Genomic DNA, 144,179 nt, shown 5'->3' on the forward strand with positions numbered 1-144,179 from the left:
GAGGCGATAATGCCTGGCATTTTCGTAGCTTGTCTTGGCTTTGCTGTCGCTTAAATAATGACATTTCATTATTTCTTCTCATTCATTGTGTTTCAGTAACACAGACGGATCTCGTTCAGAGAATGGCGAAGAAGAAAAATTCCGGTTCCGGAATTTATTTTTGACGAAGTTCTGCAACCGCAGGAAACAGTTGAAAAGACAAATTTATGTACTGAGATAAATTTTGCGTTGTCTTGCTGCTGCCTATTGCAACAGTGAACTTTGTATAGGATTTGAGAAGTGCATAGGGCAATTCTTTTTGTCATATCTTGGGAACGTTTTTATGCCTATATAATTTAAGTTCCAAATTGTGTGTGTTCTTTCATGACATGCTGCAGCAAACTCTTATTGCTGTACAGTCGTGGACAAGCTATTTTCAGACTGAGGATGGCATATGCAAGCTACAGTTAGCATCATGCAAGTGCTAAAGGTTTTAGACGATAACCAAAATATACAGACACAGAAGGGCGCAGAGGTGCACCTGGATCGATATTATTGGCGTGAGGTGCGCCAAGTGATATTCTCTTTGTTTCGTCCTGCAGTATGTACTTCCACAGTATGCGCCTGTATGCTTTTGGCTAGCACAAAAAATCAGTTTTTATCGTGCTGTCTCAAGTTTTGCAAATATCTTTACCCTGCGTGATCACCTCAGGCTTATTGCTCCAACACTGCAGGTTAACTTAGTTTGTCCATGACTGTACATATAACTCTTCTTTGTCTTCATCAGCGGTTGTCACAACAGTAGTGGGCCTTGTGCTCTGGGGACAAGAAAATGTGTGCATGCATGTTGATCACGTGTAGAAAACTGAAATGTCGTGGCATTCTTTTAATACCTGAAAGGGAATCTCATAGCATTCCTGGACATCATTTATGTGAGCATAAGTGGCACAACAGAATAATCCTTTGTACACTGTTATGGTTGAGGGGGGCATGGATGAAAACTGAAAGTTAGGTTACTTGTGAGATAAATACCTAAAAAACTAGGACATTGAATACCTGCCATCGTAGCTTAGTTCGGTTCCCACCATCGGCACGTTGTTTTTTCTTCTACTTTGTGTTTAAATATCTCTCCCTTAAACAGATTACATTACTAATTCATGTGATTATCCGAGTAAACATTAAAAAAAAAAAAAAAACAAAGTACCATCCCCAATGCTTTCCTTGGCCTTGCCGACTGTTGGCTTCTTTCCTTCATATCTTGTCTTAGGCTGTTGCCGCATGTCTCATTCCCTCTATGTGGCATATTGCAGCGGTAAAAAAAAATCATTCCTCCTGTATGGAATTATATGCCTCTTTATAGGTGCTGAACATTTTAGAAATGTCTATTTTGTGCAGGAGCCTACTAGTGGCAATGACATCACAGAGATGCCAGGAGCTCCACATGGCAGCCAGCCGACTCAGAAATTGACAGCAGCAGTTCCTGCAGCTCAAGTGGATCGTTCTCAAGTGGATTTTCAAAACACTGAGGTATAGAACTAAACTATCAGCTTATGAAGTTCATTGCATGTCTTCAAAAAAAAACAAGAATGCTGTTTTAGCGAGCTTTTCTGAAACTTCTAGTTTTTTTTTCTCTCCACATTAAGCAGTTTATATGCAGTGACGGTTGCTACTTCAACTACACTGAGCAGTTGGAATCATATTTCACGTGTAGGACTGAATAATTTTCTCTTCCAGCCTGTTGTTAGCATGATTACTAGCATGACAGAACTTTTTCTTTTAAATAATCTTGAGCACTGCAAGCTATAGAAGTTCACTGCCTGCACTTTGCTTTTCTCAGTTTTACACTAAAAGCTCAATAATTTGAATTACACGGGTACACCAATAGAATTGAAATTATTGCAAGTTGAAGTAAAGAAAAGTAATTTGGGAACCAGCAGGGAAGTGAGACTTCATTTTATTTTTTTTATTAGTCCAGGATATTTTTTTTACTGTAATCCTCTTATTTCATATTGCGTCTTACATGTAGAACCCAGTGGGCATTCAGCCACCAAGGGACTGCTGCTACCAGGTAAGCTGTTAATTTGTTCAGTTTAGTTGCCCTAAAATAGTAATGCATAGTAGTGGAATGGAGTAGTTGATCAATTTTCACATTTTGCAGGCTTCCACCAGCATGGCACCTCAACAACTAAACCTGGGTGCCCTTGCCGAGGTCACTGGCCAGGTACAGTAACTTTCCTTCATATTTAGAACCAATTTCTAAGCTCGAAAATCTTTTAGCTTCCATTCATGACAGTGCAGGCAAATAATGTGAAACCATAACAAAACAATATGCTAAACATGGGTCTGCTGTGGAACCTTTAAGAAACATGGAATTTTCTATCGAAATGGTATATGGGGCATAAAAAAACATTGATTGGGAACCAGCAGGGAAGTGAGACTTCATTTTATTTGTTTTATTAGTCCAGTATAATTTTGTTACTGTAATCATCTTATTTCATATTGTGTCTTACATGTAGTACCCAGTGGACGTTCAGCCACCAGAGTACAGCTGCTACCAGGTAGGCTGTTTATTTGTTCATTTTAGTTGCCTTAAAATAGTAATGCATAGTAGTGGAATGGAGTAGTTGAACAATTTTCACATTTTTCAGGCTTCCACCAGCATGACACCTCAACAACCCAACCTGGGTGCCCTTGCCGGGGTCACTGGCCAGGTAGAGTAACTTTCCTTCATATTTAGAACCAATTTCTAAACTCGAAAATCTTTTAGCTTCCATTCATGGCAGTGCAGGCAAATAATGTGGAAACCATAACAAACAATACGCTAAACATGGGTCTGCAGCGAACCTTTAAGAAACATGGAATTTTCTATCGAAATGGTATATGGAGCATAAAAAAAACACCCAACAGTTCTCGGTATTTTGAACCACTGACAGCTCATACAGATCAATTATGTTTCCAGTGCTTTAGACCCCTCGGCTATCACCATAGTCTCCCGCTATGCCCCGCCGGGGTGGCGCAGTGGTTACGGCACTGGAATACTGTGCCCAAGGATGCGGAATCGAATCGCGGCCTCGGCAGCCACTTTCGATGGAGGCGAAAAGCAAGGCACCCATGTGCTGTGCGATGTCAGTACACGGTAAAGAACCCCAGAAACCATAGTATCGTGCTATTTGCTCTAGGGCATTATAGCCTCGTGTGATACACATTTTACTTTATCCTCATCATAATTCACTCATTAGTTTTCATACCTACAAATGCAGAGTGATTTTTCCACTCTGGCCAAACAATACAGTTGATTGAATCAAGAACAAAAAGGATTGTAGTCATTTATGAAGCGCTGGTATACATTATCTATACTTGACTACATCAAGTTCTAATTTCTGTGGTTATCTAAGCAAACTTTCAAAAAGAAAAAAAAATTAAAAAAGACCTAAAGTACCATCCTCAACGCTTTCCTTGGCCTCGCCGACTGTTGGCTTCTTTCCTTCATGTGTTATAACGAGCACCCTCATTTCCCCTTAATTGATCTGCTTGTAGCTTACGGGGGTCTCGGTTCTGGCAGTCTTGAGCTAGCCATAGGTAGCGTAAAAGGGTTCTAACACAGCTTTCGCCCACGCTCTTGATCACGTCCTATGTGACGCTGGCGGTAACAATGGACGTTCTACGTCCGCCGCTATGGCTGAGGCTGGCGCTGGTGAACACTCTCAAGGTTCGTATACAGACAACATAAATACCCAAGCAAGTAGCAGGGGGGACAGCGGCCGATGTAGCTCAGTTGGAAGAGCACCGGACGCCGTGCTCGGAGGTCGTGGGTTTGGTTCCCACCATCGGCACGTTGTTTTTTCTTCTACTTTGTGTTGAATTATCTTTCCCCTAAACAGATTACATTACTAAGTTCTGTGATTATCTAAGCAAACATTCAAAAAGAAAAAAAAAATGACCTAAAGTACCATCCCCAACGCTTTCCCTTGCCTCGCCGACTATTGGCTTCTTTCCTTCATACATCAAGTTATAGCTTGTTATGAATCCATATCTAGTATAATTTTAAAGGGCAACTTCGGGGGTTTTGTTATTTCATTGAAACATTCACAGTAGGCCCTTTGGAGCTTTCCTATTCTTTCTGAACAATTTTACAGCTAGGTGGCATTTCGCATTATTCCAAATTATGTAGTTTAAAAATCTACCCTTTTGTGGCTTCAGTCAGGGTGATTTGTACTGCTGTCTTGCATGTGGTGTCGGCATGCTTGTCTATATTCTGTCTGCGTTTGGTGGACGAAAACATTTTGAGATTTTTTTTTTGTTTTGTTATTTGAGACAAATAATGACTGATGCTGTCAGAGAGACCATGAATTTATTGTCAACTCCACTTTTAGTACTCTTAAAGAGGGCCTTTAAGGGTTCTTTGAATAAATATATAATCTTCATCAGATGAAGGGGAAGCGTTTTCGTCCTTGACATCTAAGAAGTCACACATAATCCAGCAGGGTTATATGCTTGGTATGGGAAGTCAGTGTAGACTGCCATTTATGTTGCAGATGTTGAGGCAGAGCAGCCTGTAGTTTTTAGAGGTAGTGCAAGGGGGCAGATGAAGTTATTTGTCCTGTGTTCGGCTGTATGACACTACTGGTATGTGTGATCATTTGAAGAGTATTTACCGCAGGCAGTGCACTCATTTTTTTCCCCTGTTTGTAATGCTTGAAATGTGAAATGCCCTGGGAGAAGGAAGTTTAGGCTTGCTTGATATAGGCAAAAATAATCTCGTGTAATTGCAACGGATGGGAGGGGAGGCTACAAAGCATTTCTCTATTAATACCTATCGTACTTGGCCTTGATTTTAGAGGGAGCTGTTGTTGGCTTTGTGAGTCTTTGAGCAAGCCCATATTGTAGGTTATGGGAGGGTATGGGTATTTTGAGCCTGGGCATAGTTTTCTATGAAGGCTCTTCTTCAGGCAGGGGAGCTGAAGCTGTTACTCATGCAGTCACCAGCATGCAAATTAAACTGCACATAGACTCTATCAGAATTCAGTTTTGGTTTATTTCCTAGTTGTCACTGTTTCATAGTTTAATTCTATTCCAATTCTGAAAACTCTGAAATTTGATAAGGAGGCCTCAGAAGTGCATTGCAATAGCTCAGAATATTCTAAATTCTCATGCGGTTACCCTTTAATCTGGTATGTGCGTTACTATTTTGTATGCAAATGAGAATGTGCACATTTCATATTTGCAGGCCTCTACCAGTGACTGTCCTGCAGCCTCACAACACCAGGGTGTTCTCGCTGAGGTGAATGATCAGGTGCGGTGGCTCAATCGTTTGCATTTTTAAAAGTAATTTGTCAGCATAAAATGTTTTTTGCTCCCATGCTTGGCAAGTGCAGGCGAAAATAATCTGGAAATTGCGGTAACATGCTGCCGAGCATGCAGCCAAGCATCAAGGCAGATCCCTCACAGACGTGAAATTTTCCATCTAATTGTTATAGTGCAACAAAATGTTAGCCTGTACAATAGCCCCAAGCCTAATTCCAAAACTAGCAGTTAAAGCCTCTTACACTTCGGTTCAAATTAGTGCAGCCTCTTGTGCTGCATTTTAGAATGTTTAAAAACCTGTTCTGCGCCACGTGAAAAAGCAGGGGTGCAGGAAGAGACCAATCTTTGTAGGCCTGATCTCACTGCTTGTTAGCTTAGTGCTTCCAAATATACTTAGCACAACGGTGGAAGAGAGAGGTGATAGGACTGTGCGGCGAGGAGCGGCCGCTTAGTGTGACTTTTACACAGGACGTGGCCGCCAGCGGCAGCACCGGTACTGGGGGCCTGCCTCGTTGCTCGTTTCACTGGCGCTTCTATGGGCGCACCTGTGATGGGCGCTTGATTTTGACACATAGGGGCGTTTGCTTGCTTGAAACAATTTTTTTTTGGTTGGAGGGTGTACTTTTATATTTCTGCCCATTATGGGTTGTAATTCGACCCAGGGCAGCAATGATGATTTCTTAACTGATATGCAACCTGGAGGTTTACACGATAGTTTGGTAATGTAACAATACAGCCGACGACAGATTTTTCGTATTCTCAACGGACCACGAAAATGTCCGAAAAATCGGGCAGCCCGAAAAAATAAATCTGCACCCAAAAAGCTAAATTTATCGCCTATTATTCACTTTGAGACCGGAAAAAGTCAGGAATGCTTTTCTGCACCACGCTCTGCTTCCGTGCTAACAGGTCCGCCTGAATTTCGCTTGCATCAGTTCAGCTTGCGTTGGCTGCGCTGCTGCAGGTGAGTCATTGTCGTCGTCGCTCTCAGACTCCACAAGCACTTGGCGAATAATTTCTGCATCTGTGAGCCCAGCGCACAGTTCTGACTCATGGTCCACGTCTGGGAACTCAGAAAACGAGACGGCCGGTAAAATTTTGACATCAGCAGTGCGAAGGTCGTGAATGAGCTGCTCACTGCCTGACAGCTGCTCGACAATGCTCTCCTCGTCCAAGGCAGCCGACTTGTCATTCAGCACAAATCCCACGCGGCGGAAGCAATTGCGTAGCGTTGTGGGTGCTACAGACTTCCACGCATCGGCGGGCGTACTAGCTCCAAGCAAATCGACAGAGTAGGTTTTCCCACTGTCGAGGCACACCACCACCACCAACCAATGGATCACAACACCTGAATTTGTCTAGTGCCTTCTCGCTGCCACGTTGCATGAACAAAAAAACATAAAATTCGGAAATAGCTTCTTGAAGAACTGAAGCCGATTCAAGTAAATGCAAACCATTGTAGCGACAGAACATAGTTCTCAAATCAGCACAACCACGGCTAGGCTTACTCACTATGCTCGGCAACGCATGTGAAACGCGTTGCCGAGCTTTTTTTCGTGCACATTTGTTTTTTCAGACTGCCCGATTTTTCAGAGATTTTCGTGGTTCGTTGAGAATCCGAAAATCGGTCGTTGGTTGGTTGGTTCATAGGAAGGGAAAGGCGCAGTATCTGTCACACTTGCTCTGTGGACACCTGAACCGCGCCGTAAGGGAAGGGATGAAGGTGGGAGTGAAAGTGGATAGAGAGAAAGGGGGGCCGTAGTGGAGGGCTACGGAGTAATTTCGACCACCTGGGGATCTTTAACGTGCGCTGACATCGCACAGCACACGGACGCCACTTCGTTTCGCCTCCATCGAAACGCAGCCGCCGAGGCCGGGATTCGATCCCGGGAACTCCGGCACAGTAGTCGGGCGTCTTACCACTGCACCACCCCGGCGGGGCAGAAAATCGGTCGTCGATTGTATAATACGTACGACACCAGTGCTTTTTTGCTGCCACTCAGGCATAAACATAATGACAAAATATTCAAACAGCAGAGCCCGTAGGAGCGCCAATGTGTTCACATTTACTACATCATAAAATTATGATGTAGGTAAACATGGCACAATTTCAAGCTAGGATGCTGCAATCTGTTGTTTTAATTGTGTACTAAATCAGGGAAAGCTTTGTTGTCCATAGTCCTTTTTTTTACAAGAAAAGGTGTACGTGTGAGGTATATAAGCAGGTAGCTGATATCGTTTAAGGCATCCGGTTCGTTATTCTACTTGAATGCTTAAACAAATCTTAGAGAAAGTGCAAAAAACAAAGAACCACAAACAGCACCGCATGTCGTTTTTCTCGATAGTCAGATACACGCATACACGACGGCTAGCTTAGGCGCTATCAAATATCAGCGAGCACACTTCGTGGGCTCAAAGTTACTTCGCGGCTGTTTGGGTTACCGAGCACCGCTGTAAATATTAAGGCTCGCAGCAACCATGGTACATATGCCATCATTCGATTGTTCGATAGCCGGCTAGCTGTTTGTAACAGCTTTTTTTTTTCACTACCACAATGGCGTATAGGGGCTTATGCAAGCTTTCTCAAACTGCAACTATTTTTTCCTATCGTCTTTGTCCACTGAACAGTCGCAACCTTGCTGCAACGTAGTAATTTAAAGGATGCGCTGTCATATGTATTTATTTATGCTCAGCGCATGGAAATGCAGTGCGATTCGTCGATTGTGAGGTAACGGTTAAGCTTACTGCATATTATCGGAAAACTGCTTCTACCCTCTTTAGCATTTGAAAAATACGAGCCGCCGGGTGAGCAACTGGCTTTCTTGCTTGAGGTGTACAACATCACGTTCCAGTACGCCCGCCGATGGGTGGAAGTCTGTAGCACCCACAATGCATGAAAGGTAGATATCTGGTCAGAGCACGTGAATCGATGCACTCGCAATCTAAGAGACTGCGTGATATGGTCTGGCAAATCATTGTACACACGTTAGCTGACCTGCCAATCACCATAAGACATTGCTATCGGCAGCATGATGACATGACGCCGCTCTTTTTTGGCCACACAAAGTAGCAGTCCGTTAGAAGTGCATTCAAAGCGCGCTCCGAGGCAGCGAGCACTAGGCGTCATCTGCTCGAGATGACGCTTCTCTCTCCTCTCTCGAAAATTGAGTTATTTAATCAGTAAGCGGTAAGAAAGCTTCTTCCTGCTCAGAAATGGACGTGTAAATAACGAAAACAGAAATGTGTCCATGTTATGGTCTTTTAGTTATGATTGAAGGGAAAATTATCACTGCGTGTGCTGATACTCCAAAGGCACGTCAGCAGATTCGGCGGAGGATGTCCCCCAGAACATATGCCGCCCTTAGCGGCTGCCCTCTCTTCCAGTTGCACTAAGCGGCCGCTCGCTCGCTGCAGAGCAGCCTCGCCGGTGGAGCACCTTTCTTCTTCCACCGTTCTTGGCATCACAGCAGTGCTGCCACCATGCCGTCGAGCCTGAATTAGTTGAGGTTTCGGCAAAATGACTACCAAAGGAAGCTTAATAGAGTTTCACTTCGCACATCTTTGTTACGACCATGCGGTCTAACTAGTCTAATGTGCTTCCGAGTCCAAAGAAGAGCGGATGCGTGTTATGTTTATTTTTATCGTGTGCAAGGAAATTTTCCATTATCTTAATAATAAAAATGTGGCAATTCTGAAAAAAGGGTATCTAGCAGTTTTAATGTGCAGAATATTATATCTCTCCTAAAACTGTTATAAGGCTTTATACAAAGAATATGCCGTTTTATTGCAGGTCCACCTCGGGAATGGCCACTGCGTTAGTGCAGAACGATGGCGCTGGCTCCTTTCCCGAGGCCTAGACTCCTTGTTTTGCAAGGATACAGCAAAACGTTTGGGGGGGGTCTCGGCTCTTCGTGGAAGGAGCGTCACCGGAGCGGCGTGCAGGCGCTTTTTAAAACTGCAGACAGTGTGCAGAAGCCTGGGCTGAGCCCAGAAAAGCTGGCAGCAGTAGGCAGTAAGTATCTTTTGCATTTACATCTTCTTATTTAGTCTTTCTCTTATTTACATGGTTGATTTATGGAGTGTAAATGTACCAAGGCAACTCAAGCTATGAGGGATGTCTTAAAGGAAGGTTCTGGGTAATTTCAGCCACCTGGAGTTTTTTTAATGTGCACTGCCAATGCAGCACATGTTTTGTACTTCGCTTTCATTGAAATGTGACTGCCATGGCTGGAATTAAACCCTGGTCTCTTGGCTGAGTGCGCACAATTTAAATGCTTTTATTTTACAGTACCTACCTGTATCAAATTGTGTGATGATTATTATTGCGAAAGCAATACTACGACAGCCAAAGCGAGACCTCAGGTGGCCGCAGCTAAGCCATGAAGAGGCGCAGCTACGGTCTCCTCATAAAAAAATCAGCCTGCCATGACATTTGAATTCACATTACCCCTATGCCACGGGCAGGAGCTGCCAACTCGAGCTGCTCCTTCCATATGGGAGGGTGATATCAGAATCAGCCTGCCAGAACCATTTGCATTCTCATTTGCATTCCCTATGACACGCAGGCACGCCCATAGGGGTTGTTTGAAGCGTGACTATATATGCGGGCTGATAGCTTATGCTCTCATGTCATACCCTTAAAGGATGAACTTCAAGGTGGTAGGAAATGGCTTGAAAGGTCACTGATAAACGTTTTGAATGTGTAAAACGAATGCTTCCGAGTGTTCCCCAAAGTACAACTTGCAACAAAGGCAGTGATTTATTATTAATGTTTTAAAACTGCGTTTTTTGAAATTCGCAGGCTGCTCGGTCCTCGCGGGGCGGTGAGATTTGGAACTATTCTGCTTTGAGTTCCTACATTACAAGTGCCAAGAGTGACGTTTCACGAAGGCTGCCGTTGGCTGTAGCCGCGACGCCCAGTACGTGGCTGACATATTTTCGGTAGCTGCGAAAGTCTCACGACGGGGGCGGGGCGGAGTTCCCGAGCTGTTTTCTTCGTTTTTTTTGTGTGTCTCCAAGTGTTGAGTTGAGAAGGGAGAGGGTGAGTACTATTTTTAATTGCCGATATATCCGGTGTTAATGAAGCTAGCTGAAAAATTCTTGCGGTGAATTAACTTGAGGGAGTACCTATCTCTCGTCCGATTTGCTTTACCTCATTTTAGGCATTTCATAATGCCTTTAAGTGCCCCCAATAATGTAGCACCTTACACTAATAGGGCATGATGGGGAATAATGTTGCAGGCAAAAGAAACTTCTGTTGCTTTCGCAATTCAACTAGGGTTAACCGGAGCTAAACCACAACTTATCCTTTTACTCTTTCAGATGCATTTGATGCCTATATATTGAACACTCCAGGTGCTGTTGAAAAAGCAAAAGTGCGGCGGTCAAAGCTGAACCGCTATATTTCGTTTTGTCTTTATTTACTTCATATCTCGCAGCATGCGAGATATGAAGTAAATAAAGACAAAACGAAAAAGTATATTTCACTGAAACCTGCAGGCTGCTGAATCTGCATGTGTTACTTGGATGCAGCATTTGCTGCACTGAAGAGTTTGGAGCTTGTTCAGAAGGCCTGCCTGACTCTTAAGAGCTGTTAGCTGGACATGCCCCTGAATTGCTTTACAGTGCACATGAGTAATGAGGTCGTACCCCATGATGAGGCCCTCGTATCGTTACGTGCATGTGCCCTCATATCATGCTAGAGGATATGAGGGACACATATCCAATTGCAAATATATGAGACACGCATGACACATATGCGCCATATGAGGGACACATATCCAATTGCATATATATGAGACACGCATGACACATATGTGCCATACGAGGGACACATATTACATACGAGCACATATGACACATATCCAATAATTTCATATATATGAGACTCATATGACAACTACATATGAGTTTTTTCAATAGGGAAGCGCAAGAAGCGATATTCCGCCTCCGCCGAACCATGATTCGCTCCTTTTTAAGTGCATGATAAAGAATATTTTGTGCAGGCCGTTCCCCGTTTTGAAAGTCGGCTGGAAAATTTATCAGGTAAATTGGTGTGCTTTACCCTTGAAACGTCAAGTAATTCGTCGGAATGCAGCGCTGTAGATAACAGAAACCACGCGAACAGTTTATGGCCAAGCAACATGAAATATTTGATTTAGTAAATATGTTGTTGCCCTTATGTTAATTATACAATAACTTGCTTACAATTTCCGCTGTAAAATCCTAGGATAAGGCCAAAAGGCTCGACATACAAAGTAGACAAAACAAACAAAAGGTGTGTGCGCATTCGTCGCATCATCTGATGCACTGATTATGCAGAATGTATCGGTGTATAATAAAAAAAAGATACTCTAGAATGGGCACTTGAAATCCAAATATAACTAAATTTGGAAAGTATTCATTTAGCTTTCTCTTTCTCTCTTAGCTCGTCATAATTGCTGCAACATTTAGGCCGAACATCATTTACTCCATCATCGTCCTCAAATTTGTAGCTCTCCGGAATGGGGCATCTGCGCAGAGAAAAAGCAAGGAAGCATGGGCGATGGTAGTGCATGAGAAAAGTTGCCCGAAACTTATAATGCTGAAAACTGAAGACTCTGGCCTAAATATAAAATACTGATGTTGTCAGTGACCAAGGTAAAATGGCAAAAATAGGAACACCATTAGATTTTGCCTCAATAGTAAACGCGAGATCGCCGTTAACACCGCCTTTGAAATCATCGAATGTGAAGAACATTCTTATTTCAATAATTTTTTTTTGTCATCTGCTGTTATATCCCAAACACACTTTAAGATACATATATACCACAACACTTTCATTACCTGTCCTAAACTAAAAAGACGTTTGGTATCAACGATCATTTGCATCCTACATTTTTCTGGCGCGCACGGTGTGAAGACGTTCTAGAATTGAACGCTATCAGCGAAAAATATGTCTTTTTTAAATCGCCTACTTACGCAATGCTTCAAGTTTACGGATCTGAATTCAAGATTACTGTGACGAGTATTCAGCTGAACGAGCCCAAATCGCAGTCGCGGAGAACGTCAAAGAAAAAAAAAAGGTTTCGTAAGGACAAGAAGCAAAATCACACGCTGCCTCTTGTTCATATCCAGCCACTGCCAAAATGAAATAAATATAGCGAAAATGTACTTGTTTTAGTCAGGTAAAAAAATTAAATATCAAAAATCATACACACTTCTTTTCGAATGGAGTGACAACATTGCCGCATAAAGAAAGGGCTAAACACCAGCTATAAACCGGTTTACAATGGAACTAAAACAGCATAATAAATCCCACTTTTCGTCGCAGAACTAAATGAAGCCCCACAGCTCACTCTATTTTCCGAATATATATAAAGTAGAATATATGACCAGTATATGAAAGCCAGATAATTTTATTCTCCTATTTATTGACTACCATCTCCATCTCCTGTTCTCTATTTGCGTGCTCCCTTGCCAGATTGGCGTGAGACACGGTTAATGTTAAGCCCTTGATGAAAGCTATGAACAAAACAGAATACTTTCTCAGAAATAGGTATTGGTGCGATCATTTGCTCCAAGACAATTGACTCCAAAGTTTGGCTTCTTGTAATCACTCCAAAAAATGAAAGCCTGATCATAAACTAGCACGGAATCAGCTCTCTTTGTTGTTTTTTGAATATATTATTCCGCCTGATTGAGTAATGCGGAAAGTATCTAAAAGCTGTATTAGAGCTGAAGCCTCTTTTTAATAACAATGCTATATTGTCGCGAATTAGTTTCTTAACGAAAGTCACCGAGGGCCACAGAGAGGCAGGGATCTAGGCATGGCAAGCAGCTCAACGGTAGAACTTCGGTTTTCTAGCCTTGAGTTCGCAATAGCCTGCGATCAGCGATGAACGAAGCCAAAGATTGTACCATACATGTCATTACTATTTTCGAATGCAAAGGCACCTGACGAATCCATGGCCTGAAACCAGCCAGTAGACTTTCACAGAAATCACAGGGCAGAGGTTTCTCATACCTAAGGCAATGCTTCGATTCGCCGCACGCATACAACCACCATTGGTTGCTAAATGTACTTCCGGTGAAGTTCAGCTACTGATAGGCTTATGGCACGATCATTCACCATGGGCGTTTGTAAGCTGCAGGTATATATTTGAACCGTAGCTCCAAAGCCCAGATGCTGAAATGGAGTCGAAATGGCAGACGTTTAATTGTTTTTCATTTTCAATGGAATCTTAACCAGACAGCTAAATCACAAAGGTTGAACACGTTTGATTCATTCTACACGAGAAAGCAAAAAATATGCCATCACCACGGTCGGAGTATTACAAGCCATCAATGTAATGCACATTTCTTTCATTGCCAAATCAGTTAGAAGAAGCATGCTTTTCCCATTTCCAGCTACATATTTTTAATTTAAAATGTTTTATCTGCAAGAGTTGTTGCCAAGCTAGTTGCCTTGAATCTTGTAATGCCATGAAATGCTACGCAGAAAAGACGACTTCAAGACAATACCCATGACAGGGTAAACGCAAATTATAAAATAGTTTACGTCGAAGTTGACAACTTTAAATATTACACACGTAAGAGCATGCGCTGCGCATGCAGGTACAACATGCCTGGTACACGTGACATGCCCTCACAGCCTGCAAGACATGTCAATAAGGCACATTCGCTTCCATATATGGCGAGAGACTCGTCGCTGGCGCAGTTGTATGCGCTGTTTATAAATACGATTATATTTTTATACACCTCAGTGTTGCTATCAAGGCCAAGAATCTCGATCTCATTCAGTCATGGCTGGGATTAGTATTTTAGCCAATAATTTCTAAAATTCATGTTACAGTCTATGTTTTTAAACACTCGTTCATGATTCCCTGCACGATCATAAACGTAGCATTCTGTGTGATAAATGGATGACTTTTTGCCTGGCAAGCGTAAATTATGTGCAAATATGCATTATTAAAGTACGAAGATTTTTTCATTTATATACTGCGTCATTAGAATGCGCCAACGGGATATAGAAAGGATGGGAGAGAGAGCGTTTGCACATTTTGCAGTCAATAATTAGAAAAATTTCGGAGAAAGGCCTAGTCGTTTTATGTGCAGCAAAACGAGGACATCATTTAAAATCACTAAAACTCTTCTAGCGACTTCCTCATTCTGACTTCTGTCATGCCACTGGATCGTTTCGGTAGACACTTCGCTAGAGGCCTTTGGCCGCACTTTGCTAAATGCCGTATATGTATGGCATATTTACCTTGGTAAATAAAGGAGCACCCACCGGGAGCATCAGGAATAAGACGATGTTCACAGATCACCGAGAGACTCATATGCAGTTATAACGGAATAAACAGATTAATATTTACTCTACGGCGTGAGAGTGTGGTGCAAGTTTGCATGAGAAGTGGGTTCATTAACAGAACGATTCAGTCAACCTTTGAGCGAGTTCTGCTGATGCCATTGCCAGCAGTAATGTTAAAGTGCAGTGGGTCGTCGTCTCTCAACTTGAAAGCTTTTCGTCAACTTTGTTTTTCTGCATGCTGACCTCATAAAACCCCTATAAAATGACCTAAATTTCAGAGATGTCTTGCTGAATATGATGGATTTAACAGAAATTAGCTCAACCCGAAAGTTTCATATGTCTCATTTTTTAAGTAACGTAAATTCAGCATAACCAAAAAAAAACCTCGTCTGGTATGGATATTTATGAGATCTAAGCTATCATATGGTTATTGCGCATCTGGGACCAAAGGATAATCTGAAGCGTCTTTGACGTGCTAAATGCTTGAATGTCGGTTCATAAATGTGGCTTCTATAGTTGCGAAAAGTCACATCGGCTTCGGTGCATATGTGAAAAGGTATGGACATGGAGCAGATTAAGACTAGGTAAGGACATGATTTCTGCTCTTGGGAAGGGGTAAGCTTTGGTGACGGTCCACATAACGTAATTGTGTGCGACGTGCAAAGCTTCATTTCAACCCCTCGACAACCATCAGCTTCTCCGCTGCAAGGGTGGTTAAAACGTTTAATAAAACATAGAGTTACATGAAGGTTGCTCTGGGGTCAGACTTAGTGCCCTTCCCCTCACAAACACTAGGTGGAGTCCCTATTACAGGACCCCAGTGGCTTCCGCTACCGTCATTGCTCATTTGACCAAGGCCTTTTGGGCTTTCAGATCGGAGCAGGCGAGTAGGGTCGCCTCCCGGGTGGTGTTTTGGTTAGGTGGAAAGGCAGGGTTGGAGGGGCACGCCCACATCATGTGGAGGAGGTCCGAGGACATTTCCCCGCAGTGCGGGCACTCCCCGGAGAAGGCACTGTCAAAGTGTTTAAGTGACGCCGGGCATATCATGGGATGCGTAAGGAGGCGACGAAAGACGCGTCCATCCGCTCTTTTTAACCCTTTACACGGGTGTGGGTAAATATTGTGTCTGTTTTGGTACAGCTGCGTAATTTCTCTGAAAGTGTAGGCTGGTGTGAATTCTTCTGAGGAAGGAGACGAGGTTTCCCGGTTGGAAAGTACGCGGGCGGCGGCATCTGCTGCCTCGTTTCCTCCTAGCCCAGAATGGGCCAGAGCCCAGACTATGAAGCGGGGGGATGGACTTTCCACGTACGAGCTGTTTTGCTGTAGTCGGCAGGCTTCGGTGCATATGGGAAAAGATATGGACATGGACAAGATCAAGACTAGTCAAGGACATGATTTCTGCTCTCGGGAAGGGGTAAGCTTTGGTGACGGTCCACATCACGTAATTGTGTGCGACGTGCAGAGCTTTATTTGAACCCCTCGATAACTATCACTTTCTCCGCTGCAAGCGCGCTGTACACATTCGTCGGCACTGTGATACACCGTTTTGCGACCATTGCAAGCATTTCGATCACGCAGATGAGTACTGTGTGCTGAGATACGTGAGAAGTTACGAAATCGCATTTCGCATCTCAGGAGCCCATTAGGGACGCCAATAAGGTGGAGGAGGAGAACAAGAGGGCGGAAGGCAGGGCTTTTAACCAGCAATAATTCCGGTTGGCTACCCTGCAATAAGTCAATCAATGCTACTTGCGACGTTCACGCTACCGTTAAGGGTTGGTTCTTGAAAAGTAGTCCGCCAATCACTCAGCAGGAGTAAACTTTGACTAGGGCGTCCGAGGCAAAGGTAGCAATCTGCATCGGAGGGCTCAGGCGAGATCTGAGGTCGAGTTTTTGAAAAGGGGCCACCTGCTCTGGAGCCACAAATAAGCCTCGAAGACTATACAAGTCTCTTACAAAAGAGGCCACCGATACTAAAAGGGTCGCATATGGGCTTCTATGGCAAGATGCGGCCTTGTGGTTGTCCGATATGGAGGGGAGAGCTACTGACCCCTCTGCGTACAGCTGCTATTGAACTTCGCCCTCTTAGATCACTTCATAGCAAACATCAGGAGCAGGTACTTGACAATCCCTTGCGCAGCTTGTGCGAATTGGAATGTAAAGTCCCAGGAATATAGTACACGTGTAAAAAATGAGTCAAAAAGGCGTGATGGAGTAAAATACAAGGGTGCTCTCGTTTCATGTGCTTTTGAAAATTTTTTTTTTTATTTACACGGCTGACTCGGAAACCCCTCCTGAACGAACAGCATCAATCAACAGTGAAACTAATTCCGGGATTGATGTGTAATGTTACATTGTTTACTGGTACTTGCGGAGTAATGCTTTTTGTGCATCTCGCTGCATGTTAAACTCCGACCTTATCTCTTGTTTCACACAAGTTAAACTACGCTAAGTGGAAGGGTATAAACCATTATGTTAGCAAATGCGCACTAATCGAAATTTTGATAAAATGGTATACATTCATTTTGAAACATCTAATCTCATAATCAGTCATGTGTCTTGAAGAGCTGAGCCATTTAATGTAATGTGCACATTGCGCGTACGATCCTAGAATTATTCTCGTTCATGACTAATTTACTTTGCTTCAGGTGCACCTCGCAAGAACGTTTTTCTGTGTTCGCCACTCCCTCTTGTGACGCTTGTATAGCTGGATAATGTTAGGTGTATTGTACGAAAGGAGTGCAACTTTGATACATAAATTGTTCACTTGGTTTATTAGAAATAGGCATTTCTCAAGCTCAGTAACAGTGGAGGCTTCTTTGAAGCAAGGCTATCTGACTCTTCTGCAGGTTTTAATATTGTCAACCAATCGTAGTTTGGCACATGCTAAAATGATCAACAAAGAAATCATTTGCTGTAAATTAGTAGAGCGTGCGACACCTTGCAGATACTCAACTAGATAACGAACTCTGCGGCATGATTCTCCTTAATACAGTCATTAGCCTGTGGAAGCCGCACACGTTAATTTCTAAAGACGGACCTGCTGCATCAGCAAAAATATATTATAGCCGTATAATGCGCATTCAAAGGGTCATTTATGAGAATTGCGTTCATTCAGCCCAGTTTTCACCGTTTGCATGCAGGCAACCATGCGCCCATTTTAGCAGCACATTTGCTACAGATTGTACAGCTCAACAATGTCGTAGCGCTTCGTGAATAGTTTGTATGCACAGCCTTCTTGTTACAACCACATGCAGTAAACACCATTTATCAAAAATAATACGTCCATACAAAGTGCTATCATACCTGGCCCAAGGAGGCTACAAATTCGGATGGTATTTCGATCGCTTCATTTTTGTCTCAGTTCTTGCAAACACGTTCTGATTGCAGGACTTGATTACAGGCTATGTCTTTGCCAGTCATGAGCGAAGGATTGCTCTCAAATTAAAAGAAAGTCAACGTTTCGATGCCAGCATGCGAACGACTATACTACCGTGCCCAGAAAAGCGCGCTAGATTCTACCTTTAGACCGATTTTTTTCTTACATGCTATTTATTATATGTAGTTATCTAGAAAAAGGTATATATATATATTGTAGTGTGGTAATCTTTGTCATCATAGCCACTGACATCTACCGTGTGCTGGCACATTCGTGGACAAAGAAGTTGGTCGCTGTCTTGCCGATTCGCCACACCTGACGTTCCGTTGCAAGTTCATCCTGAGCGGTTGGAGCCATCTGGGTTTACTGAATAAGCACACCCTTACAATTGGTGCAGGTGCTTCAGGGCACGTTCCCATCTACCCTGCAACTCAGAAGCCACAGATTGCCCTCTGTTTCCATCATGCCGGACGACACCACTTCGACATCCCCGCCCATACCAATAACGGTCCTGTGTTCTGGCGTTCTACGCCAGCGTGATCCATGTATCTTCGGTGGCACGGCAGACCAAGACGTCGACGACTGGTTGGTGGCGTATGAGCGTGTCAGCAGTTACATAGATGGGATGACACTATCAAACTAAATAATGTAATTTTTAACCTGACCGACGTGGCGAACACCTGACACGCCGTAGGAGACTGCAATTTTGTATTGCCCACCCGATTTTTATTTCTTTTGTTGGGGACTGTCCTGTTTACTCTTCTACCTCAGTTTCCCTTTTTTATGTTTAGAGTTTTGTATGTCTGCCTCTCTTTCCGTGCGTTCTTTGTCATTTTTGTGTGTCTGTTGCTTGGCTGCTGTTCCCTTCTTTTCCGGTTGTGGTTCCTGTGTTTGTTTCATTTGCAGGTCTGGTCACTACCTCTGCTTTTTTCTTCTTCTTTTTGTTCTTCTTTAAAGCAGCGTGGAAAACTTCAATAAGGTTTGCCGGTGACAGATGAGAACTTGAGAAGTTCGACGGGATCGCAGTTCCCGCCGCAGGAACTGCGGCCTCTAGTTTTCCTCAAGTGGAGCGTTCTGTCGACGTCGCATCGCAGAGATAGACCGGCTTCGCGGTGACGGTGAACGGCGGTCGGGCATGGCTGAACGGTCTGGGGAGAAATGACGGCTAGCTGGAGGCTCAGTAGGCGCGGAATAATGAGGCGTCGAAGACCGGTACCCAGGGCCATGAGTAGGTGGTGCCGACACTGGGAGACGGTTTCGGCAAAAACGAGAAATATGTCCAGCCAGCCCGCAAGTGCAACAAATTAGACGGTTATCTGTCGTGCGCCAGGGATTGCACGATCTTGGAACCGGTCGAGAAACTGCGCAGGTTATCGAGCGGGCCTAGGAGGCGGCTGAACGTAGGCAGGTTGCGGCGGAACATACTTAGGTGGTGTTCGGACAGCAACAGCCGCATGTGTCAACGGGGCTGCGACAGGCATGGATTGAGGGGCTGGAGGAAGGGATTGAGCTACCTGTTATTGAATGATCTGGCGCAAACTGGGAGCGAGGTGTGCGGAAAGCCCTTCATGGCAGGACATAAGGAAGAGCTGTCGAGCAACTTCTTCCCGAATGAAGCTCTTGATTTGTGGCAGGAGCTCAGAATGTTCAGCTGCATCTGTCAGGCCAGCAAGCGACTCAGAGTGCACGGGGTTCGCGCGAGTTATGGCCCTTTGTTTGCGCAGTTCATCATAACTTTGACACAGTGTGACCACTTCAGCGACGGTGCGGATATCTCGCGCAGTCAGCATCTGAAAGGCGTCGTCATCGATGTCTTGCAGAATGTGCTTGATTTTGTCAGCCTCTGACATTTGAGCGTTCACGCGCTTGCATAAGTCGACAACGTCCTCGATATAACTCGTGAAATTCTCGCCAACCTGCTGAGACTACTCACGCAAGCGCTGTTCAGCGCGGAGTTTCCTCACAGCCGGACGGCCGAAAACTTCCGAGAAGCTGGCTTTGAACACGGACCATGTTGGAATGTCCGCTTCATGGTTCCGAAACCATAGATTGGCTACGCCGGTGAGATAGAAAATCACGTTGCTTAATTTCGATTCCGCGTCCCATTTGTTGTAAGTGCTCACTCGCTCATAGGATGTGAGCCAGTCCTCGACGTCATGGTCGTCAGTGCCGCTGAAGATGGCGGGGTCTCGCTGGCGGAGGGAGCCGAAACAGATGATGGCCGAGCCAACTTGTACGGCTTAGTAGTTAACGTCCTCAGGCTTCGCAGGAGGTGGTAATGTGCGGCTGCGGAGTTTCAGGGCGAGAGGATAGATCTTAAGCGGCAGCTCCACCAATTGAAAGATGGGGGTTTAATGATCAGATCAGCAGGACAGGGCAGGTCAACGGCGAACACAGCGAACACAGCGACAGCGAATACAGTCAGGTTCAAAACGCGCAGCGATCACGGTGCCACTGCGTAGAAGGTTTCTCGTCCACTACTTCCTCTTCACAGTATATACGACATTGCCGTCCCTTACAAGAGCGCCAAAAATACGGTCACCGACACGAATGGACACTCTAAGAATAGATCACTTACAAAAACGCAAAACGCAAGGACGCACACTAAATGTAGTGTACATTTAAGTGTGTATCCTTTAATTTTGAGCACTTGTAAGTGATCTATTCGTCCAAATCGTCAAATGTCCTTTTTGGCATAGGTATTTGTTTACAAAATGTTTATTGTAGGTTGTCTAAATATGAGAAGATGAGACTGTTCCAACTGGTGGTTACGGATGTTCCTCAATGCGTTATTATTTCGCTGTGCTTGTCTCATAGAGGAAACCTACATTGGCAGCCGCGGTAAGTAATCTTCACTACTCCAGCATATTCATTTCGAATAATTCACACAGTACAAATCTTGAGCAATGTGTCTCCTGAGAATATCATGCTTTTCCCATTAGAAATAGAGCAGGTGAGAATAATTAGATACACTCAAAGGGAACGAAAGCGGTCTAGCGTGCGCATTCTATAAGGACGTTTGCTGTAAGAAAAAAGAGGGTGTTTCCTGGAACCAAGGCTTCCCTTCTCTATAACACCAATGCAGTTGGCAGTGAGTTATGGCATATACACTGAATACAATAAACACATCCAGTCAGAGCCCTTCAGTAGACATACTGACTTCGTCAGAAACACCCCCGCCCCCTACACAGATCAGGAATGTTCTTTTTGTTTAGTTTCGAACACATTAACTCCTGTTGTGCGTGGTCGATTCCTCTTATTTTTGTAGCGAAAGCTATATTGGCCACGACTGAGGAGTTTAGTGTGCAGAGAAGCACAGAGACGTTGCCCAGGAACCGCTGCAGGTGGCGGACGCCACGCACTCGCCGCGCCATCTGGCAACCAATAAGCAACCAGATGAAGGTGTCTTGTCTTTAATGCAACAAAAACATAGCTACACATAATGCGCCTGTTAAAGCAGGTGTTTGCGTGTACGGTGCGGCAACACGGGCCCCAGCACCCACGCTTAGCCGTGCGTGGCATCGCCGTGTCTGGGGAAAAGGGGATCCTGGTGGTTGAGCCGATGCCGAGTGTTTGGACCCTTAAGGCCCCTCGGCGGAGGCAACACACCATTTTAGCCCATGCTTCCAACAGACAGCACCTCCGGGCTGACCCACCCGGGGGAAATCGGCAGTCGCCTTTTCCTGTCCTCCCCTTTATCTTTAACTTTCCTATCTCTTTTCTTGGCACTGTCCTGTCTCCTCCTCCTTTCTTGTTTTTCCTTTTTCCTGGCGACGAGGGTTAACCTTGTGTGGAGTAGCTACCCTGAGTTACCCATATTCGGTTATAGTAGAGGTGTACAGCTGGCGTCGGCAGGGCTTGTTGCAAGTTTCCTGTCTCGCCCCCTTGTTGGGCTACATGGTGGGTGGCTGGCACAACTACCGAAAAAGCAAACCCTTTCATGGACTCTCTATCTTCAACACATGATCGCCCCCCAAACAAAAGAGGGCGGACCGATGTAACAGGCCAGTTCGTGCAAAAACAAAAAGAAACCTTTCCGAAATACCACATTGTTCATAGTGAACAGTCAGAAAGCCCAGCTAGAAAAATCTCTCCATTTACGGTTTCAAAATGTCTCACAGGAAGCCTAGGCCCCGGTTACAAGGTAATAAAACTAGCGAATGGTGACCTCTTGCTTGAAGTCAGAACCAAACACCAGTTCTCTAATCTGAAAAATATTGTGGCACTTGGGGACATACCCATCTCCATCACACCCTACCGATCTCTCAATACTGTCCGAGGTGTTATATCAGAAAGTCACTTCTTGTCCCTGACTGAGGAAGAAATGGCAGAAGGACTTGCTGACCAAAATGTCATAGGTGTCTATAGAATCACGATCCGAAAGGATAACAAGGAAATCCCCAACAAAATCTTGTTTTGACTTTCAACAGCAGCACGCTCCCAGAATCAATTGAAGGGGGATACATAAAAGTAAATGTCACGCCATATATACCAAATCCAAGAAGATGTTTCAAATGTCAGAGGTATTGTCACGGATCGCAGAGCTGCCGCGGGCGTACCACATGTGCCAAATGTGCCTCAAACGAACATAATTCAGACAACTGTGCTGCAGCACCGCACTGTGCAAACTGTGACGGGTAGCACCCCGCTTACTCAAGAGCTTGGCCAACTTGGAAAGATGAAAAGCAAATCATTACCATCAAAACAACTGAGAACATAACTTGCAAAGAAGCACGAACCAAATACTCCCAGACAAAACGCACAGCATTCCAGTTCACGGCAAAGCCAAATCTCGCCGAAGTGGTGCGATGAGGCGGGGCACCACACCGGCCTTCAACACCTGCCCAGGCCACACAAAGTGAGCTTGAGGTAGGGCCTTCTGCGCCCCTGGTGGACGTGGTTAGTACCACTCCACCCCAAAAACAGGCTACCCGTTCCTCAGGGGCGGTGGCCCACAAGGCCTCCGCCCTTGAGGCGGGGTCTAAAAACAATAACACGTGCCTCCGGCACAATTTTCCGCCTCCTCTGAAGCGGTGATGGACACATCCAGCCAAGATGGCCATGTGCCTTCGTCGTCACACAGACGGCGAAGCTCCTTGCAAGGATACAAGAAAGACAGGGCCCGCATTACGGGCGCTGAAAAATTATATCTCTACTTCTAAACTCATAAAAGAATAAGATGGTGTTCGTAGTGCAATGGAACTGCAGGGGACTTTTAACCAACATAAACGATATAAAAGATATCCTAACCACACTCTCACCTGTAGCGCTTTGCTTGCAAGAAACAAATCTAGGTCCCAAGCACACAAACATACTAAAGAAATATCAAGTCTTCCGCCGAGACCGACAGCAAGCCAGCAGACTTTCCGGTGGAGTGGCCATTATAGTGCAAAATGGTATTGCAGCCCGATAACACCAATTAAACACCAGGTTAGAAGCTGTGGCAGCCACATTACTTACATATAAAACCGTTACTGTGTGTTGCGTGTATATTCAACCTCACCTAAAAATAACTCTCGATGATTTAGAACATCTTTTTAGGCAGCTTCCAGAGCCATACGTGGTAGTAGGCGATTTTAATGGGCACTCACCCCTGTGGGGAAGTGAGAAAACTGACGCGCGAGGCCAAGTTATAGAGAACCTTATTCTTTGCAGTAATACATGTTGGTTAAACTCCGGAAAACCTACTTTCTGTTCTCCAAACACAGGAACGATGAGTGTTTTAGATTTGCCCTTTGCTCGCCCTCTATTTTTAACGATTTTAAATGAAATGTTTTAAATAATCCATATGTGAGTGATCACATACCTGCACTAATCAGTTTATCATCTTCAACATCTGTCATACCGACCAAACCACGACGTTGGAAACTCCATTTAGCAGACTGGGATTTTTTTAGAACGGAAGCAGACTTGGAAACAATTTTTTCAGAGGAGCATAGCATAGATTTAATATAATGAACTCTTCACGATTGCATCATAAATGCCGCGCGCCTTGCCATTCCACAAACCTCAGCAGTGGTACAACAAAATAGCAAAATCTGGTGGACACGGGAATGTAGGGAGGCAAAAAAAAACTACAAAATAAAGCCTGCGGTAAGTTTCGAAGATACCCAACATATGAAATTTGACAGCTTATAAAAAAGCTGAAGCTAAAGCTCGTTATATTTGTCGCAACGCCGAAAAACAATCATGGCTGAAATTCGTGACATCTATAAACAGCTCAACACCATCTAAAAGAATGTGGGAACAAGTCCACAAACTAAATGGCAGCTTCTCCCTATATACGATTCCGATTCTCACAGCGCCTGATATGCAAACGAGCATTGAAGAGCAGGCGAATATATTAGGGGAACATTTTCATAAGGTTTCAAATTCTACACACTACACAGAAACATTCCTAAAATATAAGAGCACAGCTGAAAAACAAAAGCTTCCAACAAGTGGCAGCACAAACAAACCATACAATAGTTTAATTACACTGCAAGAATTGAAGAAAGTCCTAGCTAGAGGTAAACAAACTGCACCAGGTCCTGATCAAATTCATTACGAGATGCTTGCTCATCTATCCGAAGCCTCTGTAGAGGCACTCCTGAAATTTTTTAACAAAATTTGGGTTCTAGGTATATTGCCGGAAGCTTGGAAAAGGGTCATTATTGTACCATTCTTAAAACCAGGAAAACTGCCAAATTCTCCTAATAGTTATAGACCTATTGCTCTCAACAGTTGTCTAGCGAAATCTTTTGAAACTATTTTAAATACTAGATTAACCTTTATTTTAGAATCTCATGAACTTATTAATATTCATCAGTGCGGTTTTAAGAAAGGGTGCTCAACAACTGACCACATAGTACGCCTTGAAAACACTGTCCGAGAGGCTTTTATACATAAACACCATTGCCTCGCAGTTTTCTTCGCTTTAGAGAAAACCTACGATACAACTTGGAGGTACGGGATCCTACGGGATTTAGCAGATCTAGGCATCCGAGGCCGACTGCTAAATGTCTTAAATAACTTTCTCTCACACCGTTTTTTCCAAGTCCGCCTCGGTGCCACCCTGTCTAGAAGCTTTGTTCAGGAAAACGGGGTGCCACAAAGGTGCATTCTAAGCATAACCCTTTTCGTTGTAAAAATGAATTCCATTTGCAGAGAAATCCCAAATTCCATTACGTTTTCGCTTTATGTAGATGACCTTCAGATAGCCTGCACATCCTCAAACATGCAAACATGTGAGAGGCAAATACAAATAACAATTAATAAACTAGCGAAATGGGCCGACAAAAATGGATTTCAGTTTTCCCCACAGAAAACGGTGGCAGTTATGTTTTCTCTCAAGCGAGGTATTCAGAACAGCCCTGTCCTTCACTTAAATAAAAAAGAATTACCGGTGAAAACTGAACACAAATTTCTAGGTATTACGTTCGACAAAAAACTTACATTTCTACCACACATAAATATACTAAAAAAGAAAGCTTCCAAATTTCTTAACATACTGAAAGTTCTTTCGCGGAAACGTTGGGGATCCGACAGGGCATGTCTTTTACATATATACCGCTCTGTTATACGCTCACGCTTATACTATGGGAGCATAGTATATGGTTTAGCTAGACCTTCATACTTTAAAAAATTAGACCCGGTACATAACTTAGGCCGTCGCCTTGCGTGCGGAGCGTACAGAACATCCCCAATAAATAGCCTTTATGTGGAAGCGAACGAGCCTTCACTGAAAGACAGACGAAATGCACTCACATGCGCTTATGTTCTCAGAATAAGGACTCGGAAAAAACACATCTGTTACCAGATTGTCACAACTTGCCTCTCCCGAACAATATTCACAAATAAGCCTCAGACAACAAGACCATTGATAATGCGATTTGAAGACATTTGCCGTGAGCTCCATATTCTGGATATCTTGCCTGATGTCGCTCAAGAAAATAGGCCCCTGGCCCCATGGTACAACTTTCCAACAGTCTGTGACCTCACTCTTACACAGTTCAAAAAGAGCGAAACTCCTACAGAACATATATTACAAGAATATCGCGCACTAAAAGAGAAATACAGCAAATGCACAGAGTTCTACACGGACGGATCAAAAACTGTCTCCTATGTTGGCTGCGCTGTAGTGGATCGGAACTGCGAAACAATTATTCGACTTCCTCAATGTGCATCAGTATTTGCAACCGAGTGTTATGCTGTCCTGGTAGCTGTAGCAAAAATTGTGTACGAGAGCACTGAGAACAGTGTTATCTATACAGATTCACTGAGTGTACTCACAGCTCTAAACTCCAGAAATGCAGTCATGCCATTACTCGGTAACATAATATACGATGTAATAAAGATCTCAACCCAAGGACATAACATAATATTCTGTTGGGTCCCAAGCCACATGGGCATTGAAGGAAATGAGAGAGCGGACGTGTGTGCTGCCCAAGCAGGCAGGAAAGAAATCGAAAAAGTAAACATATTTTATGAGGATTGCATAAAGTTAATTAAACGACAACAAAAGGATATGGCAGTCTATATGGAATAACCAAGAAAGTAATAAATTGCACCTCGTAAAGCCCTTAATAGAAGAATGGGAAACAAGCACTCATCAGGAACGCTTCACGGAGGTTACAGTATGCCGTCTGCGTATCGGGCACACACATCTCACACATAACGTTTTACTAATGAAACAAGATAAGCCTACGTGTGGAGAATGCGGAGAAGTGCTCACAGTCAACCGCATCCTGATTACATGCCCAAAACTAGAGACATTACGGAGAAAGCATTTCACTATTTTTTATGACCGTGCCATCCCTTTCCATCCCAAATTACTTTTAGGAGAAAGAGGAATAATAAACTTAGCATGTATTCTTAGTTTTTTAAAAGAAGCAGACGTTCTGAATAAACTGTAAACTTTAACGAACCTTTTTCCCCTTTTCAAATAAGAACTGATTTTATCCTTGCTCTTGGCGCATGATAGCCTTAGTTGCTTATGCGCCAAAAAAAAAAACAATACAATACAATACAATACACATAATGAGTAACTTACTTTAATTCTCCTTCTCTATCGTGAGCTTGATAGTGATGATGATAGGTATTAGACAGAATTGGATTGGACTACACTAGATTGCAGTCGACTGGACTGCTTTGAATTGAACAGGTTTGTTTGGATTTTATTTAACTGGAATGAACTGCACTTAACTGGACTGGATTTGATTAGACTAGGATTGATTTGTGTTGAATTATATCAGGCTGGATTCGATTGTGTGACACCGGATTGAACGAGACTAGTTTGGATTGAAGAAAAGGGAGCCCCGGCCCGGGCACACACGCTTTCGCTATATAATCGTGGCCTAGCTGAGCTAAGCCACGACTAATGTTTCAAACTACGCGTGCTCTTTTCCATTTGCCTCTTCCTTTTGGATTAGATTATACTTGATTGGATTGTGTTACACTAGATTAAGCGAGATTAGATTGGATTGGAGACAAGAAGCCAGCCTAGCGCCAGGCGCCAATGCCTTCGCTAAATATAATGTGATCTAGCCGAGCTAAGCTACGACTAATTTTTCAAACTACGAGCGCTCTTTTCTTTTTCACTTGGCGCACGCGCTATCAGAATGATTCCGCATGAGCGATCTGTCTGTCGTGATGACGGCGTGTGATCCGCGCATCAGCGCGTACAGATTAGGACGGCGAAAGAGGCACGTATATTATGGTGGGAATCCGACGGGGCCTATAACGCGGTCGACGAGCCATAGTGAATTATTGTCACGGAGGAACGAAGAGAAAGTAGTGGAAGGAAAGGGGTGTCTGTTGCGAAAGAAGTGGAAGCGGTGTGCTGAACGGGACCAAGATCGGCCTTCCAATGTCTGGCGCGACCCCATCCTGTGTGAAGGCCTACTTCCCCTCGTAACATCTTGGCGAAGGGGCGGGGTACGTCCTAAATAACAACGGATCAACCCGAAACTCGTCCGATTGGACGTCTTGCTGGCCTTCCTCCTCAAGTACCCAAGATGTCTCTGGAGGGAGAAGCCCCACATAGGCCTACACCCAGCGGATCCTGGCCTCATTATCGAAAGCCCCGCTCCTTCGAAGGAGCAGCTGGTGATGACGCGAACGAATGGCTTATCCCCTAACAATGACTGAGCTGCTATAACAAATTGAACAATAATGACCAATTATTGTTATTGTTATTGGTAATGACCAATGACATATAGCTTTAAGCAGTAAATTATTTTAGTGTGAGCCTAATGGTTTACTTGCGAAGCTAGAGAAAATAAATAGAGAACGGCTACTGAAATCAACCTAGACTATTTAAATCGAATTTAAAGGTTTGTAGACACCCGTAAAAGGCACCGCTAAACCGTAGGGCGATACAACACGCACTGCTGGGACTACTGATAATACCTAAACCTTAGGAGAGTACATCTAGGCTGTCAGGAAGCACCGGTACTACTTTAAATAGAGACTACTGTGCAAAATGAGCGAACGCGCTTTTGCACAGTAGCTTTTGCAATTAAGAGAGAAAACAAAGAAAAAAACAATGCAAGGCTATTGCGGATTTTTTTAAACGGTCCGATGGCATTTGTCATGGCAGCGAAAGCTCCACCCCTAAACGAAATCAAGCATGGAGCTACGTAGGTAGTAATAATAATAATAATATCAATAATAATAATAATAATAGCAATAAACAACGAAAGACATTATCCACCCACTGAAATTTGTCAAGCTTGCATGCGCGAAAGACAAATTAGCAACGAAATGTATGGAAAAATATCACATACCTGCAAATTACCGTTTAATTCACTGATTGGAAAATTAATTTTCTGCCAAAATATTTAGCTGAACAGTATCTTGAGACTGGCATGTGCTAGTTCCAGACAAGAACTCATGCTCGCGATTTTCGTGATCTGGCGTGAAGATGATGGGACACGATGAGGGTGCGATGCGCTGGCAGTTTCTACACCATGGTGAAGATTTTGGCCATCGCCGCCCAGGACAGAAGCCCCGTAAAGCTCAGGCGACCATCAGGTTCGCTGCCAAGGCTGCAGAGGCAGCTTCCGCCCGCAGGAGGACACAGTAATTTCCTCTGTGTCATCGGTTAAACTGCAGCTCCTGTAGGTTTGCTGTTGCATTTTTGTTACATGCACACAGCTAGTAGCAATCAGGCGCTAGCACGCACACACACACCAGCATACACAACCGGCCGCACGCCCACAAACTGCACCGGACAAACCGAAGGAACGAGACACTAAGACGTGCTGATGCGCACGAAGTGGAAAGAGGAGGAGAAAGAAGCAAGCACACACTAAAAGGAGAGCTCGCGGCCCCCGCGGTAGAGTGCGGCGGCCATAGGGAGAGATGAAATGAGAGCCCGCGACCCAGCGACCGCTGCTGTCTCTGAGAGGGGGAACGCCATACAGAATCAGTCACCGGCTAGCCAGCGCGGTGGGAGCCATATAGGGAGCCTGCGCTGTCCAGGGGGCGCGCTTAAAATCAGACACCCAGCGCTGCCTGGTTTCAAAATGAGCAAGCGTATAGTAGGATGGAGCACGTCGCTCGTCGTACCGTGGCTGCGCCCATCGGTGAATTTGGAGCTTTCTATTTCGTGCGTAATTCTTTTATTGCAGATTTACAGGGTAGTCCACTGTTAGGGTGAACAGGAGGGCAGGCTGTTGCACGCCGCTCCACTTGACATGGTCCTCCTAGTGTTCTGAAGAACTTGGAATTTCCTTTTTGATTGACTTAAAGGCGCAACCTGACCTCCTCAGCTACCTGCCAACTTGGCTCGCGCTGCCACTGCATTATCGAAGCTATCACGTCGCTACGCGCAGGTTTGAAATGGTTCTCGTGCATTCAGTCTTTCTTTTTTGTTTTTTGTTTCTTGCTTTCTTTTTGTTTTTTGTTCATGGGGCGCTTGCAAAGGTGAGCGTCCTTGCGCTGCAATTACGCGCGCACTTTCTAGCAAATAAGATTACCTGCGTTGAAGGATCGCTAGTAAAGAGTAAATATATCGCACCAAAGTGAAACAACCTCCCTGCTTTACTAACATTAGGTAGGATTTGGAAATACTGAACGCGTTAAGCAAATTTAACGCGTGCAGTATTTAACTACTGCCCTTTGAGGAACAGTAATGATTCAACAGCTTCATGATGAGAAAAATTCTCGACCAAAAAGTTCCTCGTGTGTTGTGAAATATAATGCACCGTTATTTAGGGCGATGCTGTTGACCGCATCTATAGAGAAACAAATGCCGGTTTGAAGTCTATTTTGTTTATTCTTCTAAGTGAATAAAACCGAGATCCGCTGCCAATCATCGATCGAAAATGCTCGCACAGGACAGTAAATAGTAAAAAATCACAACTAATATAAGTCGGTTGTGATTACTAATCTCGAGCCGGGCATCCTGAAGAGTTAAGTTGAATGGGCCTTAGCCAGCCCTGCTAAGAACAAAGCTAGCGGAATTGATGGCATTGCAGCTGAGTTGCTTCAAAACCTCAACCATGACGCTGTTAACATTCTGCACACATTATGTCAGAAGATTTGGACGACCCTGCAGTGGCCACAGGATTGGAGGAGGTCAGTTTACATCCCCATGAATGACAAAAGTTAGGGGGGAAAGAGAAAGATATAAGGTTCTCAATGCGGATTTTCAGAAAATGCCTTCCTGAACATACAGTGCCAAGCAGTTGAGGACAATAGTAAGGAACACAAGAGCTCTGTATAAGACGATCAAAGATATCAAAGGAAGCTTCTGTGCTAAGCTGGGCGTAATAAAGGACAAACGAGGCAAGGACCTCACTGAAGCCTCAGAGATAAAGAAGAGGTGGCAGGAATACACAGAAGAACTGTACAAGAAGGACGATTACTGATCTAGAGTCGGGCATTCTGAAGAGTGAAGTTGAATGGGCCTTAGCCAGCCTTGCTAAGAACAAAGCTAGCGGAACTGATGGCATGCCAGCTGAGTTGCTTCAAAACCTCAACCATGACGCTGTTAACATTCTGCATACATTATGTCAGAAGATTTGGACAACCCTGCAGTGGCCACAGGATTGGAGGAGGTCAGTTTACATCCCCATTCCAAAGAAAGGCAGTGCCAAAGATTGTTCCAACTACCACACGATCGCGCTTATTTCGCATGCTAGCAAGGTGATGTTAAAAATCCTGCAAGGTAGGCTGCAGCAGTATGTGGATCGGGAGCTTCCGGACGTGCAAGCTAGGTTTCGCAAGGGCCGAGGAACTAGAGACCAAATTGCCAACCTTCGCTGGATCACAGAAAAAGCAAGAGAGTTCCAGAAACCCATCTACTTCTGCTTTATTGATTAAGTGAAAGCGTTTGACTGTGTAGATCACAGCAGATTGTGGCAAGCTCTCCAAGAGATGGGAGTTCCAATTCACCTCATCTGTCTCCTCAGGAACCTGTATGAAGGGCAAGAGGCCACAGTCAGAAGTGGGCATGGCCTTACTGATTGGTTCCCGATTGAGAAAGAAGTGAGGCAAGGCTGCATACTGTCGCCCTGCCTATTTTACCTATATGCAGAGTGCATCATGAGGAAGGCCGGCCTGGACGAGTCTTCAGCTGGAGTGAAGATTGCTGGTAAACGTATCAACAACCTTAGATATGCGGATGATAGCACTTTAATGGCAGAAAGTGAAGTGGAACTCAAGAGACTTCTGATGTGCGTACACGAAGAGAGTGAGAAGTTTGGGCTTAAACTTAACATTAAAAAGACAAAGATCATGGCGTCTTGCCCTATCAAGTCCTGGGCATCAATGGACAAGAAGTGGAGGCTGTGACAGATTTTCTCTTCTTGGGCTCCAAAATTACCTCGGAAGGACACTGCAGCCATGAAATTAGGAGACGCCTGCTTCTGGGAAAGAGAGCAATGGTTAGCCTTGACAGCCTAGTAAAGAGCAGAGACATTAGTCTGCCAACCAAGATCCGTATAACTCGTGCTATGGTCTTTCCAGTTGTGATGTATGAATGCGAGAATTGGGCTGTGAAAAAGGCTGACCGCCGAAGAATTGACGCGTTTGAATTGTGGTGCTGGCGAAGACTCTTGAGAGTTCCTTGGACTGCCAGAAGATCAAATCAGTCGATATTGTCGACCATAAACCCTGGCTGCTCATTGGAGGGTCAAATTCTAAAGTTAAAGCTCAGCTACTTTGGTCATCTGATGAGAAGAGAGGAGTTGCTGAAGAAAGATTTGATGTTGGAAAGGTTGAGGGTCGCCGGAGTAGGGGTAGGCAGCGAATGCGATGGTTAGATGGCATCCTCGAGGCGCTGCAGATGAAGTTATGTGATGTTAGGAAGATAGTAAGAGACCGGAAAGCGTGGCGTGACATAGTCCATAAGGTCGCGAAAAGTCGGACACAACTGAACGACTGAACAGAACTGAAGCCGTATTTTAAAAGACGGAATTCAAAGTGGGGAGCGCTAGTACTTTCACTTCGACGAAAAAGTGGTGGTGTGCGTATTTCATCCGAGCATCCATTCTACGCTCCCTACATGACTCAAGCGCATCTAGTGACTCGAAAATATATAAACCTGTGGCTGATTTTTCTAGGATAGAAGGGTGCCTCTATCGGGAACAGGCGCATCTTTGTTCTTTAACTAACTGCTAGCCTTTTCTTACCCTCCACAGACCGATTCCTCTTTTCTTGCGAAAAGCGGTTCCCACAAATAAACAAACTTCCCTCATCATCATTTAGAAATCCGCGTGCGAATAAAACGTAAACACGACCTGAAATCTAACTGTTAATATGCATGGGAAAGGCGCTCGAAGAAAGTCGCACATGGATTGCGCGCTTGTCACCTTTATGCTATTTTATCGTTGCCTTTGTGTAAGCAGGTAATTAATGCCCCGCGTGCTGAATATCTGATTTCTCAGTATTGTTCCCTTCCTTATGCGGTAAATTTGCGAATGTTTGTGGGATGCTGGTAGAAGGAAAGTTCCTTTTCAAAAATTCGTTCAAGCAAAGATACGCTTAGCTTCAAGCAAAATATAAATGCTGAAAGTGTGGGAATGTCTAAATGGGAAATACTTTTGACCTACTTTCTATTAGTGAATTCTCATAAAGATATTGTATAACAAGTTTCTTGGAACTACAAAAGGCTAACCAGTGAGGACAGTACAATTTGTTTTAGATTTTCAAGGCATTAAAGGTCGCAGTGGTGATCGAGAAGTAGAACAACATGTGCTTTGCAAAGAATAAAACATCACTGTGTCGACACTCTAATGTCTTCGCGGAGCTAAATTTCATTTTGTGCTATACATAGTTATTTAAGTATGTGTTCCGATTTTTCTACAAATAAAATAAAAGATTCAAAGAAATGTCACATAAATGTTGACAGATTTAATCTAGCCGTATGTATATGTAATGCCCAAGTATGCTCTTCTACATGGATGCGGTCAATGCCATACACTGTGTATTTCAGCAAAGAGCACGGCAATCCATCAGTGCCACGGTTAGAACAGTTAAAAAGCCTTGCATTTTGATTGACTCTTAGACGTCGAGTAACGAAGTGCAAGTATGGTGCGTATGCTTCATGTTTTGTGGATCTTGAGCATCTCCTAGAAAATGTGTGCCTGGCTGAATAGGATGCTTTCCTTGCAACTTGTACCGCAAACAATACAAGATAACTGTTTCGAAGTACTTCAAATATAATGCGGTCAACTACTGGGCAACCTAAGAGAAAAAATTAGAACAGTAAACACTGTAGACAACCACAAGGGAACCACTATTTGTGCATGCAAAAACAATGTCTTGTAATGGACTAAAACTACGTTTGCACTTGAAATACTAAACGGAGATAAACAGATTTCCTTCTATATTCAAAACAAACAACCTGGACGCAACGGGAAAAAAGAATTAGAATCAGCGAATTGTTGTTCAAAAATCTAAAAGCTAAACCTATAACAGTTTACATGGAACAAGGAAGCACTAAATATAGAAAAGGTACATTATTATGCAGGTTTTTGATGCCAAATTCAAGAGCAATATTCCGGGCCCAAGGGCAGTGTATGGCGGCAATGAAAACCTTCAACGCCGAAAGGCACAACACACTAGCTACAAAACCAAGTGTAATTCTTTTTTTCCAGCACTTTATCATGCATGTTATGAAATAACCTAAACAGGTTTGGAAAACCATTATACCTAATGCCCCTCATGACATTTCTATCTGTAATGACTCCGGAAATCCTGTTATTGAATCCGATGTTGCATGGGTGCCTAACTCTGCTTTTTCATCCATCGCAAGCAATGAATCCGTTGACAACGTTCTTGACATTGCATTGTTTACCATCCGGTTACGGAAAACATTTCATTTGAACCCCATGGCATAGCTAAAAGTATTAACTCATTAACCAATTTAACATCCTTGGGTGTTGATAGCATTATTGCTAAACTGTTCAACTATACTAATAATATCTGAAACGTAAACTGTCAGTCATTATCCAGCACCCGCTTACAACAGCATCATTATCAAGTGACGTGCGGATTGGTAAATTCATCCTTGTATTTTAGAACATGCAACCGTTCATCTCGTGCAATTACCGCCCAGTTGCACTCACATGTGTTTGCTGCAAAATCACTCAGTATTTTTTACACTCCCATGTTGCCACCTTTCTAACCTCTGTGAATTTCGTCCATCATAACCAGCACGGTTTTCATAAAGGTCGCTCAATTGAAACTCATGTTGCTCTCTTTGAACATACTCATGTTTAGACTGTATGATTTTATGTGATGCTTTGTTATCAGATTTCCAAGAAACGTTTGATAAAGTTCCTCATGGTGCTTAATTAACAAACTATCTCATCAACACACAACACACACATCAGCGCAGTTGTGTGTGTCCCTAGTCCTTTGTCCTTGTCTGCCAGCGCTGCGACACCATAATTTTTGATAACCACTACCAACTAGCCCAGCAGTATACCCTACAGAAGATATCTTGCACGAAACCAGCGCGAATCAAGATCCAATGCAAGCCCCGCGTTTGCGAACATAGCACCCATTCTCACAACTAGACAAGCACTCTTCATATATGGGCTCAATACCTCTTAAAAGATGATCACTGGAACGACAATGACATTTTGAAATCCTCTGCGCAAGCCACTTCGGTGTACTTACGGACGGGCAAGTAAAATTTGTCGTCTTACACCAAATAAAACATGTTCCGAGTTTCCGCAGATGGATTTTGCAGCTTCCTGCTGATGTGCTTTTACCAGGTTGTAGTGATTGCTAGGCTTGAAAAGTGTTTCTATCAGACGTGTTCCCAAGCAGATGTAAGGAAATCCACTTACAAGAGCCTGTCCGCACTACCCTTCGGCACGACTGCCTTGAAGAGGTTCAGCGGTTTGGGCAGTTTTACTTTAAAAAGCACCTACAACATTCCCTACATGAAATTCGACTCAGGTGTCTTTACCCTCTCTTGTTGTATATCACACAGCAATGCCACAACGATAGCTTTATTTTAGCGGTTTTAGCTTTCACGCACCGTTGCTCTTTCGCCCAGCTGTCAAGGACTTCTCATTGGACAAATGGCGTGCCATAACAGCGATATCGCCCTTTTGGCCAGCTGTCATCAAGGACACGAGCAGTTACTGAACTCCAAAATACCACACAAAATTGCCCTTCCACTCTTTTTAGGAGCACCTGCTGTGCAGAGTGTCAGCACCTTCAGCGATGTCGACAATCGCTACCCTATTTGAACGGAAATATCTTGACTGTTTTTGCGCAGAAGCGTAAGAATTTATTTCTCAAATGGTTCAGCTAACAACAGCCGCCTGGAAAATGAAATTTGGACACGTCAAAATATTTTTTGCAGTGAAATGCCACAACATGCAGACCCACCTCCAGAGCTATTATTGAGGAGGAAGACTGTTGACAGGCGCCTGTAAGCGAAATTCCTTAAGATGGCGTGAGAACGCACGTGACAGATTGCTAATAGCATTGTTAAAGCACTTCTGGTGGAAGCTACAAAATTATATAGCGAATAATCTCAAGGCATTGGGAAACAGTTTTGTATGATGGTGCACAATTGTTTTCGGCTGTCAGTGAATGCAGAAACGTTGCTGGTTCAGTGACTTCAAAACTGGAATAATTCTTCTGTAGATGCTATATTACATTTTTATACTGCACTTCAATACAAGACTGTTAGTTTTGAGAATGAATGTTATGATTGTAAACACAGTATAAGTACACTCGTCTATGTGTCGTCGCTTTTATTAGAAATTTTTTTTTACCACATATTGCTGAGAATTTACTGCTGACCTTGACAACAAAAGAAATGCATTGCTAGATGCTTCTTTGGTCTCTGACATGGTGGGGCGGAAGTTTGACAGCTCCAAGAATGTAAATTTCACCCATGATTTACAACAATAAACAGTGTTACGGGTATGTATACCGCATATGCTTTGTTACAAATGACAACCACAAATTTTGGTATGATGAAAAAAAAACAGCGCTACGGAGGTTGAAAAATGTAGCCAGATAGTTTAATGTTAATGGGGTTTTCTCAGCACCAAATAACCTGTCAAAAATATGTAGCATAGTTAAGAACAAAGCAGCGGAAACAGGTCCGGGAAAGAAACACGTGTCGGGTGGAACATGAGATTTCCTATGTTCCATGTAAAATAGGAGTGATGTACAAGATTCCGTTGTCTTGTGATAAAGTGTATGTGGGTCAAACAGGCAGGTGTATCAATGTTCGGTTACGAGAGCACGAGAGATCATTAGAGATTGGTAGAGGATATAATCCGGTTGTACACTGTAAGGTGTGTCATGGCTGCCATCCTTTTCTAACACAGACAGGTATTTTGTATGCCCATTCGGCACAGAATAACCGGAAATCATTGAGGCCCAGCCATATCATGCGATGGGCGAAAAATGTGTTAGCGAACCATCAGTCGCTTTAACAGATAATGATATTGGGTTTCTTGAACATGGTGTGTGGTGTGTGGGGTCATCATTATTTGGTTTTTTGCTTAATGCGTGGTTTGGTGCTGCTTGGCTGGGTTATTTATACTGTGTTTTTTCAATAAACTTCAGTTGCGAGTCAGCGTCTGTCCTCTTTGTTCTTCACCTCCGTCCACGTCTGTAGCACTGTTTTTTGTTTTTATCATGTCACCGTACCAACTCGCCCAGATAGCTCTGCTATTACAAAATTTGGGCCGTATATCGCTTTCAACGAACTTCTCGCAAACGTTTCGTGTCACTTCAAGGTCGTAAACTGTGTCATTTTGGGTGCATTAATAAGGTCTATCCTTCCGCAGTCCTGTAAGTAATAGATTAAAGTGGTGTTTCATCCCATAATTCAATATTTACAGCAGCCCGAGTTTGTGCGTTCGATAATTTGTTCTTCGGCGGATACATTGCTGAAATAAAGGCGGAGGCATGAGAGGCCCATCAATATTTCAAATCCCAGTCTCGCGCTGGATTTTGAAGTACTTCCATGCGCGCGCTACCTATCGTAAAATGTCAGTAGGGTGGCAAAAATTTTTGCTTTGACGCCTATTAACAAATTTCATAAAACTTTGACTTGCGCGCAATACCTAGCAGGTGCCATGACTAAAGGAAAAAAAAATAATAAAACAAATAACAATAAACTCAGGGTGTACCATGCATTCTTGATTGGGTGTAAATGATTTTAACATCTGGCAGCTGTCCCTTTAACGGTCTTCATAAACCTTGTTATTCATGTGGATTCCTATAGTGAATTAAACATGCATTTTCATTTGTCTTCACTGGAAATCAAACATAAGGGCTGAGACACAAACCATACAGCCCAAGTTTTCCTTTGTTCCCAGCCATTTACTGGCCGAGGATGAATTTGGCTGCCGAAGAAATTGTAAACGCTCTTAAGATAAATGAGACGGACGCTTGCATGTGTAAGGCGTTTGTGTTCTTAAGAATAATGGTGGACTCCTTTGCCTTTATGTCATATCCAGCGTTCTTGCGCTTCTCATTAGTTGTTTTTACTTTAGTGCGGCGACCAAGTAGAATTGCCTGGTTTGGCTTCATTATGTACCTATTATAAAGAAGCAGGGAAAACACCATGCAGTCCGCCTCTGACTGTTTTAATCCCGGCTCTACTCCCGGCAGTCAATATGCCAACATGCGCTCCGTCTCTGCCGGCCTTTCTCCCAGTCCAAAACCTCTTCTTTCTGCTTCTCGTGCAGACTACTATGCGAAGCTGCAACACCTGTCACTGATGCGATGTTTGATGAAAGCTCGGGAACCTCCAGTCCCCAGATCCCACTTGTGTGGCTTTGATAAATGTACTCTTGTACTGCCGTGGTTCGTGAGGCGGCAGTGGTTTTATTTATATATATAGCATGAGATTTTCCTTTGTGTTTTTACGGAGTTAAAGCGCGACGTCCCTTCGCAGTCTGTGTGAAGTTTTTTTCAAAAGCTTTCTATAGAGACTGAATATCTGCCAATGGAAAATAGGATGCACTTAAAATATCTTCAGGAAGTCGTGGGCAACTCTAGTAATCCTCTCTCTTCGAGATGCTATTATGCCGATGATACTCGAGAAACAAAATGTGCAGTTCAACTCGGTTGGACATAAATGTGCTATACTGTAGCTTTGTTAAGCATATGTAGACACATTTGTTGTACTTGGTGGCAAATTATTGCATATTCATGGTTAGGCTGGCCAGCCAGACCCTCCTCCGTACTTATTTTTGAAAGAGCTAAAATCAAAGCAAGTACAGTGTTCTCTGTTTCTTATTTCCGTCAACCTCCCTGCCTTTCCTTACGACAGGGTCAGGTGTCCATCGAGAAGTGTAATAATCACGGACCCTTTCCTTCCCTAAACAATTCATGAAAACGATGATCTTCAATCCTCGAGAAGTGAGTGGGTTGCAGTTTCTTTTTCGAAAAGTTTGCCACAAGGCATAGAGTTCAGAAAGGGGGAATGGGATGCAGGGGTTAGAAAGTTAAAAGAAGGAGTGAAGTCCAGTTGCGCTTATGTATTCGAAAAGATTGGCAGTGTAGCGATTTTCCATTGTTCATTTCTCATAATCACAATCGCAATTCCACCGCAGGCCCATTTTCATGATTATTCGCTGCCTAATGTGAGTCGTTGATGGACACGTCCACAACAAGTAACGCACATCGCAGACGTCAGGTGGAATGTCACAGTCAGGGCACCTGCCAGTCACTGGTAGATCTTTTTCCCGCCATCGATGTCGAACAGAGTGGGTTGCAGTTGGAACGTTATAAAGAAGAGGAAAATGGCTGCATAGCGCGAGATTATCTTGCTAATTTACGCAAAGCGTGATAGAATGCGGTATTGTTTTTCAGGTGCTTTTGTTACCCAGCCGTGGAGAAACAAAGCGGCGACGTGGGGATGGCGAACGGGATCGTCGCTGCGGCGGGGAAGTGATGCTGCGATCCGACACAGGGGAGTCATTGCGTGCATGGCGTTGAGGCGAAGAGGGCCGATAGAAGGTAGCCGTTGGCTGCTGCTCCCACTGGGTACCATTCGTGAAGCGCGGTGCTCGTTGGACAGGGGGTCGGGTAATTTGACGACGCGGGCAAAAGCGGAAGATATGTCCGCTTCCCCCACAGCCGTAACATACGGGTGGCTGGCGGCTCTGGTAGTGATCTTCAGTATCCCTTAAAGGCCGAAATGGAGCGACAGAAGCGCGACGAGGAGCACCAGGAGGCACTTTATCCGGATGGGGTGAACGCTGCTGGAAATAAGGGTGCGATGTTGGTTGCAGGGTCTGCTCCACGCTTTTCTAAGATGGTTCGCTGTTATTTTGTGCAGATTATGGTTTGCGCTGTTCCCTTGACGATACGGACCTCGATGTCGGGTGGTAGGTATATCGAAATTTATACGTTGGCGCTGAATATCCAGCTCCTCGCGTATAATCCTCCTAACCATAGAAGCGATGTCTTCAGCAACCGGAATGTCGATATCGGCAGCAGTAGTCACATTAGAAAGACGGCCGAATTTGGGCGCTATCCGACTTGCCTTTATTGCCTCAAATGCCCTGCACTGCTTGATGACATCTGCTACTGTGGCAAGGGTGTCCCGCGAAATAAGGAAGTTGTACACATCCTCAGCAATCCCTTTGAGAAGCTGCCCTACCTTGTCTTCTTCTGATATCTGCCGGTTTACAATGCGACAGTTTCAATATTTCCTCGATGTAACGTGTGCATGTCTCACCGGGCAGCTGGGCTCTCTGGAAAAGCTGATGCTCAGCGCGTTCCTTCTTCACGAGGGTACCCCCAAAGGACTTCGTAATTTCTTCAACGAATAGGCCCCAGATGGCAAGGACTTCTTTGTGGTTATCAAACCACGTCAGAGCCGTGCCAGCGAGGAAAAAAACATAGTACAGACGTGTGATAGAATTCCAGCGGTTGTACTTGCTGCATCTTTCGAAATGTCGGAGCCATTCTTCAACGTCATCTTTGGACTCACCTTGGAACGTACGCGGCTCTCGATGGTGGTGAAAGGTCGTCGTCTCTTCAGGTCGCTGTTCATGAGTCTGCGTCGTGCAGGTGGTAGCTATTGAAAGGTACTGTTGAGGAGATAAAAGTGGTAAACCTGCTACACGACGGCTGCGACGAGGTACTGGCGGATCCAGAACGTTTGCACCCAGCACCTCCACCAAATGTAATGGATGAAATGGCTTTATTACAGGTCAACGTCGTATGAAGGACGAATGCACACAGCTCAGAAAGCCGGATCAGCCTGCGCGCGTCTCGTTTCCTCTGCTTCTTCTTCTTCTGCTGCTTCTCATTGCGCCGCTACGCTAACGTAACAATATTATAAATTCTGCAAAACATTTCACCTATATGTATATTGTGAGCCTTCCGTGGATGTTCTTTAATTTGTACATGCCATGATCTTCCTCTTTCATTTGTACATACCATCATCATCGTCCCGCGGCGCCGGCTCCGGCACGCGCCTGGGTTTTGCATTCGGATTAAAACGCTAGACAAGGCATCGCTGGCCTTGCCGTCACGACCTTGCCGTCTCAACATAGCCTTCTTTCACAAGTGGTGGAGGTCGAGTTCGATCCCCTTGCTGCCTCTCACTGGAGCTACGTTCCGGTCGTCGTTTGGCAACTACCACCATAATCATGTCCACCGAGAGCAATCCCGACCCGGCCGGACCCTCTACCTCAGCTGCACCGACGCCTCCGACTCTGCCCACACGTCAACGCGACCCACCGCTGTTCGCTGGTCGTCGTGACGAAGACGTGGACGACTGGCTCGACACATATGAACGCTGCAGTGCCTATAACCGGTGGGACGATGCTTTAAAATTTCTCAACGTTTCGTTCTATCTAATTGAGGTCGCCAGAAACTGGTTCATTAATCGCGAACCCCACACTACTAACTGGACCACTTTCAAACAGCAATTCCGACAATACTTCGCCGACCCGGCAGTTCGGACTGAGATCGCGAGAAACAAGCTCGCTTCCCGCCTTCAAGGTCCCGACGAATCATATGCGTCTTACATAGAGGCTGTTCTTGCACTTTGTCGCGCATTAGTCCCACCATGACGGAACCTGAACGTGTGCACCACGTCTTAAGAGGGATCAATGCTATGGCATATCACACCTTAGTTGCCCAGAATCCTTCAAGTGTCGATTCAATTATTACGACCTGTCAACGCCTCGACCAGCTGCAGTCCTCTCGACTACAGCCCGGCTTCGCAACTGCTCCGACCTCTGCTGACTTTGATCTGCGGGCAATGATTCGAGCAATCATCCGCGAGGAGCTTCAAGCCCTCAATCCTTTCTGTCGACATGGGTGCGATCATTCTTCCGCACCTCCTAATGACGCCGTTCTCCGCAACATGATTAAAGAAGAGTTAGCTACCATCAGCCGCCCTATGATATCCGAACCTTCTGCAATCCGCCCAGCGCCGACCTACGCGCACGTCGCTGCATCCCCCCCTTCTTTGGATCCCCCACCCCGACCGGCACCAAGATACAATCACATCAATGCAATGGCGATGGCTCAACCGACACAACCCAATTACGCACCTTGGCGTCCCCCCCCCGACCAGTCTGCTATTACTGTGGTATTAGAGGACATATATCCCGCTTCTGTCGTCGCCGCCTTCAGAACGAGCGCCGTGGTTACGACACCTTCGAATGCGACATGCCTTCAACCTCATATTATCAACGCCGGTCTATTCCAAGCCCACCTCGACGATCCTCCCCGCCTCCAGTATCTTCCTCTGAGCCTCGTGGGAACCATGTATCCCGACGCCGGTCCACATCCCCATACCGCCGCTCAGTTTCCCCTCTCCGCCCCGCAACCGGTCTCCCTGTCCGCCATCCGGAAAACTAAGTGTTGCAGTTTCCGGAGGTCAAACTGCACGCTGCGAACTTACTAAAAGTCCTCCTGATCGCCCGCATAACTTTATTGGTGTTATCGCTGAAGGTATACCGGTTGAAGCTTTGATTGATACAGGGGCTGCAATTTCTGTCATTCACGCTGATTTGTGCTACCGTTTGCGAAAAGTGACAAACCCATATGATGGGCCTCAACTCCGTGGAGCCAATAACGTCCCTTTGCGCCCTTCAGCGAAGTGCACCGTACGAGTTGTTATCGACGGCATCCGCCATCATGTGCAGTTTGCTGTGCTCTCACCTTGTGCGCATCTCATGATTTTCGGATGGGATTTTTTGTCAACCGCTTCAGCGTTAATTTCTTGTGGTGACCGTGTTATCCATATGACAAACAGCGATTTTTCATCTGGCTTTTCTGAACGACATCATCCCCTCGTTGCCGCCGCTGATACTGTTTTGCCTCCTCAGTGCGAAAAACTACTTACTGTTGTTTCTGAACACATCACTGACGGGGACGTACTCATAGCACCATCATATAGTCATCTTGCACGCGGCATCGCCTTCCCGTCAAGTCTTGTCCGGTTCCACAACGGCTCAGCGACAGTAGTGGCCACTAACACTTCCCGTGAATCCCTCGTGCTCCCAAAAGGAACTTCTCTGAATTGTATGGTGGATGTTCAACCTTTTTCCCTGATGGTGCTCACCACCCCTCCGCCTCAGCAACGTGTTTCGTCAGACGTCTCTCTTTCTGTTCTCGCAAAGACTATTAATCCTAAACTCACGCCGAACCAACGCCAAGAACTGCTGACATTACTTCGACACCACCAAGCCATTTTTGATGCCACTTCCACACCACTGGGACGGACTAGTGTTGCGCACCATCGCATCATTACTGAAGGTAACTCTATCGTTCGACGACGGCCTTATCGGGTTTCCCTCTCTTAACGAAATGTAATTGAAGAAAATGTAAATGACATGCTTCATCGCAATATAATTCGTCCTTCAACAAGCCCATGGTCCTCCCCAGTAGTGCTAGTTAAAAAAAAGGACGGCTCGGTACGCTTTTGTGTTGATTACCGCGCACTCAACAAAATTACCCGCAAAGATGTATATCCGATGCCGCGAATTGATGACGCCCTTGACTCCCTCCAAGGCTCCGAATATTTCTCGACCTTGGACCTTCGCTCAGGGTATTGGCAAATACCTATGCACGAGGACGACAAAGAAAAAACCGCTTTCGCAACACCCGATGGCCTTTACGAATTTAATGTTATGCCTTTCGGACTTTGTAACGCACCAGCCACATTTGAAAGAATGATCGACACTGTACTTCGTGGCCTCAAATGGAGAACCTGTTTGTGTTACTTGGACGACATTATCATCTTTTCGGCAACCTTTAATGACCATCTCACGCGCCTGAATGAAGTCCTCACCTGTCTTGCTTCGGCAGGCCTTCAGCTCAACACCAAGAAGTGCCACTTTGCACAGAAGGAAATTAGAATATTGGGACATCTGGTCAGCCATGACGGCATTCGCCCAGATCCTGAAAAAATAATCGCGGTCTTGAACATTGCTCGTCCACAACGGATTACAGATTTGCGCAGTTTCCTCGGCCTCGCGTCCTACTTCCGGCGTTTTATAAGGCATTTTGCAACTATAGCTGCACAACTTCATGAGCTACTTAAAGCACGCAGCCCTTTCGTGTGGACTGAGCAGTGCGAAACTGCTTTTAATGACCTCAAGCACGCCCTCACATCAGATCCTGTTCTTGGCCACTTTAGTGACAGCGCTCCAACTATCCTGCACACCGATGCCAGTGGTCACGGTCTTGGCGCAGTACTTCTGCAGCGTGATGCAACATCGCGTGAGAAAGTGATTGCCTTTGCCAGTCGGACTCTCACTCCAGCTGAGAAAAACTACACCATTTCCGAGCAGGAGTGTCTTGCTGTCGTCTGGGCTGTCCAAAAATTTCGCCCTTACCTATACGGTCGGCACTTCACAGTTGTGACCGACCACCATGCTCTTTGCTGGTTGTCTTCACTCAAAAACTTGACAGGCCGACTTGGTCGCTGGATTCTACGCCTGCAAGAATACCATTTCGACATCACTTATAAATCTGGTCGCCAACACCAAGACGCCGACGCTCTCTCTCGCTGTCCCCTTTCGGAATCCGCTTGCTGCTTTTCTTCACAATTCATTTCCACCTCTGACCAGAGCCGACCATCTCTTTGCCCGTCGTATATCACAACCGTTTGTTTTGACGACTCTGAGAACAAGCACGCTTTCCGCTCACAGCAATTAGCCGATGCCTACTGCCGTCCTATCATCGACCGCCTTATCGGCGCTTCGGACCGGCCCAATGCTAGGCTTCGCCGACAGCTGAGCAATTTCAAGCTCGAAGATGGCATCCTACTCCGCTACGTGTATTGCCCTGATGGAACTCGCTGGATCCCAGTCGCGCCGCGTGTGCTTCGCCCACGTATACTGGCGGCTCTCCACGAAGACGCTACTGCAGGTCACCTTGGTTTTGACAAAACCTACGACCGCGTGAGAAAACGATTCTTTTGGCCTGGCTTATCTCCCACCGTTGCCAAATACGTCGCATCCTGCCCTCTGTGCCAACGTCGCAAACGGCTGACTTCTTCGCCCGCTGGCCTTCTACAACCTCTTCCTTGTCCCGCCACGCCATTCGACGTAGTCGGCATCGATTTATATGGTCCCCTACCCCTCTCCGATGGGGGTAACCATTGGATTATAACAGCTGTCGACCACCTTACACGCTTCGCTGAAACAGCACCTGTACCGACCGGTTCCGCTCAAGAAGTAGCAAATTTCTTTTTGCAATCAATTGTATTGCGTCATGGCGCTCCTCAGGTGCTCCTAAGTGACCGCGGTACAGCCTTCTTATCGAAAGTCGTTGCCGAAGTTCTTCACGCCTCATCCACCCTTTATAAGACAACCTCAAGCTACCATCCCCAGACTAACGGTCTGACTGAGCGATTTCATCGCACCTTGTCGGACATGATATCAATGTACATCACACCAGATCATCGAAATTGGGACACTATTCTACCCTTCGTCACATTCGCCTATAATACAGCAGTACAGCGAACTACCGGTTACTCTCCATTTTTCCTTGTTTATGGCCGTCCTCCCACTACAATTTTCGACGCTTCCTTCTTCTCTACGCCCGACTACTCCACATCAGTACCTACCCAGTTCTTATCTCGTGTGGCCAGATGCCGTCATCTTGCCCGACTCAACACGACAGCGTGCCAGGAAGTCCGCAAGACTCGCTATGATTCTACACATCGAGTGGTCTCTTTTCATCCTGGCGACGAAGTACTGCTTTACACACCATTGCGCACCTCTGGCCTTAGTGACAAATTCTACCACCGCTACGTAGGTCCCTATGAGATCATAAGCCAAACGTCCCCAGTGAACTACAAAGTGACGCCTGTTGATCCCCCAGCTGATCGACGCCACCGTGGAACTGAAATTGTTCATGTGTCTCGCCTGAAACCGTTTGTGCGCCGCGATACATCACTTAGTTAGGAGCGGCCCGGCTGGCCGCTTCCGACCCCCCGGGCAGATTGTGTGAGCCTTCCGTGGATGTTCTTTAATTTGTACATGCCATGATCTTCCTCTTTCATTTGTACATACCATCATCATCGTCCCGCGGCGCCGGCTCCGGCACGCGCCTGGGTTTTGTCATCGGATTAAAACGCTAGACAAGGCATCGCTGGCCTTGCCGTCACGACCTTGCCGTCTCAACATAGCCTTCTTTCACAATATATATATATATATATATATATATATATATGTATATATATATATATATATATATATATATATATATATATATATATATATATATATATATATATATATTTATATATATAAATATATATAAATATATATATATATATATCTATATATATATATATATATATATATATATATATATATATATATATATAAATATATATATATATATATATATGTATATATATATATATATATATATATATATATATATATATATATTGTCACGCACTTCCCGCGGTCCTTACTGAAGGAAGATGAGGTTTGGCGGAACAAGCAGAAGAGGACCAGGAAGCTGGGTCTGTCCGCTGTGGTGTGCTAATCTCCAGCGTATCCTACCATCTGTGTAAATAAACGTCGTAACAAGTGTGGTGGAGGTGCTGGGTTCAGATCACCACGGAACCTCTCCTACTTCGCCGGAGCAGAAGAATTGCTGGGCTACCCCCCCCTTCGGACGGAGATGGCGCAAGCAGATGGTTCAACGCAGCCCACGCCAGCAGCTCATCCGACCACCGCACAGCCTTATCAGGAACCCCGGCACTTCTATGGCAAGCCCGGGGAAGACGTAGATGACTGGCTCACCCACTACAATCGGGTGAGCAAATACAACCGCTGGGATGCGACTACCAAGTTGGCGAATGCGGTATTTTTTCTTGAAGAAACTGCGCTAACATGGTTTAACAATCATGAAGCATCTCTTACCACCCGGGATTGCTTCATGGAAGAAATGAGAGCGGGATTTGGTGATGCCGATGCTCGAAGAAAGAGCGCCGAACAGACTCTGGCTCAACGAGCGCAAGTACCGGGGGAGACCTGCACAACTTACATATAAGAAGTCCTCAAGCTGTGCAGAATAGTTGATGCTCGGATGACTGAGGAAGACAGAGTGGGTCATCTCCTGAAAGGAATAGCGCAAGACGTGTACAACTTTATCTGCAAGGACGATTTGAATACCACAGCTGATGTAACACGACACTGCCGCACATTTGAATCTTTGAAGCGACGCCGTATCATTCCGAAGTTTGGTCGGCTGCCTAATGTGACAACTGTCGCTAGTGTGGATGTGTCTTAAACGGCAAGCCTGGCAGATACAATTCGCCAGATCGTCCGCGAAGAGCTTCGGAGGCATCAAGATATTGGGGGCCACGTCAGACCCGTCTACAGTGGCACCTTTTCGTCAGACAATAGCCCATCTTCTACCTGTTATGATACCTCTGTTACGTCTCCTTCGGACACCCGATGCTCTGCTGCTCATCGACCGAACATCCAGCCTCTTACCATCAACGCCTACAACAGCGAGCACTCTCGTCCTCCTCGTCGACCACATCCAGAGTATGAAACGTTTAATACAAGCGACGTTGAGCTTTATTCAACAAATGAACGTGAGCCGCCAGTGTGTTATGCCTGTGGAATGATCAGCCACATTTCCCGCTTTTGCCGCAACCGTCGTCCGTACCAGCAGTATCGCCGACAGTGGATGAACTCCCGTAGGCTTCCTGCTGACAATGATGATTCATATAGAAGAACACCTGGCCGGAATGAGTACAGAGCAACAGCTAGCCGACAAGAACGCAGAATGGCGTTGAACGGAAACGAATCACCGGCCTCTGACCGTAGCATGACACCACCATCTCGGCGCCTACCACGCTTCCTTTCTCCCCGACGACGGTCGCCACCTCCGGGAAACTAGTGAGTGCGGCCGATGGAGGTGAGGTCGCAAATGATTCTAGCTTACCCATGCCTCTGCCCGTTTCGATGTTAAAGAACCGAATTGAAGTGTTTGTGGACGGTATACGTGCTATGGCGTTGTTGGTCACAGGTGCAACTATTTCTATTATAAGTCTCGCTTTTAAAAACTGCCTTGGTCGTAAAATTATGTTTGCTTCGGATAGAGCGACAACATTATGTGGTGTTGGTGGCGAACCGCTTAACCCACTTGGAGTCTGTTCCGTGAATCTTGTTATCACCGGCCACACATTCCGAACTGAATTCGCAGTACTTACTCGATCAACGCATGACGTAATTCTTGGACTCAATTTTCTGGAGCAATGTGGGGCCACTCTTGACTTTCGCAATGGAGACATTTCTGTGAGCACTCGAATTGAATCTGCTTTGCGTGAAAATTCGCGGACCCGTACTAGCACGCTTTCGGTTTCGGAAGACAGTCATTCCTGCAATGTCAGCAGAGTTTATTGAGTTGTTAGTTCCAGCTGTGCCAGTGATGAGTTCGACGCTGTGGTTGAACCACTCACCCTCAACTGCGCGAAGAAAAGTATTCTGATTCCCCGCTGCATCATCTCAGTCATGAATGGACATTCTTCTATGTGGACAACTAACTGCTGTAACGAACCTGTTGTATTACCACGTGGTCTAAAACTTGCCAACTTTGGCGAAGACACTTTTAAATGAGTGGCCGTGCTCAGCACAGAGAATTCCCAGCCTACCGCATGCTCAGAAGAAGATGAGACAAAATTTCTTGCCATGATTAACAAGTCCCTGCCAACAAGTGACCGTCACAGTTTAGTGGAAGTTCTGGCGAAACATACTGCGGCTTTTGATTTCTCTCGGGACTCGCCACCACGGATTCCCATTTCCCGTACTCAGCACCGAATCAATACAGGAACTGCTGATCCAATCCGCCAGAAGCCTTATCGTGTATCCCCATCAGAGCGCCAAACAATCGAAGAACAAGTTCGTGACATGCTGCATAAGGGCATCATTCAGGAATCGTCTAGTCCGTGGGCTGCCCCTGTGATTCTAGTCAAAAAGAAAGATGGCACATGACGATTTTGTGTTGATTATCGACGTTTGAATACTGTTACCAAGAAGGACGTATATCCCCTGCCACGTATTGATGACGCCATTGATTGCTTACATTCCGCCTCCTATTTTTCCACAGTTGACCTGCGATCAGGCTATTGGCAGATCCCCATGCACCCGGAAGATAAAGAAAAGACGGCATTCATCACCCCAGACGGGCTGTATGAATTTAATGTGATGCCGTTTGGATTATGTAACGCTCCAGCCACGTTCGGAAGATTCATGGATACAGTTTTGTGCGGGCTGAAGTGGCACATTTGTATGTGTTATTTGGACGATGTAGTGATATTCGGGACAACTTTTCATGAACACAACTGTCGATTAGAGATTGTTTTGGAGTGTAATGAGAAAGCTGGTCTGGTACTCAATTCCAAGAAATGTCGTTTTGGAGAACGCCAGACTGTGGTACTTGGACATCTCATAGACAAGGATGAATCAGGCCTGATCCGAAAAAGATCGAAGCTGTCACTTGTTTTAAACCGCCGAAATCGTTAAAACAGCTCAGGAGTTTTTGGGGCTTTGCTCCTATTTTCGGCGTTTTTTTCCGAAGTTTGCTGATCTAGCATATCCCCTTACTTGTCTTCTGCAAAAAGATGTGCCTTTCAAGTGGACTGCCGATTGTGACTCCGCCTATCGTCAGTTAGTTTATTTTGACATCAGGACCAGTACTACGCCACATCTGTCCATCAGCTCCAACAGAACTTCACACTGACGCCAGCGCAATTGGAATTGGTGCTGTGCTCATACAGCGCCACAATGGCGATGAACATGTCGTTGCGTATGCAAGCCGTTCTTTGAGCAAGGCTGAGCGTAATTACACTGTATCTGAACAGGAATGCTTAGCTGTTGTTTTCTGTGTGCAACGGTTTAGGTCATATCTTTATGGATGTGCATTTAAAATTGTGACGGACCATCATTCCTTATGTTGGCTTGTAAACCTTCGTGACCCCCGTGGACGCCTTGCGCGGTGGGCTTTGCGCCTTCAAGAATTCAATTTTACTGTGTCTTTTAAGAGTGGTCGTAAGCACGGGGATGCTGACTGCTTATCACGGTTGCCACTTGAAACTACTGATTGTGACAGTGAGGTCTTGGATCAATATATAGCTGCTATCTCTACAAGTTTCCCTGATGTTGGTGAATTCAAGATTGCGCAGCGGCACGACAACGAGTTGGCGCCGCTTTTTGAGGCAGCATGTTCCCGGAACCCTACGACCTCATTCTGCATACGTGACGGTGTACTATACAGGAAGAACTACTCGTCAGTAGGTGCGCTGCTTCTTCTGGTAGTTCCTACAAGTCTTAGGTGTCAGGTTCTTCGGGTAATGCACGACGATGCCACAGCTGGACACTTGGGTTTCGCCAGGACATTGCACAGGACTAAGGAACGTTTTTATTGGCCGAAGATGCGTCAAACTACTCAACGTTATGTGGCCAGCTGCCTCCAGTGCCAGCGTTTCAAGCACGCAACCTGGTCACCGCCGGGTCATCTTCAGCCTATAACGCCACCACGAACCCCATTCGAACAGGCGGGAATTGATCTTCTAGGACCGTTTCCCCGTTCCTCCAACGGAAACCGCTGGGTCATAGTGTGCGTAGACTACCTTATGCGGTACTGTGAAACTGCTGCTATACCGTCAGCCACTGCTTCTGTCTCGGCGTTCCTCCTACGCTCCATCATTCTTCGACATGGACCTCCTCGTGTGTTAATAAGCGATCGTGGCCGACAGTTTACAGCAGAAGTTGTAAAAGAACTTCTTCGCCTCTGCTCATCCCATTTTCGCCATTCAACTCCTTACCACCCACAAACAAACGGTCTTACCGAACGCACCAATCGGACGCTTAGCAATATGCTTGCAATGTATGTCGACTCCCGCCACAAAAACTGGGATGAAGTCCTTCCGTTTATAGCATACGCATTTAACACTGCTAAGCACGAAACGACAGGCTACAGTCCGTTTTTTCTTCTCTATGTACGACCTCCACAAAGCACTTTGGACACGTTTCTGCCTTTCTCACTCCCTGCTGAAACTTCACTAGCGCATACTCTCCCTTTGGCTGAAGAAGCTCGTCGACTCGCTAGACTTCGCACTCTAGCCTCCCAGGAACACTGCAAGCAACGCTACGACAAGCGTCATCAAGATGTTAGTTATGTCCCTGGTGACTTGGTGTGGCTTTGGACGCCGTTGCGTAAGCGCGGCTTGTGCCAGAAGCTGTTGCACCACTATACTGGCCCTTTCGTTGTATTGGAACGCCTCAGCGCAGTAAAATTTGTAGTCTCTCGCGTGACCACCCAAGGGCGTCATTCTCGGAAGACTCAAGTAGTCCACGTGGCCCGCATGAAGCCTTTCTATCAACGGTGCGAACCTTGACTCGCCCGGCGGGCATCGTCTGCGAAGGGGGCAGTGTCACGCACTTCCCGCGGTCCTTAATGAAGGAAGATGGGGTTTGGCGGAACAAGCAGAAGAGGACCAGGAAGCTGGGTCTGTCCGCTGTGGTGTGCTAATCTCCAGCGTATCCTACCATCTGTGTAAATAAACGTCGTAACAATATATATATATATATATATATATATATATATATATATATTGTGAGCCTTCTGTGGACCTTCTTTCGTTTGTGCATGCCATCATCATCTTCTTTCATTTGTACATACCATCATCATCGTCCCGCGGCGCCGGCTCCGGCGCGTGCCTGGGTTGGTGTCCGGATTAAAACGCTAGACAAGGCTTCGCTGTCCTTGCCGCCACGGCCTCGCCGTCTTGACTTAGCCTTCTTCCACAAGTGGTGGAGGTGAGAATTGATCCCCTTGCTGTTTTGTGCCCTGCCTCTCGCTGGAGCTACGTTCCGGTCGCTGTTTACCACCTGCCACCATCGTTATGTCTACCGAGAGCACCCACGAATCGGCAGGACCCTCTACCTCGGCTGCACCACCCCCTCCGATTGTGCCCGCACGACAACGCGACCCGCCGCTGTTCGCTTGTCGTCGCGACGAAGACGTCGATGACTGGCTGGACACCTATGAACGCTGCAGTAACTACAACCGGTGGGACGACGCTCTAAAATTTCTGATCGTTTCTTTCTACCTCATTGAGGTCGCCAGAACCTGGTTTATTAACCGCGAACCCCACACCACTAACTGAACAACATTCAAGCAGCAGTTCCGCCAATATTTCGCCGACCCAGCAGTTCGGACTGAGGTCGCGAAGAACAAGCTCGCCTCTCGCCTCCAAGGTCCCGATGAGTCGTACGCGTCTTACATAGAGGCCATACTTGCACTCTGCCGGCGTGTTAGTCCCACCATGCCGGAACCTGAACGCCTACACCCCATCTTAAAAGGAATTAATTCTGTGGCTTATAATACCCTGATTGACCAGAATCCTTCTACTGTTGACACCATTATTGCGACCTGCCAACGCATCGACCAGCTGCAGTCCTCCCGATTGCAGCCCGGCATTGCTACTGGCCCGACCTATGCTGACCTGGATCTACGGGCACTGATTCGGGCCATCATCCGGGAGGAGCTCCAAGCCCTCAAGCCTGTCTGTCGACACGGGTGCGATCATTCTTCCGTACCTTCTAATGACGCCGGTCTACGCAACATCATTAAAGATGAGCTGGCAACAATCACGCGACCTATGGCGTCCGACCCTCCTGCACCCCGCCAAGCATCGACTTACGTGCACGTCGCGGCATCACCCCCTCCTTTTGTTCCGCCGCCCCAACTGGCATCGCCCTACAACCACATCAACGCCGTGACGACGGCTCAGCCTACGCCACCCTATTACGCACCCTGGCGCCCCTCTCGCCCAGTGTGCTACTACTGTGGAATACGAGGACATATATCCCGCTTCCGCCGTTGCCGTATTCAGAACGAGCGGCGTGGTTATGACGCCTTCGAAAGTGACGTACCCTCATATTATCAGCGACGACCTATTTCCAGCCCACCTCGAAGATCATCCCCACCTCCAGAATCCTCGTCTGAGCCTCGTGGAACCCATGCATCCCGACGTCGGTCCCTGTCCCCCATACCGACGCTCAGTTTCCCCTCTCCGACCCGCAACAACTCTCCCTGTCCGCCATCCGGAAAACTAAGCGTTGCAGTTTCCGGAGGTCAAACTGCAGTCTGCGAACTTACCAAAAGTCCTCCAGATCGCCCGTATAATGTGATTTCTGTTTTCGCTGAAGGATTACCGGTCGAAGCATTGATTGATACAGGGGCTGCAATTTCTGTCATTCACGCTGATTTGTGCTACCGTTTGCGAAAAGTTACGACACCATATGATGGGCCTGAACTCCGTGGAGCCAATGACGTCCCTTTGCGCCCTTTAGCAAAGTGCACCGTACGAGTTGTGATTGACGGCGTCCGCCATCATGTGCAGTTTGCTGTGCTCTCTCCATGTGCGCATCTGATGATTTTTGGATGGGATTTTTTGTCAACCGCTTCGGCGTTAATTTCTTGTGGCGACCGTGTTATCCATATGACAGACAGCGATTTTTCATCTGAAGTTTCTGAACGACAACATCCCCTCGTTGCCGCCGCTGATACTGTTCTGCCTCCTCTGTGCGAAAAACTTCTTACCGTTGTTTCTAATCACATCGCTGACGGGGAAGTACTCATCGCACCATCTTATCGTCACCTTGAACGCGGTATCGCCTTCCCGTCTAGTCTTGTGAGGTTCTGCAACGGCTCAGCGACAGTAGCGGCCACTAACACTTCACGTGAATCCCTCGTGCCTCGAAAAAGAACTTCTCTCCCCTGCATGGTGGATGCTCAACCTTTGTCGTTGATGGTGCTCACCGCCCCTCAACCTCAGCACCATGTTTCGACAGACGTCTCTCTTTCTGTGCTCACAAAGACTATTAATCCTAACCTCACGCCGAACCAACGCCAAGAACTGCTGACATTGCTTCGACAACACCAAGCCATTTTTGATGCCACTTCCCCACCACTGGGACGGACTAGTTTTGCGCACCATCGCATCATTACTCAAGGTAACTCTATCGTTCGCAGACGGCCTTATCGGGTTTCCCTCTCTGAACGAAAAGTAATTGAAGAAAATGTAAATGGCATGCTCCATCGCAATATTATTCGTCCCTCGACAAGTCCATGGTCCTCCCCAGTAGTGTTAGTTAAAAAAAGGACGGCTCGGTACGCTTTTGTGTTGATTACCGCGCACTCAACAAAATTACCCGCAAAGATGTATACCCAATGCCAAGAATTGATGACGCCCTTGACTCTCTCCAAGGCGCCGAATATTTCTCGACTTTGGACCTCCGCTAAGGTTATTGGCATATACCTATGCACGAGGACGATAAAGAAAAAACCGCTTTCGCAACTCCCGATGGCCTTTATGAATTTAATGTTATGCCTTTCGGACTTTGTAACGCACCAGCGACATTTGAAAGGATGATCGATACTGTGCTTCGTGGCCTAAAATGGAGGACCTGTTTATGTTACTCTTTTCGTCAACTTTTAACGACCATCTCACGCGCCTGAATGAGGTCCTCACGTGTCTCGCTTCAGCGGGCCTTCAGCTCAACACCAAGAAGTGCCACTTTGCACAGAAGGAAATTAAAATCTTGGGACATCTAGTCAGCCATGACGGCATTCGTCCAGACCCTGAAAAAATCATCGCGGTCTTGAAATTTGCTCGTCCACAACGGACTACAGAATTGCGCAGTTTTCTCGGCCTGGCGTCTTATTTTCGGCGTTTTATAAAGCATTTTGCAAGTATTGCTGCTCCACTTCATCAACTACTTAAAGCACGCAGCCCTATCGTGTGGACTGAACAGTGCGAAGCTGCTTTTAATAACCTGAAGCACGCCCTCACATCAGACCCTGTTCTTGGCCACTTCAGTGGCAGCGCTCCAACCATCCTGCACACTGATGCCAGTGGTATCGGTCTTGGCGCTGTACTTCTGCAGCGCAATGCAACTTCGCGTGAGAAATTGATTGCCTTCGCCAGTCGGACTATGACTCCAGCTGAGAAAAACTGCACTATTACCGAACAGGAGTGCCTTGCCGTCGTCTGGGCTGTCCAAAAGTTTCGCCCTTACCTATACGGTCGGCACTTCACAGTTGTGACCGATCACCATGCTCTTTGCTGGTTGTCTTCGCTCAAAAATTTGACAGGCCGACTTGGCCGTTGGATTCTACGCCTGCAAGAATACAATTTTGACGTCATTTATAAATCGGGTCGCCAACACCAAGACGCCGATACTCTTTCTCGCTGTCCACTTTCGGAATCGGCTTGCTGTTTTTCTTCCCAATGCATTTCCACCTATGACCACAGCCTACCATCTCTTTCCCCGACGTATATCACAACAGTTTCATTTGACGACTCTGAGAACAAACACGCTCTCCCCTCACAGCAATTAGCCGATACCTACTGCCGTCCCATCATCGGCCGCCTTATTGGCGCTTCGGACCCACCCAATGCTCGGCTTCGCCGACAACTTCGCAATTTCAAGCTCGAAGATGGCATCCTACTCCGCTTCGTGTATTGCCTTGATGGAACTCGCTGGATCCCAGTCGTGCCGCGTGTGCTTCGTCAACGTATACTGGCGGCTCTCCACGATGACGTTACTGCAGGTCCCCTTGGTGTTGACAAAACCTACGACCGCTTGAAAAAACGATTCTTTTGGCCTGACCTATCTTCCAGCGTTGCCAAATACGTCGCATCCTGCCCTCTATGCCAACGCCGCAAACGGCTGACTTCTTCACCCGTTGGCCTTCTACAACCTGTTCCCTGTCCCGCCACGCCATTCGACGTAGTCGGCATCGATTTATATGGTCCCCTACCCCTCTCCGATGGGGGTAACCATTGGATTATAAAAGCTGTCGACCACCTTACACGCTTCGCTGAAACAGCACCTGTACCGACCGGTTCCGCTCAAGAAGTAGCAAATTTCTTTTTGCAATCAATTGTATTGCGTCATGGCGCTCCTCGGGTGCTCCTAAGTGACCGCGGGACGGCCTTCTTATCGACAGTCGTTGCCGAAGTTCTTTACGCGTCATCCACCCTTTATAAGACAACCTCGAGCTACCATCCCCAGACTAACGGGCTGACTGAGCGATTTCACAGCACCTTATCGGATATGATCTCCATGTATATTACACCGGATCATCGAAATTGGGACACTATTCTACCATTCGTCACTTTCGCCTATAACACAGCAGTACAACGGACTACCGGTTATTCTCCATTTTTCCTCGTTTATGGCCGTCCTCCCACTACAATTTTCGACGCTGCCTTCTTCTCTACGCCCGACTACTCCACATCGGTACCTACCCAGTTCTTATCTCGTGTGGCCAGATGCCGTTATCTTGCCCGCCTCAACACAGCAGCGTGCCAGGAAGACCGCAAGAGTCGCTACGATTCTACGCATCGCGTGGTCTCTTATCGCCCCGGTGACGAAGTACTGCTTTATACTCCACTGCGCAACCCTGGCCTTAGTGACAAATTCCACCACCGCTACCTTGGTCCCTACAAGATCATCAGCCAAACTTCTCCAGTTAACTACAAAGTCACTCCTGTTGATCCCCCAGCCGATCGACGCCACCGTGGAACTGAAATTGTTCATGTTTCTCGCTTGAAACCGGTTGTGCGCCGCGGTACATCGGTTAGTTAGGAGTGGCCAGGCTGGCCGCTTCCGACCCCCCGTGCAGACTGTGTGAGCCTTCTGTGGACCTTCTTTCATTTGCAGATGCCATCATCATCTTCTTTCATTTGTACATACCATCATCATCGTCCCGTGGCGCCGGCTCCGGCGCGTGCCTGGGTTGGTGTCCGGATTAAAACGCTAGACAAGGCTTCGCTGTCCTTGCCGCCACGACCTCGCCGTCTTGACCTAGCCTTCCTCCACAATATATATATATATATATATATATATATATATATATATATATATATATATATATATATATATATATATATATAAACGTAAAGGAGGGGACACACGGTGGAAAAGCAGTAAACTTTAATCCGACATTTCGGCTGGGACCGGCCTTTTTCAAGGAATGTAGAAAGAAGCTATCGGTTCTCATTTCTTATATACATGCACAATTGAAGAACACGCGACCAGCCACTATCAGCAACAAAAATCACCAAAATATCATAACAAGATTCCACAAGCCTGATGTAATGGCTGTGCAAGGTATACAGACAGAATGACACGTGTTGCGCTTAGGTCATGCTTCTTAATATGTTTCACAAAGAAAGTAAGATATATAAAGTATTGTTGTCATCATCAGCGCACAAAACACAAAAAATCAGGAGGTTAGATTGGGTGAAGTACTCGTCACACTTAGTACTGCAATATTCAGGAGGGGAGGGGGGTTTCATCTACCGAAATATTCTCATTAGTAGGCGAAAGTCGCAGATAACACGTCAGTAGAATACAACTGTGATATAGCGCAGCACAAAAAAAAGAAAAAAAAAGAAAAAGTAAACAGTCACTCAAACTGCCGCATGGTCACAAAGTTCGATTGTGTGCTCAATGCTACGGAGACAAAGAGAAGCAGTTAAAGACGTTAATTTTTCGTACCAGTGTTGATTACACAAGGAATAGTGTGCAAGGTTATTGGATAAGTTATAATGATCAGTCCATGTTACGGCAGGAAGCAATATGCTCGTGGGAAACTGGCAAACAGGAAAAAGATCAGTGCAAGTAAAGCATGACATCCTATGAGGGGCTTCGGGCTGTGACCGTAAGAACGCAAGCGAAGAGACAAACAGTGCAAAATGGAGTCAACGTCGGTTAAACATATCTTTTAAGAAGCTGCCAAAAGTGCTACCATTTAGTTAAAATGCTACGACTAGAGACAAGTTAGATGGCCAACGTTTTCATTCACACCACAAGAAACCGTAAAGGAAAGAAGCTAACAGCCGGCGAGGCCAAGGAAAGCGTTGGGGGTGGTACTTTTATGTCTTTTTTTTAATGTTTGCTTAGATAATCACAGAAATTAGTAATGTAATCTGTTTAGGAGAAAGATAATTAAACACAAAGCAGAAGAAAAAACAACATGCCGATGGTGGGAACCGAACCCACGACCTCCGAATTTCCCCTTAATTAATCTGCTTGTAGCTTACGGAGGTCTCGGTTCTGGCAGTCTTGAAGCCATAGGTAGCGTAAGAGGGTTGTAGCACAGCTATCGCCCTCGCTCTTGATCACGTCCTACGTGACGCTGGCGGTAACAAAGGACGTTCTACGTCCGCCGCTATGGCTGAGGGCGGCGCTGGTGAACACTCTCAAGGTTCGTATACAGACAACATAAATACCCAAGCAAGTAGCAGGGGGGACAGCGGCCGATGTAGCTCAGTTGGAAGAGCACCGGACGCGATATTCGGAGGTAGTGGGTTCGGTTCCCACCATCGGCATGTTGTTATTTCTTCTACTTTGTGTTTAATTATCTTTCTGCTAAACAGATTACATTACTAATATTTGTGATTATCTAAGCAAACATTAAAAAGAGACATAAAAGTACCATCCACAACGCTTTCCTTTGCCTCGCCGACTGTCGGCTTCTTTCCTTCATGTATTATAACGAGCACCCTCATTTCCCCTTAATTCACAAGAAACCGTGTTAAACTTGTATATTAAAAACGATTTGCAAACTTCGCGTTCATGGTGGGTTCTGAAACCTGATTCCAGTAAACATACTTGCATTTCATCAAAGGTGTGCTTGGTAATGTTTACGCGCTTACAGATAGGAAGGTTAGGAAGTGTGTTACAATGAGCTTCTTTCATCACCGTGATCATAGTTCGTGGACTGCTTCTTTGGACAGCGCCCTAGTGCGCGCTCGGATACTCTTCCCGGCTTATCACATGTGTTGTTAGATGGTCAAGAATCTGCCCACTGAACGAGGAATCTTCCATTAAAGATATCGAAAATGCCTTGAACGCGGCAGCATGGGCTTTAGCAATTTTGACTGAACATCAGAGTCACCGGCGTGGATAGAGCATTTCGATTAGTACACATATGCAGTGGCACTCAACGAATTCTCAGGGGAGGCTCGTGTACGGAAGCTAATGCACACAAAAGGGGGAAAGCTCGTGAAATATTCAGCGTAAGGACGCGATGGCTATTCTCTGATTGTTAGGCGCGCGCCGCAGAAATTGTCGATGGAAGGTTCGAGCAGCTTCCAGACGGCAACGTGACCGTTTTCGTAATCTCGGCTACCACGCTGTGCCTCCTCGCCCTCACCGACACGGGCTAACCACGGCGGATCTGACTCACGCGTGCATCTCTCCGCACAGACCTGGCGCTCCTCCTCTCTTCGCGTCATTAAGAAGGCCGCGCGCATTGACTGATTGCTTCTACTAGCTTCCAGATCTTTCTAGCTAGCCGAGGGAGGTAGACATAGCTTTGGCAGCGCTAGGATGCTTCCGCTGCTCTTCCGCTCCTGGTAGTTTCGAGGCCGGTTAATTAAGAGCGCGCCGTGCAGCCATCGGCAGTTCAGGTGCGAGCTCTCGCTAGCAATCAATTCGGAAGCAGGCCTAGGCGCAAGCGTCACTTAATGCGTCTGCTCGCGTAGTGGAGTGCCGTCTCCTTCCTGTCTTGTGTAAATAAGTTTTCTGTACCTTGTGTTCATGTCATATAAAATTAATTTTCGTTGCGTTATTTCACGATCGTCATCCTTCGTCTCTTTATCTGTGTGTGTGTGCGTGTGTTTGTGTGTGTGTGTAGTACACGTTGCCTGCCGAATCGTCGAGCACCTTAAAAAGGTGCATAGGAACAAAAGAACACAAAGAACACGTGATTCTTGTGATTCAGGTTGTCTCCACTATCCCACAAACAGGCAACGAAGTATGAAACTAAACAGAGTCTACTGGCGCTTTACAAAGGAGAGCAACATCGTGTACGAAGGAAAATGTTTTCACATACGTGCAAGTCAGTGGAAACGTTTGCTACTGAGCTACATGGCTTCGAGGACTACTGCGCCTTGAGTGAAATAAATGAACAGAGGATCCGCAACAGAATGGTTATGTATGGCTTCGCAACGCAAAGCTGTCGGATGATTTGCGAATGGATTCGCCGCTGACGCTGGCTTCGGCACGGGCGAAGGCTAACCTAAAAGGCGTCCAAAACAGCAAGGTGCTCTACACGGACAATACAGTCAGGAGTAGTCGAAACTTTGTGTCCAGGACACAAATGTGCACGTTTTAGTTCACCATGGCAAAATACTGTAGGAGCACCCGTCACATGCGCGAGGAACGCTTAAGGAACGGTGCACTTTCTGCAGTGACACCGCCCATCCCAGGTGGTGTCCACAACCAGAGCTGTCAAATGTCACAGCTGCTACAGGAAGGCACAGCTTGCAAAGGCCTGCTAGAAGACAAGGACGCCTTTCGGCAGTCAACCAGAAAACTTGAGAAAACTTTGTTGGATGAATAGATATACGCAGAAAGGGCGATTTGTCCCGGTTTGCATACTTATGTGTCTATATTTGAAATGTTTGACTCAGGCACTGAAGTGTCAGTATTACCATCAAGATTTTGCGAATTACCTAATCAATTTCTGAAAACTGATGAAGTTTTGGAGGGCGCAGGATTGGGTAAGCGTAATGTGTTAGGTAAATGTGTAGCAGACGTTGCATGAAAATGAAACATCGTGTGTGAGACATGCTACGTAGTCAGACCATTAGGCGATGTCCTTCTAGCATTACCAGCCCTTGAAGCCTTGCGGTTCACAAACTTCGCTGACGCAATCTAGCAGGAAAACTACATAATGGCCTTACGAAGTCTAGGTAAGACATCAGGGTAGTACACTCTAAGACAACAACCCGCCGAAATCCCGCACGCCATAGAGCTCCACGCTAGGCATCAATTCCTGTACACCGAGGGTGTGGCCTAGTGCATAGAGCGCTCGACTACTGTGCCAAAGGATGCAGGATGGAATCTCTCCTTCGGCGGCCGCTTTTCCCTGGCGGCGAAAGCTAGGTGTCAGTGTGCTGTACAATGTCAGTGCAAGTTAATAAACCCCATGCGGTCTAAATTTCCGGGACCCACCACTACGGCGTCTCTCATAGCGTGAGTCGCTTTGGGACGTTAAACCACAAACACAGGCCAATCTTCGGAAGCCAGATTGAAGCTTCCTGATGCGTGAAATAGATAAAATGGAGTATTAAGCTATAATGAGAAATGTGGATGACCCAACTGAATGGTAGACTGACACAGACAGTTCCGCATGTGAATCCTTCAGGAGACCTTAGATTTTACATAAAGTTTTAAAATTGAAGAAATTTGGAATCCGAGAATGTTCTACGTTTCTAACCCTGCTCCGGCTTTATGCTCGCTATCGAGATCGAAATGGTTTTCTATATTAGGTCGAACGCGCGCCTCCACCAGGTACGCCTCAGTAAAGACTCAGGAGATGCAACCACGCTCTAAACAACCTTCGGTAGATAGTGTTTCATTCCAATACCGATTGCAAATAGCTCAGCTTCGAATACTTTGAGAACAGAGATTTTGAGATATTACGCGCCTTTCCGGTGGACTTTAACGTTATGGGCGATGTCCTAGTGTTTCGGAAAATCAAAGCTTAGCATGATGAGCATTTAAATAAAGTGACCACCGCCTAGGAAAGGCAATTATAATATTAAACACGGAGAATCGCCTATTCGGTGTTAGCGAGTATGTTTCCTTGATCAAGTTGTAAATGAACAAGGCATTTATTCTGATCATGAGACTAGCTGCTAATAAAGATTTAAAGTCTCAGAAAAGCATAACTGAGCTTTGAAGCATTTTGGGAATAGTCAATCATTTGTACCTCTTCAAGCCATGTTAGCAAGTGACAGCTCTCATGCGTTTTCTTTTGCGCAAGGATCGAAACTGTCTGGGACAGCAGTCAGGAAAAATCGTTTGAAGAACTCAAAAGGATCACTTGTTCAGCGCAATGCATGACCGTATATAAGGCTACGTTACGAACCGCTCTTTCAGCTGACAGATCGTCCTTGTTTCAGAAACAAAAAGGCATTCAATAGAGATCAGTCGCGTTCGCTTATCGCTCGAGCTGCAAAATGAGCAACAGAACAACCACATAGAAGAGGAAGCGCTGCTGTTGACATGGCCAGCGGGAATGTTTGGTGAAATTGTTTTGATTTATTTAGTACATGCTTAGTCTAGAAGTTTCCTTGTAACTGACCAACGCTCTTGGTATCATTTCCCGTCCCCATGAAATCTATCCTATGCCACAATTAAACAATTCGTCTGCGGCTGGTGTGGGGCAGGTTTTCGGTAGTAGACCTTCCAGGAAAATCGCTAACCACAGGCGACATTTTCACGTAGAAACCTGCTTGACTGCCTAAGAGGTCACCTCTTACTTGAAAGCTTGTTTATTGGGCTTAAAAACAGGCGACGACTTCCTGGAAATTCTAAACGAAGGTCAAGCGAATGTCGAATTGTATCCAAGTCTGCGCATGTTCTGCAAACAGAGCGACCCACGAAATGACAATTTTATGTTATCTTCGGCCATACTGGCGGATTTGCGCACGAATTACTTTGGTGGACGTTTTACTGCTGAATGCTACGACGCTGGTCATTCCTCAGTTCCTTCGAAAGGAAACACTACGCGAGCTGCGTGATGGTCACCATGGCATATCTCGATGGCCCAGTGTGGCTACAGGTTCTGTCTGATGGTCGGGACGTTGCTCTTAGATAGCATTTTTCGTAAAACAGTAAAACGTTTGGGCGATAGATGCACAGGAAATGATGGTTACAGGTGATGGCATTGCCAACAATCTTTTTTTTCTTTGGGAGAAAGTAGTGGCCGTTCTGTGTCAAATTCAGCTACATCATATCTTGTCATAATAGATTCTCTTTCCGATACCTAGAGGTCGCAATTCTGCCCTCAACAATCTCAGTTAGAGTGATAGGCCGAGTGCAAAGCATTTTTGTGAGGCACGCAATAACGAATCTGTGGTAACGAAAAATAGTCCCCAAATCGTAACGCAAACTTCGAGCAGCTTGTCAATTATTACGGTTTCCATTTCTTCACGTTAGGCCGAGCTATCCCAGGGAAATGAAGAATTCGAACGCAGGGTAAAGACGGTTAAGAATCTCGTTTTGAAATCGAATGACCCTTGGTTATCTCTACTGGCGTATAGGGCTACGCCTGGTGTTCTGAGAGTCAACCCAAGTAGCGATATTAATGGATAGAAGGCTTAGGAGGAGAGTCCCAATACCATTCGCGGCGCAATCCGGGACAATGCTGTATGTAGGAAGCTGTGGCCAATGACGAGAAGGTCAGGATGGGGCAAATCTGCCACTTCCACCTTCTTCACCGGTCTAAATATCTCCTGAGCTGAAAACATAACTGTGATGAGAGTGACTGATATCCGTCTTAAAGGTAACGTGCTCGGAGCAGTATCACAACGGCGTTCAAGCTAAGCTTAAACCGAAAACGGGACAGCGTCACTCGCAACAAAAAATGCTCAACAGTCTCCAAGAAGACCGGGTAGATAGCAGTAGCGGCGAGTTCACAGGTACGAACAGCCTAGCAGGAATCGATTGAGTCAGACAAAGCAATCATAAAGTTTTGGTGCCCTTATTCGGACTTCGACTGACTGTAACAATTCTCAAGCTAGTAATGTAACCACGACAGGTTTTCGCAGAGTTGTTTGCAAGCGCATAAGGCTGGGTGTGGAAGATAGATGTTTCTAGCGGTTCTTTTCTCATTTGCTTGTGTTATTTTTGTTGTGTCAGTGATGCCAGAGTCTTGTCATACCATTACAAAGTGTGTGTGTGTGTGTGTGTGTGTGTGTGTGCGTGTGTGTGTGTGTGTGTGTGTGTGTGTGTGTGTGTGTGTGTGTGTGTGTGTGTGTGTGTGTGTGTGTGTGTGTGTGTGTGTGTGTGTGTGTGTGTGTGTGTGTGTGTGTGTGTGTGTGTGTGTGTGTGTGTGTGTGTGTGTGTGTGTGTGTGTGTGTGTGTGTGTGTGTGTGTGTGTGTGTGTGTGTGTGTGTGTGTGTGTGTGTGTGTGTGTGTGTGTGTGTGTGATGTTATAAGCCTTGAAAATGGGGATTTGCAGGAATCGTCGCTTCCTGTTTCATGCTTGACTAAGCAGTAATTGGCAGCAGCGACTGCGATAGTGGATGTGCTGGCATAGGAAGCCACTATGTAAAAGCGAAGTATGAAATCAAGCGAGTCTTCTTTCACACAGTCTGAACTGCTCCCTCGGGCAGCGCACCAGCGCGCGCTCGGCTACGCTTCCCGGATTATCCCGGCACAGATTGGGTCAGGGAAAATCTCGAGTTAATATTTTATTCAAAATCAAGAAGAGACTTTCATGGCCAGGATATGTAGAACGAAGAGACTGTAAATGTTTGTTGGTAAGAGCCACAAATTGGATTCTTATTGAAGATAAGCGGAAAAGAGAGCGGTAGCATATCAGGTGAGATACTGAGGCCGTGAAGTTTACAGAGCCCTTGTGGATGCGGCTAGAAAAGGGTCAGGTTAATTGGAAGAATAAGAAAGAGGCCTTCTGTAGGGCCGCGCCCGAGGATAATCACTTGCAGCTGCGCGTTTCTGCATGGCGCCGCCACCCGCCTGTTTGCTTCATGTATTGTGGACGCAATACAAGCGTGACGCGTGCAAGCGTGACGCTTGTATTGCGTCCACAATACATGAAGCAAACAGGCGGGTGGCGGCGCCATGCAGAAACGCGCACCTGCAAGTGATTATCCTCGGGCGCGGCCCTACAGAAGGCCTCTTTCTTATTCTTCCAATTAACCTGACCCTTTTCTAGCCGCATCCACAAGGGCTCTGTAAACTTCACGGCCTCAGTATCTCACCTGATATGCTACCGCTCTCTTTTCCGCTTATCTTCAATAAGAATCCAATTTGTGGCTCTTACCAACAAACATTTACAGTCTCTTCGTTCTACATATCCTGGCCATGAAAGTCTCTTCTTGATTTTGAATAAAATATTAACTCGAGATTTTCTCTGACCCAATCTGTGCCGGGATAATCCGGGAAGCGTAGCCGAGCGCGCGCTGGTGCGCTGCCCGAGGGAGCAGTTCAGACTGTGTGAAAGAAGACTCGCTTGATTTCATACTTCGCTTTTACATAGTGGCTTCCTATGCCAGCACATCCACTATCGCAGTCGCTGCTGCCAATTACTGCTTAGTCAAGCATGAAACAGGAAGCGACGATTCCTGCAAATCCCCATTTTCAAGGCTTATAACATCACACACACACACACACACACACACACACACACACACACACACACACACACACACACACACACACACACACACACACACACACACACACACACACACACACACACACACACACACACACACACACACACACACACACACACACACACACACACACACACACACACACACACACACACACACACACACACACACACACACACACACACACACACACACACACACACACACACACACACACACACACACACACACACACACACACACACACACACACACACACACACACACACACACACACACACACACACACACACACACACACACACACACACACACACACACACACACACACACACACACACACACACACACACACACACACACACACACACACACACACACACACACACACACACACACACACACACACACACACACACACACACACACACACACACACACACACACACACACACACACACACACACACACACACACACACACACACACACACACACACACACACACACACACACACACACACACACACACACACACACACACACACACACACACACACACACACACACACACACACACACACACACACACACACACACACACACACACACACACACACACACACTTTGTAATGGTATGACAAGACTCTGGCATCACTGACACAACAAAAATAACACAAGCAAATGAGAAAAGAACCGCTAGAAACATCTATCTTCCACACCCAGCCTTATGCGCTTGCAAACAACTCTGCGAAAACCTGTCGTGGTTACATTACTAGCTTGAGAATTGTTACAGTCAGTCGAAGTCCGAATAAGGGCACCAAAACTTTATGATTGCTTTGTCTGACTCAATCGATTCCTGCTAGGCTGTTCGTACCTGTGAACTCGCCGCTACTGCTATCTACCCGGTCTTCTTGGAGACTGTTGAGCATTTTTTGTTGCGAGTGACGCTGTCCCGTTTTCGGTTTAAGCTTAGCTTGAACGCCGTTGTGATACTGCTCCGAGCACGTTACCTTTAAGACGGATATCAGTCACTCTCATCACAGTTATGTTTTCAGCTCAGGAGATATTTAGACCGGTGAAGAAGGTGGAAGTGGCAGATTTGCCCCATCCTGACCTTCTCGTCATTGGCCACAGCTTCCTACATACAGCATTGTCCCGGATTGCGCCGCGAATGGTATTGGGACTCTCCTCCTAAGCCTTCTATTCATTAATATCGCTACTTGGGTTGACTCTCAGAACACCAGGCGTAGCCCTATACGCCAGTAGAGATAACCAAGGGTCATTCGATTTCAAAACGAGATTCCTAACCGTCTTTACCCTGCGTTCGAATTCTTCATTTCCCTGGGATAGCTCGGCCTAACGTGAAGAAATGGAAACCGTAATAATTGACAAGCTGCTCGAAGTTTGCGTTACGATTTGGGGACTATTTTTCGTTACCACAGATTCGTTATTGCGTGCCTCACAAAAATGCTTTGCACTCGGCCTATCACTCTAACTGAGATTGTTGAGGGCAGAATTGCGACCTCTAGGTATCGGAAAGAGAATCTATTATGACAAGATATGATGTAGCTGAATTTGACACAGAACGGCCACTACTTTCTCCCAAAGAAAAAAAAGATTGTTGGCAATGCCATCACCTGTAACCATCATTTCCTGTGCATCTATCGCCCAAACGTTTTACTGTTTTACGAAAAATGCTATCTAAGAGCAACGTCCCGACCATCAGACAGAACCTGTAGCCACACTGGGCCATCGAGATATGCCATGGTGACCATCACGCAGCTCGCGTAGTGTTTCCTTTCGAAGGAACTGAGGAATGACCAGCGTCGTAGCATTCAGCAGTAAAACGTCCACCAAAGTAATTCGTGCGCAATTCCGCCAGTATGGCCGAAGATAACATAAAATTGTCATTTCGTGGGTCGCTCTGTTTGCAGAACATGCGCAGACTTGGATACAATTCGACATTCGCTTGACCTTCGTTTAGAATTTCCAGGAAGTCGTCGCCTGTTTTTAAGCCCAATAAACAAGCTTTCAAGTAAGAGGTGACCTCTTAGGCAGTCAAGCAGGTTTCTACGTGAAAATGTCGCCTGTGGTTAGCGATTTTCCTGGAAGGTCTACTACCGAAAACCTGCCCCACACCAGCCGCAGACGAATTGTTTAATTGTGGCATAGGATAGATTTCATGGGGACGGGAAATGATACCAAGAGCGTTGGTCAGTTACAAGGAAACTTCTAGACTAAGCATGTACTAAATAAATCAAAACAATTTCACCAAACATTCCCGCTGGCCATGTCAACAGCAGCGCTTCCTCTTCTATGTGGTTGTTCTGTTGCTCATTTTGCAGCTCGAGCGATAAGCGAACGCGACTGATCTCTATTGAATGCCTTTTTGTTTCTGAAACAAGGACGATCTGTCAGCTGAAAGAGCGGTTCGTAACGTAGCCTTATATACGGTCATGCATTGCGCTGAACAAGTGATCCTTTTGAGTTCTTCAAACGATTTTTCCTGACTGCTGTCCCAGACAGTTTCGATCCTTGCGCAAAAGAAAACGCATGAGAGCTGTCACTTGCTAACATGGCTTGAAGAGGTACAAATGATTGACTATTCCCAAAATGCTTCAAAGCTCAGTTATGCTTTTCTGAGACTTTAAATCTTTATTAGCAGCTAGTCTCATGATCAGAATAAATGCCTTGTTCATTTACAACTTGATCAAGGAAACATACTCGCTAACACCGAATAGGCGATTCTCCGTGTTTAATATTATAATTGCCTTTCCTAGCCGACCGGACAGTCGGCGCCGGACTTGCGGGACCGTTTCAGCCTGAAGGCCATTCATGGGAACAGGCGCGGCGGAATGTGCTGCCGGGTGCTCGCATGTATGGCACCCTTTCTTACTGGCCGGTAGCGAGCACTCATATGACCTTTAACTCCATTTTTTACACTGCTACTTTGAGCAGTGAGAAAGGCAGTCTTGCTTATCCTGTCTGCAGATGTGACAAAAAGCCCCCGAAGAAGCAGTCAGGATGTAACTCGGGCATTGTGCTCAGAGCGGGCAACGAATATGTTCCATTCAACGAATATACTAAACCTCTATTCTAAAAGTACAAAATAACGAAAGCCGTCAGCATATACAAGTACAAACTAATAAAACGTTACACTGCAGCAATGCAGGGCAATTTAGATACATTCCTCTCACTCGCCAATCTCCATAAGCAAGAATACACACACCCTCATCGCCATAAACTACCATGGAAAGTTCCCGTCACGCGCACCAGTTATGGCCGCAAACGCGTTGAATACACACTCCCCCACACACTCGGTGACTTTGCGAAGCAAGACATATACATTTCGACACTTAACAAAGGGGGCATAGAGCAGTTATTTATAAACTAGCATTAGTGTAACTAGATGTTTCTTTTTACTTTCGTTTTGTACAGTTTCTAGTAAACTGAACAAAAATCTGAGATGTTACAGTGCTGTCATTGTCGTCAGGGGGGTTGGAGCTTTGTCAAGCTGCTATTGTGCAGCGTTTTCTTCCACCCCTTTCTCTCGCCATGTATATTTTGTTTCGGTGAAAATAAAAAAGCTTGATTAGTTGATTGATTGATTGATTGATTGATTGACTGATTGATTGATGTATGGCACCCCTTATGAAAATGAAATTTGCCTTTTTACTTCCTTTGTTTTTTTCTTTTTGCTTCCTGAACAGCCTTCCTATAGACTTTTCCTTTCTTTTGACTAAAGGAAGTTTCCTTTGAACTCACCTTGTTGAGACTTTCCTTTCTTTTGACAGAAGGAAGCTCATTTTTAAACTGGCTCTCTTTGGCAATACCAATAATGACCTTCCTTCGTATGTCCTCCAGTAAAGAGGAAGTAAGTTCCTTTTACTCTTTATGCATCATAACCTTCTTTTTTTGTTCTTAAGTGAAAACATACGAAGCTCATTCTTTTCAGCTCTACTTCTCGTTTTTTTCTGTCATGAGCATCCCTTGCACTTTTTTTAACTTCTGAACTTTTTAGAATAAACCAATCATACATTTATCAAAATATACACAATCGCATTCGTTTCTTTGCTGTGCAAGTAAACATCATTTTCATTTTTTTTTTCATTTTATTTTGAATCCATGCTATTTTTTTTTCATGCGCTAGATCTTATTTTTAGCGCGAGTTTCTTCTTAGTCACCACACAAGGACCAAGAATATTCACCCCTTCCGCCCTTTGTCCTTAAGTGTAAAAATAACTTTCTTTTCATGCATTTCTTGTGCTTATTTTTGTGTGTGTGGCATTACTTGGTCTATGTCTTGCCCCTCTGAATTTTTTTTTTTACATAAAATATAACACATTCAAGATTTTTCATACATGTTAAAGAATGCCAGGTAGTTCAAATTCATCGATTTCGCAGCCCGCTGCTTCGATGGCGATCCATGCGCGAGACGGCGTCTACATCTGTTACCGCTCCTTCAGCACTCTGACACGGTACGCAACGAAGCTCGGCGTAGGGCTGGCAGGGTTCTTCAGTATTTGGGTCGGCACTGCAACCTGGCAACGCTTGGCTCGCAGCGACGCTGTTAGCAAGCGCGGCCTGCTTCCGTCGTGATTTAGTGCACCTCGGTACGGCGCGACGTTGACGTCGCGCAAGTACGCTTTTACCGTGGTGGCACTTCCAGTGCGTGCGACAGGTAGGTGACGGGTAGGCGGTTATCGCAGCACCATCGATAACGGCTTCAAAAGCCTGCGGTTAAATGCACTTCACGATATGCCTAGTGCCGGATGTCACACTATTCACGAAAGTCAAGCTCGTTTACCTCCTATCACAGTTTAAATACCAGCAATTAATACGTCGGCGACGTCGGTACCATCGTGCACAAGAAGCCCACGCAGCCGAGGTTACCAAGTTCTGCCAGTAAAACCAACATTCTCACGTTATTTACTCGCGTGCCTCACGTTGAGTAAAACCAATGAAGATTGACACGCACCACAAGAATTCCGCTTCAAAGAAAAGAGCGCTGCTGTTGCTAGTGACAATAATTTGCTTGAATCATTTGCGTTTGTTACGCATCACATATCATTAGTAAAAAAACAAACTCTTAAGGTTGTTTTTAATTATAGTTTTTATTTTAAAAGTTTTTTTTAAATTTGCAAAAGTGAATTTAAAATTTTGATTCCTTAGAAATGGCGCTTGAGACTCTAGCGCTATCGTTTTCGTGAGAACAGCCGGCGGCATACTTCACTATGTATTTCATGACTGTAGGTAGTTGATTGTTCGCGTTCGTTGTGTTCGTCGTGTTTTCACAGCGTGAGTAGTGCAAATGGCCGATCACGTCTTGGTTAAATGGGCGACCGCTCAGAAGTGATACGCATACCCCGTAAGAAACCTACAATCAAAAGAACTGCAGGCGAAACTGGTCGATAATCCAAAATACTGGAAGATTATTCTGAACCAAGGAGTGCTACATGTCCAATGGAAGGAGGGGTCGTACTCTCCTGCTTTCAGCCTCGGAGTGGGTAAGTAGTCAAACGTCTCTTGTCTCTTTTCGTTTTCATAATAATGTTCACCGGTGAAAACACCTTCCTTTGCTACTCGCGGTGAGTCGTGTCGCGAAGTCGTTTACATGCCCGCATTACGACCGCGTTGTGTTTACCGGCAGGTGACAGTAGTGCACATGGTGCACGGGGTAGACAGACAGTTGATTTCGGGAATTACGTGAAATAAAAAAAAACAAAGCCTAATGAACAGAATTTGCGGAAATAAGAAGTAGAATAAACGCGCCTGCTGTCGTTACGTGGACCTGATTCTCCCTGTTTACACAGCAAATGGCATTTCTAGGTGTTTCGTGATAACAGGAGTAGGCTTCCAATTTGGGCTCCATAAAAAAGAAAAAAAAAAGGATCCTGTTCTTACCGTTGTCTCGGTACGGCGCGGCATAGAGAATGGCAGCTCCTTGATTATTGAAGCTGATTTAGAACGAGTTTTAAAGATGCCCAGGGTGCTCGTTCCGAGACAACTGGTAGTGTAACAGCGAAACGGACGCTTTTACAGCTGCAGGCGACTGAAGTTTAAGCAGATAAAATCGCCCAACGTTTTGTTGCATTCATTTATTTTCATGTTCATTTCTTTGTTTCTTTTTATTGAAGCATCAAACATGCTTCCGTTCTTCGCTATCAGCCTTTCTCCAGATTTCGCGCAGAGAGAGAAAACTTTATTTCAAAAAGAAAAAAAAGGAAAACAAAAGAAGTGTGTGTGTGGGGGTGGGGGTGCAGTGCATGGAGTCGCCATTCCAAGACCACAGTGGCCTGGGCTGCCGCTTTTGCCTGAGTTACCAGACTACGCTGGGTCGCTAGGTCGGAGCGTAGCAAGGCAAGCAGTGATATCAGTTACTAACAGCTTAATGCTTAGTGGGTGGAACAGCACGAAAAGACGAAGCACACAAGAAGAGAGTGTGTTTCGTCTTTTCGCGCTGTTCCACCGACTATGCAATTGTATCAACTCGCCCAACTGTCCATCCTACTTCAAAGCATAATGCTGCAATGATTTTTAGCTGCCGATCTAAAAGTTGCTTTCAGTGCATGGGGTACGGCCAACAGGTGGAAGAGCACCGCTCTCTCCATTTCATTTTCAATGCTGCAGTTGCGCCATGCCACTAGTTCAGGACGAGGTTGTCTGCAACGGGATCGCGTGCTCCCTTTCATAAAGCTCACGACTGTAAATGGGTACAATCCCAGCATTCATGGCCGCATTTCAGTGGAGGTGAAATGCAAGTTGACTGTGTACTGTATGATGTCATTTGCACATTAAAAAACCCCAGGTGATTCCACCACTACGGCATCCCTCATAGCTATAGCTTAAGTCGCTTTGGGACATAAAACACCATGAACCTACCATAAAGCAGAGTGGCTATGTTTTACGGTATGCGTGGGAGCTCAAACTGTTTTTCTGGAAATGCATCCTTTGTTTTGTCCACTACTGCTCAAGTGGGCATTCTGCCCACTTGAGCAGTAGTGACGCTGGATGATGTCAGCTCGCAGTTAAACATTACCGTGTCCTTTTATGTGCCAAGGTTTGCTCAAAGGCTAATGTTCCTCCTTAAGAAGTGTTGCTTTGAACCCTAAACAGTGTCCATGCTACGTTTCTCTTGTCAGTGGTCTTCATTTGGTCGCTATTTTGCTAATCTCATGTGTGGAACCAGATATCTGCACAAGGCGTTATACTGAATAATTTTTGTATGATGCATTTGAGTGCAAATACAATTTAGTGAATAGACCTTGCCACATGTCGTTTTGCAGGAAAACTGCAGCTGTGACAAAATGTCTAAGCCAACAGATGCAAAAAAGAGAGTCCTGGAGCTTGAGGATGAAGTGGAGTCTGCAAAAAAAAGAATGAAGAAATATAAGGCCGCAAGAGATGAAGCACGTCAGATGCTTGGTATGTGATCGCTTTTTTCTGAAGCCAATGGAATGCTGATCTCCATTGCCATGAGACTGAAATTATTTGCTGTGTCACCAGATGCTACGTAAAGCATAACAAATTCAAGTGCTAACTCTTAAATGAATAAGGCCTCTTGGTCTGTAGCACGTCCTAGTAAAAGCACCAGTAAGATTATGTTGCTGCAATAAGGTTCCCCCTACACTGAGGATTAGGATTGGTGTTCTTCCTGTAGTTGTCTTTGCAACACATTATAGGTGGTGTACAGTAGTGCGCAGCTACACCATGGTGCTGCTGCATGACGCCACCAACCACCATGCTTGCAGTGCACGTAGCAGATGAACTGCTGCCACTCCTGCTCTGCAAGCATGCTTTGTGTTACCGTGACTTGCGTGTCACATGTCATTGCTTGGGATCGGCATGCATCTGAGATTGAGCCTGTTGTCGTATGTGATAGCTGCATGAAAATGCATGGTAAACAAAAGCCACTCAAGGTGAGCATCTGTGCTGGTTTGTGCTGCTCAAGCCGAGGCCGAAAAACAGGCGCGCGATCGGGTTCCTTTCTGTTCTGGAGTGGTCGGTGACAACAACGCTCCAGTGAACCCGGAGAGCTGCATTAGGTTCAAACACATTCACGGGGTATAAGTTGTAGCCAGATGGCTGCGGCAGGTCTGTGGTGCTCTTGCATTACTTTGGACGACGTATCTGAATGGAATCCTTGATTCCCTCAGATTTTAAGCTCAGAGTCTCCTGCAAATGATGAGGTGCATCTAGAATGAACGCAGGAGGGACACCAAAAAATCTAAATTTGTATGAAATTATCATATGTGGCCTCGTCCTGTCTTGGACCTTGGAGTGCTTATGGCATGCGCTTCATTTTCCTGTGCCATTTTGGTCACTTAGGTGGTGTTTTTTTTTTCACAACAGGAAATTTATGCTTGTTCAAGCTCGGCACCTACTCAGCAATCTGCCTAACTTAACTCGGTCACTACACCATGTTAGCAAATGTCGACACAAAAGACAGACACGAGATAGGTGAAGCATGGGCTATCGAGTATCAGCTACACACTCGAGTGTCAGCCTTTGTCCAAATGTATGGCGTATTGCTGCCGCCATACATGTATATTGCATGCTGACCTCTTCAAGGCCCTTGCTACCGACAAACTGTTTCAGGGCTGTGATCTGACTAACTTCTGTTAAAGCGCTCACAGCTATCTCGGCATCATCATCCCCACCCATGAATTCATTCTAAGCAATACCAGCACCCGTCAGTTGCACTGTAGTTACAACGTCCTTCGCAGTTAATTCAATCCAGGCATTTCCACAGCGAACAAAGAGATCAGAAGTGGGATGTCAGCATTGGCTTCATCAATTGCTATCAGCATCCCCTAGATTATGTACCGCTGATAGGGTGCCTTGAGTGCGTGAGTGATGCCAGTGTCTAGCAGCTAAATTTTGAATGGCGCATTTGGTGACAGAAAAGGGTTGGTCATGCAGTCAAGGGCAAAGAAAAGGCTTTTCTCCTGTGGTGAATGTTACATGGGCTGCTGCTGCTAGTGATGAAATAGTATGTTTTGTTTCAGCTTTCCTTTTTTTTTCAGATGTTGCTGAGCTGGTCAATCAGCTGACGGAATCCGTTAATAATGCTGCCTGTACAACACAAGCAGTTGTGCCGCCAACCGAGGCTCAAGTTAGTTGCTTTAGTCTAGTGTCTGCATGGTTGTCCTCATTAATGCCTTTCTCGATGAAACTTTTTTAAGGGTCACACAAGAACTTGGTTCTAGCTTTATGATAGCACTGCCACAAGTCATGCACTTCCATTGAGAAGTGTGCAGGGATAGGGAAACGAGGAGCTCATTATCCATGTGAATGAAGTCAGCAGTCACTGAATTCAGGCAAGAAGCAATGCTCTCTATTATTGGTTGGCTCTTAGGGTTTAATGTCCAAAGCGACTCAGGCTATGAGAGATACTGTAGTGCAAGGCTCTGGAAATTTCGACCACCTGGGGTTCTTTAACGTGCACCGGCAACACAGAGCACACGGGCACCTTGCGTTTCGGCTCCACTGAAAAGCGGCTGCCGTGGCCGGGATGCTCTTTATGAGACTGGGTTCACAGACTGCATAATTAGTAGAATAATGACATTTTAAATGAATGTCAATTTAATAGAAACGACAAAAGACAGACAGTGCTATTTTCTTAAATTCGTCAAAACAACCATGAAAAAAATCCCAACTGCTTCCTTTCATTTTAGTGACTGTTACTTCATTCGTGTGTACATTGATTTGGAAGAGTTTTTGTGAAAGCTGTAGTGATCGGAAGTGCAAGGTTACTTTTGTTTACGCTTCCTGTTGAGCATACTGAGCTTGAGCTATAGCAAAGCCCTTTTCATCAGAAAAGAGATTTCCATTAGCTTGTTTAATATTCAGCAATTTCTTAGGTTATCGATCTCGCAAGGCCATCTTTTTGTACTACAACTCGAATGACGCAGCTGGTGCTCCTCTAATCAGTCATTTTAGTGACTGTGGATTTGCACCTGACAGCTACCTGCAATGTCACTCTGGCAAGTCAAAGGTAATTAACCACCATGGTATTGCCAGGAGGGTCTCCTTTGAGAAGGAGTTGTGGCTTCTTAAGCTGATCCAACAATAGTTCAATTTCACTTTAACCCCTTGAGCACTATTATTTCTAGATTTCTAGCTAAAATTGCTTAAAATTACGATATCGTTAAAGGCCCTATTACATGCAAATTTGTTGTCTGTGTTGTGAGTGAAACATCAAGAGCATGGCGCTGGCAAGTGGCATGGCCGAACACACATTCTTCGATGATTTGTGTGGCTTACCGAGACCACATGATATCCAAAAGTTAGGAGGAGCTGCTAACTCCGGTCGTTCATTTGAGGTGAGAAGGTGAAATACAAATCAACATTCCAGTGCTCTTCAATGCTGAGTCAGGCTTGCTACACCTAGGCTACGCAGACATGTTGATACAGCTTTGTTAAAGCAGGGCTTTATATGTTGGGTGGTAGCCTACACTGGTCGCATCATACCCTTAAAGGCGGAGCTTAAGTGTCCCTTTAGTTTTTATTTTTACTGCTGGTTTCTATTGGTAGTGTAATAAAAAAGGAGGTATCCGAGACAGAAATATTTGAACCAGAAACTAAGTCAAATGAGCGCAGTGAAGTTTATTGCTCATTACGTGAAAAATCCACTGCCTGCCAATAAGCAGCAATCTAGTCGAGTAACATATAGCGAGGTAACTGGAAATGTTTTACAAGGGACGACCAAGAATAGAAGCCCAGGGGGTTTCATCGGAATGTTGTCAATTTTTATCCACTGACACAGAACTCGCAATAGTATCGTCTGAGCTGTCATCATCTTCGTCGGAAGAACTACTCATGTCATCACTGTCGTCTTCGCTTCCCATAACAATGCAAAAATTGGTGTCTGAGCCATCTTCGGATGGCGAGGATGGCAACGAAGAAAAGCTTCTTTCCCGCGATGTTGGGACAACAGTGCATGCGTTGCCTCTACCAGGCACCATTTTTCTCATTAAGGCTGCTTAAAAGGCTTTCAAGCAGTAGAACAAAAAGCAGTTAACGGGTCAGTGGTACCATCTGTCAAATGGCGCATGACCTAAGCCACAGAGGAGCGCTGTACTCGCCTAAAACTCTCAGGGTGAGGATCTATCCTGAAAGGACAAGCTACACTCGTCCAAAATGGCTTGAGGGCAGCTTTACAAGGACGAGCTGCTTGTCCAAAGCGCTTGAGGAGCTTGAAAGCTACCTGTGCAAGCTGGAAACTAAATGTTGCCTCAAAGTAGCACATACAGAGCAGGGAGTGCATGCTTTTACTAAACCTTAATTGGCAGTTTTTTTAATTGGTTGAGCTTCTGATGTACGAAAAGGATGTTAGTATTTTAAACAGGAGGTGACAATGTGGGCACTGTGTCTAAACTGGCTTTTAATGGCCTTTGCAATGTTAATGATGAGTAAATCCCTTTATTTTCTGACTTAAAATCCGTTTTTTTTTATTGTTGACAAGCAAGCATAAATTAGGTCATTAAAAAATCTATTTCTTGTTTTTTCTTCTGCTATAGCAATGCACTATTAGCGCTCAATCCTTTGCGGGACATTATGTGCCCTCTTTTTGTCTAGTTACCTTAAATACATAGTACACAATTGTCAGGTTACACTAATAAAAATGTTAAAAGATGTTTGGCATCGTTCAAAATTAAATCAAAACACCGCTCGGGAAGGTGTCAAAAACATCCAATAGTTTTCGTATGCCTTCATTGTTGTATATGGTAAAGTACGGCTTCTTGAATGTGTATTTTTACTTGCAAACAAATGACCTTAATTATGCGTTTTGGGGTTTCTTTGAATGTTCTGAAGCTGGTCTAAGTTTTTTGTTGTTTGTAAAGCCCCTTCATTTTCTTATCGCATATCAAGGAATATTGTTATATGTTACAATACTGGTCATAGTACTAATATTTGCTTTTTGTTCTTGCAGGTGTACATTGGCAGCAATATTATGGTAAATCAGCAGTTGATTGACCGCATGAAACTCAGTGCGGGCAATCAAGCAACAGTTTGTGTGTAGCTTGGTGCGGGTTGTGTTCTCACCCGAAGAACTGGAAGAAAGCTCACTTTATGGCCGTGTCTGCAATGCCCGCAAGGAAGAAGCTCCAAAAAAGGCACTGGGCTGCCCAAAATTGGATGCTGTTATCTGTAAGTCCTTGAGCTCATAGCCTGTGCATGTAATGCAAGAGCATTCTGAAATATTGTCCAAACAGCTGACTTTTCAGTGATGGTCAGGGCCATAATGCTTGCCTTAATGCATAATGCTGTGGTGCCTGCATGGCGCTCACACTGTCCGTGCTCTGTATATTTAATTTACAAAAGCTAAGGAAGGCTGGATGGACTCTAGCTTGTTCATTGCAGTCATGCTTCTAATGTATTTTTTTTTCTTTTTGCAGCCTACACCTGCTTGCTCAATGGAGCACTGGCCAAGGTGGTCACCGGCAGTTGCGCATGTTTGCACTGGGATTGTGGACAGTGATCCGATTTTTTGTCGCAGGGTCTTCGAAAGCAGGCCTAATTGCAAGGCCTAAACACAGGAAGTACATCTATTCAAATAAATATAAGCTCATACAAACAAATGTTTCAGTCTGAACATACTTTCTTCGAACATCCACCAAATATCCCATAGTCATCATTCCTTCGAACTTCCTTTGAACCAATAATTGGCCACTGCCTGTGAACTCAACTCAAACTGACAACGGTCTGTTCACTGGGAGCTCAAAGGAAATTCACAGGAAATTCACAGGATGGTCAGAGAAAGTTAATTCACAGTGAATTCAAAATCAGTAGCCAATTCTCAGTTCAGAGGAAGTTGCTTCCTTCTGACTTTTTTGAGTTCACATTGAACTCAAAGGATGTTCCCGTTTTTATAAGGGACCCTTCGTACCGGCCGGTAGCGAGCACCCATATGACCTTTAAGCCATTTTTTACACTGCGACTTGGAGCAGTGCGAAAGGCAGTCTTGTTTATCCTGTCTGCAGATGTGACAAAGAGTGCACGAAGAAGCACTTAGGATGTGACTGGGGCATTGTTCTCAGAGCGAGCAAGCCAGAAGCTCCCCTTAATCCGCCGCTAGGCCTTCAGCATGACGGCTGGTTGACCTTTCCCTTTTCATGTCGTTGCTCGAAGTGGTAAACACGGATGGCGCCGGGCAATGCACTGTGGAAAGGATTTAGCCAGCGGCGGCAGCGTGGATGGGGAGGCGGTGTGCGAGAGACAAGTGGCAAGGAAGTCTCCCGAGAGGATATGTTTCGACACCATCACCACGGAAAGAGTTTCGCCGTGCTTTGTTTGTATTGCTAATGGGGCCCTATGTTAGAGGATAAGGCCAACCCACACGGCCGTGCCCATCTAGCATATTTCCTTATTGACAGTTGATGTGTGGAGCTGGCCTCTGAAAATGACCGCCCATATTTCTTTGTTTTTTTGAAGATGTAAAACGAGATGTGATCCAAGAGAGTTCAGTCCAGTCTGAGCTGAGGCTCCATGCGTAGGCATGTAACGCGGCGGTTCTGCTTAGGCTCTAACCAGTTAGGTTGAAGATTAAAGTAGCGCAGAGTGTTGTTTTTGTAAATTCATCTCAACTTCCAGTTTTACTATATATATATATATATATATATATATATGTCATGCTGTAAATATATGCCCTGTCATCATCACCTTCATGTACGCCTCCTGCTCTTCCCCACGCCGAACTACATAACAGGAAGGGTTTAAAGAACCTTCTGAAAAGGAACGAACGACATAAATTCTACTCGTTCTTCCTGCGGTATGTATATTGCAGCTGATGATGATGATGACGTCCTGTAACTATTGCGCCATTCAAGAAAAAAATAATTGTGGGAAATCAAATGCTGCTAGATGATATTAAGAACTTCACTAGAAGACAAACGGTTTCGAAGGGTGAAAAACAAGTTTCCTTTAATTGCACTCTTCAGATATATACTGAGTGGTGGCCGAACTTTGACCCACAGTGCAACGAAGTACGAAGGGACTGATTATCCTGAGTTCCATAATCTGAACAGGTGTTGATTGCAGTAAATGAGTGGGGTGTGTATTTGTTTCTGTATAATTTCTGGGAGCGCAATTATAAACGTTAATGCCTAATTTTATGTTAGGGGTTGCAAAGAGCACGTTTTTATTCTTTGTAAGTTGATGTTCTGTACAGTACTATTATTTTAGTTTTGCCACCTTCTTTCAGCCAGCGACTAGGACAATTACAGTCTACAAAAATTCGATTAGAGACAAAATTTTAGCGTAATCATATAAGTGAATATTGGTACAAAGGAGTAATTTCAAACTCGATTGCAGGTACCCTCGAGCTGGCCAATGAAACTGCTCTGGATAGTGGTGGCATCATACAAAATCGCATTCTCAACACGTACGCAAGAATCTGCTTTCGATCCTAGCCACGGCGGAGTGTTGCGGTTTGAAGAAGGTGCGGTGACAAACTCTGAGTGGGCAATATTTGGGTACTTAATTAATGGAACTACATCGCTGCATTGTTCCTTATCAAACGCAGACGCTAGGAACAACTTTGTGCGATCATATCCAAAAACTCCAAAGAATCACAATTAACATTTTGAAGGCTCTTGGTACAGCGGTGAACATAATTTTGGAGTCTAGTTCAAGGGCGAAAACATTTAAAAAAAATGAGACTTTCGTAGTCGGAAGCAAGAAAGATTTTACAAAAATCTAATAATAATAAACTGTACCTCGAGAGAAGCCCTATTTATGCTAACATTATTGAACGTATTAGAGCTTATGTACATACCACAGCGCGTATTTCAGCCGTTCAAGCCGCAACAGGAGGCTGCCAGGAGGTGAAGAATAACTGCTACATTACTGCGCGTTACATGCACCACAATTTCGGCGCCCCCCCCCCCCCCCCCCATAACGTACTTGCATAATAAAAATAATGCTTCCCGTGGGCTTATTTTGTAACAAAAGTTGTTCCTTCCGGTCTCTATACATTTCTTGATGTCGCCTGTGCGACCTATAGAACGTACCATGTTTTCTACCTGGTTGTTTACCTGAGCTGTCATTAGGATGAGAAGATCTAGTTTTTGCTTTCTTACGGCTATACTTAAGTGTGTATTTTTGCTGCATCCTACCCGTGGTAATCATAAGGAACAGATTTGGATTTTTACATTTAAATACACACACGGTCTGCTGCGCAATAGTTTTTGCTTACAGTTCATGCATTAGCCTCTTTGTCATGTACAGTGTTTTTGTTTAATGGTCCTCGTCATCTTTAATAAACCATTCTTCTCAGCGATGTAAATTTCTGCTGTTCCAAGGCAGCTGTTAAGAGAAACTCGCAATAGGTTCAATTCAAGAAGAAGTGACCTACTTGTTATAAACTGTTCTAGCCATCACTAGATCAATGTTTCGCTCAGGCCATTTTCCCGTTTACACAGTATCTCGTTCGGCTGTAGTGAGCTCATAAAATCGCTCAAAAATAAATTACGTGAAAATCTTGTTCACGCGATATGCAAAACTGTTTTCAAACGTTACACTTGTTTAGGCAAGAAACAATTTATCTACTCTATTAGCATGAATTATTGAAATCTATGTTCGTTGATATGCTCCCTACATTGTGGTGCAATTACAATTTAAAATAACTTATTTTTCCGACTGCTAAGTAAATTTTCGTGTGTGTATAAAGCCTATGCACGTTTTTATAAGTTTGTTTGAGATCTACCTTTGTCAGGACAAAGGTGGGCGGGATTAAAAAAAGGAAAGGCGGCTTTTCAGATTGACCAAGGCCATTAAACTGTAATAACTTTGCATTCTAGGAATGCTCTCTTGCGTTTCCTCACGCAGGGAGAATATTTTTTACACAAAACGATAATATAAATCTGCTTACGACGTAATCCTCAAACAAATTTATAAGTTTTAAAGGAGCCTCTTTAGAATACTTGGCCTTTTATTAGCCCATCTACATGAAATATATATATATATATATATTATTTCATTTGATCGCTTGCCATGCTTGCGTCTTTCAACGGATGTACGGCGAAATTTTAGCAGTTGTAGTAGTCACAGTCATTGCTTTAGTCTCAAAGATATACATCCTCGTACTCTCTCATCAACTTCATTCACAGATTTAAACCAAAAATACGCTACATTGATGGTTTAAACAAATCATACAACGCGCTGTTGCCGAATACCGCAATGCGCTGTCGCGTACATACATTACAGCAATTTAGCTGTTCTGTCCTTTTATAAACATAGGCTTACCATGTGAAATTTGGTAAGTTTTGGGGCCTTTATTACAATGGTATTATCTGCTCCTCAGTATAAAAGTGGACGAAAATACCCAATTGACTGAAGAAAGTTTTTTCACAATAGCAGGGGATAAAATTATGTACGGAACCCTGATCGAATTTGTCTGTACGCCGCGATGTTCTGTCTCTTTAAGAAACACAACGCACCAGGCTTTAAAACGTAATTCTTGGTCAGAATAGAGGAACCTTTCTAGCCGACGCTTCCCTCTCCTGAAATGTTTCAGATTATCGGCTTAGATGCACATATTGTGCATGTGTTTTATAAGGCCACCACGGCACAAATTCTAAAGCCGACTGTTGTGCTCAAGCGTATTTAAAGAAAGCAGTCTGCTATAGAGAAAGCAAGTTAGTGTTCAAGTATATTGTATGTCAATTACAAAATAAATTGACATGAGAAAAACTGATATGAAGAGAACCAGGTGTGCAAAAACACACGCTACTCGTTTTATCTCAAAGCCGAGGTAATAGGTGCTTAAATGCCTGCCAAAAATGGCGTAAATAAAGTTATAGACCTGTTTCCTTCGCAGGCCGATAGACGGATTACTCCGAAATCATACCCTTATTTATTGGAAGAAATCATCACCAGGTGCACATGTCACTTGCACAGCTTCTCAAAATATTCATCCCAAAATACAATGATTGACAAGGTACGCCAATCAAGCCAACTCAAAAATGGTGAAGCTCAAACGCATTTGCAGCAATTCGATGCAATAAATGTACTTTGCTTTTCTTTATTCCAAGCAAGCACTCGCTTCAAGTTAATTTATGAACCTGTGAATTTCATAAATGCGTGCTTTAAAAACTATTTATGGTATTTTACATGCAGTTCGAAAGAAGCAATTAACAAATAGATGCTTTGTGTTACAAGTTCATTCTAATACACGAGAGACAACTTCGCACATACAAAGGATGTGAGCAGCAGGTACATAGTCTCTCAGCTGCATTTGATTCAGTTTAGCGCTTTGTACCTTCAACTATCATTATTCGGTTACTGAGGAGCACCAGCTGGTGCAGGTTTGAACCAGTTAGTTTAACATTGGTAAAAAGAGAGCAGCGCAAAAAAGGACCAAAGCAGGGAATGTTCATTCTTCTCTTGTCTCCTCTTTTAGCAGTTTCCCTGTTTAAAAAATCAATTCATAATCAAAATTAGGCACTCACACCTCAGTCTGGCAATGTGTACAAACGCGAAATAAATATAATTCAACAAGCAAAAATTTTCAATCAAGGATATCTTACTGCTTCAACGTTCGTCTGCTGGTTTATCATGCGTAAGTGTATTCGTATTCGGGGCGTACTTCCATAATGTATGTGGATTTTAGGAGCTGTAATCACCCAAACCTCTTGTTTAAAGCCATTAAATTGGAAGTACATACGTTTTTGTTCCCTAAACAGAACTAGCAGATATAGTTTACAGCAAGAATAAAACTGCATCAACAAACGGATGTATCACGATGGAGGGCCTCTTTTTCAGATAGGACTGTAAGAATGATTACAAGGCATATAGTTTGATGAGCGCATGCTGCCATCCCGAGTCTTCGTGGCAAGGTTGCGTTTATTGTGGCAAATACATGAGATATTGACGAGAAATAGTGGGCAACCACACAGAGCGTTCTATGACATGCAATTAATTTGCAAATTTGGTACCACTGTCATGAAAGTGCTGCTATACGCATCAAAGTAAATCAAACAGTATAGTTCCTTCTTTATTGTGCATTTAGTACACGTAAATCTTGCGGACCTCTTGAAGCACTGTTGTCAATTAACTATGTTTTACCAGCTATGAGTGGCGATTTGAATATTTGAGACTTTTATTCCTCTATTTTATTTTTATCAGGTAGGTGTTACTACAATGGTATCCACATTGCGACAAGTATGACAGCTCGATACATTTACCCCTGCGTGCAAGCCTTATGCAAGGCTCACAGGAGACGCGTTATTCTAACCGGGTAAGATTTTTCTTCCATATTTTTTTCTTTTCGCTCCTATCGATGTTCAAGTAAGTGGAGATTCAACAAGGGCGAATAAAGAAGCCTGCTATACTAAAGATTGAAGATGCCGGGACTGTCATATTCTCTGTGAGGCAAACGAAAATGTGGATCAATTTCCAACAGCGTAGATACGCAATTGTTAATAATTTATACCGCACATCACACAGCGCCGTTCGCGCTTCGGTTTTACAGAAACTAGGCGGCTTCATCTATGATTTCATTCTCCACCTTGCAATACCTAAGTGCAACATTTGTGACTGTGGAAATGTAAAGATAGCAGTGAGTCCCGATCTCATGCCTTTCTTATATGCTTCCCCTACTGGCATTTCTGCTGGTGCACTCAGATGCTGAAGATGAATAATAGTTCAATCCTTGTCGCTACTTCAGCACTTTGTAGGAGGCAGAATGCAAAATCTTTTCGCTTACATTTCCCCACCACTACGCACTAAATAATACTGGGATGCCAAATTCTATCTCAGGCTTGCAGAATAGTGACATCATCGTACTTGTTTCTTCACCCTTCTTATTACATCGGTAATGTTGCGATTGAGTTGTCGGATGCTACAAAACAGAAGGAATGCAGGCGTGCATAACACTTTTCATATACTTGCGTCAAATGAACCAATAATAACGCATTGTAATTTTAAGATTCCATCATTCAAGACAAGCAAGGGTAAAACCTTGATATTGCAGCTCCGGCCAGCTCAAACATTCAGGCTATTTGGCTGCTTTCAGTTATATATGATTTAATGTGTTCATTGGTACTTTACCTAATTGCGTCCTATGCAGATGTAGCACAGCAAAGCTATCAGGAAAACAAACATTTAGAGAACTCACTTCCGACTTATAGATTCTTTAAGAGAGAGTTTGTTTAAAGATCTTTCAGTAACTCCTGCCTTGCACAACGATGCTGCATTAGAGCCTTCTTGAAATGAGAGCCCCGAAAGATCGTCGTCTATGAAATTTGCTGACACGTGGAAAAGTACCTCCGACAACTGGACAATTTCGAGTCATCACGGAAATTAGGGAAGGATCTCTCGAAGTATTTGTGTCACAAAATAACTATTATCGGCACTGCACATCCGCTGTTTTGTTACGGATGCACAGCGTATAAAAAGAGCACAGGTTTTTCGAATAACAAATTTATTCCATTTTTTATCTGCTTGATACATAATATATATCTTTCAGTTTTAATACGGAAACTATGGTTAAGTATACAGGGTAGAATGCATAAAAAATATTGCATGCGGAAAATTGTCAACCAAATCTCTCTCTATGCAAACCAACTGTTTGCCATGGAACGTAATGCATAACGAGGTTTTTCGTTTTGATAGGCGATTTAGGTTGAAATAGGATTAGGAATGAAAGTGAGAACAAAAAAATTGTTTCTGCGCTAGGCTTATATTACTACAAATAACCACTTACATAATGCATCCATTTTTTTCATCCCAAAACAGGTGCCCAGCTCCTAAGGGAACTCGGCTCAATGAACCTTATGTGACGGCATGGCCAAACTGTTGCGGGACGACGTAGCTACCTGATGTACGGATTTCTTTGCAGAAGAGTGGACGGCATGACTGAGATGCAGACATTAAAACTTAAGCGTATGTTTTGAAAAAAAAAATTGAGTATCCCAAACTCAAAAAAGGGTCAAGGTTACCACTATACATCTAAAAGGCCTTATTTCACATAAAGAGTTATCTTGTGTTTTTCATGGAACACTGTTTTCCTTTAATGATGGAAAGTCGTTGGCCATGGAGGGTTTGGTGATGGAACGTTATGTATCTATGGTTGGTGAAATGAAATAGGACCATTTTTTACACCAAAACCTTTCAATGTTCATCCAACAAAATCTCTTGCTCGAGATGTGTCATATTCCTCGAGAATCCACGAGATTAGTTCTTGTTTAGCTTTCCAGTCATCTGCAATGCCTGACCTGAACGCACGTCAAGGAACCCGACGCGACAGGAGCGATGGCGTATCGTCGAAACACGCCGACCGGACACTGTGTGACAGATTCTGCGCCTTTCCTTCCCTCTAAATCAATTATACTTGCACGTAGCATTGGCCCCGCCGGGGTGGTGCAGTGGTAAGACGCCCGACTACTGTGCCGGAGTTCCCGGGATCGAATCCCGGCCTCGGCGGCTGCGTTTCGATGGAGGCGAAACGAAGTGGCGTCCGTGTGCTGTGCGATGTCAGCGCACGTTAAAGATCCCCAGGTGGTCGAAATTACTCCGTAGCCCTCCACTACGGCTCCCCTTTCTCTCTATCCACTTTCACTCCCACCTTCATCCCTTCCCTTACGGCGCGGTTCAGGTGTCCACAGAGCAAGTGTGACAGATACTGCGCCTTTCCCTTCCTATGAACCAACCAACCAACCAACCAACGTAGCATTGCAACGAACGCCGGTAAAAGGCAAGTGATAGGAGAGGAAGGGCAGGCTTCCGCTGATCTCCTTTTAAGAGACATCTAAAGGACCCTCTCGCTTTTTTTCTTTTCTCACGTGACGTTTATTTCTTTTTCTTCATGCTAGAAATAAATCGCCGGTTGATACCGTACGCTACACTGGTGTCCACGTCATTCTGTGTTCTCATTTGTATATGTGAAGAACAAGCGCTAACAGTTGAGGTATTTGTGCAACCAATAAGCCCGCATGCAAGATTTTCTTAGTATATTCAAGGAATTTACTACGCTGCCCGAAAAGGGCTTCCTATAGACCGCTTTTGAAACGAGGAGGAAAATAGCCTCTAACCGGAGAGCGCCGCGCAGCTCCTCCCCTTTGGTATGTGTGGACAAGGTGATAGCAGCGAGGGCTCCAGGGCACCCTACAATAAAAGCGCACGCGTTGCGCAGTCTTTTGCAAACAAATCGTCTTGAATAGCCGCAAAATGCCTAAACTGGTTAGCTGATGCGAGCGATGCGCTATCTTTGCAGCCTTTTTTATATTCTGTATGCTTTTTTCATACCCTCTTTCTGTTCTTGCTGCTTTTCGCCCCTTTCTTTCCTTCCTTTCTCTGATCGTTTCATTTTCGCCGGCCGCAGTTTATCTCCTGAGAGGTTCTGCAGCTAGCATATCTTTTTTTTTCCCTGTCGTTTCAATTAATAAGAAATTAACAAGAAAAAAAGAGATGAATCACACAATTTAAAAGGTTAACAGCGGGGATAGGTGCGTGTGTCGTTCTACGCAATTCCAATCGCAATTAATTCAGTTGGGTGAAGACGAAAAGTCTGAATTTCAAGCCCCAAACTAAAGTGCTTCGCCTTAGCAGCCTTTCGTGCGAGTTTCGAACACTCTTGTTTGTAGAAAGAGGACAGGAAAACTGAATACCAGTGCAACAACGGCCGCCTTTAGGCAACAAGCGGATGATGTTCTTGCGGCGAATATTTACGAGATGCCAGCTGGGAAAGAAAACCTATTTCGATGCAGTCGTCTGAGCTTCATGCGAGTATGAAAGAACATGTCCCACTTAGAAGGTAACAGTGCCTAATAAATTGGCTGCCAGCCTATTATTTAGTCAAACAGGTCTACGTGTTTTGTTTAAAACACACATCCCGCAAGCTTTTTCTGCCGATAATAAGTGAGAATATGATCACGGGAAAAGCAGCCATTTGTTGAAGCAAATCTTGCGATGACAAATGGGCTATATAATTGTCGATAAAAGCAAATTTAGCTCATGTCATTATGGGACAGAATTTATTGTCACTATTCCATAAAGCAAATGTCGATTTCCTATTTTATCTGAATGTCAGCATGACGGCACCACCAGACAAACGCAGGTAGCGGGCACTCAAATAAATTGCAGGATAGCAGCTTCCGCCGCAGACAACAGTCATTGCCACTCCCCGCACATATCCGCAGACCGGGGTTTGATTCATGGAGGCAACGCTGAAATTCGATTGCCCGATAATGGACGCTTGAACGGCCCGCCTCGGCTTTTTCTCTCAAGGAAGTAGCCTAGGGTAGAATAGAAGGATGATGGATTCTTTTGATGCAGGAGCAGTAAACAGTGTATGAATGACCGGCTGAACCAACAAATGTAGCGCGACTAGCATTGCTCCTAAACGTGACATGAAACGGCTACATTCGCTTGCTGTCATTGCTGAAATTGTTACAGTAACCCGTCTCTAGAAATTATTTAAGAATAAAAAGTAGATCTAAATCAGCCTTGCATTATTTGCTTCCCCGCCCTCGCAGCCAGAGCTGCACCACAACTTCTCTCTGTTCCATAAAAGTTACACACTAGTTGCAATCAGCCTTGCAGTTTTGGCCTACCCGATCAGGAGCATAAATTTAGGTTATTTCTGACCAAATGGCTGGACTGCTTCTGAAAAAAAAAAAAACATTTTTGTCTTTCAGCCATGTACATTCGGAAAGCGAAAATTTGCATACGGATGCTCTAAAATATTGATGTATGCTATTTATCGCCTATTCCGAGAATGGAACCGCACATACCAGCATGGCGGTTGTTTTCAGCTTGGCCGCTAGAGGTTGCAACCAGCTCCTCTCGACTTCCGCCTAGATAGCATTACCCAACGTAATATACCGTTGTGTTTCTTTCTTGCGACCTATAAAGCTGATTGCTCCGCTTTCAATGCATCTCTGTGCAGTTTTATACCCAATATTCGTATTAGCTTCATATTCGTTGTTCTGTTGTATCGTGCACGATAGTTACTGATACTTTAATAATTCTCAATTAGGAAATCATGACTGTAAATTTTGAACAATTCTTTGTGTTACGTGTTCCTCCTTTTCTCTGCACTTTTTGTGTCACAATTTATGCGTCCTTTTGTATTGCGATAAAACTCTTCAAGGACACGCGGGTGACTAGGAAAAAATTATCGTTCCCGTGGCACCACTATGGATCATTCTAAGTACTGGTGCGCGGTGGATCCTGCTGCTGCGAGCAGAAATTCAAGATCCTCAACTAGCGCTGTGCGGCTGCAATCTTAAACACAGAAATTTATGATTGCCTCTAAGAATCAGCCTATGCACCAAACGGAATTCCTGGGGGAAATTATTTTCAATCTTTTTGAAAAGAATTTCTTCCTTGGAAAACTGCATAATACAGTGGCTTTTGATTTACAATTTTAACCGTTAAATTGCTTCATATTTGTGCCTGATGATTAGTATATTCGACTGTTTGAATTAAAAATATTCTGTGTTTTGACCAATGATCATCTCAGGTAGAATTCCTTAAGCAACGAATTACGAAGATTTGCTCGCTTAAGGCGATCAGCCTCTGCTGGCCTCCACTTCTCCATGGCTAACTGCACCATTACCAGCTCGGTGCAACATTTATACACCCTGCGCATGCGTGGGGGCTCCGGAGTATCGGAAGAGCAATAACGCCACTGCGCATGAGCGGCGCTGCGAACGCGGCGGCGGTGCACCTCTGAGTCACCGCGACGCAGAAGAATCGCGGTGGTGACTCCGGCGCGCCAGCTGTGTACCGTGTGACGTCACTCCCTCCTGGCGCATATACAGCCGGCGCGGCAGTGGCGGCACCTGTGAGTCGGTGGGTATGATGGGGCTCTCCAGCTGTGCTCCGTTTGACGTCACTTGCTCCTCGCGCATGCGCATCTTTGCTCATCGGAGGCTCCTCGAAATAGCTCACCGACAAGCGTATTGTCGCTTCCGCAACCAAATATTTTGGTCGTAAATCAACAAGCCGTTCTTTGGTTCATATCGCATGCTCAGAATGTACTAAGTGTATGCGAAAGATGGCTCATGTCGAAATGAACAGACGTTAATGGGACAACAAACCACGGCCGGTCTCGAGGGAGAGCACGCTTCTCTTCTGTTACGGCCTCTCCAATGGGGTCTGTTTCCACCGCCCGCCGCCCCTCGGTGGGGTCGTCACCGCCCCACTGCTGCTCCTCCGCTACAGCCGTTCACGTGCAAGGGAAACGTGCGCTCGCTCTTAGCTCCGCCCGCGTCAGTTACAACCGGCAGGTTCTGACATTTTGCCCCTTATGGTTTATACAAAGGCCGTAATCAGCATCGAGCATTTATCGTGTACGAGGAATAATATACAGTCAACAATCCGCTCATGCGGGCGCGCGTCTTCGTCAGTGCGGCCGTGCACGGTCGAATGAAGCTTCGGGTACACTTTTTTTGCCCCTATGTTTTGTAGAAAAATAAATTTACCAGGCTATGCAATGTGCCTTTGGATGTTGTAAGCAGGTGTAGAGCGACCTGACTTGAGTGCATGGTGAACTGCTGGGTGGAGATTCTGTCAACCGCTACCGTTTCCGTTTAGATCAAGAGACACCGGCGAAAATTCATGGCGCGTCTCAGATTCAGAGTAAAAAACGAAATTTACTCGTTTAGTTAAAATTGCATTCGTCTAGTGGAGTGAGCTGTTCTAGCTTCGTTCAAAAGAAATGTTGAAAGACAAAAGATGTATATGTAGTCTAGCGATTACTTTTAATCAAGGAAATGGGCATAAACAGTTTAGCAGAATTGAAAAGCGCGGCGAACAATAAAAATTTATCCTTCAAAGTTACAAATTGCACTACATATTCATCAATTGATCAGAATGGTACCTGCGTCTAGAAAATTCAGTCTAAAAATCTTCCTGCGCGGCTTGTGCACACGAGGAGTTAATTAATTGGTCTCTCGTTCTTCTCCGTCACTTTCTTGGTATATTTAATTGAGAAGAAGAATTCTGAGAAAATTTTCTGATATCAAAGAAGCGGTCCTTATAACATGACTGTTGTCAATTTCTTTCGGGCATCTCATTGAATTCTCAAGTGCTGATTGAATCGGGATCTTTAATACTTCGAGAACCTTTGTGTGTAGTAGGTGTACGGCAGCTTTTTAAAAAAACAAACAACGCTTGTCCAACAGTGCAACAAACTCTGGTTTCGGATAATGCAGTCCACTAGAATATTGTTCTCGTAGAGGAGTGTACTAGTGCCCCGAAAATAAAACGGAGCAGACATACGACCAAAATTTCATTTCGTGGCGCGCCCTGCAAGCGGATGCGCATGTTCAGCTTAACACATTTGGCGTTCGCCTTATCAGCAGCCCGGACGAAGAAGACCGCTTTTTTCCCCAAACTCGCGCTCCGCTTTATTTTGTGGGCACTAGTACATGGGGCTGCTTCTTTCGCTAGTTGCAAGAAGAATAGCGCAATCGTCACACCCGAAGTGGAATAACTTAACAATATATTAACCGATGCAAGCTAAACGGGAATATGTGACAGTGGGAAATGGGATGGCAGGAGATGGCATCACTTCCTTCAATTCTTCGGTTAGTGATTGAGGCACAGCATAAATGACTTTTTTTTTTTGGCATCGACGCCAGGTGCCTTGATTTCGCTCATAGATGAAACGTCCGTCTTGACAATGTATAGTCAAGTGCCGCTAGCTGTAACGGCCCTCGCATCTAGAATATCGTTACCTTCCGCACATTAGCCTTACTGTCCCGAAGAGAGCTTCAATTGGTCGCTATATAGGGCTTGAAATGTGTCTTCAATGAGAATCTTCTTCTTTAACGCTTTAGAAGTTTCTTGCATACTTTCGATATAGCAGGTTAACTCATTAGTAAGTCCCTGCAATCACCTTCATCATTTATTGGCCGCTTTTTACCACTTCCAGCACAAGTGGTGTCATGAATATCAAGCCATTTTTGATTGTTTTCATAATAAGCTTAATATCATGTAAAAACTTCAGTAAAACAAGGTTTATTCGCAAAATTAAAGATGCTTATAATACAACATATTGGCTAATATATTTATTGTAATAACATTTAACACTCAACCCTACAACGTTTACATTAACTGTTATACTAATACTTTATATCATGCAAGCATTTCGCAATTTACATTACATTTTTATGAAATTATTTTCATCTTCGGTGTTACACGAATGGTTTCGCATCTAGCGGCGCTGAAAGACGGTTTGGCTGCTGCAGACGAGTTGGTGTCATGTTAGACTTCAAGAAGCTTCACTGCTCATTTTTTTTTATTCACATTCTTGTACAGGCTTGGGGAAAATTCGGACTTAAATGGACAAAAATAGCTACCGTATGCCGCAATGTACGTCGTATGCTTGTCGAACCATTCCTGAGCGACAGTGTAAATATAATAATAGACTCCGTTCACATGTGCAGTAAATGACGACATGCCGCTGCAGCATCTATCTTCTGTGTCCTTTCATTTCGGGGCTGTACACACCACGAAACCGGCGAGCGACAGCGCAAAACCAGGCAAAAGCCCCCCGCCGCCATTGAAGCAGACGCGGAGTGAACAGTGAGCAGGTCGCGCCCCTTGCGGCGGCAGAGCGCGTAACTAAAGGAGAAAAGTTCCTATTGTTCCCGCGGCGATTGAGAAGGTCGTAAGAAAGAGCGCGCGCTCTCCCTCGAGACCGGCCGTGAACAAACAAGCTGGAGCATCCGGGAAACAGACTGTGTGCCATCCTAAGTCTTCCACTTTATCCACATCGTATACGCAGATTTTTTTGAAACTTTCGCTACATCATTATATTACCGGTGAATACCGCATCAAATAATACTTTCAAGTAAGTGTTTGCGGCACCTAAAGATTGGCAGAAAATATTGGCGAATTGCAAACGGCGCTAATCATTAAACTTAACAAGAATTACATTTGCCCTCTCCATGTCTTAACTCTATGGAGTGAGCGGTACCGTTAGAGAAATTATGTAGTTTGCGTTTTATATGTGCAAAAGCGGTTGAGTGTACGCTCAGGCAACGTTAATATTTACTTTGTGCTATTCCTTAAAATACTCTCTTGTCATTTCCCTCTCGTAATTCGGTCGTAATTTTGCTGCATCGCACGAACAGCCAAGTAGCAGCATAGTATTGTAAGGTAATACCTGTCCAAAAATTAATTTTATTCTTAATATGGACACCTTGTTTCCTTAATTGTATGAGAGGAATTGGCATGGATCAGAAATGCAATGACAAGGCGGCAGAAGCACAGATCATATCACATAAGCATCTTTGGCCTCTCCTCTTTGCTCGCTGACGGAAATGATGTGTCCGCTTTGTATGCTGTTTCCCTGACATTCATCGTTCAGTCGAGGCTGTAAAGGAAGGTAGATAGCTATATGAGGCGGAACTTCCTGCCTAAAAGAAAAAAAAAGTACCAAGGATACTTATATTTTATTTTTGACGCAGAGAAATATTTAGGTAAAGGTGTTGATTGCTAGTGCGATTTAAATGTCTTCTGGGGAGAAGTGAGGGGAAAAATGGGGTTGGGATCTGTAGGAAAATGCATTGATTACGACAGAGTGCTTCGGCTGCTCAGCAGTTTCAGGAACATTACGTAAAAATTTCGAAGGAATTTAACGATCACAAAGACGATTACGTCTGCTTCTCTTCTACCTGATTTCAGAAAAATGAAGATAGTTTGTCAGCCACACGATAGCAGTTACTTAGATTGGAAAATATTGCTTTCGCCAAAGTTACATAGATGCAGACTTTCACTTCGAACAGATAGGTAGCAGCTAATATATGCTGAGATATATATAAAGCGAACTGAAAGCATCAAGACCGTTGAAATTTGCAAGCGTTAAATGGCGCTTCCAAACCGTGGGCAAAAGCCGAGTAAGAAAATCAGTTCCCACATGTTGCACGTAGGACACACAGCGCTAATGTATTTCGTGCGTCACTGTTTGCTTATATGTGAACGGCTTTTTCTCAATGACGCCAACAACCGATGCTGCCGTATATAATTTTTTTGGTGTAGCCCATTTTCAGTTGCTGGCAAAATATTTGATGTTGAAATATTGAATTCAAAGCGGGCAGAATATATTAGTATTGTGCGTCACAAAATAAACTTTATGATTATTCCTCGAAAAGATCGTAGCTCAGCTTTCTTGTGTTCGTTGAAACAAAGAAAGAACTCAACAGCAATAAGCTTAATGAATATACAGGTTTGAGAGCAGTTAAACAGCCTGAAAAGAAGATAGTGTACTCTGCACTTTACCAAAATCTTCACAGCCCTGCAAGACCAATTGTTTCCAGTTATTTTACCAGTAGTTTCAAGTTATGCTGAAATAAAGGGTAAGCTAGACACACCCACAGAAAATTAGATCTGTTCAAAATTGTTTTAAAGCTTTAAAGCCGCTTAGACTTAGAAGTTTTCGTTCCACATAATCAGCAAATTGCCACCATTCCTAATAATAAATACCCTTTTTTTAACGAGAAAAACTATTTTCTGCACATTTTGAGTCCTAGCGTTTCGTGAATTCTACTCGCTGAATGTTGAACCATTGTCTCGGTATACCTATTTCTATCGAAAGGAGGCAAATAGAAACAGATAAGATGATAGGGAGCTCGAAGTAGCCAAGGGCTTTTGAGCTAAAATGTCGGTAAAAAGAGACAAGAAATCGAAACTTAGAAAAAAAAAACTATAAAAGAAGAGCAGACGTTTTCAAACGAGCAAAACTCAAATAAGAATCAAACTAACACACCAAACTAACAATGGAAATGTTCTAAGGCGCTAGAGAACCTAATAAATAAAACTATTGGCAGCTAGACTCCTCTTTTAAAGGGATACAAATGTCGGTCTCTGCCTTGCTGGCACGTTAGTGCGCTCAGGCTATAATGAAATATGCTTAATGTGCTCTGCGAAGAACCACTTCAAGAGGACAATCTTGAATGCAGAAAGCTGTGTAGTATGCGGCCGTCTATTCGTCCTGAGAAATAATTTGATGGCATGTGGAATTTAACCTGATTTCGAACCATTTGTTGAGCCAGCGGCATAATTTAGCTTGCGGAGCTTGAAGTGGAATCCTTCAGCTGCACAGCTATGCAAGTGAGGCAAAGGCGGCAATAATCTCTAGCGTGCTTTTGCTCATAATATTCACGCTTCCCGAATGTTTATCATTTCATTCAAGTTACATCAATCCAGCGGCAATCCCAAGGCAGTATTCTGTTTGCGGCAACCCGAGGAAATTGAGTTAGAAACTTGTGAAATATCCTGAACTAGAGAAATTATTCAGGCCCATCGTGACCTTTCCTTCACTTTTCATGTCATGTCACACATCGTGTTCGTTGGGAGCGTTATGGAATTTGTGAATGTCAAGATCGGGCGTATGTGACGTGATACCATAACTCTCTGCCGATCAGAAGTGTTGGCTCTGTGCCAACTAATTTGGCGAAGTGATTATTGTGATACGAAATACTTAACCATAACACTTCAGGAATAAAGTAAAACCGAAAGAAAATTGTAAGCGTTCCCAGTGCGAGCACCAGTTTGCTTATACTCGAAGCTCGAAACTGAAGAAGATATAACAAGACAGGCGGATGGGATAACGCTGATAGAAGTTCCTCTTGTAATTCGATAGCACAGCTCTACTCGATGAGACGAAAAGCAAGAAAGAAATATGATATACAGAGTGCTTGCCTTTTGAGTATAAATACGCATAAAATAAATGTTATACCATGTTCTTGGAACAGGGGTTCGACACCGACGCAGAAGGTAAAAGGATGATGTATCCAGGAGGGTTTTCATAGCAGCAAAGGCAACCAGCCTGGTTTCATATGTTAGGTCCCCAAACAAGATTATAACGTGCAATTATTGCAAGGAAGTAGTTTCTCATGTTAAAATATTTGCGTCGCGAAACTTCAATAAGAACACTCAGGTCTCGCTCGTGGCAATTCATCTACTGAACTAGTTGGCAAGGCAATGACATAAGCGAATCGCAGATTATTGAGGCAATCTCGATTAAGACTTATTTATAACGTCTTCCTTCTTCTCAGAACACCTCCTGTAAGCATACGGTGAATTGATCCTAGGAGATCGCACTTGCTTGCCTGCGCACTTATTTATAGGACGTGTATTCACTTTCTTCATGGACAACTCTGGTTACTGTGAAGCCATTATTGATATATTCTAGTGATTCTACATATGGCTGATCTACACCTCGAGTTCAAACTGACTACATAACTGTGGACATATTTACTGAGTCCAATGTTTTCTTGTAATGAATAAATTATGTGTAACTCGTTATATTATACCCCTTCATGACCTTCTAGAAAAAGCTAACTGTATCAAGCGATTGATTACAGTTACAAACTTCTTTCCTAGCAAGGAGCAGAATGGTGTCAACTTGTAGTGCTAATTCTAAATAGTTTTTGTTATCCAAGCAAAACACTGGCTCAACAGAATTGACTCCGCCTCTATGGCTCTGTGATAAGGGCGTTCGACAACTGTACCCATGGATCCGGGAGGAAATACTGGCAGCGGTGGCCACTTTTCTACGAAAAAAGAAAGCAAAGCGCTTTTGTGCTGTGCGATATCAGTGCACGGTTAAGAAGAGCAGGTATTTCAAATTCCCGGAGCCCTCCACTAAAGCGTCTCTCATAACTTGGCTTGCTTTGTGACCTTGAACCCTGCCCACCAAACCAATCATATTTGCATCAACGCCATCTCGTCGCCAAATGACAAGCGCTAACATCCGTTGAACCCAACGTTCTGTGATAATGCGCCAAAGAATAGGAACTTACATAGCATTAGTCTGTTGAATTCTGGGCTCCGGAGAAGGCTTAAGAAACTGTAAACACACCTGATTATCCCCCGCCTAGATGTATTTGTCGCCATTCTGCGAAGTGCCTTCGTCGGCCCTCCGCCCGATTCCAGTCGGGAGGTTTTTGAGGAGAGCAAAGGTTAGGCACTCCACCTCTTTTGAATCTCACGAAGCAAGACGACTCAAAAAATTTCAAAATAACTGGATTTCTTTAAATCAATGAACGCTGCACAGAGGGCATCGCTTGTGTCGGTCCCTTCTGTTTTAACCGCACTAAGGAACATAACGCTTACACACTGCCCCGAATCCTCAACCTTTTAAACTAATAAGTCACTGCTCGTCGCATGACCTGTGACTATAAAGGCATCCACCGGATCTGCCTGCAATATGGATCATGAGCACACTTCCGTTCCTAGTGGATGACACCCGCGTGCTCCAGGTGTGCATTTTTTGAAATTCGGGCCCGGTATGTACCCTGCAAAGGCGGCGTTGCAGTGAACCCCATGTAGCTTCGCTTGTTTGATTGGGACATTATACTAGAGATGGCATCGAGCCTCCTGCCCGCCCTTAATGTTGACAAGCCCCTGGTTTCAAGAGTTTCTAGGAGCGTTCCTGAGCACACGAATTCCCCTCAAGATGTCCAGGTTGCTCTTCCTTTTACATCCAAAACAACAAGGCTCTGATACCTGCAACGCCTACTTCAATTGAGAAAATGTCTCCAACGTGTGACGCGGACCTACCAACTTGTTCAGCTCCTTCGGACACTTCATTGCAGCCATCCACTGTAAGCACTGAAGAGTCGGCTGGTACGAAAAATACAGAGCCGGCAGCCTCCCGCCGCTCCTGGAGATATGAATGCACCACTTTTCGCCAGTGATACCACGGCTCACGCAGCTGTCGAGGATGAGGGCATATGATTGTCATCACCGAGTAGTCTGGTGATACACAACGAAGGCATTACACTTTGTCAACAGGACATGTCGTGTCGAAATCCCGTCGGTGCCACCGGCCTTAAGTATGGCATCGTCGGACATGTAGCAGGGCCAGATGGAGGCATCCTCATCTTTCATATAGAAGTAGATGAAAGTGGCCTAACCCTTCACACCTGACTCAGAATATCCAGTAGGTTGACCCTGGAGGCCTCGTGCTTCCTGGGACGTTACCAAATACGATAGCAAGACAGCACACACAGCGGTAAAGGTTTGTGAGAGTGGAGGACTGGTCTCGTGCTGCACCGTTAAAACCACAAATTCAAGTGAGGCAGAACAAGGTGCATTTGCTCTAGCAATAACATAAAAGTGTACAAAGGTTACAGTTAGTCACTCTAAGGCAGCCATTAGGAATTACGATTTGGGCAGAATCTCTGCTGCTGCCGCTAAAATACTGAAAGAAGCGCAAGTACCAGCAGAGCAAATCGCACTTATCTGGGCCTTGAAGGAAACGAGAAGGCGCACGCGATCTCGCGAGGGCTCAATTTTTTAAGATCGCAGTTAACGTGCTACCTACACGCGAGGAACCCCTTCCTTCGGGTGACGAAATCGGAACGTTCATTGAAATCCTTTCAAATTACAAGCTCGGTCTTAAAACCTATCCAGCAGCAGATAATCAGCTCAACAGAAAAGAATTCATCTCGAGAAAATAGCAAACTGGGGTGGCTCCAAACCCTCAATTGTACAGCACATGGAATCGGGAAGTCTTTAATTCTAGCTGCACTCACTGCAATAGCACAGCAGATCTAGCTCACATAGTCTGGACCATCTCATCATCTAATGATCCGAATAGAACGTGTCCTGGGAGGCCTTATTACTCAATCACGAAGTAGAAGAGCAACTCACAGTAATCTGTCTCGCCTTGGCCGCCGCTGAGTCCAGAGGGATTCCGGCTGACGATTAAGGGAATGAACGCATTGGTGACGTGTGCGAATAGAAGTTATTTCTCTCTCTCTCTCCTCAAATCCGACTCTTCGGGAAAAGTGAGGCTGTTTTAGCCATCTTCGGCGCGAAGTGTTTTTCTGCCTGTATCCCGTTCGAATATCTTAATTTAAAATGAATACACAAGACATTAGGACCCTTAATGTGTGTGGGTTCCACAGTGTGTCGAATCAGACTGAGGGGTTGATATCCGCCTGGTCCCCAAATAGTGATGTCCTCGTACTGCATTAAACTGACTTTTCCTCCTTAGCGCACGTGCTGACAACTAAAAGGCGCTTCAGCGTAGACGCGTTCTTTTCGTATTTTACCAACAGCTCGAATAGCGTTGGATTGGCTATTTTGAATGGCTTTCCCATACGCAGCCGCCACATACTATAGACGCTATAACAAAACAGAACTGCGCGAAGGAAACGGGATAAGAAGGCATGAATACACACACACAAAGCGCAGACTTCCAAAATAACGGCTTGAGAGGCTAGTTGGTGCATCATCGTATTCAGGTATGTGGCGCAAACAAAGACAAACACAGGAGAAGATCCACAACACACGCGCACACTACCAACTGTAAGAAGAACCGGAAAACACTTCCTCTTCTACACTCAGGCACGTCTCAACTTCTTCTTCTTCTCATCTCCCTCTTCTTTGCCAAGGGGAAAATGTCACACTCTTCCTCGCACACCATAACCTTGTCCAAACATGGCGGTGACCAATCTCTTCTTTCTTTTCTTCTATTCTTTCTCTTCTTTACCAAGGGGAAAGTGACACTTTCTTCCTCTCAGCCCAAAAAACATCGACCAAACATGACAGTCACAAATTCTATACTGTCTTGTAAATCCACACCACTGCATTGCCCAGTAACTCCTACCACACTGGACAGGTAAATATCACCACATAGTCACAAATCATACACTAAAAACACCACCACGCAAATACAGCAAATACAGTAGGACATGTCCATCTACACACCATAACTTAAGTAGTCCCTATCTATTGAGAAACTATATCTTGCCAACATCTATGAAGCCACGAGGCCCATGTACTTAAGGGGGAAAAAATTCTGCAAACTCCCATGGCCCCAAAAACGTAAGATGAGTCCAAGAATAACAACTTTAGGCCAAGTCGGGATAAGATGGCACGTGAAATTTTAGAGGCGTATTGGATACAGAAGAAGAGTGAAAGATGCATTAGTGAAGCTTCGTTGAGTTTACGTAGAAAAGAATTTAATTTTATTGAGCAATTCTCTTGAGTTATGCAAAGAATGAGATTATTATCGGGCCTCAAGCTGTTATTCTTGGCCTAAAGTTGTTATTCTTGGACTCATCTTACGTTTTTGGGGCCATGGGAGTTTGCAGAATTTTTTCCCCCTTAAGTACATGGGCCTCGTGGCTTCATAGATGTTGGCAAGATATAGTTTCTCAATAGATAGGGACTACTTAAGTTATGGTGTGTAGATGGACATGTCCTACTGTATTTGCTGTATTTGCGTGGTGGTGTTTTTAGTGTATGATTTGTGACTATGTGGTGATATTTACCTGTCCAGTGTGGTAGGAGTTACTGGGCAATGCAGTGGTGTGGATTTACAAGACAGTATAGAATTTGTGACTGTCATGTTTGGTCGATGTTTTTTGGGCTGAGAGGAAGAAAGTGTCACTTTCCCCTTGGTAAAGAAGAGAAAGAATAGAAGAAAAGAAAGAAGAGATTGGTCACCGCCATGTTTGGACAAGGTTATGGTGTGCGAGGAAGAGTGTGACATTTTCCCCTTGGCAAAGAAGAGGGAGATGAGAAGAAGAAGAAGTTGAGACGTGCCTGAGTGTAGAAGAGGAAGTGTTTTCCGGTTCTTCTTACAGTTGGTAGTGTGCGCGTGTGTTGTGGATCTTCTCCTGTGTTTGTCTTTGTTTGCGCCACATATCTGAATACGCAGACTTCCAGCTGACTTTATTTAGCGAAAGCAGAATGCTTTATAAAGGTTATCACAAAAAAAAAACGAAGAGACAAGAAAAAGCAACGCGCGCACGGCAATGACAGTGTCAACAAGACCACGTGTGGTTACGACCCATGGAAAGCTCGGATGTAACCATCTAAGAAGTTAATGTCTTGCCTTGAAAGAGATAAACAAGGCGCGCTAATGCACTTATTGCTCATTTTTGAGATTAAAACAGCCTCGATAACTTCTCTTTCGGTTTTTGTTTTAGCCTTAGAAAGGAACTTTGTTTTTTCCAGGAAAGGAGAACAAATTTTTTTTTCGTGTTTTTAGTGTTTCTAGTGTTTTTAGACAATTCTTCTAACTATGACCTTGACAGCGCTGTCACTAACATTATTAACGCCTTCTCCTCAGAGGGGCAAGGCTTGATCTTTACTCATGAAATGACAAGGGACAACCGTATTCAGTTTTTAGACATAAATCTCCTCTTCACTGTTGACCACGTTTGCTGGTAGTATAGCCCAACGTCTAAAAAGTCTTCTACCCTTTAAAAGCGCTCATTCAAAACTAGTAAAACGTGGCATCATCATGTCTGCCTGCCTATCTGTCCTGAAGAAATCCTGTGCCCACACCATTTCATCCAGTTTTCAGTGTCAAGTTGATCGCCTTTTTTCTGCTGGCTATCCCCCTCATCTCCTTCTCAGCACCTGCGAAAGCCTGTTTCAAAGGCTAAAATCGTCACCTGAACAAGAAAAAGGATGCTCGGAATCCAAGCCTCCATTTGTCATGCCGTATTTTCATTGCTTTCCCCTTAACATCAAGAAGGTAGCGGAAAGGTATGGGATTCGCATTGTTTTTTAGGCGCCCTGCAAACTGAAAAAAGTGTGCCCTCTACTGACTGGTACGAGAAAGGAATCAACCACTTGCAAGAAGAAACACCGGAGCAAGTTCACAAAATGTCTTTCCGCAGTTATTCATGAGATTCTTCTGTCATGCGGTCGTTCCTACATAGGCCAGAAAGGCCGTTGTTTTAATGAACGCGCCTTGGAACATAGGCGACCCATCAGCAGCGGCACTGGCAGCAATCTGCCCTTGCACTGTAAGAGCTGCGACACCAAAAATTGTTCTCCTTTCCTGAAAAAAACAAACTTCCTTTCTAAGGATAAAACAAAAACTGAAAGAGAAGTTATCGAGGCTTTTTTCATCTCAAAAATGGGCGATAAGTGCGTTAGCGCGCCTTCTGTATCTCTTTCAAGGCAAGAGATTAACTTCTTAGATGGTCACATCCGAGCTTTTCATGGGTCGTAACCACACGTGGTCTTGTTGACACTGTCATTGCCGTGCGCACGTTGCTTTTTCTTGTCGCTTGGTTTTTTTTGTGATAACCTTTATAAAGCATTCTGCTTTATAAAGTCTGCGCTTTGTGTGTGTGTATTCGTGCCTTCTTGTCCCGTTTCCTTCGCGCAGTTCTGTTCTGTTATAACCATGAACCGACTAGCCCAACATCACGTCTTACTATTGACGCCCTTAGACGCATGCTGGCATACGTCAGCACGTTAAATTTTATTGATTTGAGAAATATTTTTATATACATGCTCTTTCATTCTAAATAGGTTGATTACTTTCTAAAGTGCTCGACGTTTGTTTTTGGGCGGGCGCAACATATTACCGCTTGGCGATTTTTGAGTTGCGTGCTTTTTGAGAAGTTGAGAGCCCCGGGAAAGGTCGGCAAGGCTGCAACGAGTGAGAGCAGCGACGCTTGATTGAACCGTTTACGCTAATGAATGTGTTTGAGCTAATATTTGGGGGAATTTGCTTGAGCTTGGCTCCTATGCGTATTTCACAGGCGGCGAGGAGAGGGGGGGGGGGGGGGCGTGCTTCCTGCGTAAACTGTGGTAAGATATTTTTGGCCTCTTGACACCGAAACTGGGCGCAATAGTCTACGTTAGTGCTGTACCTATGTGCGAAACATCATCTTCCTTCCATAAATCTACAATTTCTTTTTATAGGCAAGCTAAGTGCATCTACATTGACATCAATAGTGTTGAGGATAGTATGGTTGATATTATGGGGGAACAAGTTTTACTTGTTCGCCAACTCGGCGTTCCCCATTGCCTTGCGGTCCCTGGGCGCGCATAGGGTTGTCTTCGCAACCGGACCAACTACGAGACGTTTGAAGACTCTGTTGGGCAATGCTTCCGTTTTGTGACTGCCAGAAGTTGCAGGGCGTTTTGCACTCCAGTTCATATCCGAATTGCTGGCTCGCGGCATCTAATCCCCATGTAATCTTCACCCGCATGTTTTCGCGTCTTATGGAGCGCTGTTCATGCAAGATTCCACGGTGGTCGCTTTTCCAAAGGGCGTTTCGTGCCCCTGGTAATAGCGGAAGGCTCGTTCAGTTTATGGCGATGTTGTTTGGTGGGTTTTGGCGTCATGCCGTGAAGCTAATACTCGGCAGCCTACGCCATGAACTGATTAGTCACTTGTGAGAACTCTTTCTTGACAGAAGAGGAGCTCATGAGAGAATGGTCTTGCCTTTTTTATTTCTTTTTAGAACAACCATGTTGAATAGGTGTTTCTCTAGATTGGAGATACTGCACCTCCCCTATGTCATGCGTTTGTACACAACTGCTTTATTATACAATGCTCCTTTGCCCACGTACCTTTGCCTATTCGTCCTTAGAGTGTCCAGAGTTTATTATCCTCTAAATGAATGTTCATTTGGTGTGCAACTGCTGAATTGTACATGAGTAAATAAAATTCTGAACTTACACCTTGTACTTCTAAGTTTCGGTGATTTGTCACCTCTCATTTCAATGTCCAATAAAAAGATGTCCGAACGTACCTGTTGTCCAGCATAAATCAGCATATTGTAAGGAACAAAAGCCAGTCACAGTGCCCAGTATATAATACGCGTAAAGAAATATAGCTGAAATTTCCACACTTGGCAAATCAAACTGGGGCCTCCGCGAAAGTGCCAAATATTGCCCATAATTAAGATACGTGGGCCAGCCCGAATCAGTCTGGATTCCATAGATACCGCTTCAACGGCATACTCTAGTTAAGGGGGTTAACGGACATGAGCATTAAAACGATCATCGACGCGCCTGTCCCCGTCTGTACAGAACTATCGCCGATTAGTAATACTCGTGTGCTGCCTACAGGCGGCTATCTGGGCAGGCGCATTTGGGCTTCCTACACGCTTACAACCTTGGATCAACCGGGACTATCTGGGCAGCACAGGAGGGGCACTTCTGGGCTCGAGTTACTAATCTCATATGGAACCCACTAAGGCTGGCCACGTTGGTCTAGCACGAGCCCCCACTTGATAGCACTCGTTATGCTGCATGGGTCTTCGCAAGTTGATATTCAAGGTTTTCTAAAAACAGGTAACATTTCGAGGATGGTCAATGTTTAACTTAAGAGTAAACATAACAGCGTCTTCAGATTTTGCGATGAATTGTAAGGAGATCTTAAATACGCAAGAATTGAATGCTGTTCCATCTTACACTGAAAGAAGGAGCTTTCGTGATTGCTTTGAGGCGAGGGTTTTTTTAGCCAGTACGTCCAAAAGCCGTCGACGCCGTCGTCTTTTTAGCAGTAGAAGTCGTTGCCGGCAAAGCGTGCCGTATATAATCAGGGGCAGCAAAAATAGTAAAAAATTATGGCAAAAACGGTAAGGAAGTTAGAGCAATACACCAATAAGTTGGTCGTAGTTGTAATAAATGATGCAGACTCACCAACACTCTTCATTAATTTTAGCATTTGTCAACGTTTAAGAGAACAAGCTTCTCTTGAATCCTTAGCTGCATGTTCCTACTACACTACTCGTACTGATGAAAGCGCCAAATACCCGTCAAACTCAACACATACATTACAGAAAGCAAGCGTATGGCTTAAAATAATCTATTATGCTATTTTGAAAATTTGACAATAAATACAGGGATGCGCTGACTCAAAGAAACTGAGGTTATGTTTATACATACCACAAGTGCGAGAAAGTAATGCTTTACAAAATATCAAAAATCAACTGGCAGAAATAAGCCAGATTTGTTCGCGCTAGTCGAAAGTGCAATGAACGAGTATGACTCTTTCAAACATCTATATAATAAGGAGCACAGTTGCTTGTTTGTCTACAACGTTTCGCTTCCCGCTCATGGAGCGCAAGATCAAGCTTGCAGTAAGTGTATCTGATGTGGCTCGTCATCTGACAGAGCCAGTGTCCATGCCCCGGTATTTCGGATGTAAATATATGCGAATGAAGTAGCACATATTGATTTCATGCCTGAATAAATTATTTTCGTTTTTCGCTCGAAGCAAGGCAACAACGAGTAGTATTTGGTTTCTCTATATGTTTTAGAAAACTGCTGAGCTCGACAGCTGTCGAGTCTCGAAAGTGAATATAAATATGAAGATAAACCTTTTTCTTATATGATTGCTAGGAATATTGTGACAACTAATCTAGCACTGTAGGCGGAGAACCGACTTGCTATCAGCCGATAACACAGCAGTAAAATCGCGCTTCCTGTAAAGACAACTTTAGAGATTGAAACGTTATAAAAAATTGCTAAAACGCATAAGTGCATGGATTCGAAAATATTGCAGCTTAAAATAATGTTTTCCTATATGAGGCAATTCTATTATTCTTTGGAGTTGTTTGCATTACTACAGTGGCAGGGAGAAGTTTGTCAGCAAATTAGGAATACGGAAAAACTTCTAGGTAGTTGCTAAACAACAACGGGGCTCTTCCATCTTGGTCTTCCATCCTTCAGGCACAGAGCACTTACTCTTCAGTAGTTGATTACTTTATGGGAACGTAGTAGTCAAATGAGAAGCCGACAGTCTAAATCAGGCAGTTTTCGTTTCATTCCTGAAGCAGCTCTTGACAACAGTTTCAGGCTTAAGGCTCGCACTTTTTAAGCATCTTCCGCGAAACCAGTTGCATCTATAAAATATTGTAGAACAGCTTCAGCCGCAGATAGGTCTCGTGCGATGGAGGCCTCCCAGATTCCTGCTTATTTGAAAAGAGCTGTTTTGTTTCAGTGTATGCGGTTACAATTCGTGCCACATGTGTGAAATTGTGAAATTTTAATGATAAGTACTTTTATATTCCGTTGTAAGTTGTACAAACCTATATTAAGATGCGCCGCACTTTTGCCAAGAGTGTTTCTTTCAAGTATTGGGCGCCTGGCTTATATTGCACTTTAAAATTCTCATTTAGAGCAGCATTAGAGGCAACATGCTATACGTGGTCAATCAAGCAGAAATTGTTAATGAAAGTTACACCTAAATACTCAGCATTTTTAACAATGAGATACTTATGTTACCTAGAATGTACTGGGTGCTAAAGTTTTTTGTTTCGTTGTAAACTGAACACTGCATTTAGAAAATTATAGTGCCATATTGTAAGCATGAGCAATGCTAAGACAAAGTTGATGTCACATTGGGAAATTCTTGTCTTGTCACTGCTCTCTGATTTTGGGTGGTGAACTCAAGGTCATTTACGGCATAGAGACATACTCGCGTGATGGAAAGTAATTTAGTTTAACATATTCGCCGGTGAATCGCCCCACTCAGAGTGCATACAGTTCAAGGAAGGGGAGTGATGCTGTGAAACCAGATAAAAAATAAGTAGCAAATTGAAGTTTGACCTTAGGCGTAGACATTAGTTCATTTCTAAATTGCTTTGTAAATTGTCCGAAGATTTTAGGCAACAGCCGCGTAGAGTTTGTTGTACAGCGACGGCTTTTTGTCGGAACGATATGCACACGCTCTCGAGTAAAGCCGCCGAGCACAGGATCAAATGCCTACTTATTATAGCGTGCATAAAATCAAAACGGCATGTCTTGTGCCGCTGCATGATTCACACATCTTATTGACTCAGCTTTTTTTGAATGTGTACATGTATGCTGTAAATAAAGCATTGCCTCATAGCAAAAAACTGAGTTCTTAATAGCCCACACTTGTTTTTCATACAGGTCGTCTGTATACCTCTTTTACTACTTGCCATATCTACTATTTGAAATCGTCCGAAAATGTTCTTCAGAAATATTATAACATCCCCAGTGTATTTGGTACTTTTAATAGTAATCGTTGATTCGGATGTAAAAATTTTCACAAGGCCCGGCCTCATCATCAGTAGAGGTAAGTTACAATTGCGAGCAAAACTCTGATATTTTATAACGTTGTTGTTTTCAGTTATGTACCATTCTCTTTAAAAGTTACGTCTGCAAGAGGTTCATGAGTAACAACACTGATTATTATAACCTAGATAAGTCAATCTATACTGCGGTGGGCCTACATTTAGTTTGTAATCAGTAAGATTTTGTCTTAGTTTTGCCATTTGAGATCTCCTGCTATTTCTATGTCTGTTCTTTGTCCTGTTTGCTGAACTAGGACTAGGAGAATGTAAGCGCGATTAGCTTGCAGAACTTAACTCAGAACGTAACTGTTACGTTCTGCTCATCTTTCATGAAGATGCGCAATGAAGTTCTTTGCGGTGTCTTCACGAAGAGATAATTGAAAGCTTAGTGGCAACGGTTGGCCAAGGCCCAACACATTCACTTTGAGCATGCGTATACCCCATGGCGCACTTCGTTTCTCGGGTGCAGTGGTGGCGCAAAGAGCCGGCTCGCAAGCGAAGGAATCCTAGCTCGAATCCCGGTTTCGCTCAATTACCTACCGGGTTGCTAAAAAGATCCCTTGTCGATGGGATTACATAAAAAGGTTTAGGTGCGGGCTATAGTACTGGTAAACACATCCGGAAAACCGATCCCTCATCAGAACTGGATTTGTTCATCTTGTTGTACATATTGGTCGCAACCTCCTACGATACTGCAATAAACAGCGGCCCTCCATTCCCAATGGCTGAGAAGCAATTGGCACCGACCACACCTGTGACGCAGCGAAGTCGGCCAAGAATGTTTGGCTTCAGACAGGCTGCTAGAACTCTGGATAGCGAGGGAAGTTTAGTAGTGCTGTTCGAAGAACTAGCAGGCAAGAGGGGACATAATAGTGCTTTGTGAGGTTAGGGGACTAATTGAGGCGTATACGTACTAAAGGGATAGGATGCATTTTGTTATCGGGATTTACGGAAAGGTAAGAACTGGGAGCAGGGCTTCTTATTATTAGGCATATAGCTGGTGACATAGATGAGATTATACCATTAACCAGATGATGCAGGCATCGTAATTCAGTTCATAATCGGTATAAACGAAAGATTGTACCTACATGTGCCTATGTGTAGTCATCGTCGCAGGGTAGTCGAAAGCCTTAATAAAGATCTCAAATCAGCAACATGGAATGCAGAAACGCAGTATACTATACAGATGCGCGAGTTCTTTGTCAAGGTACGCGAAAGCCAGCTGGAGATCAGGCATTGTGTGTAGAACTTACAGGGGAGGTGAATTATTTGATTTCGTAAAGCGCAATAATTTACTGATCCTGAATACCTTCTTAAGCACAGGGAAAGACATAACTGCACATCGGAAAGCCCTACCTGAGATATTAGGTCTGAAATTTTTTTGTGTAGAGCGTTCTAAACCTTGCATTCTGCAGGCAGTTTAGGTAATCTTAAACAAGTGCAGCTGAACATATCACAGGATAGTAAAGTCCCAAATTAATGTCAGTATGAAGCGGGAACGGAACAGAGTAGTAAAAAAGAAGTCGACCAAAAAATTAACATTCAGAGGAAAATAAAATAATTCAGGATCTCGCAACCAAATAGGTATGCAGCTTTCACAGAGATGACCCCAGTGTAGAAGGAGATTATGACATTCGCGGTGATATCATTACTGAGATTGCAATAGACGAAATCTGTAGGATAGCTAGAGAGAATGCGGTAAATTATGTGACTGCATGAAAGCTTTGGTTAGGAAGAGCCAAAAGGGGAAATTCTGCAACCGAAAAAAACAAAATCAAATTGGCATAGCTATTAAATCTAATTCTTATGTGCAAAGTATAACGTGCGGAAAATAGAGCATGTCGTAATGAACGTTGTATGGAGAAAAGGGCTAGTGATGAATAGCTATCGCCTTCGGAAGTTTCAGAAGGGTGAATCGGCACGAAGTAGAAATATGACAAGTCGGGTAATATTGAGGTTGAGTGAAGAGGGAATATATATTTACAGGTCATATACAAGCGCCAACTGAATTTCCACTGGTGGCATCCCACAGAGCTGTCACCGCCCCAGCAAAGGTGTACAAAGCATACAGAAAACGCATCTCACACAAAGAACACCGCTTAGCTCATATAGGGGAAAGCTTATGTGCTTAGCATGGAGTCTCCAGTTGTGATATTTACAGATTATATGCAAGCGACCACTGAAATTGTATGGCGGCATCACACAGATCTGCCACCGCCCAAGCAAAGGTGTACATCGCATGCAGAAAACATATCTCACACAGAGAACACCGCTAATTTGCATAGATGAAAGCATATATGTCTTAATCATGGAGTCGCCAGTTGTTCTCCAGTGAGCAGAGCGGAATTATTTGGGTCTGATGGCAAATATTTTATAGCAATGCAAAGATGTTAGGGCGGTCGCTTCACAGTGCTAGCCTAAAAATTATTCAGTCAATCAAACCCACTGCATAGAAACCCCGAATCCCGGTGGTTTGGGATAGTCTCGACCGAGTTCCTTAATTGTTTAAAATACAAACACAACATCCACGCTCCACAATCTCTCCATCGAAGGTTCTCAACCTCTCTCATCCAACGCTCGTTCTCCTTTCTCTATCGTTCGGTCTTCCTGGGGACCCATCCGGGCCACCTCCATGGGGGCCAGTGTGACAGTCCAGTCAGTGTCCATTATTAGGCGGGCGCTTCGGCGCCGCTGATGCCCGCTCCGGTAGAGGCGTCGCGGGGAGGTGGCAAGGTTGGATCGCGCCTTATTTTCGGGGAATTCTTGAGATAGCTCTAACAACAGCATCACTCCTGTGTTGGGCTTGCCGCAGGTGGTCATCGAGTAAGATCTAGTGCAAAGTGTTCTGGGACGCACTTCCAGTTTTACGGGCGAAGGGAGCTAGGCGGTGACGTTTCTGCGCCGCCGTTTGTCAAACAGCTCCATTAGCAGTCGCGCCCCTCCTTTGCTGGCGCAGCAGGGGGATCGTCAAAGAAGCCGCAGTGTAGAATGTTTCTGGGAAACGGGTCATCCCAAGGAGAGTGAAGCGCAACTATTGTGTCTTCAAAACGCCGGGGAGGTGACAAAAAGCCAATAGAATCCATCCCGCATTACAAGCGAACTTGGGCTCGGTAGGTGCTGGTGGACGCAAGCGCAAAACAATTTGGCAGAGGCTTAGGTCGGCTAGGCCAGGATATACCTAGCGAGAGCTACTTTCCTCTGCTGTCGTTATGTTGTTGAGTTTATATTGATTATCAATGAAAAGACATTGGTCGTCACACACACGCACGCACGCACGCACGCACGCACACACACACAAACAAACACACACACACACACACACACACACACACACACACACACACACACACACACACACACACACACACACACACACACACACACACACACACACACACACACACACACACACACACACACACACACACACACACACACACATATATATATATATATATATATATATATATATATATATATATATATATAAAATTTCATGCACACAAAGAAAGACTGACCGGTGATAACTATACCAACACGTGGCAGTTTCAAGTGATGGTATATAGAATTTGGAATTAGCCGATTATGCTTGATATATAAGATCAATGGAAGTCCCCAACTGCATGATTTGCATTTTGGTATTTCATTCCAAATTAAAGGGGAATTTCTCTTTCATATGATGACTAAACGACTACTACTTCCTGTTAACGTCCCCCGAAGTAACACACAAATCTGCTGAAATAATGGCGTAAAGTGGCAAACACGGGGTAACCACAATAATCGTATGTTGGACATAGGTTTGCGGCGCCACGTAAGCCCTTTGTATGACAATGCAGCTATCCACAAGTCTGACACCACAGGCTCCTTGATCTCATATGCGCCATCTAAGCTGATATACACCATCTTTTACGCGTTGAATCCTGACGTCTCTGCTTGCGAGACGTTCTTCTCTCTGTTCAGGTGTCTGTGCTGCTCGCTTGACCTTTATTTGTTGCTCCGCTGAGTCATCAATTCCCAGCTGGCAATTACTGGCAATGGTGAAGAAATAATATCATGTAATAATAAATGCCATTACTGATAAAACGTTTTTCAGAAATAGTTTTAAAGATTTTCCACAGTATATAGAAAGCCATTTCGCGGAGTACAGAAATGTTTCCAGCAATAACAAAAAATTGGCTAAAACGATAAATATCCCAACGTATCTTCACCCTTGAATCCAACAGAATAAAATGAGAATAAAATTTGTTGCATCTTCTCTTTTCAGGTTACTTCTACATAGACTAAATTATTACCGTATATGGCAACATTAAGACCAGTCCCACGTGAAGTGTTTGCGGTTGATAATAAGTAGTCCAATGGTACTAGTACAAAGTATTATGCCGGATGTTTAGAGCATATCCTATTGCGAAAATCAGTGTCTCTCAGCGTCTTCCAGTACAAAACCAGTAAGAGTTTCGAGCTTATTTTGCACTGGATCTGCTGGGTACACTGGAGGTCTTCGATATTTACTGGAGCAGTAACGGGAAGACACTGTTTGCACAGATACGACGGCAGAGAAACACTGGTATTAGCTTTTCAGGCTGAGTGTGTCGCTGGAATCAGCGATGCACTGGGAGAAGCGCTATATGTGCGCTGGGGCCGCACTGGTCCCAATATAGCCGGTGCGGGTCGCAGAGTCGACCGGTTCGCATCCCTCAGGGCCCAACATGATAACAGCGTACTCGCAATCGACCATCGGGGTGCATATGAAAAATACGGTTCAAGCAAGCGTTTTTTGCTGCGAAGTCGTAGCGCACCTGTAAGGAAACAAAGGCAGTATCTTTTTTCGAGGGTTGCCATGTTTCGATAAGTCGTTTCGAGCGTTTCGAGAGATACCGCGTTCGTCGCGCCTCTGATGTATCATGACACAGTATTTCGTACAACTAAACCTAGAATTGAAAATGTGGGCTACCATGCATATGAAACTTCACAGCTGATCTTGAGGGCACTCAAACACAATGATTACGGCCAAAATGTTCAATGCGGGCTCATTCGCAGGCTCCAAACAGGGTCCACACATTAGCGAGCGTAGCCTGCACCACTGATTAGTATAAACAGCAGGAAAAAAATAAAACAAGGAAGACAGTAGTTTACCGAGCGATCGACCCATGAGAGAAAAAAAAAATCAACCTACAGCGCTTGTAATGCACGATATTTTGCGTGTTTCTCAAGATTTTGAGCTTCATTTTGCTCTGCGTATAAACCAGCCGAGCCCTCGGTCATCATTTCGCTCCACGAAATGTTTGCATACAAATAAGATTTAGTCATCAGCAAAATAGTGTCCTTGCTGCGGCTGTTGCCGGTATTGAAGCTTGATCGCACTTTTTTCCTTGAAGGTGTGTGGTATAACTCCGTTTTCAGACAAAATTACGCGCACGGTAGCAGAGCACCACCGAAGAGCCGGCGCTGGTGAATTTGCAGCGATACTAAACTCCACGTGTTGAAATGATTCCAGTGCACAAAATAGCGCGCATAGGCACCCAGAACATTAGTTGCAAGTCGTGAGAGCAGGCAGGAAGCTCCAATGGTCAAGAAGTTGTAATTGCTAGAGCCACAGCAATGGCTTGTACACTTAAAAACATGAAGTCCCCACCTATAAATGCGATCATGACATAACATGCTAAAATGTTTCAATGGTTCCCGATTCTCGACCTGGCCGAGTGCCTCTCTAGAACGCAGATGACCCTGGCTCTCACTCAGTCTTTGTTCCCTAAAGCATTCTATCGGCAACCTTATCTGGGGTTCTTGGACACCACTGTTCTAAAGCGTGTTAGGCAAATGAGCATTCAGGCAGCTGCAAAAACGTTCCTTTTCAATTTACACACAGCGACGTTGCCTGTCAAGACATTTCTTCATGATAAGGAGATGTTTGTACCCCGGTCGGTGAATTGTCTCTTTAACGTGCCTGAGACAATTGATCGTTGCTTTATTCTGTGCCGTGATGCTATGTTCTTTTGGCACATACTACAAAGAACTCTTAAAGAGGAGATTGAAATTGTGCCTTATACAATTAGATTCTGGCCTCCTGACTAAAACTTTTTCGTGCCTTACGATCTATTTGTGTTCAGTCTTTAAAAAAGCCGCATGATGGACAGGCATGCAGAGCCACCAAGATCGTCAAAATCCGTGTTTCGGGAGCAGTGTGCTTTGGTGAGGTGTGTGTATGCTGAACCTGAAGAACCTCCATACTGGATGTCGTATCTAGATGCATGTGGTTTTCTCCCAGAATTTTGATGTTTTCATGATGGTGCATTCTCGTGCTAGGGATATGGCGGGCTCGTATTAAGCAGCCCGGTAACTTTAGTCGTGGACAAGTTTATGTGTGGTTTTTCTTTATTTACGGAATATTTCTCATGCAATAAAGAAGAATCACTCTCGGCCTGGAAGATTCGTTAGCGTAGAAAGCTACGGAGTCAGAGGTAGCGAGTTTGAAGAGCGCTAGTGCTGCAGTTTTTTTGACGCCTAGTTGTAGTTTATGTGCTTCGTTACTTTTTAGTATTTACTTTTTGTCCGAGGCGTTTTTTTTTCGGCCGACCAGTGCAACCAGTGCGGCGCGCGCTAGTATGCCGCGTCCCAGTACGCCCAGCTTCCAGCGTCATACTGGGCCCATAATCAGATATGGCACTGGGGCGCTGGGACACATCGGCAGTGGTTTTTGCAATAGGGTAGATTAATCGAACATAAGTGACGCATGTAAGATGCCTTTCATCCCCCTGGAACGAAAAGGCTTTTAGTTTAGTTTATATGTATGAGCTTCCTAAAGTGGCGTAGGTTATTAGAAATGAAATCGCAGAGGGCTCCAGAAATTTCGCCAAATGGGCTTCTTAAACAAGCAAAGGCACAAAGTAGTAGACGGGTGGCTTAAAAACTCAGCGCAATATTTAAATCTATCTAGAGATAGGAGTGGAATTTTGTTGCATATTTCACACATTTAGTTCCACATCTGCAACGTGTCGTGTGGGAAGGGTAGGGGTGCATGAAAAAAAAAGCTGTCATATTAGAGGGCTGCGGAAAAATTTCCCCTGCTTAGTAAGTTTTACCTGCTCCGTCTCCTTAGACAGCTTACTGGTTTCCTCTCCAACCATCCTACCGCCTATTTCTACCGCGCACTCAGTAATAATATCTCTGAAGAAATGTTTCATTGCTTAACTCTTCTGCCCACCCCCTTACCACTAATCTGTTGCGTTCCTTCTTCAGATATAATTAGGATTTGATTTGATGAAGATTTTATGTAGATTTTATTAAGAAACGCCAGAGTATGAAAGCTTCCAATCCAACAGAGAAGATAGAATTGGCCGAGAAATCAAAGATAATCAATAAGCGCAAGGTGGCCGATATAAGAAAGTATAACAAGGAGAAAATTGAGCACGCTGTTAAGAACGAGGGAAGCCTTAAATCGGTAAAAAATAAATTACGCATAGGCAAAAACAAGATGCATGCGATAAGGGACAAGCCTGGCAATGTCATCATAAATATGGACAAAATAGTCAAAGTAGCCGAGGAGTTCTATACAGATCTCTACAGTTGCCAAAGTAGTCAGGACCGTAATAAGATTGGCTGTAGGGAAAACCCGTCAGACGTTCCACCAGTGACGAAGGACGAGGTCAAGAAAGCATTAGAAACTATGCAGTGCGAAGAGAGGATAACCGATGGTCGCTAGGGTAACAAACTGCATTTCAGGGGAAGGAAAGTATGGCAGGGGGCGGCAGAAAGTTAGGTGGGCGGGTGAGGTTTAGAAGTTCGCATGGGTCAAGTGGATGCAGCTAGCACAGAACCGGATTAAGTGGAAAAATATGGGAGAGGCCTTCGCCCTGCGGTGGGTATAGTCAGGCTGATAAGGATAATGATCATGATGATGTGAGTGACGTTGGGGAACAGAGTGATTGCGGGAACAGAGTGATTCGGAATAAAGACGGACGACAATGCGCGTTCCTCCACTTTTGGAAACGTCTACGGGCGCTACAATAAAATGCGTGACCGAATTAGCGTAATGGGCTTCGATGGACGGATGGATGGAATATAAGAGTGTCCCCTTTGAAACGAGGTGGCAGCAGTTGCTATCATACTCGTTTTTTTTCCCTATATCCTAATTATTGATTTAGATGAGTTAAATTTACCATCATTCTCTTTATAGAGTATCGGTTTCTACATTATTGACATTATGTTACTTTTCTGCTTTTGAACCACCAGTCCTGCAGTCTATTTTGCTAGCTTCCACCGCAGGTTCATTCACCCGGCCACTGGTATCTCTGAACCCCTGGGCCCCATAAAAGATCACTGCGCCTCCATCGACTTCCGGATGGATGCATTGAGATTCCATTGTAAGGTGGTTAATTGTTTTTGTGAATTTGTCACATACAGGACGTGTGTCATCTTCATGGTTAGATTTTATTTTGTATTTACGTGTCCTAGGGCACCCGGATTCAGCTTCAAAAAGTAGTGCACTGCCACTTGAGTGATAAAGAAAGCTTCCTTTCTGATCAGCCTTTTCCGCGTTCGGTATACCTCGACACTCTTTCTTTTGCATAGAATTGATCCAATTTTTACCTTCTGTGTTTTTCACTTCTTGCTTAAAGTTCTTTATTTCTCCGTCCTTGTGACCAGCACGCTTCCTGGTTAGTTCCCTAGTTCTTTTCCTTCATTGTGAGTCAACGCTTCTAGATCATCATCATTAACACACCACCCCCATCATCATCATTAGCCTGACTATACCCACTGCAGGGCAGAGGCCTCTCCCATATTTCTCCAATTAAACCGGTTCTGTGTTAGCTGCATCCACTTGACCTCCGCGAACTTGTTAACCTCATCCGCCCACCTAATTTTCTGCCGCCCCCTGTTAAGGTTTCCTTCCCTTGGAATCCAGTTTGTTGCCCTAAGCGACGATCGATTATACTTTCTTCGCGCTACATGTCCTGCCCATGCGCATTTCTTCTACTTAATTTCCACTAGAATGTCAGTAACTCGAGTTATTTCTCTGACCCGCTCTGCAGGCTTCCTATCTCTTAATGTGAGCCCTACTATTTTTCGTTCCATAGCCCTCTGCGTTGCCCTCAACATAAGTAGGACCCTCTTGGTTAACTTCCACGTTTCAGCCCCATATGCGAGTACAGGCAAGATACATTTGTTGTATACTTTCCTCTTGATCGATACCGGTAAGCTGTTAGTGATATTCTGCGAGAGCTTGCCAAATGCGCTCTATCGCAATCTTATTCTTCATGTTATTTCCTTTTCATGGTCCGGATCTGCGGTTACTACCTGTCCTAAGTAGACATATTCGCCTAGTACTTCCAGTAATTGCTGCCTAACCTAAATTGCTGTTCCTTCCCGAGGCTGTTAAACAGAACCTTAATCTTTGCAAACTGATTTTCAAGCCTACGTACCTTCCTTACTGTTCATGTCTAGTTCACAAATAATTCTTTGCAGTTCATCTCTTGAATTACTTAGCAAGGCAATGTCATCAGCAAATCGCAGATTACTTAGATACTCTCCATCTACCCTTATCCCTAACTGCTCCATTTCAGGTCTCTGAATACTTCCCCTAAGCAAGCTGCGAATAGTACTGGGAAGATTGTTTCTCCTTGCCTAACGCCTTTCTTCATGGAATTTTTTTTTCAGAACTATGGTTGCTGTGCAGCCACGATATATATCTTCCAGCACTTTCACGTACGGCTCCTCTACATCACCAGCTGCATCACCATCGAGGTTTCTACTCAGTTAAATGCTTTAATGAATCCTATGTATAAGGGCTGGTTATATTCCGATCATTTTTCTATCACCTGTTTGATGGTATGATTATGATCGATAGTAGAGTTTCGTTTCCGAAAACCTGCTTGATCCTTTGCTTGATTGCAGTCTAAGGTTGTCCTGACTTTATTAGCAATTACCTTAGTAAATACTTTATACGTAACAGACAGTAATCTGATTGATCTTGAATTTTTAATGTCCTTAGCTTCCTCTTTTTTATGAATGAGGATAATGTTTGCATTCTTCCATGATTCCGGTACCTTCGATTCCGGAAGCGCTCCCATACCGGCTTTTTAGATATAGGTACTTAAATGCACTAACCACTACTGCTGAAGAAGCTCACGTTGAGAGATTTTATGCGGACCTACAATGCCTTTTAGACCGCACCCCATCATCAGACGTGGTTTTTCTCATAGGAGACTGGAATGCTATGGTCGGGAGTGAAGAAATATCCGGAATTACAGGCAAGTTCAGTCTTGGTGAGCCAAATGAAGCTGGGCAGAGGCTAGTAGAAGTTTGTCAAGAAAACAACCTGACCATAGCGAACACTCATTTTCAACGTCACAAGAGGCGCCAGTACACATGGACATCACCGGACGGTCTGTACAGGAATCAGATTGATTACATTCTTTGCCGGAAGAGATGGAGAAGCGCTATACAAGCAGTAAAAACAAGGCCTGGGGCCGATTGTGGCACCGATGATCAGCTTCTTGTCGCCAAATTTAAGCTTCGATTGAGGAAAACGCAGAAAACTAGAAGGCCTTTCAGGTATGATCTGGATCATATTCCATCAGAATATGCTGTGGAAGTGAGGAATCGGTTTCAAGAATTAGGTCTAGAAGACAGAGAGCCTGAAGAGATGAGGAAGAGATGTCCGTGATATAATACAAGAAGTTGTTACTAACATAGTTCCAAAGCAAACGAAATGCAAGAAAGCAAGCTGGGTATTTGAAGAGGCTTAGCAAATAGCTGAGGAAAGGAGGATGGCAAAATTTATGGGGGAAAGAGAAAAATACAAGGTTCTCAATTCGAATTTTCAGAAAATAGCAAGAAGACATAAGAATGCCTTCCTGAACATACAGTGCCAAGCAGCTGAGGACAACAGCCAATTGAGGAACACAAGATCTCTGTATAAGACAATCAAAGATGTTGTTACGGGGATGTACTTAATGTAACAGGGCTGCGATGGGCTGAACTCGACGCTAACACTTCAGTTGCCGTGCAGTGTCCACTCAGCGTCGTCCTCTTTCTCAACGCTTTGTCGTGCCCGTATTCCTCGGTCGTCGTCTTTCTCACATCTCTTTTGTCCCGCGTTTCCCGGTAACACTAACCCCCTCGGCAAAAGGCAACGTCCCGGTGCGTATTAGGCGTGCGATGTGGAGCGGGAGTAATATGGCTTCAGGCGGGCGACATGTACGATTTCGGAAGTGGGTGTAGCAGTCGGTGACTTTTGTGGAGCGGTGCAATCTCATAGGTCACGTCGGTCACTGGGCGTAGAACACGGTAAGGACCTGTGTAGTGGGGCAGAAGTTTTTGACACAACCTCACACGACGGCACGGAAGCCAGAGCAACACCAGAGATCCGGGAGGATAGTGCGCATCGCGGTGGTGAGCGTCGTAGCGGCGTTTTTGAGTTTCTTGAGAGATGGTGAGATTGTGACGAGCAATCTGGCGAGCAGCGTCTTCTCGCGCGATGGTATCGCGGCCATAGGTTGTGACGGGGCCAGCGGCGGGAAGCAAAGTGTCGAAGGGCAGTAAGGGGTCTCTTCCAAAGAGAAGATAAAATGGAGAGTACCCAGCAGTGTCATGAGGCGAAGAGCTATATGCAAAGGCGACAAATGGCAGACAAATATCCCAGTCGCGATGACTGTCGGATATGTACATTGCGAGCATGTCGGTGAGTGTGCGGTTGGACGCTCCGTAAGGCCGTTCGTCTGAAGGTGATACGCAGTGGTGAACTTGTGCCGAACGGAGCAAGAACGAAGTATTTCTTCGACAACTCGGGAAAGGAACAGCGACCACGGTCGGTAAGTAGTTGATGGGGAGCACCATGAAGTGTGACGTCGTACAAAAGGAAGTCAGCAACGTCTGTGGCGCAGCTGGTTGGAATGGCGCGAGTGATCACGTACCGCGTGGCATAATCGGTGGCCACAGCAATCCATTTGTTTCCTGACAAGGACTCGGAGAAGGGCCCTAGGAGGTCAAGGCCAACACGAGAAAATGGCTCAGTCGGGATAGCAATCGGCTGCAGGTGTCCAGGTGGTAGCACAGGGGGTTTCTTCCGGCGTTCACAGAGGTCTCAAGCGGCTACATAATGTTGGACAAAGGAAGCTTCTGTGCTAAGCTGAGCGTGATAAAGGCCGAAGGAGGCAGGGACCTCACTGAAGCCTCAGAGATAAAGAAGAGGTGGCCGGAATACACAGAAGAACTGTACAAGAAGGACCCGGATGGGCAACCCCAACATAAGACGGTTGGGATTACTAATCTCGAGCCGGGCATCCTGAAGAATGAAGTTTAATGGGCCTTAGCCAGCCTTGCTAAGACCAAAGCTAGCAGAATTGATGGCATTCCAGCTGGGTTGCTTCAAAACCTCAACCATGACGACGCTGTTAACGTTCTGTATACATTATGTCAGCAAATTTGGACAACCCTGCAGTGGCCACAGGATTGGAGGAGGTCAGTTTACATCCCCATTCCAAAGAAAGGCAGTGCCAAAGATTGTTCCAACTACCGCACGATTGCGCTTATTTCGCATGCTAGGAAGGTGATGTTGAAAATCCTTCAAGGTAGGCTGCAGCAGTATGTGGATTGTTAGCTTCCGGACGTGCAAGCTGGGTTTCGCAAGGCAGAGGAACTAGAGACCAGATTGCCAACCTTCGCTGGATCATAGAAAAAGCAAGAAAGTTGCAGAAACCCATCTACTTCTGCTTTATTGATTATGCAAAAGCGTTTGACTGTGTAGATCGCAGCAGATGGTGGCAAGCTTTCCAAGAGATGGGAGTTCCAATTCACCTCATCTGTTTCTTCAGGGACCTGTATGAAGGGCAAGAGGCCACAGTCAGAACTGGACATGGTCTTACTGATTTTTTTCCGATTGAGAAAGGATTGAGGCAAGGCTGCATATCGTCGACCTGCCTATTTAACCTATATGCTGAGTGCATCATAAGGAAGGCCGGTTTGGACGAGTCTTCAGCTGGAGTGGAGATTGCTGGGAAACGTATCAACAACCTTACATATGCGGATGATACCACTTTAATGACAAAAAATGAAGTGGAACTCAAGAGACTTGTGATGCGTGTACAAGAAGGGAGTGAGAAGTTTGGGCTTAATCTGAACATTAAAAAGACAAAGATCATGGCGTTTCGCCCTATCAAGTCCTGGAGCATCAAAGGACAAGAAGTGGAAGCAGTGACAGATTTTCTCTACTTGCGCTCCAAGATTACCCCGGAAGGAGACTGCAGCCATGAAATTAGGAGACGCCTGCATCTGGGAAAGAGAGCAATGGTTAGCCTTGACCGCCTAGTAAAGAGCAGAGACATTACACTGCCAACTAAGATCCGTATAACTCGTGCTATGGTCTTTCCAGTTGTGATGTATGGATGCGAGAGTTGGACTGTGAAGAAGGCTGACCGCCGAAGAATTGACGCGTTTGAATTGTGCTGCTGGCGGAGGCTCTTGAGAGTTCCTTGGACGGCCAGAAGATCAAATCAGTCGATATTGGCGACCATAAAACCCTTACTGCTCAATGGAGGGTCAAATTCTAAAGGTAAAGCTCAGCTACTTTGGTCATCTGATGAGAAGAGACGAGTCGCTGGAGAAAGATTTGACATTGGGAAAGGTTGAGGGTCACCGGAGAAGGGGTAGGCAGCAAACGCGATGGTTAGATGGCATCCTCGAGGCGCTGCAGATGAAGTTATGTGATGTTAGGAAGATAGTGAAAGACCGGAAAGCGTGGCGTGATATGGTCGATAGGGTCACGAAGAGTCGGACACGACAGGATGCCTGAACTGAACTGAACCTAAATGCTTTAGCTGCCCTCCTATTACTGTTCACCTTCCTCAGGCCTTCCTTATATAATATTTTACTCTGAGCTTCCGGTACTTCGAAAGATGTTCTGCCCATATCTGTACCCCCTCATCTGAGGTTTTGCCATGGTCATCCAGTGTTAATCGTCCGAAGACTCTCTGCTTTATTTCTAATGTCGACTGTATCTGTTTTTGAGGCACACAACCGCATTTCCGATAGTAAGCCCGGGCACTTTAATTCCTTTCCAATTACCCCTCAACTCCTGATACCTGTTGTATGCTCACAATGCACTAACCTACTGAAAAATTGTATCAGGCAATAACCTACATTTTGTCGCACAATCTCAGTGAATTCACAAAAGAAATCACGTACAAGTCACATATAACTGGATATGGTGTCACATTTTCTCGTGCATTATCATAAGTTATGTCCAATATTTTATGATAATGATGTGCACCATATGAGAGTCTATGCGATTAAATGAGATTTATGACGTTAGTGCCCGGTAGAACTGTTGGTTTTCCAGTAGGGTATGCTTCCTTATCCCGGCATTTCTTCGCCCTTTTCCTTAAGTGATTGCTCACGCTTATTCAATGTATGCCAATCCTCCGTTTACGCATACACCGAGATATTTATTTTCTGCGACTTTGGCCATTTCATGGCCTTCCCTACTGATATGTTTATGAGGCAATAACCTCACATTGTCTCGCACAATCTCACCTAAGAAATCACATACAAGTCGCATATAATTGCGTAAGGTATCATACATTCTTGCATAATATTATAAATTATGTAAGATTTTTTTATGACAATGATGTGCACTCTATGAGAGCCTATGCGATTAGATGTGATTTTACGAGGTTATTGTCACGTAGAACTTTTGGTTTTTCAGTAGGGTTGTATTTTAAGACCCTGATCAGTTAGCCATTGAAAATCATCAGACCAGACATAACTGCTCTAAACCTGCTAAACCTGAAGTCAAGAGCGTCCCCTTCGTCTCCGCAATGTTTAACTAGAGTGTTCAAGTCTTGATTGCTATCTGCTAACAGCAAAATATCACCTGCATTTATAAAACTTGGGATGCGCTGCTCTATCACCTTTATACCTAAGGCATATGACAGGTTAAAACCTAGTTTCCAGTAGCGCACGCCTCTGGCTACCACCAGGCGAAGTATCACTACCGGGAGAAATTACCGAAAAATTGAGAAGTCTTCGTTGAGAATACTGGGGTGAGCTCATTTACAACCAGTAGTTGAGTGCAGGGCTGGCCTCGCCTGGCCTGGGCAGAGACATGTGAGTCACCTGTGGGTACACGGTGGCAAATTCAGCCCCCCTCCACCACACCATTGTTAAGCTACGATAACGCGAGGCTGACGAACCTTGGCCTTGGTCTCTCACTCAAGGCTAGCTAGGAAAGGCGGGGTCAAGGCAGAGCCTACATTCCGAAGGCCTACAAGATCCCAGCAATGCACGCATTTATTCTGCATCAATTTTTTGAAGCGAGGAACGTGATTTCGTGGGACACCACCTGTGGGGAACACCTTCCCCCATTTTCGCGCGGCATCCATTTTCGCGTGGGATCAAATGGGGCTGGTTTGAAAAGGTCCATTGAATAGTTCCTCTAAACGTGAGGGCCGGATTTATTTCACAGTCCATTTTGAAGGAGCGGACCGCACCGGCTGAGACGTTTCGTTGCCTTTCCCATTCTAAGATTGCATTCGTCATCATTGAACTTCGGTTTTCTGTGGCAGCGAATCTAGGATGATGCTCTGAAGAGGATCTCTATACGGACCTCCAATGCATACTCCCCGCTTGCGGTCATATTTGCTTGTTTCTTACGTTTGTTTCTCTAGAAGCATCTTGTTTTAGATCATCTGTGCTGCTGATTGATCGTGCGCGGCGCTGCGCACCATACGAAGTAGAGTACTAGGAGAGGAGATAGAAGTAGCCTCGCCGATCCGTTCAACAGGTGTCCTGTTTTGATCGCTTTGACTGAGACACTAGCCTCACCGCTCATCTCTGCTCAGCAAATGTAGAGCCTGTGGGTGCGACGCTTGCTCATATGATGTGGGGTGCGCCTAATCCAACACTCTAGTGGATAGTGAAGTGTCACTGGAAGCTTTATCAATTATCATGAACTTCTCTTGAAAATTTTTGAATATTGTTCTGATATCATGCAATTGCTATTGATTAGGTATCGATACAATGTTGACTGGGATATACCCATATAAGGCATGTACCCGAAACGCGGACACATTTGCTAATGACAGTATAAGGCATTAAAGGCTTTCGCCTTAACATTTTGACGCACAGTCGCAAGAGTTGGGCAATTGGCACCACCTCAGACAAAACGCCGAAAACAGAGTTGTGAGAAGCCTGCACCCCTTCTACTAGCGGGGCTTGGAGTCGGCAGAGTCCGCACGTGTCCTTCCAGCAGATTGGGACGTTCATCCGCACTCTACCTGATGGCCCCATTGACCACAGGCTCGAGAGATTTATAATAGTTTGCAGCGAGATGACCATGCTGTCACATTGCGTGTTCTCGTTACTCTCCTTCTACCATGCATGTGATGCGTGCCTTCTTCGCTATTTTATTTTTTGGACTGCCAGAATGGCGCCGCTGGGTCAACACACTCGATGCTGAAAAGTGCATCAAGGCGGTGTTGCGGATCATGATGACGCCGTATTAGGTATTACCAGCGTGTTGTCCTTGAATGAAGTCCGTGATTAGATGGAAGGCCGTTTCTGGGTCAAGGGTATGCACCTTGAAGTTTTGCTGTCGCAAAACGAAGATGGCGAGACCCCGTTCGGCACCATGTATACCCAAAAGGATCAGTGCCGTCCCATGACATTGCTTTATTAGCTGGTTTCTGTGAATGACTAGTCCTAACCAAAATCACATTCTCAGCGTTTGATGACTAACGTATTCTTCATGAGCAGGTTTGGGCATTGGGCGCGACTTCCACTTCCTGAATAGCTTGGCCTTGCTTCGCAGGGACTTTGACGTTACCCACCGACCAGCCATAGTCCGGTTGAGTACATCTAGCACCGCGATCTTTCGTTAGGGTATTGAACAGCAGTAGCAAGCAGTAGATTGACTTTATTTTCAACAAGATGGGCCAAATTTTTTACACCAGAGTTTGGGGCCCAGGAACACGTTTGCTCCAGTGCCGTCGCTACGTATTTGTGCATAAAAGTTGTCTTTGTCCTTGAAGGTTCGCGTACGCAAGGCCGGGTGTCGTGCTCGTCGTTAGGCGTAAGAACGCAGACGACGCTGTCGGTCAAAACAAAAAATGTCTGTAAATTAGAATGAAGTGAGCCCACGAAGCGAGTTCTGTACCCAGCGTTTTCGCTCGATGATTTCGATCGACTGTTGCCAGTTTTTCAGCGGTGCGATGAATTAGGCCACAACTCAATAGAAAAATGGCGAACCGGAAACACACGTTATGCTCATTTCCTGCCGTTGTAGTGCTTCATGCAAGTTTTTGAAAGTTAAAACGCCAAGCAAAACAATGACAAACAGCACGATATTTATGGCTCCGGGTAGATTTCATACATGACCTTTTTTTTGTTATGCGTGGTAGATGTGAACGTGTGTTCGATCAATCGTCCAACTCAGACCGTCTTATGTGTATACGATATTTTTTGGCTTGCTAAAATATATAGATGAGTAAATTACTTTATAGCTCTTTGAAGGCTGCATGAGCAATATAAAAGACAAAACCAAACGCAGAGCTCTGCCTTAAGGTGCGTTCTTGCGGTACCACGCTTTGCCTCAAGGTGAGCTTCAAGGGCACAACTTGTGTTTTCTTCTGCTTGCCATTTTCGAATCATTGTAACCACTTTTCACTGTCGGTATTATGTACATTTTTATCCTAACAGTGTGTAAAATGACAAACTGTTACTGGTACATGTTTTTAATTTTAAAATGCCAGAATCTGTGTGGGGGCAGAGACTTCTGTCTGGTTTTCGAATAATCTTTAGTCCTTGCCTCCTCTCGCTTGTACGAGGAATCAATAAACCAATTCCAATTTCAAAAAGTATACATCCTGCCCGCTTGGAATATTTTATAAGGTCCCGATATGAAATATATTCAATTTTTAGTTCAATAACTGTCCGAACTTATTGGTTTTACAGTCCACCATTAAAGTAATTGCTCTTTTTTTATGCAGGCAATTGCACCCTTAATGGTGTAACTGTCTCAAATGGCGTTATGGTTAGAACCAGTGACCCTTGTCAGATGTGGTATTGCCTTGGCCACGCCCATCAAGCATTGGTAACAGGGTAAGACGCATTTATGTTTCGATACATTCATAAGCATCAGATGTTAGTGTAAGAAAATATTTTCTGCATATCACAGCAAAACATCCGCTCCCCTCTTGCGTGTGTGCGCGCATATGAAGAACGAATGCGACGGGTGCATTAAAAAAGAAGCAAAGGGAATGTTTAATTTGGGCTATTTGAAACCATTAGTTTCTTTTGGTATTAGCACATCCATTGTTGCACAACATCGTAAAGCATGCTGATATTATTAAATTATAGCAGGGAAATCTTTTAGATGTAAGAATTTTTACCTACTCTGATAAGATTTTTAGGTTTATAAGATATATAGGAGAGATATGGAGTATCTTAATAATTTAAGAATTTAGAGAGCAGAGTCACTCAGAACACAGTAGAACGCTATATATTCTGACATATATGCCCTGCCTCGATGGATGTTGAAGAAGACCACGATCAGCAAGAGCGACACAGAAGAAGGCGAAGTGATAGCAACAGTTGGCCTACGAGAAGGTTGGTGCTCAACGGGACATTCACGCGTCTTCAGCCGTTGTGTTCCTTGCCACGTATTATCTTAGTGGAGGTGAGTCAAGATCCCCGTGAGCTCAGAATAGCACATTTACACTGCGAAAAGCTGGATTTGCGCAGTGGCCGCCATCTACCTGGGCTCACAACGACGCCAACAACGATCACTATGACCACCGAGGCAGCCCCTGCCATCGCAGCAATATCGGCTCAGCCCGTCGTACTCACGAAGATCCGCCACCCTCCCATCTTTAATAGCGAAGACAAGCAAGACGTTGACGACTGGCTGGATGAGTACGAGCGCTGCAGCAGAAAACACCACTGGGATGTTGGGCCGCCTCTTTGCTTGTCACCAGGTAACAATATTCTCAAGCTCTGTACTGTTTTCAAAAACCAGTCGTAGTGCAGCAGCCACCTTTCGGTTAAAAATTCCTTCGGTTCATCCTATCCTCCGCAGGCCCAATGAAACCCGGTCACTTCTCACGCTCACACCTTCCACTATGTTGCCAATTTCCGTTGCCTATTTAAACCACTAGAGGCCTTCCCTTATCAGCACATCTGCTCTCCGTAAATTCGAGAAATGCTCTGCAACGAAGTGCAATGTGCGAAAATGAGAAAAGCACTTGAAAAATGAAATGCCTAAATAAACGAGTGGAGAAAAAATGTACAATTAAGGCTCTTGGAACCTCATAGCAGTATTGAAAATTCAGAGGACCACTGAAGGTAGTTAAGAAAAACCACGGCTACTCGACGGTAGTCACCGCTGATTGGGCGAAATAAATGGAAATAGACAATGCAAATAGAGGCGAGGCGTGATTCCGACCTTTACATGTAAAACGTCACTAGGGGCTTACTGTTTCTTCTCTACAGGAATTTAAAATGGCATATGAAACGCACTCACAGTAGACAGTTATGAAAGCTGGGACTATCAGTCTAATATAAAGAGAGCGAGACGAAGAGCCGTTGTAGCTAGCAGTAGAATGTCTGTAGTAGAATGTAGTTTGTTAGTAAAATGACTTCCTTTTTTATGATTATATTGTTGTCGTATGTTGATGTTCGAGTCTGTATGAAGTTGTTATTGCTGGCTCATTCCGCGCTTTTCCATATTTTTGAGTTGCTTTTAATCGTCACCTAAGATGTTTTGTTCAACTTGGGATCAATGTTCGACTTTTATTAAGTATTCGTGAATATACAAATAAAGAAAGAGCCAAAACTTCTCTGATACTATTCTTATACTGCCTTTACATTTATACAGATGTACATCGGGTTGTTCTCTCGTCGAAAATTCCACGAGCGTCTGTGCTCGTAGAAGGATTATTAAAGTATCGTACGGAAGCCCTTGGTAATTTGGGTTAAGACACAAAGGAAACAAATAATCTCATCCCATGTAACTTCAGCGCGTTCCACCATGACTTCTACAGCTACGCATAAAAACTAAAGCCTATATGAAGCCGGTTGACATCCTATTTACAACTCAACCTGGCGCACAGAAAATGAACCGATATCAGAAAATGATACTCAGGAAGAGCTATGACCATTGTAAAGTAAAAACAAATCTTTTCCGTTGACACTACAAATGAAGATATGCCAGTACGGTAGTACTGGCATATCTTTATTTGTAGATGCCGAAGTAGCTTCAAGAATAGAATTACACTGTACCGCAGATATATTGTGAAACACTTGACAACCAGAAACTATGTTTGCAGGATGCATGCCAAGTGGAACTAAGGATTCAGCCTCTACGTCAGGAAATACCACAGGCTAATCACAGCTTAACAATATTTTCTGCGCCAAAGCATTCTTCACTGTCATACGTAGCATCTTAGCACAATTGCCTACTAGAGGCGTAGTGCAAATTACATTTATCCACATTAAAATTTGTTCGTTGATGTGAATACGAGCAAAGGTGTCGAAGACGTTGACTGCGGTGGCCTCATCCCCAACGGCCGCATCACCTTTTTTTCAGGAGGGGGAGGGAGTGGAGGGTAACCTGTGTGTTTCCAGATTTAGACTGGCGCCATAACAATATGGTGAGCATTAAGCGACGATTGTTGCCATAGTAGTAGTGGTACGTGCCCAAAGATGTTGCTGGTCACCGAGTTTCAGTGTCATGATATGGATGCGGCAAGCAGTTATGACATTATTGCCCGTCGATAGCAGTATCCGGAGATTTGTCGAGACATGCCGCCATCGTAAACCACAGGTGACGTGCACTATAAATGACCAAAATTCCATGCAACCATCATCGGGACAGGGACTAGAGTCGGCTTGAGTTTTTGACGAGCCACTTTGCCTGCGTGGCTGCCTCTTTATTCCATCGTTTTTTGCACAGAATAGGTATCAGGGCCTGCTATTGTCAGCTTTTCGTGCATTGTGAGCGTAAAATTTGGATAAGATCAGGAGTTCTTCCTACCAAGCGCAGCCTTTTTTATTTCTCTATTTATACTGCCAGTGCTTTAGATGGGTCATTAGATAAGTGGAGACAACAGGAGGACAGAAATTATGGCCATCAGTGCCAAATTGTCGGGCTAGGCCAAGCGCGCTATACGTATAAGTAACCGCAGATCACAAAGGCAATGGATATTTGTGCATTTCATAAAACCTTAGGCTAAAAACAAACACTTCAATTTAATATCCGCAGGGGACGTGTGCGATAACATTTTGCATAAACAAGAACACAAAATTATTGTCAACAATGCCGATAGACAACCATGCACTCTCGAAATAATTAACCCCTCGTAAATCAATCAGAAAAGTATCATGAGGAGCAGACCAGACTGAGAAACTGGGAAGCTTTTTTCAGTAATTTATTATTCTAAGTAGGAATCTTTACTTATGTGTATTGGTGTCGGTTACTCCAGGAAAAAATTAACAGTCCGGTGGCGTCTAGAACTTTTGTTAGTGACAATATCAAAATATTTCACTTATAGATATTTATAAAATAGGAAGATTTAAACTGACAAATTTCTGTAGAAGAATGAAGTCAACTTTACTTTTTACACATGAATCCATTCCTCACTTTTTGTCCTATCCGGTTTCTACGCTTTGCTATCGTAAGGATATTAGATCATTTTAGAGCAATCTGGAGCAGGCCTGACAAGGCCAAGTTTTTATTTCCATGCATAGTGTACAGCGATTTCCCTTTAAAATGTAAAGCGCCTTATTAGCCTTATTGGCTATTTCATCTACATGCCTATTTCACCGCAAGTCGCTTATATAAATTAATCCTAGTAATTTGTTCTCCCCTCCCTGGAAGGTCATTGTCATGTATGATGGCATATATATTTTAGGTATGAAAACAGGAGGATGTCATTGTTCCCTGTAATAGAGATACATATGCTTCTATAAGATGCATTACCATTTGATAATCATGACACCAATTCTTATTGTTTTCTGGAGTGGACTGTACTTTAAATTGGTCTGCCAAGCATTTTTCGTTATGCAAACACGGCATTCATGGGCGAATGATCTCATGAAGCATAAAAAACTATTGATAGGTAATAGATAAAAACCAGAAATAAAAGCAAGCTCAGGGCACTTTCGTAAGTACTCCGGATATAACCAGTTGTAAGCTCGATCTCTGCATGTCTATTTCAATATACTGCTGACGGCACTGTAGTGAATCACGCCGTGAGGTTAGGATTTTTTTAGCATTCTTTTGATTTTCAGCAAATGTTTGCTTTTGAAAAGCCTAGTCAAAAGCATTGAAATCATCTAAATAAACAAATAAAAATTATTTCCGAAGCGCCAAGAAGCAGTTCAACTTATTGGGTGATTGCAGACGCACCTTTACTAAATCTGCGTTGCACAGAGCTCACAAATTTTGTTTCAAAGTACATTGACAGGTGCTTGCACACAATGCACTCCAGACGTTTAGACTGGTACATACGCGAGAAACTAGTCAGTAGTTCTTAACGCCTGCTGTGTTGCCTGGGTTTAAACCAATGTTGCTATTTTGGCTTGTTTCCATGCGTTAGGAAAACAGCCAATAGTTACAGAAGAGTAAAACATTTCCGTAAGGAACACGCAATCAATTAGAAATACCACCTGATAGGGAAGTGTTTCTGTTAATAATAAACAGAAAAGTTTTTTGATATCAGAAATATTACTTCCGGCACAGTAGTGACAAATAATAGACAAAGTGCCATCACCAAGAAAACAAAACATTATTTTTATTAACTTTTTCTGTGGCAATAATTTCAGCATTAGAAATGCACTGCTTAGTCTGCAGATTCACATAGCCCCAAATTTTAGCCGGTGCATTAAAAAGAAAGTTCAGCGTTAGAATGCAATGTCAGCCCTTCGACTCATTAATTTACCGTTTCAAATGACACCTCATACTTTGAAGTTTCCCATCGTTAATGCCTTTTCTGTACCATGCTTCTCATCAGTGGACATCATCACGGCACACAGAATTCCAGTTCCGAAATACTTCTCGCAGGATCCGGAGTATAGTGTAAGCCCCTCTTCGAAGGAGCACCAATATCTCCCTTCATCACTCAAATAACGTTGGCGATTCGCCAAAATTTCGCACTGCACCGTCCACACTGCAGTGCTCCTGATGTTCGGAAGTGCTTGTTGACAACTGTGGTGCAGTTAAAGTAATGTGTGCTGATAAGAATGTGTTTACATCTGCGATACCTCTAAGAAAAGGTCCAACTCTTTGCTTGGTGCAACATCACTGGGTTCACTAACATGCATAGCAGTTCAAAGCCCTCGTTAACATTTCAGTGTCCACGGAGCGTCTCAGCGCGCAAAATCAGGTACACTTAAAAACAATGGCCTTAAAAGAGAAAAACTTTGCATGAATAAACTCTGCAAAATGGTTCTATTGTCCAGTTGACTATTGAATAACATTAACTAATAATTTACAGAGCGCTGTGGTATCTGCACCGCAAAAATTCGAATGCCTAAGCGTCGCTGGCGCATGCGGTGGATCACGTTTGCTTTCGGTATTGTTTTGAAAGCAACACTATGCTAGGTCGGAATGATTTCGCGGAACCCCGGAGAGCCAGAACTGCGCATGTGCGAGGAGCGAGTGACGACGCACGGAGAACAGCTGAAGAGCCGCGTCGGAACCACCACCGACTCCTCCGCTGGGCGGGTAACTCAGAGGTGCAGTCGCCGCTGCGCCAGCTGCGCATGCACCAGGAGGGAATGACGTCACAGAGTGCGCAGCTACCGCGCGGAGGCCCCCGCCGACTCCTCCGCGGTGTCCTTTAACAGGAGAATGGCGAAAGCCTACCCTTCATCTACATTATTTGCTTCTCAGCGTTTTCCTCATATCAGCTTTCATTGCAGTGCTGCATATATTTACAATTGGTTTACAGGAAAGGAGAGGCGCAGTATATGTCGTATTTTCTCCGGCAAGCGTGTTTAGACGGTACTCCACCGCTCCTGTCACGTGGGGTTCCATGGATGTGTTCAAATCTCCTCCGGAATGCTGACGGCGACTCATGCTGCAGGGCTTCATTTAGCCTCAGCGGCTGTTACGCTTGGAGGACCACCGCTTTCTATGAAAAGCGCGCCGCGTTCATCCCACCTCACCTTCTAGCCACCCTACCCTAGTGGACGGCTACGGTGTAATTTCGACCACCTGGGGATCTTTAACGTGCACAGACATCGCACAGCACACTGACACCTCTCTGTTTTGCCTCGATCGAAACGCAGCCGCCGGCAATTGGGTTCGAGCACGGGTACTTTGCCTCTAACGCTGGTGAACTTTGATGCGTCCAACGGAAAGCTGTTTAAGTTCGATGCAACGCTCGGTCACCTGCAGCTAACGATTTCGCTCTACATTCGGTTCAGGAGTGTTGAAACCCTCAGATTTTCATTATCAACTAAATGCACCGTTATCATCATTGCTGATGTCATCATTGATAGTAGCACTAATTGCAGCGTCATTGTCGTCGCTACTATCACACTCTCGGTAGCCAAGGACATGTATGAGGTGCATATTACTATCCCGGGTATGGCGCAATTGGTTAAAGCGCTCGGTTAGGCATAGAAGGCATGGATGTTCGGTTCGCAGGGCAAATAGCTACTATTTCTTTATTTTTAATTATCTTCTTGACAGCAAAGAAAGTTATTTTGTGGCATTACTACCTGCCGGTAGCCGTATCCAAAGATATGTCGAGACGATGCCGCCATAGTAAAGCACAGGTGACGGGCACTAATGACATCACCGGTGCAGTTGAAATGATGTGTGCTGATAACAATGTGTGTACTTCTGCGGTTCCGCTAAGCAAAGGTCCAACTTTTTTCTTTCTCCGACATCACTGGGCTCACTACAATGCATAATTTTCCAGTTCCCTGGTTAACAGTTAAAGGTCCTCATGGACTATGAGGGCGCGAAATCAGGCAGACTTAAAAGCAGAGACGTGAAAAGAGACAAAAGGTTGCAGGAACAATATCATTGCTATTATCAGTAATTTCAGTGTTATTGTCGTGCCTAATATCATCATCACGGTAGAGAGGGAGCATAATTATGCACGTTTCACGATAATGGGCATTCTCTACTATACCTCATTGCATTGCCATTTGTTGATAAGCCTTTAGACACGTTCTTTCCGATTGGGTTACACAGACTGTGAAAAAGGCGTATGATAGAGAGCCACTGTGCATATGTTGTTTGTACAAAATTCTACTTCTCTAGGATGATTTTCTATTTAAGGGAATTGTGTGCACAGGCTGACTTTGAACCTGAGTATCACTCACTCTTAGTGATGGGCTCTACATTGCCTCGTTAGAGTTTTGTGACTGAATGTATCCTATTGCACTTCAAGTTGATCTGATGTTCTTTTCCTAATACTCTGTACACGGTCCCTGTACATAGGATATTGTTTCAGTGTAATAAATACCATGCTGGAAAATAAATCCCGGGCGTGGCTGAGCTGGTTAAAGCGCTCGGTTGGGGATCGAAGCGATAGAGGTTGGATTCTTTGTTGAGACAGGATTTATATATTTAACTACCTTCCTTATGATAGAATGGCAAATAACGTCCCTAAGTGATAACCTCACAATCTCGCACCATCTCGCAGAACCTCGCGAAGAATGTGACATTCTTCGTGACCACACGGACAGTGTCATGGTCGCGGGTATGAGCCACAAAAAGCTTTCACCCTAAAAATTTATTTTGTTTGCAGTTGAGAGTTTAGTCCCACTGACAAATTGAAAGCTGTGGAGAGGACTATGTCATATGTGTGTTTTATCCTAGAAAACGTTATTCTTAAAGCGGCACATAGCAAAAAAAACGCATTTTTGGCGCGAAACCGAAATTCAGCACGAGAGACGGGCAGCAGGTTCGGTGTAGACTATGCGTAAAGTTGATGAGGCGTTGGTGTGAAACTGCGCCAAATTAGTTCTGCTGGATGTACTGAACGTGCCATGTACTTTATTACTCTCCCTCGTACTCGAACATACCTCCCGTGCAGCTGGAAATGAACGGCCTTACCTTAGAACCATTCTTCACTACGTAGCACAATACCGCTTGTTGTCCAGACAACTCTCTTCCCCCTGCACACGTCACTACCGAACGACCGGTGTGTACCGAACTTCCAAATGCCCTTGTGCGTGTAGTTTCGCTGCGTGCAAGAAAAGTGTCCACTTTTTTGCGGTGCAGGCCTCTGGAAAATGTGTTTTTCCTCGCTTCAGAAACTGAGATGGCCTTGCCTTCTTCACGGCTTCGTAACTTTCCGTTGGGACTAATAACTTCAAATGCGATAAATACAAAGCTTATTGATGGCATAATAATAATTAACATGCTAATAACAAATTTTTGCAATATGTTGTATCCCTTGCCACAGTTTCATCCTGCTTGAACTTACTAGTTCTAGCAATGCTTGAAAGTGTTCGCTGAAACTCCCGGCAGTGGATCAAGCCTTGAAAACTACTTGAGCTCCAAGTATTGTTTGCTCAGAACGTTTATTTTTCGCAGTTCCGCCGCAAAACAACCGCAAAATATCCTCTTTAAAGCTCTCCTATTTGGCTAGAGAACCTCTTTATTCGTCGCAAAGAAGCGGTTGCTTCAAAATAAGACGGAACGGAGCCTTGTTTCACCATATAATCGCAGCGGTCGTTCGCTCTCACTCGCTCGTACCTTCTGAGGCACTAATTGACGTCAACATCAGGCTGTCTAAAAAAAGCTTGCAGCTAAGCACTAGATCATGCTCGCTGGGAGTCCCTGTCTTGAGCCGGAGCAAAAGGTGGATGTGGCAATCCAGCGAATTGACGGCTGTATCCCCGGCCAGTGGAAAAAATGTTCTGCAAGCTAGAGCCTCCACCTGTGTCTTTGCGTACTTTATAACAGTGTGATTTAAGGAAAATTTATTTACAATTGACGAAACGACAATTTTTCAAGACCGACGAACACCTGTGCTGTTTTTTTTTATTTTCCCCTTCTTTAAAGACTGTGAGGCGGTGCAAAGTACATGAGGTTTATATATTACAACAGTGCATATTCCCTGGGATACTCTTTATGTTGTCAATCGAGGTGGCAATAAGCTCTATGTTTATTCTAGCCAGATATATGAAACCCGTTAAAACAGCAGCACGCCTCATAGACCAAGATTGCCTTAGGAAGCTACGTAGCTGAAATGAAGCGATTGTACCTAGTTGGTACAGTACTCGTATGCATTGGTGCTTCGCGACACTGGCAGGAAGACAGCGTGTTTAGATAAAGTCGCAGTGCAAAACGTTTCATTTATTGCCTTGCTTCTGCTAGTGGTGCGAGCATTATGGTCTTCAGGGCGGCTAACTGCAGATAAATGCTTCAGATGATGAAAGACCTCATTCTAATCCAACACCGCTAATACTGCTATGTATGTGCACGGCACTGCAAATGCCATGCGTTTCTTTATATATTTATTTACTTAAGTATTTTGCACAGCTGCCCCCCACCGGAGCCATACAAGGATGAAAGAAATGAGGAGAAGAGTGGTTATTGGCCTCATTGTTGTGAAGACGCCGTAAGGAAAGCAAAGCGTAGGGCGCGCAAGACAAAATATTCTTGAGTTGTGTATAATAAATTATTTAACAAACATGACTTTCTGCATTGCGTCACAATATGTCATTTTATTAGCTCACCATAGGCGAATGAAAATTTTCAGGTGAATGAAAATTTAAGTGTCCCGCACAGGTCCAGGTGAGCTCAGATTTAATCGGTTTATTAACTTCTCCCAATTTCAGTACCTTCAGGGCGCTATGGCATTAAAGAGGAGAGTCGGGTGCGACAGAAAAAAAAAATTAAAAAGCAGGAATCAGTGTTTTACAAATGTGAGCGTATGTCTAGCTCGCAGATAACACGATGTTACTGTAATTTACTGCAATGCAACATAACCAATTCACCGCTATTGGGACCAAATTAAAATAAAAACAAAAAGCACGCAGCGTACAAGGTAAAAACTTTAAACAATTTGGCGAATCGACAAGGAAAGGTTGCCAGTCAAGTGTATCATAGTGCTTATAAGCAGCATAATATGAAAAAAAAAAACAAGGTGTGCTTAACAGCACGTCAATAGAAAAAGAATAAACAAATGTCATTTGCAAGGCTTATATGATCTAGGTAATAATAAGTTACATAAATTAGATTTAAAAGCAGAATGATCAGTTATTTCGGTAACCGAATGGAAAACTGGATTCCATTGCGGCCATATCTTGTGTAATAATAATTAAGGGATTTATTCAGCGTTAAGAAATACCAAGTTTGTGATGATGACCAACCCTGGGTCAAATTGAAAAAATAAAGAAGAGACATATGGGGTAGTTGGTAAAGTGACATAATAAATAAACGGCGCTTAACACAAGGATGCACACTGGAATAACTGCATATTGGAATTAACAAGCATGACTGAAAACAAAACGAAAATTTAAATAAATTATGATGTTCCCACAAATATCCGTCATAAAGGGGCAACGTTCATGCTTGAATTGCTTTTTCTATTCAGTCTAGAAAGTAAAAGTAGTGCAATGCAAGTTACGGACACAACGGAATGTATTTACTGCGACACACAAGGTCTCATACAGATGCTAAGGTTGTAGTTCACAGAAACGGCACGCAGTGTTGCAATTCCGTGTTAAAAAAATTTCCTAGTACAAATTCAATATTTAGCATCTATGGGTGTCAATCGTCAATAACACACCCTTCAACTTCGTCCTTGAACGTGATGAATAATAAATAAAAAATTATATCTAGAAATACTAACATGACTGTGACATGTAGAGTTACATAATGCTTACTAGTATGCTCCTGCAAGACTTTTAAAATGCTCTGTGCCAGAATGCTCTGTGCCAGTGGAGTTTGTCTAAAACAAAAAATAACCTTTACTAATGCTGCACCGACAAGTGCAACTTGCTTTGGTTTAATACAAGGAAGAGACAAAGTAAAGCTATTAGTGGTACATGACACGACAATTACATCTTGCTGGAAACCAAGTCTACGGTTTCAATGCTCTTAAAATAGCTTTCGCACAAAAAATGCAGATATCTTTTCCATGCCATTTTTTGAGCGTGCACTGACGCACACTCTTCTAGGGGAGGAATTCTCCTTAGATTGATGCTAAAAAGAAATATTGAAGAAAGCGCGACAGACAGCTGCTTGGAATCGCCAAAAGTGTTTTCTCCGCGCTAAGAGGAGATTACGCTTATGCTGCTAATATAAATGCAGACGTATGTCCTTAAGCCTTTCCACATTCAGCGCACCCTAAATGTAAACAACAGTGACGTCATGTCTTTGACGTCTTTGAATTACGAGGTTCGTTCATAAACTTCATATTAATGGCATGAAAAAAGGCACTCACAAAAAACCGAATTGAAGGGGAGTAAGATCACTTTATATAAATTCTCTGCTTGAGACTACGCACGTCTGCCAATGATGGATTGCTAGCTCAGACCATCGCTAATGTCTTCTTTATTATTTCTTTTCTGGAAGAGCATTCTTCTAAATATTATTCTGCTGGTTGCCGTGCTAGGGTACTCGCTCTGTTCTTCGCGATGAGGACGATGAAATAAGTAATTCTTTCCAGGTCAGGTGACTATCACGGTTTTAGAAGTAGTTTAGTTGATATGACGACGCACCCGGAGGGGAGTCACATTTGTCCCTACTTCCCTCGTCCGCCTCGAGATGGCGCAAGCGGGAGCCGGGCTGTATGCTCTATGTGGTAACTCCAGTGAAACAATTGGCCATATTATGCTCGAATGTAATGGTATCCACACGGAAGTCGATTCTGGCGCGGTCACTCTGCCTGAAGCTCTGGGGTTTAGTGATACAGCGGTTTAGGCTAGCAAAAAATGACTGGAAGTTTCGTGCCTTTAAGGTTACCGAACAAATATCCAAGAATATTGAGAAAGTACCACCATTTCATTCTTAAGACACGATTACTCTAGTACAGACACAAAATTCGGGTCAGTTTTAAGCGGATGGCTGTATTTTTCATGTTTTCTGGTCGGCCGCCGGGTCACAGGCAGCGCTCTCCCTACTGTTAGCCGGCGGGTGTGGCGTCACAGCTTCCCTCAACAACGTCATGGCCCCGCAATCCCGCCGCCGCTGCTATCCCCGCACCTAAAGTTGATTGACCGTCTACACGCAGCGTCCGTTACCCCGCGTTGCGCCGTGAACAATGATCCGAAGAGTAGAATGCTTAACACGAGGGAGGTCGATGGGGACGCGTACGGAGGGCGCGTATTGCGGACAATTGTTTGCGTGCAGGAAGGGAACGATGAATTGTGCGCAGGAACACGAGAAGCAAAAAAAGAAAAGAGCACGTACGTCCCTGCGCTTTATGAGTGCCACGGGGGAAAGGAAAAATGAACTGGGGCAACCGGCTGTGATGGGGGTGTTGTGACGTGATGTCAGGTTTTGTCAGATCTTTAGTAGAAGCCCGCTAGGTGCGGCGATTTGAGAAATATTCATTAAAAGACTTACTTTCCGCTGCTTCCTTTTCATAAAGTGGATTGTTTTGGTCACTTCCAATGCGATAGCTACCATCTGCGCTGCAAATCTCGACGGCAATTTTCCTTTATTCAGTACACTTTTAAAAGCAGAAAATGACATAATGTTAGTAATGTAAAAACAAAAAGTCAGTAAATACAATGACGGTATAGGTAACCAATATAAAACAATAATTAAGATATAGATAGAAAATTGAGCACCATAGCAAATGTTACTACCCCGCTTCAAAGGGGACGCTCCTATATTCCATCCACCCATCCCGACCGTTCCTATGGCTGGGACAGTCCTACGGTGTATCGTATTAGTTTCGTGGACAGTGTTTGTGTGTGCGCACAGAGTGAACACGCGAGCAGCGAGTGAGGTGATATTATGAGAAATATTTGTCGCTTATTTTTTTTTGCGGTTCTATGTCTTCCTGAAGGCGAAACATGGTACCGACCGGAAGCAGGCGCGCCGTAGCACCTCTCTTTTGAGTACTGTGTATCCGCGCGTCTGTTACTCTAGCTCGCTCGCCAGTCTAGTCTAAAAAGCCGCCTAATAAAGGTAGTGCGCTCAACCCTTCCTGTTTAATTTTTAACGACATATGTCGAAAGGCTATGCGTGATAATAGGAATTCAGGCGCTGCGACGCTGACTTCATCCGATTTACTAACCTTAATCGGGTACCAGTTAAGCTACATGGAGCTGTTATTGTTGGCAATTTGATTTGTAATCGCAGTTTATTACGATATGCCGATCTACAATCGCAGCGATCATGTGCTGCTGGGCATTGGCATTGTGTTTTAATATATAAAGTTTTCACAATTAAAATATTTATTTTTCCCTACCCAGCCCTCCTATTCGATTTCGTGAGGCAGCATATTATGAATGTACATTTTTATTATTTTAAGCTGATACTCGTGGGAAGGCAGAGGAGATGCACATGCTTTTATGCAGGGCATAAGAAATTAGGCAAATGGCACTGTCTCGTAAGCACATGTATTTTGACAGACGGCAGTGAAGGGTAGCAATCATGATTAAGGCTAGCAGGTCTTAACAAATGATTAAGGTGATAGTGACACATTAGAGAGAGAAATCTTTAACATAAAAATTAAAGCAATTGCAGAACAAACGATACAAAGTCCCGGCAACAATATACTTTAAAAGGTATTCTGTGCATTCACTAGTTTTACAAATAAACTTTGGGTTGTTCGCATCTAGGCAGGCCTTAACGTATAGATGTACAAGTAGGCAAGACAATAAATCAACATTTTATGCAGGGAATGCGTGCCATATTGTTCACAGGCAAATAATCTCGCCTCTCGTTTAAGTCTCAGTAACAAAATACTTTGTAATGTACTAGGCGACGACGAAGCGAACAGTGCAGGAGAGAAGGAGAAGAAGACGAAGACAGAATAAAGCAGGGCGTTCGAACGAACGGCCGTGTTTCTGCTTGTTCAGTCTTTACAATGGCGCAGTCGACCATCTTCGGGCCCAACCCGGACCTCCCCGACCCGCTCCTCCTCCGAAGCGGCCGGGCAGTCACACGACCGGCTCATCTGGCGCCCGGAACTTCAAATCCGACCGAGAACGGCGTCCATGCCTTCTCGGCGGATTCGGCTCTGGCGGCTCTCCTTCCCAAATTGCTCTCCACCCTCCGGGAGGTAAATGCTACTTTCGCCGCAGCGCTTGGCCGCGCTTCGCTGTCCTCTGGATACCCAGTACCGCCGGTACAACTTCCAGAGTTCCGTGGATTTTCTGACGACGCCGAAGCGTGGATACAAGTAGTCGACGCTGCTGCTCGGCGTTCCGCCTGGATTTGTCAGGTCAGTTGCCTGGATGAAGCACCTGACCTGAAATTTTTGGACAACCTCACCCCTTTCAATAAGCGCCTTCTTTGGTTAGCGAATGGAAAAGGCAAAGAAAAGAACTATCGCTTTGTATGGCAAAAAAAAATGGTGACATTTTTGTGCGGAAAACCGAGGGCGTCAGTGCAATCCGCATCCGTGATGAAAGTGACTTTGATAAGATGACATGATTTGCTGCATCGGTAGTGAATTTCTACTGTGAATGACAGTCGCTATGGAGAGCAGCCCTTATCACGATGCCAACTCCTTTAGATGTATCAAGATTGCAAAAACTAAATCTGGATGCTTTTATTTTTATCATCTGAATGCATGTGGCTTAAAGAACAAAGAAGAAGAAGTAGGTACTTTTTTGTCGACATTAGATCATGATTTTGACGTGCTTTCTTTCACTGAAACGTGGTACACTGATTTGAACGATGTTGTCTGCTTTCCGGGTTACAGATGTGAAGCACTGTTTAGGAAAAACAAAAAAGGGGGTGGTGTAGCTTTGTACATGAAAAACAGTATTCCTTATGAACTGCTCCCGCAATGCGCAGTTTTGAGCCCCGCATACGAGTCACTTTTTATTGAGACAGGTGCATTCATCTTTGGCGTAATTTATCGGCCACCTTCTTCGTCCCTTCAAGAGTTTTTTCATTTTTTCGACGCTGTATTGGATGATTTTGCCTTGCAAAGTAAACCTGTGGTAATAATGGTTGATTTCAATATTAACATGCTAGAACAGTCACATTCTGTGAATGAATTCGTTGATATAGTATCGGCCAATGGGTTTTATAACATAATCACAAAACCTACCCGCATCACACACTCCAGCGAAACACTTATTGATCTTTGTATAACAAACAGCGATATTCACGGTACAATAGCAGGAGTCCTCCTGAGTGACGTCAGACCTATCAACTTTCTGCTTCATTCAAAGGTCATATAAACAGATCGTCGAACGTACCGATCGACCACAGAATTTCCGGATTATAAGCAAGATCAAAATTGACCATTTTCGTCAACTCGTTTCCTCTATAGACTGGAGCGAATTACTATGCGAGGAGGATCCTAATATTTTGCACGACAGATTCTTGGATAAAATAATAAAGTTGTATGAATGCGTTTTCCCAGTTGTAGCAACAGCCAAATGCAGAAAAGGAAGGAAGCCTTGGATTACGCGAGACCTGCTTAGACGAATCAATGCACGAAATAGACTTTTCAGCCAGTTTATAAAATCGAAAGATTTGTCAGTCCTGAAAGAGTATAGAAAAATTAGAAATAAGTTAGGTGCTGATATAAAAAAGTCTAGAATTAACTATTACGCTCAGAAGTTCTCGGATGTTTATTTTGACCCTCAAAAAACCTGGCGTACAGTAAAAGATCTACAGAAACCGGAGAAGAACGTACCAACTCAAATGACAATTGGAGGAACTGATCTTAGTGGTAAAGATCTTGCTAATGAGTTTAACAGGCGCTTTTTGGCACTTGGAGCCTTTCGTGCAACAACGTCCAGAATTACTGGACAATACGTAGGATTTAATGTACAACATAGCCTTTTCCTATATCCCACAACTCCTTCAGAGGTTAATGACATAATACTTGGCCTTAAAAACAGCTGTTCCTGTGGTTTTGATGACATAAAGGTAGCACCAATTAAAGCAATTGCTGACTTAATAGTTAATCTACTTTGTCATCTGACAAATCTAATCTTGACAACAGGTGTTTTCCCCGACAAAATGAAGATAGCAAGAGTGGCTGTTTTGTTAAAAGGCGGTGCTGCAAATATCATCAGTAATTACCGACCTATATCAGTTCTCCCGTTGTTTTCCAAACTAGTAGTGAAAGTGATTAATATTAGAATCACTAACTACCTTAATAAACATGAGTTAATCTCTTCTAGCCAATACGGATTTTAAAAAAATAAATCGACTGAATCTGCTTTGCTTAGTATCAAGGAAAAGCTTATCAAAAACATAGAAAATCATCTGTACACATTAGGTGTTTTTCTAGATTTTAGTAAAGCATTCGGTTCAATTAAACATGATATACTTCTTAACAAACTGCCATTTTATGGAACACGAGGGGTTCCACTTAAACTATTGCAGAATTACCTTTCATGCCGCTCTCAGTATGTTGTAGTCAATGGTTTCACCTCCGAGTCTGGGTTGATTAAATTTGGGGTTCCCCAAGGGTCAATTTTAGGACCTACCTTGTTTCTTCTGTACATTAACGACATTGTATCTCTACCAGAAACTCCTCCTATCATCCTTTGCGCCGACGATACAAGTGTATTTTTTTCAGCAGAAAACTTAGACTTCTTAATTCCACATGTAAATTTATGGCTTGAGAATTTATCTGATTGGCTTATTGCAAATGAGCTAGCATTAAATGTTGACAAAACAAAGTACATTGTGTTTACTCCAGTTAACAAGGCTGTTCATATTAGTAATGAAGTGGTATTTCAGTCGCGACCACTAGAACGGGTTTCAGAAATCAAATTTTTAGGCGTTCAGTTTCCGGAAAACCTGAGTTGGTCTTGTCATGTTCGCTTCATTAAACGCAGCGTTGCACAATGCATTGGTATGCTCAATCGGTTCCGTTTACTGTTGCCTCGTTATCTCCGGCATCAGCTCTATTTCAGCACTGTTCACTCGCGCCTACATTACTGCCTGCTTGTATGGGGCAGCACTTCGAGGACAAATATGGAAAGCCTCTATTTATTACAGAAGAAAGGTGTCCGCTTTATTGAAAATCTATCACGACGTGAATCGACATCATTACATTTTAGGCGAAATCGAATTCTGGACATTGAATCATTATTTAAGCTGCGATTGTCAGAGGTTGCCTTTTCAGATTTTAAAAGCAATCCAGCACTATTCATATTCAAATATACAAAACATGAGCCACATTACGAATTTAGGAAAACCATTTTTATCAAGAACAACTGCCGGGCGAATTATGGTAGACAATTATTAAGTTGGCAAATTCCTAACCTCCTGAACCTCTATCCTGACCTGATTGATATCATGAAAACCTGTTCCTCTCTGCCTGCCTTCCGGAAACAGGCAAAGATTTTCTTCTTTAGTCATTTTCTTCAGTGAATGCCACGTGAATAAGTTTAAACCAGCTGGTGTGTGTAAGCAATGCAATGTTCGCATATTATACACTGTTTGGAAGATCAAGTTCTTCTGGAATGTCTTTCTTTTCGCTCTGTCAAATTAACGTATCTGTTTGTATTATTTTTTTGAAACAAAGGTGTTTTTTTTGTCAAGCAAACCTATCTGTGGGTATTGTTTGTTTTGTAACAAAGGTGTTTTTTTTCTTATGTATATATTGCAACATGAAATCGTTTGCTGTGTTCTTGCTATGCTCCAGACTTTCCGTGTTCTTGCTGTGTTCCAAACCCTGTCTGCATGAATGCAGGGTGTCTAGGGCCCAGTCAGGTGACCACGCGTGTCACCTTTAGCCCTCTTCACCCAGACAGTTTTGTCTAAATCAAAATGAACTCAAACTCAAGCTTCCGGAGTTCCGTGGATTTTCTGACGACGCCGAAGCGTGGATACAAGTAGTCGACGCTGCTGCCCGGCGTTCCGCCTGGTCTCCAACCACCACGCTCGCTGTCGCGGAGGACCATCTCCGTGGTGCCGCCCGCGCCTGGCACCAGTACGAAGGCCGCCGCTGCACCACTTGGACGGCCTGGACCTCCGCCCTTCTTGCCGCGTTTACACCCCTGCCCAGTGCGCACGACGCCAAACTCACGAGGATGAGAGCGCGGCACCAGGCTCCAGGTGAAGATGTCGCACTTTACATTTACGATAAGGTCCGCCTTCTTCAGGCCTGCAACATCGAGTGGCCCGCATATGCCGCCAAACACTACATTTTTTTAAGGAATAACAGCGCGGAGACGAAGGACAAGGAAGAAGACAAGAAGACAACACCTGCGCAAGTGTTGTCTTCTTCCTTGCCCTTCGTCTCCGCGCTGTTATTCCTTAAAAATATGTACCAACTAGCTCAACTTTCCGTGTTATTGAAACACTACATTGTCGACAGGCTTCACGATGCCACCCACGCATCGAATATGTCCACACAGGACACTGACAGCCTCTCAATCTTTGTCTACCGAGTGACCTCCTCGCATGACACCTCGGGTCGTCACGGGATCCTTGCTGCCGCCGGGACATCTGCCGCAGCACCACAGCAACGCTTTTCGTGCGGACAACAGGGCCACATGTACAAGGATTGTCCTCATGCTGCCCGCCCACGCATACAATTCCAGAACCACCCTCTTCCCTTCCTGGCGGTTCATGATGACGGCATCGGCGAGCTGACCGCACTGGTTTACACCGGAGCTCAGCGAACGGCATTGCTTCAACGTCATGCACCGGGCCCGATGAGACAATGGACCTCGTCTCCTCTGCAAGGCTTGGGGGGAAGTGCTGTTCCCTTCAGTGAAGTCGATATCTGCATCCGGACTGAGGCTGACAGCAAGGTCCTGGTGGGCGTCACGGTGTTTGCGGACTTGCCTGCTGATCTCATCTTGGGCGCAGACTACCTCTTGTCTGGTGACGTGGCTCTGTCAATTGAAAACGGTGAAGTGCAGCTCCGCTCGTGCCGTACCGCCTCTAGCCCGCCCGTGGACGAGCATCCTAAAAGTGAGGTTAACTGCATGCACACCAAAAAGAAGCGGTGCAACACCCAAAGAAAGCCTCCGTTTCTCGAGAGCGGATGAGTGGAACTGTGAAATGGTTCAACGTGGTAGGCGGCTATGGCTTCATCAACCGAACTCACACTGGCGAGGACATTTTTGTCCACCGCACCGCGTTAAAACACTCCCGTAAACTTTGCCGCATCCGGAAAGGGCAGGAAGTTGAATGTGAAGTAATTCCAGGGGAAAAAGGCCTCACTGCGGCCAATGTCAGTGTGCTAGATGGAAATTCCGCGCAGAAACGTCGCGAGTTCGTCGGGAAGGTAGGAACCCACACCTACAGGCATACTCAGGGAAGCTGTACACGGCACGGTGCTTTCGGTGGAAACGATGGCAGCAGCAAGAAGTATTGTGGTGAAGCTTCTTCAGTTTTTGTCACCACTGCGGATGCCTCACGATGGCAGTTCCAGATCAGAGAAAAGCATCTAATACCGCTCAAGGAGAGCACGTCAACAGCAAATAACTGGCATTGGAGAAACGCTCAGGAGCATGACTACCCAGTCAAAAAAACTACAGAACTTTGTCAAAAACACGACAAAATATCCTGTAGTTCTGTCGTAACCATAAGATTTTTCTGTAGTTCTGTAGTAATTTTCTCTAGTTCTGTAGTTTTTCTGTATATTTCTGTTGTCTGTAGTTCTGTAGCACTTTTCTGTTGTAACTACAGAGATTTGTGATGTTACGACAGAATTTTCTGTTGTCACAACAGGTTTCTCGTCAAAAACCGCACAGAAATTCTGTCGTAACATCAGAAAATTTTCTGTGGTTTTTGCGACTGGGTATCATCAAGGCCTCGGCAGAAAGCCCAAGCGGCAACTGCTCAGAGTCCCGCATAGAGAGCAATGCGCCAATCGGTGAAAGAGACAATAAGCGAAGATTATTGATGCGAATATCATCCTGGCAACCCAGGAGGACAGCCCCCCAGAAAAACGCCATGTGGAGCAGATGAGATGTCTGCGATGTGGTAGTGCTTCATTAAGGGACGAGCGCAGTCTTGGCCGAGTGTAATGTACTAGGCGACGACGAAGTGAACAGTGCAGGAGCGAAGGAGAAGACGAAGACATAATAAAGCAGGGCATTTGACCGAACGGCCGTGTTTCTGCTTGTTCAGTCTTTACAATTTTTAGTTCCAGTGAGCAATGCCAGGAGTCTGCACTAATGTTGGAGAAGTCCGACAGCCCAAGTTAAATGTTTACTT

General features: G+C 44.5%; 1 protein-coding gene and 1 long non-coding RNA gene across 2 annotated transcripts; both read left to right on the forward strand.

Moving 5' to 3' along the window:
* Positions 1-33,459: 33,459 nt before the first annotated feature.
* LOC146188476 (uncharacterized) lies at positions 33,460-85,021 on the forward strand. Its single transcript, XM_084603111.1, has 5 exons — positions 33,460-33,473; positions 68,909-68,988; positions 79,431-79,557; positions 83,244-83,355; positions 84,855-85,021. Exons 2-5 carry the CDS (start codon positions 68,953-68,955, stop codon positions 84,928-84,930), a joined length of 351 nt encoding a protein of 116 aa, XP_084459237.1. The 5' UTR covers positions 33,460-33,473; positions 68,909-68,952; the 3' UTR covers positions 84,931-85,021.
* LOC146188477 (uncharacterized) lies at positions 70,377-76,703 on the forward strand. Its single transcript, XR_014707344.1, has 4 exons — positions 70,377-70,621; positions 72,401-72,539; positions 74,141-74,229; positions 76,695-76,703. It is a non-coding gene; the product is annotated as an uncharacterized LOC146188477 (long non-coding RNA).
* Positions 85,022-144,179: the final 59,158 nt, after the last annotated feature.

The sequence above is a fragment of the Amblyomma maculatum genome, chromosome 5 (assembly GCF_055883805.1).
Source record: "Amblyomma maculatum isolate TAMU_Amacu chromosome 5, ASM5588380v1, whole genome shotgun sequence".
Lineage (NCBI taxonomy): Eukaryota > Metazoa > Arthropoda > Arachnida > Ixodida > Ixodidae > Amblyomma > Amblyomma maculatum.

Coding starts and splice junctions, on each gene's coding strand:
- LOC146188476 (XM_084603111.1), top strand. CDS start 68,953: ATGACCTTCCTTCGTATGTCCTCCAGTAAAGAGGAA. Junction 68,989..79,430: donor TGTCCTCCAGTAAAGAGGAA/GTAAGTTCCTTT, acceptor ACTCGATTGCAG/GTACCCTCGAGCTGGCCAAT. Junction 83,356..84,854: donor AGACGCGTTATTCTAACCGG/GTAAGATTTTTC, acceptor ATCCCAAAACAG/GTGCCCAGCTCCTAAGGGAA.